Genomic DNA, 103097 nt, shown 5'->3' with positions numbered 1-103097 from the left:
CGGCTTTACATGCACGTGCATCAAGTTTAACATCGTATGTTACTTAAAGAAAAACTGTTCCAATAGAGTAACTACTGTTTGTTACATTTATTACTTACAACTTGGATATTAACTGATCAAAGTTACCAGGATTTGAACTTTGTAAACGCTCGTTTAATCTACAAATGCCCGAATAAAAAAAAGCAAAATTGGAACAATTTCAAAGTTTTGTTAAAAATTATACCTTATATATTATTATGTTACAAATTCAAAATTGGATACAAACAGACATTACAGGTTAATATGACAATCATTTGTATTCAGAAGCCTGAAATATCGTATCAATTGGGAGATAAAACTCCATAAGCAGGCTCCTTGATGTTGCTACATATAAATGGAAAGTTCACAATTGAGAAGATGAAATAATCTCTTTTTTGTTCAGTTTTGCTATCAACCGATCCTTTTTATTAGTTTCTAGATGTAAGTCAAGATATGAGGCAGACTTGACTGGGTACGTTGTATCATTTATTGCAAGTTCAATGGGATAGATACAGTCAATACAGTCACCAAATGTTTAATTATCTAGTGAGAGAACATCATCTATATAGTAGAAAGTAAACGATTAAAGGATAATGCCAACTTTTCTTTCTTCGCACGAAGTTCCGATATGAAGTCAGCCTTGCATAAATAAGGAACAAATCGACAAGAAGCGGGGACACAATTTGTTTCAATGGAAATGCCAATTGTTTATAAGAACGTCCTCCAAACGTAACAAAAAAGTTTTCAATCAAGAAATCAAGCATCTTGATAATGTTATTTTCAGATAAAATTTTGGTTTAAATCGGAGTAATTTTACGAGGTAGGATGTATTCAACTTTAGCCCAAATTATTTTATCTACGTTTACCATATTTTTTATGAAACGTTACAAAGCAGGACCAACTTTATCAATTTGTCTTGGAATTGGGAAAACTTGTGTAAAGTGTAGAAAAGTCAAATGTTGATAATACTATTGTAAGTTGAAAGAATGTTTTGTACTATAAAAGATTTTTGAATTTTTAAGTAAAATGAACGTAATTCATTAGAAAGATGTTTCGAAGATCACTTGGAAGCCCCAGCAATATACCGTTGTTCGTAAGGACATATAGGTAGTTTAGATATCGTATACAGTGATGGAAGATTCAGTTTTCACCTTTGGTTCAAATTCCGAAGGAAACATGTACAGACCTATTGTTATCCAGGATTTCCACTTTAGTAAGTGTAGTGGGAGGATGTGTTTAGTTAACAAGTGAATTGTCTGTACCTTATTCATTTATCAAGCAATTTACGTAATGTGATTAATGCATAACAAGAGTGCACACGCTGAAATGCCTAGCCTTCTTTACTAACCATTGATATTATGTTGATTGTCCTGAATATAAAGCTTTACTACAACTATCGCATAAACTTAACATGATTAAAAAAATGAGGTCATGGTCATATAAACCAAACGAGAAATACATGTACAGCTTACAATCATTCAAAACACTAAATATAGACATAACCAAGAAAACTAAACACTGACCAATGAACCATGCCAGGTAGACATGTAGACATGTAAAACTTACAAGTCGTCCATACAACAAATATATTTCACCTATTGCTGATAGTTTAATAAAACAGACCAAAACACAAAAACTGAGCAAACCGTGAAAAAAGTCAAGGTAAAATAAAACCTGCGAGACTGACATGTGCATCATAAAATATTTCTATACATCAGATATAGTTGACCTATTTTATATAGTAATGGATAAAAAGACCAAAACTCAAAAACCTAACTTTAACAACTGAACCTTGAAAATAAGGTTAAAGTCAGAAGACACCTGCCAGTTGGATATATACACCTTCCCGAGTTCCAAATGGTGAAATTGAAATCATCCCATCAAAACAAACTTAACTATGTTCACTGTTCACCATAAAAATAAGTTCAAATGACACCTGCTAGCTGGATATGTACACCTTTCAATCAATCTATACACCAACTATACTAGACCCATGGGTTTGGCAAGAAGCACATATGCAATCAGGAGGTTTATACTTGAAGTCGTCAATATTAAGATCCTACAACACCTGCTTGTAGTTGAAAATTGGACATGCGATTGGCATTGAGGTTTTTGTTTGTAAAGAAAAGTTTAAGAAAGGATCTGTTCTCCTTTTCATCTCTTTTTCTATGCGAACTGGTTTAAAACGTCTGTGACTTGCAATAGCCGAAACGATGGCTGTAAGTCTGTATTGGTTTGAATAAGGGTAAGTAACAGTGTTTTCTAAACAAAAGTAGAGAATATGTGATGCATAATGACGATGACCATGACTGTCTACGTAGAGGAATAGAGTTGAAAATGTTCATCATATTCACAAAGCTTAAGGATGGACTAGATAGATTACCTATACCAATCAATTTTGTCGAATCCAGTAGCCTTCTTTTTGTCTATGAAGAGGTGTTGCAAGATAGGGATTATTAGTCCTGTGGTAGGTTTTTGCTATGATGCGAATTGCATGAAAAGGATTTAATGGTCTTGCTGGTTAAAATGCTGGTGAAGTCTGAACTATGCCCGCACATGCGTTTATTTAGCATTTCTTTCGTGTCACTGACGTATACCAACCAATCTAGAAAACGTATGTTGAGTTGAACCAACGATCTGACAGCCTTAATCCATTTGAACAGTGTTCCTATTTTGGGGTCATAAATTCCGCGAATTTTTTGGTCAAACTTCAAACAGTATTTATCATATATGACAAAAAAATGAAGTCTGACATCACCCTTTTCATCAAAAACAAAAGGGGTAAACCAGTGATAGTAAATTCATTTAAATACTGAACTCCGAGGACGATTCAAACGGACAGTTCTTAACCAAATGGCAAAATCAAAACCTCAAACACATCAAACGAATTGATAACAACTCTCATATATTCCTTGACTTGGTACAGGCAATTTCTTATGTTGACAATGATGCGTGAACAAAACAAACAGACACCATAGGTAACAAGAATGTGTCCATAGTTCACGGATTCCCCACTCGCACTATTATTTTAAGTGTTCAGTGGACCATGGAATTGGGGTCAAATTTGGCATCAATCTTAAAAAGATCACATCATAGGGAACATAAGTTTCAAGTTGTTTGGACTTCAACTTCATTAAAAATTACCTTGACCAAAAACTTTAACAGGAAGCGGGACAGACGTCAGAGGGACAAACGGACGAACGGACCCATAGACCAGAAAACATAATGGCCCTCTACTATCATAGGTGGGGCTTACAAATATGCTTTTCAATCGATATGATTCACAAGAAAATAAAAAGTTAAAAAGTGATCTTTATTATAAAGAACTTAACTTATAAAAACAAAACAAGATAACATGATTATGGTAACATTTTGATTAAATATCATAATTTAGAAGAAAATAACAGTACACCAAATGTTACAAGTATCTGCTATATTTATATAGTATCTGGATGACAATAAATTTCATTTTCTGTAAACTCTAACTGATATAACTGTGATTGATTGCACAGTTGTGATTGATTTTTCTGTTTAATATAAACTAAATCTACCATTAAACATGAGAAAACAGTAGAGATTTTTTCCAAACTTTTGAATTAGATTAACATGTTTTACCATTTTGTAATCTATAACAAAATACACTTTCTGTGGGATTAAAATATTGATCAGGTGTTGTGATATATGTCACTTCTGTGTGAATAAATGTTTGTTAAATTCAGGTATTTTTTTTTTAATTTAATGGATTTTTATATCTTTGTTTTCAAATCACCAAAAAGATATGTTTAACAAAAAACTGTCATGCCAAACTTATAAAAAACACAGGGGACCAAAGCACAAAAGGACATCTCTAATTAGTTATCAAAGGTATCAGGATTATAATTATGATTATAATTCAACATAAGACTCATCAGTGACACTCGGTTCAAAATAGTTTTAAAGTCAAACAAGTACAAAGTTGAAGAGCATTGAGGATCTAAAACACTTCATATTTTCTATATCTAATATACTATGGTCTTGAATGAGTAAATATATGCTTAAATGCCATTGTTGTGTGCTTTGAATGCCTGTTATGAGGTATATTATTATTATTATTACAATTTTTCTATAGCGCTAAATCTAAAACAATATTACTCAAAGCGCTTTACATCACATGTTAAACGAAATATACACACAGACAGTGATAAAAAATATAAAACATGAACACACAGTTAGTTTTTATAATAGGAGGATTTCATTGTTCAGCTCAACAGCATTCATTTTGGAAATCCCTTATCAAATGGCAAGTTGGAAGGTATTAAATACAAGTATTTTTATTCATGATTTAAAGAAGGATAAATTTGAAAAAAACATATTATTTAGAGCTGATGTATCAATGTAAAACTAATATTCATTCAAAGTGACTGATTCATTTTTCAAAAGCACTTGTTAGAGAGCAACATTCATACATGTACTTGACAAAACAATGAAAACAAAATAAATTAAACATGTGAATGGATATAAATTGAAGAATAACAACTAAAACCCTATACTTTTGGTTTTGTCATGCTTTAGGACACACATTAAACGTGATGGAAGATCTAGAAATGAATAAATGAATGTACACTGCAATACACAAGCATTTTAATTTCTAGCTTTGACAGCCATATCTTAACATTTTATAGATAGAAAGGCTGCCATATCTTAACATTTTAAAGATAGAAATGCAGCCATATCTTAACATTTAATAGATAGAAATGCAAAGTATGAACTCTGAATAAATTTAAGACAAATTTGTTATCATTATATTGAGAAAAAAAACCTCAACAAATTTCATTGCCTGCCATTCCTGATTCAATTTAAGTTCAAAATTAATATACACTACATTCTATTTATTATATTGACTACATAAGGAGTATTGTGGCATATATATCTATAATGATTAAATGGTTATTAAAATAAATAAAAAAATAATAAATAATAGAAAAATTAACAAACAAAATCAAACTACCAATGAACACATACTTCAGCAAATACCATATCACATATAACAATTTACATGATAACATATTTTCTTTAAAGCATAAGGTATATACATTAAATCATGACTCATTTAGGATAATATATATATATACAGTTATAACCTCAACCATATACAAATGAATATTTTGTGAAATTTTAATTAATTTTCTTGCAACTGTTCAGTTAAAAAAAAAATGTTTGTAATGATTCTTTTTGTACTTTTATTAGAATGTAAAATTGTTAACCAAAGCACAGAATGTGCAACCAAAAATAATTTTGCAATCCTTTAAAATTTAAAAAAGATGCATTCAGTTCTTATATTTACAGTTATATATGCTACATGTACGAGAATAACTAGTTACATCAAGATTTTGCTTTGTTTTGCTATGCATTGTAGTGACTTTTTCATAAGACAACATGTGCAGTAATTAAAGTTGAATTTTATTGAGAAATACTATTTGTTATTGGAATGCCTCCAGATTGCTTTTTGCCATTCCAAAGTATGAATTCTTATGAACCATATGTGTAATGGAATAAACTATAGTTATATATGTCCATGGTTCAATAACAGTTTTAGCTCATCATTTAATCAACTGGTAGGTATTGTAATTATCACTCTTCTGACAAGGATATTTCTATATGTTGATAACCCAAGTTCTACCACGGCGTCTTTTGTCACAGAGGCTCTTCCAATAAAATTAAATGAACTGTTAAATAACCAAAATGGAAAAGAAGTAAGAATGAGCAAAACCAAACTTCACCCAAATTGTATATATGCAAAACTAATTTTATAATATAAAGTGGCCTTTGCTGTAAATGACTTCAATGTCACTGGACTCTATTCTTCATCTGATTTGTATGTGAATTTTTGTTACAGGTGGAATTTCTAAATAAATTGCAACAATGATCAAATTAAAACAAATTTCGAATCATATATGTCATGTTACTCCCATTGTAAATTCACCTTGGAAGATGTAATGTAGATCTACTTGTGTTACACTAAGTAGTTTTTATTTTATTTTAAAAGCTATTAGTTTTTAATAGCTTTTGTTTAATTAAAGTTTTAGTGATTTCTTTATAGAAAAGAAAGTATAAGAAGAGATAATTAGTGTCTACTGTTCATTTAAATTATTTGTTAGCATGAAATATTTGATGTGTTCAATAATTAATGTGTATATTTCTTGTTGTTTTGGAGAAGACGTTACTAAGCTGTAAAATGTGTGTCTAATCCATTTGTCATTTTGAACAATAAAATTTGTTTTAACTAAAACTATTGCATTAATATATCTTTCATTTGAATCAGTTGATCAATAATACATGCTGTAATTTTCCAACTTATCAAAACATCATAAAAATACAAAAAATACACAAAGATATTCAGACTGATTAGTTAAATAACAGTAAAATAAAAATCTACCATATAAAAATTTGCTTACAAAGCTACTTACAAAGCTATTTACACTACGGTATCACAGACTGGTTATTGAGATCTTCGAACAATTACAAATAAATTTTTCAACCACATGCAGCCCTGTATTCATATAAAGCTTTCACTTGATAGGGTGTGGAATACATTAAATACATTGATGGCTTGAGAAAATACGAAAGTGATGTCAAAATTTAAAGTAATTGAAATATTTTAAAATGAGTATCTGTAATAATTTTTTGAAAAAATTGAATAGATAAATATTAACCTTTCATTTAAAAATAATTTCCCTCTGTAACATAGCAGAGTTAAGAATTGTTTTTCTAGCAAGTGTTCAATTCAATTTTTTTTCTTTCTTAAGTCAGATATTGAAGCTCAAATTTCTCAGCATGAACTTGAATCAATCTTTTTTTTCATCTGAGCAATAGTGATTTCAATACCTTACAGCTGATCAAAACGCTGTTCATGAAATAACTAGAGGCTCTAAAGAGCCTGTGTCGCTCACCTTGGTATATGTGAATATTAAACAAAGGAAGAGGATGGATTCATGACAAAATTGTGTTTAGGTGATTGTGATGTGTTTTTACATCTTACTTTACTGAACATTCTTGCTGCTTACAATTATCTCTGTCTATAATGAACTTGTCCGTGTAGTTTCAGTGGAAAATGTAAGTAAAAATTTCCAATTTTATGAAATTTGTTAAAAATTGATTATAAAGGACAATAACTTCTTAGGGGGTCAATTGACCATTTTGGTCATTTTGACTTATTTTTGAGTCTTAAATTGCTGTACATTATTGCTGTTTACAGTTTATCTCTATCTATAATAATATTCAAGATAATAACCCATAACAGCAAAATTTCCTTAAAATTACCAATTTAGGGGCAGAAACCTAACGAGTTATCCAATTTATCTGAAAATTTCAGGGCAGATAGATCTTGATCAGAGTAACAATTTACCTCTGTCAGATTTGCTCTAAATGCTTTGCTTTTTGAGATATAAGCCAAAAACTGCATTTTACCCCTATGTTCTATTTTTAGCCGTAGCGGCCATCTTGGTTGATTTGCCCGGTCACAAAACACAATTTTTAGTGCTGTTTACAGTTTATCTCTAACTGTAAAAATAATCAAGATAATAACCCAAAACAGCAAAATTTCCTTAAAATTACCAATTTAGGGGCAGAAACCTAACAACGAGTTGTCCCATTCATCTAAAAATTTCAGGGCAGATAGATCTTGACCTGATAAACAATTTTACCCCCATATCAGATTTGCTCTAAATGCTTTGGTTTTTGAGATATAAGCCAAAAACTGCATTTTACCCCTATGTTCAATTTTTAGCCGTAGCGGCCATCTTGGTTGGTTTGCCCGGTCACAAAACACAATTTTTAAACTAAATTGCCTAATCATGATTCTGGCTATGTTTGGTAAAATTTGGCCCAGTAGTTTCAGAGAAGATTTTTGTAAAAGTAAACTAAGATTTACGAAAAATGGTTAAAAATGGACTATAAAGGGCAATAACTCCTAAAGGGGTCAACTGACCATTTTGGTTATGTTGCATTATTTGTAAATCTTACTTTGCTGAACATTTTTGCTGTTTACAGTTTATCTCTATCCATAATAATATTCAAGATAATATCCAAAAACAGCAAAATTGCCTTAAAATTACCAATTCAGGGGCAGCAACCCAACAACGGATTGTCCCATTCATCTTTAAATTTCCGGGCAGATGGATCTTGACCAGATAAACAATTTTACCCCATGTCAGATTTGCTCTAAATGCTTTGCTTTTTGAGTAATAACCAAAAACTGCATTTAACCTCCATGTTCTATTTTAAGCGGTGGTGGCCATCTTGGTTTGATGCTGGGTCACTGGACACATTTTTTAAACTTAATACCCCAAAGATGATTGTGGCAAAGTTTGGATTAATTTGGCCCGGTAGTTTCAGAGGAGAAAATTTTTGTAAAAGATCATGTAGATTTAGGAAAAATGGTTAAAAATTGACTATAAAGGGCAATAACTCCTAAAGGGGTCAACTGACCATTTTGGTCATGTTGACTTATTTGAAAATCTTACTTTGCTGAACATTATTGCTGTTTACAGTTTATCTCCATCTATAATAATATTTAAGATAATATTCAAAAACAGTAAAATTTCCATAAAATTACCAATTTAGTGGCAGCAACCCAACAATGGGTTGTCTGATTCATCTGAAAATTTCTGGGCAAATAGATCTTGACTTGATTAACAATTTTACCTCTTGTCAGATTAGCTCTAAATGCTTTGGTTTTTGAGTTATAAGCCAAAAACTGCATTCTACCCCTATGCTCTATTTTTAGCCATGGCAGCCATCTTGGTTGGTTGGCCGGGTCTAAAAACACAATTTTTAAACAAGATACATCAATGATGATTGTGGCCAAGTTTGGTTTAATTTGGCTCAGTAGTTTTAGAGGAGAAAATTTTTGTAAAAGATCATGGAGATTAACGAAAAAATGGTTAAAAATTGACTATGAAGGGCAATAACTCCTAAAGGGGTCAACTGACCATTTTGGTCATGCTGACTTATTTGTAAATCTTACTTTGCTGAACATTATTGCTGTTACAGTTTATCTCCATCTATAATAATTTTCCAGATAATAACCAAAAACAGTAAAATTTCCTTAAAATTACCATTTTAGGGGCAGCAACCCAACAATGGGTTGTCTGATTCATCTGAAAATTTCAGGGCAGATAGATCTTGACCTGATAAACAATTTTACCCATGTCAGATTAGCTCTAAATGCTTTGGTTTTTTGAGTGATAAGCCAAAAACTGCATTTTACCCCTATGTTCTATTTTTAGCCATGACGGCCATCTTGGTTGGTTGGCCGGGTCAAAAAACACAATTTTAAACTAGATACATCAATGATGATTGTGGCCAAGTTTGGTTTAATTTGGCTCAGTAGTTTTAGAGAGAGAAAAATTTTGTAAAAATCATGGAGATTAACGAAAAATGGTTAAAAATTGACTATAAAGGGGAATAACTCTTAAAGGGGTCAATTGACCATTTTGGTCATGTTGACTTATTTGTAAATCTTACTTTGCTGAACATTATTGCTGTTTACAGTTTATCTACATCTATAATAATTTTCAAGATAATAACCAAAAACAGTAAAATTTCCTTAAAATTACCTATTTAGGGGCAGCAACCCAACAATGGGTTGTCTGATTCATCTGAAAATTTCAGGGCAGATAGATCTTGACCTGATAAACAATTTTACCCCCATGTCAGATTTGCTCTAAATGATTTGGTTTTTGAGTTATAAGCCAAAAACTGCATTCTACCCCTATGTTCTATTTTTAGCCATGGCGGCCATCTTGGTTGGTTGGCCGGGTCAAAAAACACAAATTTTAAACTAGATACATCAATGATGATTGTGGCTAAGTTTGGTTCAATTTGGCCTGATAGTTTCAGAGGAGAACATTTTTGTAAAAGTTAACTCTGGACGAAGGAGGACGGACGACAGATGCCAAGTGATGAGAAAAGCTCACTTGGCCTTTTAGGCCAGGTGAGCTAAAAACAAAAGTGGTTAAATGCAAGAAAATTTGTGAATTTATGAATAAATGTATGGTTGATGGTGTACAAAAAGTTCAACCATTTTTACCATCTTACAGCAACTTGAATTATTTGGATATACACTTTGTTAAAAAAAACAAAAACATGTATATGGTCCAACTATCTTTGCTAACATGTCTAGGATTATTTCCAGATTGAGAGTTGATATCCACAAAGAAATAAATGTCAGTAAAATCACATTGCCATTTCAATTTTTGTCAGAGAAAAAGATATGTTTCCATATAAAGAAATGATAAATCAAAACTCTGTAAAACCTTCTTCATATGTCATTTACTCTTTCAAAAATAGTGTTCAGAAGAGAGGACCATTTCAATAAAGTTGTTAGTCAAACATTGGAAGAACTTATATCATGATGGTGCAGCTTTAGGCTTACATTTTTACAGCATTAGTACTTTTGAATAATTATAGAAAATCAGGCAAATCCAAATCCTTGGAAGCCCTCAGTGATCGCTGTAATCATACATTTGTGCATCTGTTCCATTGAAGTATATGAAGGGAGACATAACTGGTTAAAACTGAAATAGAAGAAAACAAAATCATTACAGAAACATGTAATTTTTTCTGTGTACTCCTTCCAAATGAGCCTTATAGAAACAGATACTACAGATACTACATATACTAAAGATACTACAGATACTATTTTTAACTGGTGAAAAATACACTAATCAATAGGTACCCAGACATCAATATTTCAAAAAGATTTAAGAAAAAACAAATAAAATAGACAAAACAAAAAAAAATTACAGAAACATTCCTAAAATAAAATAAATTCTACTGGCATCTGTTCCAATTGAAATTCCAATTCTTTGTACAGAAAAATAATGTTTACTTGATTGTTTTTTCGGTTTCTACATGATTTTTTTTTAACTGTGAGGATCATATTGCAATAAAGGTCTTCAACCATTATGCATTAATGCGTAAGTTTGAGGTCCATGGATTTTTCATGGCTTTTCTAGTGTCTGTAGGACCAGATGAGCTAAATTTAGTTAAGTTCTTAATATGACAATTATATTCTAACCTTCTACAACTCACCATGTATGTGCTGTGGGTAAACTGTTTGTGGAGTAGGATGTAAATGAGATTGTAAAGTTAGGATCTAGGTCTTTAAATCCTCCTGGTGGTAACTGAGAGCTGCCTGTTGTAAATTGTAATAGTCTAGCCATCTGTTCATCTGTAAAGCTAGCAACAATTGCCCAAAACCATTCCAATAACTGAAAAATAATGAATTCACAGTCACAAATATTTAAGTTCATCTTAACTATGTCAGTGAATGCATGTAAAAATAATCATGGGTGCTGCTTTCCTTTTATTTTTCGTCAAACTTTCAAATTTTTCTGTAAATTTGTGAAATTGATCAAGAACCCTATTCCCCAACTTGTCAAAGTTGGATAAACTGGGATAGTGCACAGTGTACAAGATTTTTGGTGCCATTCAATAATTAACTAATAATCAAAATGAAATACATTGTATAACATTCAGGATTACAAGTTTATCTACTAAAAAGTGCACAGTTGAAGAAAAGAAAAACTTGATAAAACTTTTTTTTCATGGTCTTATTAGCATAAAAATATAATCAAAAGATATAAATGCTTCTTTTATAATTTTATTGGGTGTAAAAGTGTTTTTTAGAATGAAGCTCAAGTATTGAATGCTTCTTTTTGTAACTTCATAAAGGTGTAAAAGTGTTGACCTGTTAAAAGTGCGGAAGATATACCTGTGCACTTTATTGTGGGACATTGTGTCATCATGAATGATAAATTTTATTGTGTAATGAAGTTGCTTAAGGAATAGTGCAAGATTGCAGAGTAGCCAATCAGAATCACATATTATAATGAAACATTCATCTAATATAATTATTACAAAATGTGCGTCTGTCAACACTTTTACACCCCAATATTTTTTTTTAAATGAAATCCTACACTAAGTTAAAAGAACAATAATGAATGCTTGTTCATGCAAAATACCCAAACTAATTATACATTGTATTAGAAAACAGAAAGTAGGATTATTGATAGAATCTATATTCAGCCTTCTCACCTTACTACCTGCAAAATCTCCTGATATGACTGCATTCTGTTTAAAATCATTAAAGCTGTAATTATCTGTACCACACATTAATAGCTAAAAAAAAAGTTATATCAGTTTTAGAAATAAGTAGGGCTTGTTTATTATTGCCTTAGTGTGTTATTGGACTGTGACTGATATCAATATCACCAAAAGTGGTTGATACATTCAAGATTTTCATCTGTTATTATCTTATTTTATTTCTTCAAATTATGTCTTGATATTTTTGTGAACATCAACCCTGTTTAATGCATTGTTCTAAATCCTTTTTAACTGTAATTGTTTGTGAAATCAAAATGTTTCTATATATTCCTATAAAAAATGGATACATATGCACATTTACTACAAATCAGTTAAAAGTTTACCTCAAGTTCATTTTCATCAAAGATGCTAAGTAGATTATCAGGAATCATTGCATTAAGTCCCTTTAAAAAACTTTCTACTTCTTCCTTCACACCAGATACCAGTTTATATTGAGCAAGGCAGTTCAGGTAATACAATTTATTATCATCTGTTACATTCATCTTTGAACCATTTTGAACAAGATCAACAGTCTGTAAAAAAAATTAAAAAGTTTTATTATCAAAATACCATCATTTTTATCAGACTGTAACAGTATCTAGATTTATATACTACAACCCCGAAAATACATCACATGAAATTTTTTAATTTACAAAAATGTATGTGCTTTCAAACTCTAGCTACTAAGAGCTGTTTAACATTAAGAAAATCAATTTATATGGGTTACTAACAACATGAAGAGGACAGCAGTAACGAAATACATGTATGGCTAAAATATTACAATTGGTTTCATTAAAATTGACCTATATGATATCTCCTCCAAATTGTTCTCCTTTTAAAGATATTTACCCTCACAAGCTGTCCATCCACATATTCATCTTCACTAAATGTTAAATCCATATCTTCTATACTATTATCTTCTATAAACTTTATCTTGGTTTTATATAAATCTGGGTCATCTGTTTCAAAATACTGAAAATATAAAACTAAATGTATGAATCACTAAAAACAATTTATGTATTTTCTATGGTTGAGCTATTGCAGAACTGATGATACAAGCAGACAATATTAAAAACACCATGAAACGTTCTCATCTTCTTGACACTATCATTCAAAATAAAAGAAAATGGCATACATAAATTGATGTCATTTCTATTATTAAGTTAGGTTTATCCTTGTTGGTTTGTCGAAAACCAGTTAAAACAAAAGAATTAAAATATTGTTACCTGTAATTGGTTAATCGTCACCATGCACTTAAAATGATTATAAGTGGGACAGTTGGAGTCAGAATATGGATTACATCTACACAAATTTTACTTTATTTCAAATCAGAATTATTCATTAAAAAATAAAACATTTTTTTTTGCAATTTAATACTGTAGCAAAAAAAGGATTACTGTTAATTCAGAAATTAATGCGAGGTTTCAATTTTTGCGAAAAAACCGACTGAGTTGTAAACACAATAATTTAAACTCGCATGTTAAAATATTTTATATGAATTTAACAGGATTTTTCTAAAAATCGTAAAAATTATAATCGCATTTAAGTCTAAAATGACAAAATCGCAAAAATAAATGCACACAATAATTTCTAAATTAACAGTATATAGATTCATCCAAAATAACTAGCAACAGTGTTCACTTAAATGGAACAATTAGATATGAAATGTTTTAAAAATGTTGATACACAGAAAGTACAATTATTTGTGTAAGACAGATATTCTGATAGCACACATTGATAACAATCTCCCATGCAGAGTTCTCGGTCCTTGCTCGAGAACTCTGCATGGGAGATTGACATTGATAACTGAATAGGATTTGTGTATCTACTTTAAAAGTAGAGATATTATGCTTTCTTTGAGATCAATTTCTTTATTGCTGAAAAGATTTGATAATTGTAATGTGGCTATTTTATGGTGCCCAATTTTTTTGACAATACTTGTCAATTAAGATTGGAGATGAGTGCACCTGCAAATTCGAACTCATAACCTCAGTGTTGACTGGTGTTGATAAGCTAAACATATTGTCAATCATTTTTTTATAGATTGTTACAGTAAACTGTATCTAATGTGATTAAAACTTACCTTATAATTAACCTGAAGTCCAATGATCTGTGCTAGAAAAGACCTGGAAAAGTTAGCTTTTATATAAAGCTGAGATGAACTCCCTAGAGAACTGTCAAGTAAACATTTACCAACAAGTTTACCCGCTAACTCATATAATTTTAATTTGACACCAGTATTGGGACGTGGATGGATCTGAAACAAATGAAGAAACTTTGATTATTTTAATCTACGCTGTAATTAGTATTTTAGCCGCATTTTTATGTCAGGAATTTAACTACTTGTTTTATTATTTAGCAACCAACTGCAATTCTTCATTATATTTCTACGGATTTTAGAGTTTATAGTCAATAACTGAAAAAAAAGTTTTACATTGCAATTCATACAACTGATTATCAAGATACAAATGATATTTTTTTCAATATTAACTGTCCCAGGTTAGGGGAGGGTTGGGATCCCGCTAAAATATTTGTTTTTTGTTCATTTTTCTACATAAATAAGGCTGTTAGTTTTCTCTTTTGAATTGTTTTACATTGTCTTATCAGGGTCTTTTATAGCTGACTATGCAGTATGGGCTTTGCTCATTGTTGAAGGCCGTACTGTTACCTATAGTTGTTAATGTTTGTGTCATTTTGGTCTTTTGTGGATAGTTGTCTCATTGGCCATTATACCACATCTTCTTTTTTAAACCCTATGTTTTGTTGGATTTAGAACATGAATTTGTTCACAAATCAAAGGGAAAGTTTTATATAAGAATATAAATATTAGATGATAAGAAACCTTTTGTTGAATCGAAAGCACCTAATATATGTAGCCATTTAAACATCATCTAAATCAATTATTACATTCTACAGAATACATACTAATCCCTGAGCATTGTCTGTAAATCTGGTAAACAATCCAGCTCTATCGGGATCAAATAATTCTGTACTTAATACTTGTATCCATTCTCTTCTCAAACCTCCCCAATCTAAACCTAAAATGGAAATCACACATATACTTTCAAATTTTTAATATTAATTCTCTTAAGCATTGAATGAATTATGTTAGTTGTTCTTTGGCAAAAAAAAAAAAAAAAGTGGCAAAATATATTTTGTTTTGGCGAAAAAAAGTGTCAAAAAGAAAAATGATCCAGAGGTAAACCTGGACACATCTATGCCTCCCTCTGGAAAATTTGCAGCCAGCAAAACAAAAAACTTTAATAAATAACATAACAACAATTTCCATCAGCAGAGCTCCAGATAAGAATTCATTAATTGGGGTTTTTACCCACCATTTTCTTATATAATTGGGTGATAAAGTTTTTTAATTGCATTATCAATTCCAATTCACCCCTCAGGTTAATATCAAATTGGGTTTTTCACCACCAAGCTCCTTAATGTATTGGGTTTTTTCATCGACACAATATTGAATATTTAGGCAATATCAACCCAAATTTTTTCCATCTTTAATTAATATGTTTCTGTCTTTGTTTAGCTCTTTTATTTGGTTGAGGGTTATGGTTAGGGTTATTTGCTAGCTGTTTTATTTGGTTTATTCACTGAGGAGCAATTGTAGGTTTAATTTGTGTCCCGTTTCAAACATTTTGCCAGTTTTGTATTTTCTCACAAAAAAGGATATGTGTATTCACAGGCACTCGTCTTATACCTTTATATAATAAATTCTGAGACCAGTGCCTGATCAGTGGCTGTGTGCATGGTGTGTGTATTCATTAATTAACCGTAAAATGAATAAAAAATAGTTACTGTATATATAAACTCTAATTATACTTGAATGATTTTCTTTTATTCAATTTACATAAATCTGGGTTTAGTTGTCTTTTATTAGAACTTTTGATTTCTGATGCTTTATCATTTCTTAATTGATTGGGCCTTTCACTTTTTCCAACTGAATTCGTTTTTGATGAAACCCCGTATTTATTAGCAATGTTTTCGTTATGGTACGCACACACGCCCGTGCGTTCGATGGACGCTTCCTAAAGACACTGGCTGAGTCTTGTCATCATTATAACTTTCCCTCAGTTTTCCAAAATAAGCCGAAAACATGCTTCTATTCAATATTTTAACTGGACATTCACTTTCGTTTTAATTCGATGTATGTTATGAAAAATCCCGAGCAATGCAAAAAAATATGACTCCATGACACACGCTAATAGGATAAACACCGAGAAGATCGAAATATTTACAAAAACATGTGTACCTATTGAGCAATGGAAAACTCAAACAGGGACCCATTTCAGCTACTTGATGCAGGGATCTATTTTTAGAACGACAGGAAATTTCCAATTATAAATATTATAAAAATAGTTTACGCGACGACTGTAAACAGATAAGGGTAAATAACACAAACGGTAGCCAATAAAAGGGTTGAGAACTCATGGTTTTGGCATATAATTGGGTTTTCCGTTGAATTAATTGGGTTGTTGAACCCTTCAATGGACAATTGCATTGGGTTTTCTATTATTTGTATTGCGTGATCACGCAAATACGCAGCTTATCTGGAGCTCTGTCATCAGCATTAAGAATTGGCTAAAACTTATTTCTAGTACAAATAATAACTTACCCAATTCATTTACAAACTCTATATTAAACATTTTAAACCAATCTGAGGCATATAAACTCTTTGATGCTTTATAGGACTGAAAAATATATAAAATTTAATTATGATACAAAATAATCTTTCAAAAAAACATTGAATTAAATTATCCTAGTTTCATCATCTATCCAAAAAACTGAAAATGCTTCCTGTCGTACATGACATCCCCGTAATTGTTACAATCATCATTGATCAATATATTAAGATATTAGAAGTCATGAATGTTTCCCCTAACTGTATATAGGCTCACCTGATGATAATAGCTCATGTCTACAGTCAGGTAAAAACATTTAAAACAGTATTACAGTACCTTATCAAAATGAAAATGCTAAATAAAGAGTCAAAAACAGAATAAAGAATATTATAATTGTACATGAAATTGATAAAACCTATTTCAACATCTCATTACCAATACCTTTCTTATTTTTTCTAATATTCAATTTCAAGAATCACTGATTACAAATCAATTTTAAAAATGTAAACAATATAGTTATGATTTACTAGTCTTCAATTCAGCAGATGCGTATGCTGATTACCTGTCATGTCAGGTCCTCCTGGACAAAATGGTATGTAGGTCAGTGCTTTTATATTGCAAGACGCAAGCCTTTATATTGATACTTGATACCTGGTTTCATGGACATCTGATTAGAAATATTTTTTCCTAATATACAACATCTTCCTATATGAAACAGAAATATTTAACTACAAATGTTATTCCACAGTAAATATTCCAAAGAAACTTACACTTTGAATTAAATTGGCTCTGTCAATTTTGAGAGTGACATTTCCTTTTTTTGTTGATTTTTTCACTTCTTGAAGAAAAAATATTCTTTTATCTTGAAAAGTTTCTGATCCACCTAAAATAAACAAAGAATTATTCTTTAAGTAAATTTGACATCTTCCCAAATTTCAAATCAATCATAAAAAAGTGAATATAAAGAACTACATAACAATTCAATTTGGCCTTTTTCCTATATTTTATAACTAAAAAGTCAAAAAGTTGGTTCTTATATATTTTAAAGAAGTTCCATAGGGGGAGACAATTTAGATTTGCTCCCTTTTTGTCTGGAAAATTGAGAAAATTTATTATCTCCCCTATGTATCTTGTTGATGAAAAAGTTTTTTTGGTCTCATTTTATGAGGACATGACAATAATAAAGTCAATAACAAATAAATAATCATACTTTTCAATTTACTTTTACTAAAATAAAATACAATTAATAATACCAACCAATATTTCTAAGGAGAAAATTTGTAAATGTAGCTGCTATAATATTTCTATCTTTGGTGGCTAACATCACTGGTAACTGTGAACATCCATATATTTTCATTACAGGAGCATCATATCTTTTATTATATCCAATAAATGAAAACTAAAAAAAAAACCAAGGACATAATACATTTCTATTACATTCTAAATGCAGAAAATTTCATATTTTATAATATTTTTGAATGCATACACTAAATCCCTTGCAAATAGAAAACCTACTAAAATTTTATCAATATGAAATAATAATGAATTATTGTCTAAAGGACATCATACTGAAAACACATGTTTACCAACATTAGACTGAAAGAGTTCACTTGTATCTACATTATATAGCAGCTATTAACTGTCCCTCTGCTATATAAATTAGCTATTAAATTCAATTGTGAAGACCAAAGATCAAAAACAACATTAAATTCAGAAGTGGAATGAAATGTAACATTCATGGCAAACATATTTAAAATATTTCAATTTAGTTTAAAATCCCATCTTTGTCTATGTTAAGTGAATAACTAATGTTTCAATCTTCAAGCAGTTTCCTTCTTTTCTTTAAATCTATATAAGTTGAAAATGATATAAAATAGCAGCACATACCTTAGTTGAAGGACAAACTCGCCAAGTATGCAGTTTCTTTCCAATAATTTTTAAAAAATATTCTTTTATGGTTAATTGCTGAAAAATAACATCGAAACTGTTAGCACAGAGTATATCTCACCTGAGCAAAATATACACAAACTTAAACATTTTTTGATACCATGTCATAGGAAGTAGTCTCCCATCTGCTATTGTGAAAACAGGAGGGACAGATTATATTACATCATTTATTTGTACTTCCGAGTTAGTAATTATGTTATAAAATGATAACAAAATTTTTTTTTCACCTGATTTAAAACTTTTTTAAAAGGGTGTAAAAATATATACATTAATTATAGGGTCAGGACACTGTTGTTCATTGTTGAAGGCTGTATGATAAACACTTGTTGCTAACTACTAAGTCTTTGATTTCTGCTGGAGAGTTGTCCCCATGGCGATTGTACCAAATCTTCTTATTCTTATTGCACTACAATGTAATATTTATGATTTCCCCAAGATACTTTAATATATGTTTGAATATTTTAGCATGTTTCCTTATTTTAGTATTTTTTCTAATTTGTATAATACCATTACCTTTGGAGATATATACACGTACACTCTTTTTGCCTTTTCGGCTGAGTCAGCAGTATCAGATAAAAGACGAGCTTCATACCATAAATTATGACTTTTTTTAGATGTTGTTTTATTAACAACTTCCAAATCCTCATCTGAAAAAAAAGTAAACAAATAAAAAAACATAATTGATAATGCCATGTTCCCTTAAAAAAAAAAAAAATCAAATCTTTCAATGAAAGGGTATGGAAAAAAAAAATGTATTCAAAAGTGTGAGATTCTGGAAATAATTTGCCAAATGAGTAAAAAAGCCCCATAAATACAATGGACTTCAGGACATCAGTTATTGTAATGACATATCAAAAGACCAAATCATGTGACCAAATCATGTGATCTATCTAGATTTTCCAGTTGCAAATACCAATTCAAGCTTCTATTTTGTGTCACATAATAATGAAATATTCAACATTAATATACTTGACAGATATCACCAAGTAAATGTACAAATACAATTTCCCTTGCACCAATATATCCTTTACAAGCTTATGTATCCTAAAGTAATCATCAACTTCTGGGCTCTGTTAGTCTTGTATGTTTTTTTATTTCTTGTTCATTAAGATGTTTTGGAGTTTAGTGTGACATCCATTTTCAAGTAACTAGTACATTATTTTATTTAGGGGCCAGCTGGACTACCTCCAGGTCAGGGATTTTCTCACTGCATTGAAGACCCATTGGTAGCCTACGGCTGTTGTCTTCTCTTTGGTCGGGTTGTTGTTTCTTTAGCATATACCCCATTTCCATTCTCAATTTTATAAATTATACATTCAAACATCTTTAAATTCCACAAACACATTGGTTAACTTTGCAAGTTAAAGATAACCTATAGAGGAAGACTCACCACTTATGACTAGAATATTAAAATCCCCATTCCTGAGTTTAACATCACCATAAGACACAGCAGCTTGATAACAGCCTTCATTTTCCATCTTTATATGCATAGTAAGTTGTTTACTGTCAGCATTGTGTATAATTTGTGTTGTAGGTACATATCGTTCATTAGTCTCTGACTGCAAACAAGAAACATGAGACTGTTTATTAAAGTACGATTTTTACATAGATGACAAGGGCATATAAAAAGGTGAAAAATCTAAATTTAATACAGCATGTCAAAGAGCATTAACTGGAGACTGAGTCACTTACTCCAGACAAAATTGACAAAGTTAGAACATCACTTTTTCCAATCAAGCACCGTAAAAAAAGTGTTTAATTACAATTAGCTGCACAGGGTTACAATGTAAATTCACAGTTCATAAAATTGTGTTTAAAATAAGGTAACATTTGGAAAAGCTGTCTTTAGTTAGTTATATTTGCTCTTTTAAGCAACCAACAATCAATAAATCAATCTTTTACTAGTAAAGCCAATTTTATTTTATACTCTCCAACAATTTTCTTTAGCATACCTGATTACATGAACACATATTTTAAGTGTTCCAGGGCCAGTAACTTCATGTACTTACCTCATAAACTTTGAATTTAAAATAATTTTTAGTATCTGTTTTAAACATTGCTGGGTTGTCATAACAGTCCCTTGTTTCTATAACTAATGGGTAGGACTGACCAACAGTACAAACTATTGTTGAGCAATAATTAGTAAATCCTGTCTTAGTGGCATCTATAGAACCTGAAAAAAACATACATATAAAAATTATCAAAATAACTATTTTTGTGATTTTTATTTGGTTGTCTTGTTCTTATATTGTCTTTTTTTACTATCTCGGTGTTGTAAAGCTAGGTAAGTTATGAGATTAAAATAAAAACTTGTAACTATTCCTGTTACCCATTCTTTGTGCTTTAGAAAATAAAAACGCAGTTTGTTGTGAATGGAAAAGAATATTTAACAAAATAAATTTGTAATAAATAAAAACAAAATAAACCAAAACAAATCATAGAAACTTCTTCTGGTGCAATGACATCAAAATATTCCTGTTCATTTATATATATATATTTAAAAAACTTAAGCAGGGCTTACTGTACATTCTCTGTGGTTTATTCCGATGTTTATTTTTCATTTTGTTACATCGCAGATTTATTCATTTTTATGTCTGGAATAGCTATGAATTCAAGACTCATGGGAGTGTAACTGTTAGATTAGAAATATTTCATGCTTAGCTGTCAAAAAGTTTAAAAGTCTGTTAAGTAATTTCTGTTTTTCCATAAAATCAAATGAATTGATTCAGACAAAAACTAGAGGCTCTAAAGAGCCTGTGTCGCTCACCTTGGTCTATGTGCATATTAAACAAAGGACACAAATTCATGACAAAATTGTATTTTGGTGATGGTGATGTGTTTGAAGTTCTTACTTTACTGAACGTTCTTGCTTCTTACAATTATATCTATAATGAACCTTGCCCATTAGTAACAGAGAAAAATATTTGGTAAAAATTTACATAAATTTACCGAATTAATGAAAATTGTTAAAAATTGACTATAAAGGGCAATAACTCCTTGAGGGGTCAATTGACCATTTAGGTCATGTTGACTTATTTGTAGATCTTACTTTGCTGAACATTATTGCTGTTTACAGTTTATCTCTATCTATAATAGTATTCAAGATAATAACCAAAAACGGCAAAATTTCTTTAAAAATTACCAATTGGAGGGCAGCAAGCCAACAACCGATTGTCCAATTCATCTGAAAATTTCAGGGCAGATAGATATTGACCTGATAAACATTTTTATCCCATGTCAAATTTCCTCAAAATGCTTTGGTTTTTGAGTTATAAGCCAAAAACTGCATTTTACCCCTATGTTCTATTTTTAGCCGTGGCGGCCATCTTGGTTGGTTGACCGGGTCACGCCACACATTTTTTAAACTAGATACCCCAATGATGATTGTGGCCAAGTTTTGTTCAATTTGGCCTAGTAGTTTCAGAGGAGAAGATTTTTGTAAAAGTTAACGACGACGGACGACGACGACGGACGACGACGATGGACGACGACGACAGACGACGGACGCCAAGTGATGAGAAAAGCTCACTTGGCCCTTCGGGCCAGGTGAGCTAAAAATGATTATTTTCAGTTCTATTTTGCAGAAGATTAGTATACTGAGTCTCCCTGACAGTGAGGATTTGTTGAGGGTTGTTGTGATTCCATCTTTGTTATTCTTCCTCTAAATAATCTAATTTATTCAAATTTCTTAGCTTTATATGTTGCCATGGCAATCATAATAATGGAGAAAAAACCTTATTTTAGTTTTCTTGTTTGAATTGTTTTACATTGTAATTTCAGGGCCTTTTAAAGCTGACTATGTGGTATGGAGTTTGCTCATTGTTGAAGGCCGTACAGTGACCTTGTTGTTAGTTGTTAGTTTCTGTGTCATTTTGGTCTCTTGTGGACAGTTGTCTCATTGGTAATCATACCACATCTTCTTTTCTTACATTATCTTAAAATTCACATGAGTTAAAAAGTTAATGAAAAATGACTGCGACAGGTCACCTAGTAGCTGACCAAAAAAAAATAATGTAAAACTATACCATAAATATACATACCTGCTTCAAATACTTTGATAAATGGACTTCCTTTTATATGTTTACCATGGACCATAACATGTATTTTATACGGCCCAGCTTTATGTACGGTAAAAGACACGGAAACACTACTAGCATTGTCTTTTACTAAGGTTTTGGTACACGACATCTTCTCTCCTCTGTGAAGTATCTCTATATTTACGTTACTGACATCCGTTATTTTATATGATTTACCATTCTTTTGGCTCAACTAAAATTAGAAATAGATACTGTATATTTAGAAATTATTGTGATGTTTTAAATAGTTAAAAAAATGTGACAGTATCAGGTTTTCAAAAATAAAACTGCAAATTTTCATTAGTGATTTTTCTTCAATAAATAGATTTTGCATTTATCGTGTTTATACCAGTGGTCAAGGATTCTCAATAACAAATACACTCATCAATATCCATAAGCTGATGTTAAAGATTCAGATGTTCATTTTTGACATATTATACCTAAAGCATAACTTTAACATTTCAATCAAACATATTTAAATTGTTTTGCCAAGGGCAGCTGGATACGACTGCAGAAGTAAAACCCTGAACCGTTGGGACAAAAATGGACACAATTTTCACGCTTGATACTGGTTTGAATTTGGATTGTAATCAAATGTTTGACATATAATAGGTTTCTGACACAGATTAACTGTAGTCAAAGAACTAAGGATTGTTAATATGCTCAATTTTATGCTTTTGTCTAATCACTATGCTAGCCCCCCTCCTAAATTAAAAAAAAATACTCCCCTTTATTTTGATTTTTGTGCAATTCACAATGCTGTTGCATGTTGACCCCAAACCGAAAAAATAAATAAATTGTATCCCCCCCCAAAAAAAATTATTTTTTTAACATCCCCCTCTAAATTTTTAGCTCACCTGGCCCGAAGGGCCAAGTGAGCTTTTCCCATCACTTTGCGTCCGTCGTCCGTCGTCCGTCGTCCGTCGTCCGTCGTCGTTGTTAACTTTTACAAAAATCTTCTCCTCTGAAACTACTAGGCCAAATTGAACAAAACTTGGCCACAATCATCATTGGGGTATCTAGTTTAAAAAATGTGTGGCGTGACCCGGTCAACCAACCAAGATGGCCGCCACGGCTAAAAATAGAACATAGGGGTAAAATGCAGTTTTTGGCTTATAACTCAAAAACCAAAGCATTTAGAGGAAATCTGACATGGGATAAAAATGTTTATCAGGTCAAGATCTATCTGCCCTGAAATTTTCAGATGAATCGGTCAACCCGTTGTTGGGTTGCTGCCCCTGAATTGGTAATTTTGTGGAAATTTTGCAGTTTTTGGTTATTATCTTGAATATTATTATAGATAGAGATAAACTGTAAACAGCAATCATGTTTAGTAAAGTAGGATTTACAAATAAGTCAACATGACCGAAATGGTCAGTTGACCCGTTTAGGAGTTATTGCCCTTTATAGTCAATTTTTAACCATTTTTCGTAAATCTTAGTTATCTTTTACAAAAATCTTCTCCTCTGAAACTACTGGGCCAAATTGAACCAAACTTGGCCACAATCATCATTGGGGTATCTAGTTTAAAAAATGTGTGGCGTGACCCGGTCAACCAACCAAGATGGCCGCCACGGCTAAAAATAGAACATAGGGGTAAACTGCAGTTTTTGGCTTATAACTCAAAAACCAAAGCATTTAGAGGAAATCTGACATGGGGTAAAAATGTTTATCAGGTCAAGATCTATCTGCCCTGAAATTTTCAGATGAATCTGTCAACCCGTTGTTGGGTTGCTGCCCCTGAATTGGTAATTTTGTGGAAATTTTGCAGTTTTTGGTTATTATCTTGAATATTATTATAGATAGAGATAAACTGTAAACAGCAATAATGTTTAGTAAAGTAGGATTTACAAATAAGTCAACATGACCGAAATGATCAGTTGACCCGTTTAGGAGTTATTGCCCTTTATAGTCAATTTTTAACCATTTTTTGTAAATCTTAGTTATCTTTTACAAAAATCTTCTCCTCTGAAACTACTAGGCCAAATTGAACAAAACTTGGCCACAATCATCATTGGGGTATCTAGTTTAAAAAATGTGTGGCGTGACCCGGTCATCCAACCAAGATGGCCGCCACGGCAAAAAATAGAACATAGGGGTAAAATGCAGTTTTTGGCTTATAACTCAAAAACCAAAGCATTTAGAGGAAATCTGACATGGGGTAAAAATGTTTATCAGGTCAAGATCTATCTGCCCTGAAATTTTCAGATGAATCGGTCAACCCGTTGTTGGGTTGCTGCCCCTGAATTGGTAATTTTGTGGAAATTTTGCAGTTTTTGGTTATTATCTTGAATATTATTATAGATAGAGATAAACTGTAAACAGCAATAATGTTTAGTAAAGTAGGATTTACAAATAAGTCAACATGACCGAAATGGTCAGTTGACCCGTTTAGGAGTTATTGCCCTTTATAGTCAATTTTTAACCATTTTTCGTAAATCTTAGTTATCTTTTACAAAAATCTTCTCCTCTGAAACTACTGGGCCAAATAAATCCAGACTTGGCAATCATCATCTTTGGGGTATCTTGTTTTAAAAATGTGTCCGGTGACCCGACTATCAAATCAAGATGGCCGCCACAGCTAAAAATAGAACATAGGGGTAAAATGCAGTTTTTGGCTTATAACTCAAAAACCAAAGCATTTAGAGCAAATCCAACACGGGGTAAAATTATTAATCAGATCAAGATCTATCTGCCCTATTATTTTCAGATGAATCTGACAACCCATTGTTGGGTTGCTGCCCCTGAATCAGTAATTTTAAGGAAATTTTGCTGTTTTGGTTATTATCTTAAATTTTATTATAGATAGAGATAAACTGTAAACAGCAATTATGTTCAGCAAAGTAAGATTTACAAATAAGTCAACATGACCGAAATTGTCAATTGACCCCCTAAGGAGTTATTGTCCTTTATAGTCAATTTTTAACAATTTTCATAAAATTTGTAAATTTTTATTAACATTTTCCACTGAAACTACTGGGCCAAGTTCATTATAGATAGAGATAAATGTAAGCAGCAAGACTAGTAGAGTAAGATTTACAAACACATCACCATCACCAAAACACAATTTTGTCATGAATCCATCTGCTTCCTTTGTTTAATATTCACATAGACCAAGGTGAGCGACACAGGCTCTTTGGAGCCTCTAGTTTTCACCTCTGCCACTCTTTTCCAAAAAAAAATTCCCGTCAAGTTATGGTCACAATTTTTATTCAAATTTCCATATGAGATGCAAACATAATTACCCATTTAAATACATCTTATAATAACATTACACTGCTTCAAAATTGTATTAATTGTCCATAAACTCTTGTTTCCCCCTTTATTGCCCCTAATTCCATAACGGTTAAAGCCATAACCCCCCCCCCCCCCCCCCCCCCCCCCCCTTAAACCATTCCTTTTCATTCCTTAGAGGTTTGATAACCAAATCCCCCAAAATCAATCCCAATCTTCCTAAACCTTGTGTTAAAATATTATTTATTTCTATTTACTTATACAACAGATATTATCCGGAAACAATCTGTCTCTGGACAATGATGCCGACGCAGACAACATGATACATTGTACCAACATACGACCAAATTTTTTTTAAATTTTGTGGTCATATGATAAACATTTTTAAGCATCTGTCCTATGTCAGACGCCTGTTGTTCAGTGGTTGTCGTTCGTTGGTGCAAATCATGGCTTTGTGTTGCAGGCCATACTTTGACCTATAATTGTTAACTTTTAATATTATACATTGTGACTTGGATGGAAAGTTGTATTATTGGCACTCATATTATATCTTCTTATTTATATAATAAATGGAATGATAAATCTTCACTCTTGTGGATCATCTGTAGAACAATTATCCTATTTTAACCGTTCAGAATCGAAAGGCTTTTTTAGTAATTTTATTTGTGTAAAAACACTGACCAAAGCACATTCAGTATAAAACACAGCAGCACTTCAGAAAAAAAGATGCACACATGGTCAACACTTGTCAAACATTGTTTCAGACTATTTTCAACAACTAGTGATCCTTGCCAGCACATGTAACAATACACTAATTACTTCTATAAAAATAAAAGAACAGAGTTCCAATGTCCCCTGCATATTTTATCTATCCAAAGTACAAGGGCAATTAAAACTAGAGGCTCTAAAGAGCCTGTGTTGCTCACCTTGATATAGGTGCATATTAAACAAATGACACAGATGGATTCATGACAAAATTGTGGTTTGGTGATGGTGATGTGTTTCTAGATCTTACTTTACTGAACATTCTTGCTGCTTACACTTATCTCTATCTATAATAAACTGGACCCAGTAATTACTGTCAAAAATATTTTGTATAAATTTTGTATAAATTTACATTTTTTTTCTTCAAATTACTGAAAATTGTTAAAAAATGAATATAAAGGGCAATAACTTTTTAAGGGGTCAATTGACCATTTTGATTCATGTTATTTGTAGCTCTTACTTTGCTGTACATTATTGCTGTTTACAGTTAAGGTAGCACAATACAAAGATTTTTTTTTAATTCCAATCTCCAACCTTTAAAATGCTGTTATTTCCGTAAGACTGCACATAAATTAATAAAAGAGATTTATATAGATAGATAAAAGATTAATCTTTTAAATGAATGCAATATTTTGTTATGCAAATATTATGTAATCAATTATTATGCAATTAATGGCAAAGTCTTGGTCAGTTCACTCCACCATCTCTATAACTATACAGGATTTTTTTTGTTAAAGACGACAGATGAATATGGATGTCTGAAGATGTCGGACGCCAAGTGATGAGAAAAGCTCACTTGGCCTATTAGGCCAGGTAAGCTAAAATTCACTTATTTTTGTTCTGTAAAACTTTTTATCGATATCTTGAAAAAATGAAGGCATCAAAGCAAATGCAATGTGATTTCTACTATATAATATTTTTAAGGGATATTACTCTTTAAAATATTCGATCAGAACTTATTTTCAAACGTTTCAAAGACATTGCTTATATAAACCTATGATATAAGTTTCATAAAATTCCGCCAAGAATTGAACACATAGAGCGCTCAAATGCAATTTTCCATATAATTAATGTATGCCAGGGGCACAACTCTTTTAAAATAACTTAATCAGCACTGATTTACGAACTTGTCCAAGACATTGCTGATATATACCTATGAAATAAAAAAAAATTAAGAATTGTAAATGAGTGCTAACAAGACAGACAGAGGGACACCCAGTATTTCTTTATTCCCTGCAGTGTGTTGCAGAGGTGACAATAAATGACATTGTACCTATGTGTTACCCATTGTATAAATTATCAAAGAACGCTAATTACCTGTATTACAAATGACATTGTGTTTCCAACAACTTGTGGTTCCTCCCAGCCCCAAGTAACACTGCAGTTCTGTGTAGATATGTACGATCCAACAAGCCAATTCCAAAACCACCCTTTGCCGTTGTTACCTGGTGATAATCGTGGAATACCTGTACGTGGAATCTGAGGAATCTGATTATGGATTTGATGTGATCTGCGAATTGTTGGACTTATAGCTCTTGCAATGCAATCCACTACCATTATAAAACAAAGGATAAAACCTCCAATGAAAACAGTAGCAACTGAAATATATAAATAAATTGATACCAGTGTTTGTAATACAATTGTTTATTGTTATTGACTATAGATCCATGAATAATGGAATTTAATCAGTTATGCTAACTCAATTGTTTTATTTATTATTCAAATTTCTCTAATATCTCCATGATTCTATATTAAATATTATGGTCAACTGTCGTACAATGTGGAGAATTTTGAACAATGTACTCCAAGATTCCATTCATAAACATTTGTTTTACATATACATGAAGCGTAAGTAACCAGCATTTGAAAAAGGAAGATGATGAATTCAAATCTACACTCCTTAGTAAGTACATGTAGTTTATAAGCTATTGTGAATGAGTTTCATAAATGAAGTAAGCTGAAGCAACATTTTAAGCATCATAATTAGGCATAATCCAGATATGAAGTGTACAAGATAAAACACTTTCTTCAATTTTATAGCATCTAACTCCACTTCTATAATCTATATAAGAGGCAAATATTTCAAATCAAACATACAACTATTTTCTTAAGTATAGTATTGATTGAATCCAACTACACAAGACAAATTATAATTTAAATAGCACAATGCCATAAATTTTATGCTTCCTTGTCCATTTTATAAAACCAAGTGCTAAATCCATTAAATTCCTTTATTTCTTTCTTTTAAATCACTCCCAACTTCTTATTGTTGATTTTCCAGTAAACACTTCAAAGAACCTTTGTTTGTTTTTTAAACGCATAGATTGAAATCTAATAGTTTACATCTATATTGGAAATAATTAGTTGATACAAATTTTTAAAAGTATATCACTGTAAAGTAATCAATAAAAGATCATATATCTAGTATTTCGGAAAAACTGTCAATGTGCTGTTCCGTCCATGATCCCATAAGATCAAATGTCTAACAAGTCTGAATAAACTGTGCCATCCATGATTCTTAATTCCAAAACATCTAACAAAGAATACTTGGTGTGTCACTGTAATTCAATTTTCTGTCATTAAAAATTGATGTTAAAAATGTCTTTTTCTCAACACTGACGTCAATACCAACTTAGAACACAATTATTTTCTTGAAGCGAAAATTTTCCTGGAAAATCGTTTAAACAAAAGCATGGATATATCACTTTCTTTCTGTCACTGTTAATTTAAAAAGAAAATTATCTTTGAATAATACTACCTTTTCATAAAGAGCGAAGATAAAATAAAAGATAAATGTGATTTCATTTATCTTTGTGAAGCTTCAATTCTTGAGTAAAGCAATATAATCTTGTTACATTGTAAATCTTTACAATATGAAATGTAATTTTTGACATAACAAGTTTTCCAATACTTGAGCAAATGTTTTGACTGTTGGCGATAGAAACAAGAAATACCAGCTTGTCTTATTGAGTTTTTGATTTAGCACCAAAAAACCTAAATTGTCAATTTCCTATAAGTTCTCATATGAACAGAAATTTTAAGTCATATTTTGGTTAACCAAATTTGGGTTAAAAGATTTTATCAGTTTATATAATATTGATGCAAGTACAATAAGCTATAAATTTACATGGAAAAATAATTTCTCGTCTGCCAATATTCAGTTAATGGACTAAACAGAAGGTAACTGGAGCTAAAAACAACTACAGTGGGGATAAAGGATTTGGATTCTTGAAAGCGCACAAATATATTTTTAACAGAATTCATATTTTTTCTTCATAAAGGTAGCCAAAACAGCTATTTTGAAAACAACCGATCTTTGAAGATAAGTAATAATAATAACTGCATTCGCCAATTTTGTAATTTAATATCAATAACAATTACGAAATCAACCATAAACCAGCCAAAATTAAAGCAACAAAATCAAGCTAGAATACAGAAATTAACATACCCGTAACAATAGGTCTAATCTTCCCGGTGAAATTTAGTTTTTGTTCTTTGTATTGATTAGAATAAGCCAACAGAGGGATGATTCAATTAGAAAAGAGATAGGGGAATGTGTATAGATCTTCTGATACTTTGACACCTCCCTCGTGTAAATATCATATATATTACACTATATAAATTTGATGGGCCAATAAAACTTGCATATATCGATATCTGCCCTACCAATCAACTATATGACATATAATGCACATGGAAACATTTTGTTTTCATTTAGGAAATAGGATCAATATGAATATTATTAATTGTATAGACGATTTAAAAAGTGAAGTTGATTTATGCACATGCAATTCATCTTTCCTGCTGCTGTATGCATTTTAAATCAATACCAACAATATTTAGAAAGAACCTGCATGTGATTCTTCAGACTGGAGATAAAAAATCTACTGATATTCATTTAGAAAATCCTGGTATTGACAAACAACAATCGTTTAATTGAATCGGGAAAATTATAAATAAAACCACAAATTATTAAAACCAACTATTCCTAACCAGTTACATTACCATACTAAAGGCCAGGTTTGAACTTTGTGCAACCCCGCCAAAAGTGGAACAAGACTGAAATATCTTAGATGCTTTATTGGTGATTATTAAAATCTATGACAAGTTTTTTACTACATTACAGAAACTACCGTAATGATTCATGAAAATAACCTAATGGTCAGAGGAACCATATCAGACAAACAAGTATACCTTACAATTGTTCTATAAACTCAGTATTTATCGAACCTATTACTTATAGAATCTGAGATAACCTGACCTTATGATAACTACAAATTCAGATTTGACGAATCCAGTCATGCCTCAGCTGTAATTCCCTAAAACATCTATAAATTTTCCCCACAAACATAACAAAAGGACCAGGCACCCTGCCCCCTTTTCCCCTTTAACTCTGCCTCTGACATTCACTCTTAATATAATTTAGTTCAGATAAAAGATGATTCAAAATGCATCTGTACCTTTCAGAGATGGTATTGTGACTGAATAAAAAGCATACTTGCATGAGTATTACTGTAATATTATGACAACATTAGATCCAAAATCACTTAATGATTAGTCATAAGTGAATGAATTTGAAACCCATTTTCTAGAGACTGGCTTTAAATTAAGTTACACCATATAAGTGCATTCAACTGGTGATTTCTATAAGAATTCACTGAAAACATTTTACTTCAGGAGGCCTTTTTAAATACATAGCAAAAATTGAAAGAAAATAGGGAAGATTTTTGCAGTACTCAGCATTTCTTTTGTTTAGCTTCCTTATACATGTACATATTTAATAATTATATCCTGCATATTTTCCCCATGTTATCTTCCTATTACAACAAAAACGGACAAAATAGTTAATTGCACTTATATACAATTAAGGGCCGTTTATTTAAAGATGTCTCAACCGTATCATAAACATTGACGTATACTCATCTGCAGATTTACCAATAAACATTATGTGATCCCAGGCTTTAATTGTATTTAATTTCAATAATGCAGATGAGCAACTGATTAATTTCTATTGCAAGTATTTAATTGTGTTGCTGACTTAGAAATGAGGGGTGAAAGATACCAGAGGGACAACATATAATAGTCATAAGCTTGGGATTACATAATATTTTTTGGTATATTTGATGGTTGATACGTTTTTAAATTACCAAACCCTATTAGCTGCATTAAAACATTATTATGATGATACAACAAAATTAAAATTGCTAAGCTTAAAAGTCTCTGAATTTGATTTAAACAAATATTCACAAGGAGAGTAAGTTTGCAATGAAAAATACAGTATTATTTCATGCAGACTTTTTTTTTATCTTTGGTAAAAAAATCCTCTTCACAAGAACTTGATTACAAAATTACATGTAACTCTGTCTTTGGTTTTAAATTATTGGTAATACATGTATATGAGTATCACTCATCTAAAAAACTGAGTAGAAAATCAATCAACTGGAGATTAATTATTTCTGTTATTATTTCACTATTGAATGCTTCTTTTTGTAAATTTATTCAGATGTAAAAGCAAGAACATTTTAAATGAAGCACCTATACCTGCCAACCTTTCAAAATACCCATGGGGCACGGTAGCACTTTATTCTAAAATGTGCATATGGTCAAGTCTTTCACAACCTTATAAAATTTCTAAAAGAAGGATTCAATACTTATAATTACATGCAGTATTGGCTTTGCTCATTGTTGAAGGCCGTCAGTGACCTATAATTGTTAATGTTTGTGTCATTTTGGTCTTTTGTGGATAGTTGTCTCATTGGCAATCATACCACATCTTCTTTTTTATATTTGCAAGGATCATGAAAATATGATTTCTGTCAAGTTTTTCTTTTATTTATTACCTTTGCACTTTATTGTGGAAGCTTATGTCATCATGAATATTACATTTCATTTTTTAATGAAGGTTCATTTCAGAATGATAAAAAATTGGTGTTAGCATGGCCAATCAAAATGACCTATTATAAAGAAACTTACATGTTATTATATTACAATGTAATATGAAACAGTTTTGAAAGAAGTCAGTAACTTTCAAGATACATCAGAATCAATTAATAGACTACAAACAGACTCAATCTAAGAGAGTAGCGCTGTACTTAAAAAGAATAAATAAATGTTGAATGTACCCTTGGATTATGCCCTGCTTGCATATCATGTAAAGTTATAAAGGAACACGACTGAAGAACAGTAAAAGTGATGCTATCCAAATTTGTACTTGATCTGAGTTTTTGGGTAACATTCAGTTGAGGCAAACTTAATTTAAAGATGGAAATTTAAAATTCTGCGACTTTTCCATTTGTAAACAAGGCTTAACTAACGGTTAAAGTGACACTACCATAATTCAAACTTGATCTGTATTTTGAGGTGATAAGCATTGTGCCTAAGTTTCATAACATTTGGTTGAGGCAAACTCAAGTTAGCGAGCAGAAACCAAATTTGGGACAAACAAAGGAAAATTTTAATGCCCACTTCACTTCAGCAGGGGCATAAAAACTTTTAACCAGATGCTCTGTAGGGCACAGCTTGATACGACCACAGGTCGAAACCCTGAACAGTTGGGGCAAGTATGGACACTAACATTCAAGCTTGATACAGCTCTGAATTTGGATTGTGATTAAATAGTTGACCCCGAATGGGTTTCTGACACAAAATGAATGTGGTCTAAGAACTTAAAAAATTTGAATTGGACATTTTCCTATTATGGTCCGATATCCAAAATCTAAATACATGGTTAGATTCAGCATTTCAAAGAACCCATAGAATTCAATTTTTGATTCAAATAAATTTCCATTTTGGACCCTTAAGAACTCAATGTGGGCCAATTTGATAAAGGGGCCAAATCATAAAAAAATCTAAATACATGGTTAGATTTAGCATATCAAAGAACCCAACATATTCATCCGTCTACAGACAACGACAATCACAACAACAACGCAGATGATGAAGATGACATGATACTAATATACGACCTAAAGTTTTTAAATTTTTGTGGTTGTATAAAAAGATTATAGTTTACCCTTAAATAAAAAAAAATTGAACCCTTTTTCATCCCTACTGGTAAATCTTACATTTTAGTAAAAGGACTTTTCATTCCCAGGTGTGACAAGGTTAAATCAAAGCACTGAAGTACTAAACCTTAGATGACAGCAAAATTCTTGTGGATATTATATAATTATCTCCCTTTCATTTGGAGAATAAGACTGTTCAGAAATAGATAGTTACATTATAAGTAATGTACAAAACTTATTAATCTCAATATGAAGACTGTGGATTTCTTCAGTTTTCTTTCTAAGCATTGTGTATAAGCAGCTACATGTATGTATACATGTAAGTCTCATAATTTGAGAATTTGATGACAATTGTAGAACATGAATTTGACAGCTAATGCCCCTTTAAAACCCCACTAGTTGTAAAATTTCACAAATATTAATCATGTTAATAAATATGGAAAAGACAAATAAACTGTAAAATGAAAAAAAATGTACTTACTCAAAAAGAGTATTTTGAAAACAAAAGAATATCCTGGAGTTTTCCTTGCAGACTGGTAATAGTCTATCATCAGCAGATCAGTTTTAATGGTTTTTGCTGCCTTTATTGCCTTCAGCATATAAGCATAAACTGGTATGTCACCATCAACTATCTTTTCTATAGTCTGAACGTCATTTTGATCATTTTCAGAAAGTTTGCTCAGTGCAGAAACAGACTTTATCCCCATATTATTCAATCTGTAATAAATTGTAGCTTTTATTATTATTGAGGTTAGTTAAACATGTAGGAATCAACACAAAATGTTGTAAATAGGAGGTGGAACTCACAAGTGGAAGAAATGTTACAATGACAATGCCAGTTGCAAACGAAAAAGATGATGAAGGCAAACAACATAACATGTCAAAGACAACTTAAGATTGAGCAACAATGCAAGAACCTCTTAAAAAAAGAGATAGAAATCATGAGTGCCCAAAGGGTTATTCCTGCTCCATATGAGACACCCATTGTTGTTCATGCAAGTTCAATCCAAATCTGGTGATAAGTCTCATTCCATGATGTTACAAGCCAGGAAAAGAGTACAGGATTGTGCTTACATAAATTAGAACAAATCCATAACAACCAACTAATTCATAATGGATAAGTGAATCGTTTAACTTTCAAATTTTGAACCCTTGATTTAATAGCTTCCTTGTAAGCTGTAACTGTCTATATGAAAATCATTATAGAAAATGCAAGCTCTGGCATATAGTATCAACTGGAAGATATATACTGTATATGCAGACACTCAGTGCTGGAAAGTTGCAACATACATTGTAGAAATGGAAAGTTCACAATTGGGAAGCTGAAGTCCATAAGTTTTGTTCTCAATTGATTCTTATTGCCAATTTCAGGAAGAAAGTCAACAAATATTGTATCTGGGGTATATCTTTTATTTTATGATTGATAAAATGGATACGTTCAACTTTGTGACCAAAATTGTGTTTATTCATTTGGGGCACATTTTCTATATATACATGTAGTGGAACATAAGGTTACAGGATAGGGCCAGATAACTTTCATTCTTCTGAAAAGCTTCTCTCAGGTTCCTACTGATAAATGAAAAGCACAGGAACACAGTTATATCTAATGCGAATGCTGATGGTTTGTTAAAAAAAATATCATATGGAGCGCAGGGGAACCCTGTGTCTTGCCAGCGATTGCTGCTGCTGGGCGGTGTAAAAGTGTAATGTTGACTTCAAAAGTGAGTCCATTAATCAGTCAAAAATAGAATTTAAAAAAACAAATTCTTTAGGCATGTTAGATGCTATATCTTATAATTAGCATTCATGATATTGAAGATTTATTTGGCTCATATCTGAGTTTAATAACAAGCCATTATTTTCCTTAAATCCTTTAAAGATCTGCTACTGAATTGCTTTACCTTTCTATCACAGATACAGGAATACTGTATTCCACATTCAGCCAAAGGTTAAGTATCTTCATTTCTTGAGCAAACTGAATGGCGTTTTTAAGCTTATGTTTTACTTCATGAGGTATTGTTTCTAATGTGTTAATAAAGTCCAAATTTACTGATGACAATTCATCATTACCATTACCTGAAATAGAGCATTTAAATATAAGTATAAACTGTTGAAACAGTTATTTCAATGTTTTGGCAAATTCCCCCTTTGTATAGAAAATTTGATATTATAATAGAAACATCATGAATAATGAAATTAAAATGTCAATACTTTAAAAAACATTGTATGATCACCTTTTTGTCAGCAAAATGAATGGTTAAGCAAGACATTAAAGTCAATGAACCATGATTGAACATGGTGCACCCTATATAATCCATGGAAATGAGAATGTCAATGCTTATACATGTACATTGTACAACTGCATTACAAATACCATTAATTTATCTTAAGTGGTTCAATCTAAACAGACCTAAATACAAACTTTTAACACTGTAAACTATGCAAAAGTTAAGTATATGACCCATAGTGAGAGCCTAAACTATATAATCTCCATGGAAATGACACAAAAATTGAAAAATAAGGAAAATACAGATTTCTACACTGCAACAAGTGTATTACAATATTTCTCCACTAGAGACAGTTAAACATTATTTTTAAAGTGGAAGGCTTGCAGAGCTTTTTAAATAACTAAAATTTAACTGTAGAGTGGAGAAATATCGTATTACACAAGTTATAGTGTTGGAATCTGTTTCTCTAATGATTTTTATCCTTCTTTTTCAAAGATTATCAGAAACTTGTGTTCTTTATCTGGGACGTCATCAGGCATGGTAGCCTTTTATTCATGACGTCACAACAGGAAAATTCAGAAGAAAAAAACCCATTTAGACGTCATAATCAAATTTCGACTAATCATTTGCCGAGAACAAATTTTAAATAGCGAGGAGAAATATTTTTCTCAAACCGGTCAGGAAATGTGAAAAAGCACAAAAATTAGAGAAAGTAATCACTGTAACTTTAGAAAATATTGTGTGAAGTTAAATTTTCATAAATTTTGAAAAATTGACTTTAATGCAAGATACATGTATATCATTGCAATTTCAGGAAAAATCTGCATTCAGTTATACAAATGTATGATATATATCAAGATTATGGATGCAGTAATAACTACATTGGGTTCAAATTTTATTAGATGCCAAAGTGGCTAGAACGCTGAACAAATCTGGGTCCATTCGCCCAAAATCATAGTTGCTCCCATTCTTGTTCAATCTGGTCAGTTTTGCCCAAAAACATGTTCTACCCATTGATGTTTGCCCCCTTACACTTTCACACCCTACACATGCTTACCCAATTTGGCAAAGTCTGTTCACATCAACAGGCTCGTTACCCCGTTCGTACCCTTTTTATGGGTAAAAATATTTGGTTATCAAGTTTAGGTTAATGTACATGTACATTTTGTATTACTACCATGTACATTGTATATATATTTTCTTTTTCATTGGTTCCAAATCATGGAAATAAAGCTAGATTTTGACAAGATATTTTCTGTTTGTTTAAATAAATCTTCATCATGTTTTGGTAATTATCATGGTTATTGAAAACAAAAATCTTTATTTCAAAATAAAATGAGATTTGATCACAATTTTTTTAATGCTGAATAAATCTTAAATTATCTGATTATGTTTTGGTTAGTTGCTATAAATATTTTTGTTCAATGTTTCAAATAAAGTGATATCAAAGCTCAAGGTAAATAATACAATTATATGAATCGTTCGTGTTGTTCATTTAAAAATTTTGGTAAAATATCTAATAATTCAACTGGAATTGGTGGGAATATTAATGTGTTAAGTGATAACATGTAGCAGGGTCGTTTAAAAATGTCAGTTAAAGCTCATTAGAGCTTCTGTTTTTCTGTTTGTATAACCTTGCAGACTCTAAATACATCTTATTTATTATTATTATAATAGTAATGGGGGTACCATTATGATGAATAAAGGCAAAAGAACTTGCCAAATAACCTTACAGGTAATTTTTGGTGTATGGCGATTGAAAGTACACTTTCGATAAAAACATCAACTGATTTCGATAAATCACGTTAAAGACTAAAGACTGATAACTATAATTATTTGAGACCTCTGACAGATCACCATAAGGATATCTAGAGGAATCACAGTAGAAATTTTAACCAATTTGACGCTAATGGTAGCCAAAAATGACTGTTTGATGCCTAATGTTAAAGGGCATTACTACCCTCATGGGAAACATGAGGTGTGAATGTGTAGGTTGATAACATGTATTGGGTGCGAAGGTACCTGATGCCCTTCTTGTTGTATTGGACGCAAAAGGACCTGATACCATTCTTGTTCACTCCCTTTTATGTTCCCACACAATATTTCTCATGAACTGTGAACATACAATGTAGTGAATAGACGTATTTACACTTGTATGCAAATTTGTCCGCCATTACATAACATCACACAGGTTCCCGTAAACTTTGACTTCATAATTCAAAACATATGACGTCACAACTAAAAAGTGATTATTGCTTGACGTCAAAAGGTTATTAGGAGGTGATGTAAGGTCATTCGGAGGCAAGATACAGCTAAATACCAAAAGTGTAAATACGTTTATGATATCTTACCTGTTGATTGAAATATTGGTGTTATATTTTGATGATTATTTTCTTGTAACCACAGCTTAATTGACTGTTCTTCAAATAAAGTGTCGGTCTTTGCAAAACCATCCAAAACATAAGACATGCAAGTATTTATTCCCACAACACTAAGACATGTACACGTAATTGCAAACCATATCTTTGCTTTATAAGTTAAACTTCTCAAGCGTGTTGGAAAAGAGCAAATATTCATAATCGTCAAATAAAACAGCTCAAAAGTCATAGCTGCCTTTTCTTTAACCCACAATGACCACATCCTTGAAGTTGAGTGGCTTTACTTTACTTTCATTCTGTCAAAATAAATAATCAATGTAGAATTGTTGCCATCTAAACAGTGCAAAATTAGCATTAAAGAAAGCGCACGCCTAACTCAATAACAAAGGGTATTTTTAGCTTATAATGCATCTTTTGGACGTTTATCATTAGGGATATACAATCACTGATAAAAAGCGTTTTGAAGACATCACAGATGACAATTTTCCATTGCTAACCAACAACACAAACAAGAGTTAGTATATTTTTCATGAATTTAGACAAAATTAAAAAAAAAGAATACCCTTTTCACTTTCAACAGCATTCAATATTGGTATATGGAAATGTTTGTCTGAAAAAAAAGAGTTTTTAATGATAAAATCGATGTTCAGCGGGCACCTTTCCTATGTTGTTTTGATCTATAGTTTCCGTCTAAATCGTCTTAATCGATTGTGTGTGGTTTTATTTGTTATTAATATGTTATCTGTTTTTCTTCAATGTTGTTATATTTCGTTTTCCATTAAAATCAACAGCTGAATTTTCATATATTATATATGACTGACCAAAAAAGTGACATCATTCAAGGGAGTGGAAATGGGTCCAATCGTCACCTAGTCCATTTAGGGTGGGTCTTTTCACCACCGAACACCACCGCACACCACCGAACACCGTCGAACACCTCAAAACCACCAACTACTAGGAAAAACTATGATCTTATACAATATAACGATAAAATAAATTAAATTACTTATAATTAAACAATTTTTCGATTTTTATGGGCATCATTTTTATGTTAAAATCGAAAATCAATATGAGGAAAAACGTCTCCGGATTCATCACTTTCCGGATTCATCACTTTCCGGATTACATTGTGTGTGTTATAAAATTCAAATATATTCATTATTTATAGTAATCAGTTCAAGTATCATGGATCTCTGTTCATTGGTTAGATTTTGATATGTTTCTCTTTTATTATTGGTACAACTAAAGAGTTAGAAGAAGAAAAATTGGGAAAAAGTATATTTGAGGTGTCCATGAGGGTCAGAGGAGTTCAAAAAGTGGGGGTGTTATAAGACTCTTCCTTTCTGTTTTCTGTAGATATTTGGACTTTTAATCTTTTGAATTATTGATTTGATAACTTGAATATTATATTTAATTCACATTGATAACGATAAAAGACAAAATAATGAACTTTTGGGGTGTGCGGTGGTGTTCGGTGGTGAAAAGACCTACCGGTCCATTTATTACCTATAGCAAAAGGGAAATAGGCACCTATTTTATGGCTGCTCCTATATTTTTGTAAGTTGTGGGCAAGGATTTGTATGGGACTGTACAAGTCTAAATAATTACATGTATGACATCTTGAAAGGGGTCGAAATGGAGGTACATTTTATGTACTTTCATGACGAATAACGATAAAAAATCTTGTAAAATTATTAATTTTGGTGCATGATGATTAAATGTGTGCTTTCTTTATTGCATCAAGATGTTAAAAAAATCTTTTGATTTTGATAAATATTCACTTAAAATATTTTCAAACATCATGGTAACAATGATTAAACCTTTGACGAATAATTGGAAATATTTGAGCATTACATTAAAACAAAAAACGTTTTAAACTTTACTTTTGATATGAATTTGATGTTTGGATGTAAACTGTTAAATTGACAGTACATCATTTAAAGTGTTCATATCAGCGTGCTCATATCTGCCTTAGACTCTTTATTTGTGCAAACTGACATTATCAAAAATTTTAGTTTCGTTTTTAATCACATTTTTCTAACCGGATGTTGACTTGACAATTGTAAAACTTGGACCATTTTATACGATGTCCGGTACTGAAAATAGTTCACCTGTCACTTGAACAGGTAGATTTCAGCTGTCCAACTACTAATTAGCCTTGATTAAAATTAAAAAGTATTGAAGTAGGGGTTGTTTTGATAGTAATTAATCATTATGTCACTTTAATGACCGGAAATGTGTTGATGTTAAAGGCAAAAGGTTGGATCAAAAAGATCGTGAATTATGTTAAAAACTAAAAAGTATATGACCATTTCATGCTTTGCCCAGCCAGACTTTTATCGGACATTATATAAATGTCCGGAATATATGACCGTTTTGGAAGCCTTGCGCTAAAGGTATTTGTAAGGACCGTAAACGACCATTTGACACCTGATGTAAAAGGGCACCTACCCTTATGAAAGGCTGTTTTTATCTGTGGCCCCTTTCAAGACTCCTTAAGCTGAAGCCACTTTAATCTGGACTTGGGAGATTTTGGTTGTGTCATTTTTTTTTATTTTAAACTCTGCAGAAGTGAAACCATTATGAAACAGAGGTAGCTATAGATCATTAATGCACATCCAAAATGAAATGGATAATTTGTCCCGGGACAGGTGCTTACAACAAATATTTCTACACCCCGCTGATATTTTAAGGAACAATTTTTAACCGGATTTTTGTGATAAAAATGTCTGTTATTGATTTGGGGATGTACAGCTGGCGGGCGGGCGTCAATCAAATGTTGTCCGTGCATTAACTCATGAACCGTTCAACCAAAGCTTTTTAAATTTTAATATGTTGTTACTGACAACTAAAGGAAGGTCAAGTTCAATAATGGCGATTTGGACTTTTACCGTTCTGGTTCTTGAAAGATTGAAAAATGGAGTTTCCAGTCGTGTCCGTGCATTTACGCATGAACTGTTCGACCAAAGCTTCCCAAATTTTAATATGTTGTTACTGATGACAAAATGGAGGTCAAGTTCAATAATGACAGTTCTGACTTTTACCGTTCAGGAGTTATGGAATATGGTTCTTGAAAGATTGAAAAATGGTGTTTCCAGTCGTGTACGTGCATTTTTTCATGAACCATTCAACCAAAGCTTTTGAAATTTTTTTATGTTGTTACTGATGACAAAACATAGGTCAAGTTGAAGAATGACAATTTTGACTTCTACTGTTCAGGAGTTATGGTTTTTAAAGATAGTAAAATGGCGTTTCCATTCACGTTGTTGCATTTACTCATGAACCATTCAATTTACGCTTTTCAAATTTTAATATGTTGATATTGATGACAAAATGGAGGTGCAATTTGATATTGACGATTTTCACTTTCACCGCCATTCATCAGTAATGGTTCTTGTGAAATTGCCAGGACACAAATAAATGTTAATAAATCCGGTTTGCTGTCGTTGTGACAGCCTCTTGTATTTTTTTTCTAAAGTGAGCTTTGTTATATGTAAATACTTCTTTTCTTTCAATTGTATTTATTTTAAAAATTCAAAAGAAAAGCCAACTCGCTTTTAAAAATAGATCAGAACATTTTTAAACATGTTTTGGCAAGTACAATGTACATTTACAAATGCACATCTATATGAAAAATGAACTTGAAATGAAATAAAAGTGACAAGTGATGCTTGTATGTTGCAATCTTATTTTTCGATGTCCGATATTTCAGTTTATTATGTTTTTATGCAATCAAGTTTGTGTGAAATTCTAAAAGTTCTGTTTTTTATTCTCAGTGCGTGATGTAGTACGCAATGACGGCTCAGTCATTGGTCTTTATCACAGAGTAGACCATGAGGGATATAAAGGCTCAGTGAAGTTTATTGGCAGTTTACCTGATACAACTGGTAAGAATTTTTATCGGTAATTCGTATATTTTCCCCTTTGATCTTACTGCCTAATATTTTCGAGTATCAACGTACTGACTGTATCACTGAAAATATTAGGCAATACATTGTGTGACGTCATAATTACCGATAAACAGAATAATAGGTAGTTTCATTTTTAATACTGACTATAGCATGTGGAATTTCTTACCTAGTCCTAACGGGCTCGTCTAGATATTCCACATGATATAGTCAGTATCAAAAACGAAACTACCTATTATTCTATACATATGAGAATGGACTGATAGAATTAACAGTATGAATACAGGGAGACATCAGGAGGTCCAAATATATTTAGTTTCAAAACATAACTAGTAAGACAAATCTTTTTTTTGTACATGTACATTGAATGTCAAATCAGTTTTGATTGGATATTATAATTTTGGGGTCAGAATATATATGATAGAACAGCACACAAAACATATAGAAAATTTAGTTTTCTTACTAATGTCAAATGATTAAACCTTGCACTTGTTTGCAGTATCTGATTAAACTTTACACTCATTTGCAGTTGAAATAAACGTATTGAATTTTGAAATCATAGCCTTTTGCATACAAATCTTATATTTTATTATTTATATGACTTCCTGTTTCCATCTCATTGATTTGCCATAAAATTCAATGTGATAATAGAATAATTCATTGATATCAGCAAATGTACTATCCAATATTGTATATATTATGTATCTGCATTGCTGTATTGGTGACCTATAATTACTGCTGTTAGAACTTGCAATTTCCTTTGAGCCAAGCTACATGCCAATAATGTGCAATGTAAAGCAGTGTTCATATTTAGAAAATATAATTATTGCTATATATTGATTATTCTTAACAGGTTCATGGTATGGTGTAGAGTGGGACGATCCATCTCGCGGAAAACATGACGGTAGTTACAAAGGGAAACAATATTTTCACACCAGGTAAGCTATTTTTGCACACAGTCCTTATATTAAAACTGTATTCCTGAGTTTCATAATCTTTTTGATTTACACAAAAAAATACAAAATGATATCTAAATGATCAATTAGAAAGTTGTCATTCACAGATCAATTGGAGCAAAATTTACAGCAATCCAAATTTCCAATATTTATTGTCATTTAACCAATTTCCAAATAAGCATTTATGTGAAATGTGAAAGTTAATTTACTATATATTTTAAAACTTCTTTACAATGTACAATTCAATCCATATTCTTTTTTTGATATTTGCCTTTTTTTTTCTCATACAGTTTAGTAGAAAAGTGAATTTTCTAAATAAATATTACAGCATCATTTTTATCATTGACAATTACAGTAGTAGTACTGGTGGTTCTTTCATCAGACCTAAGAAAGTTGACGGAGGTTACAGTTGTTTCTTAGCCATTAATGATAGATACGGCAAGACCAATGAAGCACATGCTGGGGTCATTATAGAGGACTTGTTTGTTGTTGATGGACATAAGAAGCAAACAAAAGTGGAAATGGTTGGAGCTGAAAAAGTCAACAAAAAGCAAAGGTATTTATTTTATATGCCTGGGAATAACCTATATTATACAACAGTAAGAACAAAAAGCAATCTCAAACAAAGTCCATATGACACAGTCTCTCATTAAACCAGTACATGTATTAGGCAAAAAATCTCATGCACTAGACAATAGTTGTATGTAATAAACTAATACAAAATAACATTCTCATGTAACGAAAGAAAATATATAGCAGTTCCATATAATAACCAATATCAACATGTAATGGTAAAAAAAATAACTAACTTTAGATAATAGTCTCCTGTAATTATATAATGATATAAAATAGCCAAGCAAATGTATATCCGGGATTGACCAGGAAGAACACTTTTATTGCTGCCTTGCATTTTAGCTTGGTAAATCAGAGAATGCAAATTCTTGTTTATGAGAAGAGAGATACATATTAATACTAAGCAACAATAGTTGCTAACGAAAGGTAGTCAGGTAAATGAACTTTTCAAGTATATGTTGTAAAATGGAATCCAGAATCCTGCAATATCAACAGTGTGAAACAAAGTGAAACTAGTTTTACAGACCTAATTATATGTGCTCTGCCAAGTGCCAAATATGTACTTGATACTTATCATTCAAGGTATAACTGTTTACTTTGAAATTTAACTTCACTGAAACTGAGTATTTGATGAACGTGAAACATGCAATTGTTGTCTTACCTCAACCAAGTCATTTGTTTCACTGTAATCTTCTTGTACTTGCAGTCAGCTTGATCAGCTCCAGGAAGTTGTATTACGTGGTATGTCTGTATATGGGGTAGGACCACATGGCAGCGAGCTACTACAGCATACTCCTAATATAGAGGAGTTAGATATATCAGCAACACTAGTATCATCTTGGTTATGTGTGTCACAGATAACTGAATGTCTTCCTAAGCTGAAATCACTTAATGTTAGGTAAGTGTTTGTTATAAGACTGGAAGAAAAACGAAGCTTACAAAAAATAACTTTGAGAATAAAAATGGTAAGAGATGTTATAAAAAAGAAGATGTTGTATGATTGCCAATGAGACAACTCTTCACAAGAGATCTAATGACACAGAAATCAACATCTATATGTCACCATACAGCATTCAACACAGAGTAAAGCCCATACCGCATAGTTAGCTATAAAAGGCAGAAAGGACAAATGTATAATAACTGAAATTAGAAATTTAATGGCATAATTGATGGTCACAAAATAAATGAAAAGAAGACATGTTTAAACAAAAAAAAGTATATAGAGTCTTGCAACAACCATGGTTTGTATTGACGCTTTCATCAAAAACACAGTTTAGTATTAAGTTAAGCGATTAGTCAATATGTGGTAAACTGATGTTCTAATCAAGTAATATTAATGACATCCTGAAAAAAACAAATATTTATCGTTATCTTTGTAGTTTTAGAGTCTATCAGGTCCACCAAATTATTGATGAATAGTTTTTTATGGTTCCTTTTTTCAAATTTGGTAAAAGGACCACGGTGTGCCACTTAGTAAACCTACATTTCTAGTACATTTTTACATATTATATTGAAAATGTTTATCAATCAATATTTTTATTTCAGTGACAATGTACTACCAATTATACCTGGAGCAGATGAGGATATGCCATGCTTTAGTACAGTAGAAATCCTATATATCAACAGAATGCACTATACTTGGAAACAGGTACATTTGTACTTACTTAGCACATATAGATTTAAAAGAATCTTTGCAAGAAATGGACATTTTGTGGAATCAATATATGTGAAAGGGGTTGGGGTAGGACAATAATTGTGAGCAAAACTTGGAGAAAACAAGTATTTCTCCTGTTGATCAACTTCCTTTCTCAATATCATTTACTGATAATTTGCATGTTATTTCATAATAAAGAAAAAAGTAAACGAGAATTGGTTGAGTTCTAATGGTCATAATTTTACATTTTGTAATCCTTCTTTTCAGATTTTACAGACTTGTAAGATGTTTCCAGCACTGAAGCAGTTACACTGTTGCTTCAATTCTGTGGAAAAGTTATGTCTTCCAAGTTCTCTGGAACAACTTACACTGCTCAATCTAGAGTCGAATAAAGTGCCATCCTGGGACAATGTACTACAACTAGCTGGCTTATCTAGGTAAATGGTCCAACTTTAATTCCTGTATGGTCCACAATGGAACAAGTTATGTTTGATAGTTTGTGTCCCATTGGTTTTAGAAAATAGAATGATCATTAAACTTTCTATACTGACCAAAGGCTTGTGCTGAATAGTGGAGTGCACTTTTATATAGTTATTGTCAAGTCTACAATTTTTATTTAGTTTGATAAAATAAAACTTTCTTCGTTAATTTCACATGAACTATACATGTCATTAATCTCACTTATATACTGCTGTACTTCCATCTATTTATCTCTGTTAACATTCATGAAATTATGCATTTTGCATGTAAACAAAGTTAGATCCATGTATAGCTTACAGTTAGTTTATTCACCTAATAGCAATGGATATCTTTTACAAATATTTGAATCTTTTTTTTTTCTTTTTTTCTCAACAGGTTGGAGACATTGATACTTAATGACAACAAAATAGAAAATATTTATTTCCCTGATGTACCTCCAGGAGATACTACCAGTTGTTTCCCTAGTTTGAAGTCTCTCTCAGTTAATTACAACAAAATATCAGAGGTTTGTAATCAACATTTCACAAGTTATGTCCCTTAGTCAAAGTCATTTTAGAAGATTGATTATGAAATTTTTGTTAAGCATATTTGAAAGGATTAAAAAATATGATAAAGATGATTTAAAGGTAATGCATAATTGAGATAAAAGGAAAGTTTGGGGTAATAAAAGACTGTCCTAAGTATTTGGATTACATAATTATGTGAGCAAAAGCTCACTTTCTTTCTCATTGTTGTAGGCTATAATTTCCTACTTCCACTTCATTTGAAATTTAGTGCATAGCTGTCTCATTGGACATCATATCTTATCTCCTTATTTTCATACGAGGTATTACTTTAGTATCAAAAGATTGTCATGAAGATTTTTAATTATTTTCAGTGGAAAAGCATAAATGAACTGAATAAATTACAACAGCTAGAAGAAATAAGAATTGTACACAATCCTATAATGGACCTAGCTACACCAGAAACAGTTAGACAGATGCTAGTGGCAAAGATATCTACCCTGAAAATGTGCAATAGAACTGAGGTAAAGCATCCTTTGTGTTGCAGTTTGATTATATAAGTGATACTGTAGAATCTGTCATTTTCATGGATGCCCAAATTTTGGGGATTTCCTGGGTACAGTTAAACCACAAAGTTAAATGTTAAAAAAAGTAAAAATTGTCTATATGGTTGAAGGCAGGCTATATCAAAACCTCAAAATCAGATATCCAGGATACCTGTAATATATTTTTTCTATCCACAAAAATTGGTATCAACTAAAATAAATGAATCCACAGTCATTAGATGATGATGAGTAAACAAAATCTTAGATGTTAGTTCACAGATAAATTCTATCAAAAATGAAAATTTAGAATCACCATATCCACACCACACTATTTATTTTAATTGATTGAACTAAATTAATGAATATATATCCAATCCCTTCTTGTCCTTGTCATTGGCTGTTTAAGTGAAAACAATGCAATATACTACAGTTCTAGTGTTCACATTTATTGCAGGTATTTGAAGATGAGAGAAAAGGTGCTGAAATAGACTACCTGAAAAGATTTGGTCCACACTGGTTAAAGGCAGGTGGTCACCAGGACCAAGATAAAGACCAAACAAGTGCAGAATTCCTTCAAGAACATCCACGCTTCAAGTATTTCCTGAAAAGTATGGTTATATTTCAACCCAATCTCATTAAATAGAAATGATTGGGTGGCCTCGTGTATTAATTCATGACACAAAATCTGTTCACACATTAAACAAACCCAAAGTAAAGGAAGTTTTTTCTTGTTTTTCATCTCAATCACAGCATTGCATTCAAAACAGAGTGAAAAATCACATCTCAATGCAATTTCATCACAGCACCTCTTTTAGAAAAAGTGTTTATTAGATTTCCATTTGGTAATCAAATATGTTTGGTGGTTATGAAAATGTTTTAAGGTATTGAATTTATGAAGAAAAACAAATATATTTTAACAAGCACTCATTGTATGATTTCATGGAAAAGATAGATATTGGTTACTATTGTAAATTAAATTTTTCAGAGTATGGTGCTCCAGAAACTTCAGAAATGGAACAGAAATCAAAAACCCTGAAAGACAACCTCATTTGTATCCTCTTTAGTTATAAATGTGGATTTCTTATGAATATTATTTTGATTAAGACTTAGTATGAAGTCATGAATACTGGTACTAATATTTAACTGGTGTGGTTTCATGGTAGTTTGTTTGCATCAAGTGAAAGTGGTTTGAGTTTGACCATAGATCAGAAAAAAATTTAAAATATAAAAATTTTATATGACATCTTTAGGCAATCAATTTTATTATCAACAAAATATCTTTTTTCTGTCACTATGTGACATTTTTTTTTTACATTTGAAAATTTAAAATAAGAAGGATAAAAAAGAGGATAACATGAGAAATGAGTTTCATGATAAAAAATAATGGGGAAAATTCAAATATAATAGACTAAAAAATCATGAATATTATATTCTTCCTTTTTAGCTCACCTGGCCCAAAGGGCCAAGTGAGCTTTTCTCATCACTTGGCGTCAGTCGTCCGTCGTCGTCGTCGTCGTCCGTCATCGTTAACTTTTACAAAAATCTTCTCCTCTGAAACTACTGGGCCAAATCAAACCAAACTTGGCCACAATCATCATTTGGGTATCTAGTTTAAAAAATGTGTGGCGTGACCCGGTCAACCAACCAAGATGGCCGCCACGGCTAAAAATAGAACATAGGGGTAAAATGCAGTTTTTGGCTTATAACTCAAAAACCAAAGCATTTAGAGCAAATCTGACATGGGGGTAAAAATGTTTATCAGGTCAAGATCTATCTGCCCTGAAATTTTCAGATGAATCGGTCAATCGGTTGTTGGGTTGCTGCCCCTGAATTGGTAATTTTGAAGAAATTTTGCTGTTTTTGGTTATTATCTTGAATATTATTATAGTTAGAGATAAACTGTAAACAGCAATAATGTTCAGCAAAGTAAGATCTACAAATAAGTCAACATGACCAAAATGGTCAGTTGACCCGTTTAGGAGTTATTGCCCTTTATAGTCAATTTTTAACCATTTTTCGTTAATTAAAGTAATCTTTTACAAAAATCTTCTCCTCTGAAACTACTTGGCCAAATTAATCCAAACTTGGCCACAATCATCTTTGGGGTATCTAGTTTAAAAAATGTGTGGCGTGACCTGGTCAACCAACCAAGATGGCCGCCACGGCTAAAAATAGAACAAAGGGGTAAAATGCAGTTTTTGGCTTATAACTCAAAAACCAAAGCATTTTGAGGAAATCTGACATGGATAAAAATGTTTATCAGGTCAAGATCTATCTGCCCTAAAATTTTCAGATGAATCGGTCAATCGGTTGTTGGGTTGCTGCCCCTGAATTGGTAATTTTGAGGAAATTTTGCTGTTTTTGGTTATTATCTTGAATATTATTATAGATAGAGATAAACTGTAAACAGCAATAATGTTCAGCAAAGTAAGATCTACAAATAAGTCAACATGACCAAAATGGTCAGTTGACCTGTTTAGGAGTTATTGCCCTTTATAGTCAATTTTTAACCATTTTTCGTAAATTAAAGTAATCTTTTACAAAAATCTTCTCCTCTGAAACTACTAGGCCAAATTAATCCAAACTTGGCCACAATCATCTTTGGGGTATCTAGTTTAAAAAATGTGTGGTGTGACCTGGTCAACCAACCAAGATGGCCGCCACCGCTAAAAATAGAACATAGGGGTAAAATGCAGTTTTTGGCTTATAACTCAAAAACCAAAGCATTTTGAGGAAATCTGACATGGGATATAAATGTTTATCAGGTCAAGAACTATCTGCCCTGAAATTTTCAGATGAATCGGTCAATCGGTTGTTGGGTTGCTGCCCCTGAATTGGTAATTTTGAGGAAATTTTGCTGTTTTTGGTTATTATCTTGAATATTATTATAGATAGAGATAAATTGTAAACAGCAATAATGTTCAGCAAAGTAAGATCTACAAATAAGTCAACATGACCAAAATGGTCAGTTTACCCCTTTAGGAGTTATTGCCCTTTATAGTCAATCTTTAACCATTTTTCATAAATCTAAGTAATCTTTTACAAAATCTCCACTGAAACTACTAGGCCACAATCATCTTTGGGGTATCTAGTTTGAAAAATGTGTCCGATGACCTGGCCATTCAACCAAGATGGCCGCCACGGCTAAAAATAGAACATAGGGGTAAAATGCAGTTTTTTGCTTATAACTATGAAACCAAAGCATCTAGAGCAAATCTGACAAGAAGTTAAATTGTTAATCAAGTCAATATCTATCTGCCCTGAATTTTTCAGATGAATTGGACAACTGGTTGTTGGGTTGCTGCCCTCCAATTGGTAATTTTTAAAGAAATTTTGCCGTTTTTGGTTATCTTGAATACTATTATAGATAGCGATAAACTGTAAACAGCAATAATGTTCAGCAAAGTAAGATCTACAAATAAGTCAACATGACCTAAATGGTCAATTGACCCCTTAAGGAGTTATTGCCCTTTATAGTCAATTTTTAACAATTTTCATTAATTTGGTAAATTTATGTAAATTTTTACCAAATATAGTTCTCTGTTACTAATGGGCAAAGTTCATGATAGATATAATTGTAAGAAGCAAAATCGTTCAGTAAAGTAAGAACTTCAAACACATCACCATCACCAAAATACAATTTTGTCATGAATCCATTTGTGTCCTTTGTTTAATATGCACATAGACCAAGGTGAGCGACACAGGCTCTTTAGAGCCTCTAGTTTACTTTGTATACAGAACATGCTTGAGTTTATTTTATCCTTAACACTCAACAGCTGTCAAAATAAGAAATCCTGACCAACCTGACCAAAGAATAATAACCAAAAAGTTACCAGGTACTTATCTTCTGTTACTAGTCTATAGTGTTTGGAGGTACATGCATTTTATTTGAATGAGAGTTTTATTACAAATTTTGGTAAGGATAGTAGAATAAGCTTTCTTTTGATTTTGACATTTGAAATTTTTTTTCATGTATTCTTAGGAAAAGGTAATTGAGTAATCACACTGTAAGTGTTGCATATTTATAAATACATGGAATTGAAAAGAAAAAGTATTAGAGATTTTAAAGTCATAAGAAACCTCAAATTTAAAAAAAATATCCATATGTTTTTTATAACTAAATGGATAGTTTTCATTATACAACTTATGTACATATACTTTTTTCTGAGGAAAATTCTTTAATTTGTCCACATTTAGAAGAAGTTTACTTATTTTTAATTGCTTGCTTCCAGGAAGCAATTCGCTGAAATATTTTCCGTATGCATAGTGACCCGAGTGTAACCCTCCTTGTAAAAATCTAGTAACCACAATATGCATGGATCTGTCATTAAAATAAACAAATATCTGATTATACATGTTAAACACGTGCTCAATACCCATGGTTTTTGTGATTTGTTTACTATAAGGTGACAATCGGTAAAACTCGGCTATAAAAAAGTCATTTAATGAGCATCCATATTTGTTAAATCATAACAAACAGAGAGAAAAAAAAATTGACGATTATATGATATATTTGCAAAAATAATGATAAAATCGTGCACAGAGGACTATGTTTATGATGTATACATGCATTGGTTCAAGAATTGGACAAACATTTTTCACCACTCACTCATTTCATATGACTTTAAACAGATTTTTTTTTCTTCTGTTTTCTCCCTCTAAAAATGTCAATGAACAATAAACAATAAGAACAAACGATACTAAAAAAGAGCTAATTAAACCAAGCATCATATTCTGTCAAGGCAATGTTAAATTTGATTTCTTTTATGATTACAGTTACCATGGTGATACAGAAGGTAAAAACCTTAATACAGAGGTTGTACAAAGTTGGTGCTGATGAAGTTACATTGTCATATATTAGCAAAAAGGTAGGGGCAAATAAATGACAGCTACATATTTTCGTGTTTTAAGTTCACACCAGAATCTGCAATGAAAACTAAATCAAGTGGTACTGACATGAGACCATCAAAGCTCTGCTTTAACCACCAAAGCTTAAAAAGAATTTAGAAAACATCAATTTACAACCAAAAACATCCAACAAAGAGAATCCTAATATGACCCAGGAACATCAACATATGGTGCTCCAATAAACGATAAAAAATAATTGGATGGGATACATGTTTTGGGTGAAAGGGTATTTGTGTGTGTGCAAAAATATGTTACTATTACAAATAACTTTCATCAAAGGAGAAGTTGTTAATAATCAGATTCCTCAATGATTTTTTATTTTTTTTGTAAACTTTTGATACTTAGTACAAAATATATTGCATCATTAATTTAGTCAAATATTTTCATTTAACATTGATTAATTTTATATTTTAGATGCCTGACCAAGAAATTCCTTTCGACAATGATCTGAGACAAATATCTTTTTATTCGGTGGAAAATGATGATGAAATCCTAGTCAGATGGTGAATCCACAATCCTACAACAATTTATTAGCCCCTCATATATTTTCATACATTTGACTTGTGCTATTGAAAATAGTCTTCAAATTATGAACATTTTCATTCATAGCTAGAAATTGCTAAAATAGAATTTCAAAATGAATTATATTAATTTGTATGATTGCATAACTGAATAATCTGTAAGTTAATTATTTAGATATGGGGATAATGTACTGAGGATAATAACACACCATGTATGAAACACTTGTCACACAAGACAAGTGCTGTTATTGCTGTTTTCATTTTAATAATAAAAAGAAGTCTCAAGGCATCCAACACATGCAGAAAACAGCAAGTGCGAGATGTTCCTTAGTGTTGATATATCAGGTGAAACTACATTTTCAAAATATATTTCTGTTCCTATTTTTTACGTAAACCGAATAACTTTTGAATGATGAATTAAAATACACCGTACTACTTTGTCAAATGAAAAAAAAGTTGCCAATGCTTGTTTGTATTTTTTATTTGAAAACCATCAATTATACGTAAAATATATAGAAAAAACTTATCTGTTATCAAGTTTAAATGTAAACCGATGATGAAGATTGTCAAATAATTATATCTATGTAATTGAAGAATGCATAATGCATTTATAATGGATGATTCATTGAATTTTAACATTTTATTTGTCTTCCATTTTACAAAAAAAGCACCTTATAATTGTTTTTATAGTTTTTCCCTAAAAGTCCTTGATCATTCAAAAACTGAAAATTATGCATTTGATCAGTATGCACAATGATTCTGATTTTCTATGATAAATCTCAATTTACTTTGAATCGTGCAACTGTTGCAATCATACTAATATTATTACTGTGTGCTTGATTGAAAATCTGGTAATGGGATGTTTCTAATTTACAACTATTTTAAAACTAAACCAATGTAATTATTCAAAAATATAAAGAGAGTGCAAGAAATTCCTGTTTTTTTAATTCACACTTTTATTTTATACGTTTGATGTTGTAGTCAACTATTGCAGGGTTTTATGAATGGCTTCTGGATTAAATAAGTATGAATTCCATCAAATTCTAGGTATTTAAGTTCATTCATTCATTATTTTAATGCTAGAAATAAAGAAATAAGAATGGTGTTTTACATAGAAATGTTGTTAGCACCATGGAAATATTTATCACAATTGAACTTAATGTTATTTTATTGTTAAGTTATTTGTACTGCTATAAAGCATAAAGAATTTTACCTTCTTAACTATTGTGTTGTTATAATTTTGCCATTATAGATTTTGTCTTCTAACCATTTGGTAAGACTCTTTAAAATATCTGCATACCCTCCATCATATGGGCTTTTAATCAAAAAGTCCTTCTTGCATAGGCTGATCTGGGGCCCCTTATGTGGGAAAAATTTTGTTGGCTATACCAGTGGATCAGGTTGGTTTATTTTGGACCAGATTTTGTATTTTAAGAATAATTGCTGTTTGATAGATTGTCTCCTCGACACATTCCCCAATGCCATTCCCAGGTTAATGTCAAGTTTGGTGTCCATTCTATTTATCAATACAGTCCTCATTTTCATGCATTTCAAAGGATAAAAAAACTACATTGAGCAAAGCAATATTGCCAAAATAACAGAAACAGAGGGACAAGGTAATTGCAGTATACCACAATTATGTGAGTTTTGGTGTCATAAAAGTATGAAATGGTGTAAATAAGATGATTAACTGTATTTTTAAGTAAAATACATTTGTATAGACTTCAGGAGCCTGTAATTCAGTGGTAACCGTTATTGACTTTGATGTTACATATTTGTTTTTCATTCATTTTTTTGTGTACATAAATTAGGCTGTTAGTTTTCTTGTTTGAATTGTTTTTACATTTGTCATTTCAGGGCCTTTTATAGATGACTATGCGGTAAGGGCTTTGCTCATTGTTGAAGACTGTACAGTGACCTATAGTTGTTAATTTCTGCGTCATTTTATCTCTTGTGGAGAGTTCTCACATTTGTAATTTTACCACATCTTTTTTATATTCAGAGTGTCCTGTCTTGAGATCAACAGAACCAATTGATAATGAATTGATTGTCATATGGTTTATGTTCTTTGAATAACAAAAGTTGACACCCTAATATGTCTTGCCAGTTATATGTTCATTATAAAGGGAAGTAGGCTTGTAACTGATAATTGTGAATTCATTTTATTTTTGTTGGTACCAATTTTGTGTATTAGGGAAAATTGACATCTTTGTTGTTGGTTTCTGGTTCACCTTTCACAATTCTCCATCTAAATCCTCAAAAATTAGAACTCCACCATTAAAGATGAATGTACAGCAATCGAATTTGATAAGATGTACATGTTCATGTTCACATACAATATTTTTTCTACCCATCATATTTATCTTCTGAGCAAACTTTAATGATGCCATTGATGGTCATATTTCATATGTAAGCTAAACATGTAAACATCTAATTAAACCAGCAATAAGATGCAAAAGCAGCAAAACCTTTCATACCTATCAACTGATAAACACACTTCATCCTTGAAACTAAATGATGACCACAGGGTTGGGAAATTGAAGGAAAGGCAAAATTACTAAGACTAACATATATTCCTCACTATTAATCCATATACCAAATATTGTTGAGCTGTAGTATATATTACGGATGAACAGACCAAATACTAAAAACTTAAGGATTACCAGTGGAGCATGACATTAGGTCAAGGCCATACAACATATGAAGATGGATCATAAAATTAATCCACATACCAAATTTTGTTGAACTACATGTATCAGTATATTTGTCTAGAACAAATCTCATCCAGAAAAGGTAAGGATCATGACATTGATTTCAAGGCCTTATGATGCACATTTACTTCTCACAACCAATCAACATTCTATCCCTAAATATTGGTGCTGTAGAATATACAAGTATGTACAGGGAACAATATCAAAGAAAATATCCCCGGTTCTATTAATAACACAATGTGTATTTTATTTTTTATTCAAAAGAATGTAATGTCATAAAGTATGGCACACATATATTATGCAGGACAAAAAAAACATTATGTAAATACTATTTATATTGAACACACAACATAAGATAAATTGACATAACATGTACATCAAGGAAGACATAAAAATATTGCATTTCTCACACTAAATATCCAAAAGGAAAAAAACAAACAACAAATAAATTGAATAAAAATAATGAGATCTAACGGAAACTTACAAAAACTTGCTATGATTTTGGGCAGAAATCAAGTACAAAAATGGTAAGTATGGAATGTGAAAGGAATGAATACATTTGGTGGACCTAGGATGTGTAATGGTTTTTGTGTAGTTGGGTTGCCGTCTCACTGTTGTATATCCCACATCTTATTTCATAAATCATTCACACATACAAATCTTGTGTAATGTTCTATAACATGCAATATGACCCATTGGGTGATTTATGATAGGATATTAGTATGTATATTACATGTACGGGTAATAGGTTTTTTTCTTCCAACATTAGTCTTTCAACTTTTTGAACTATAGAACCTTCAATTTTAATGGCAATATATTTGAAAGACAACTGGTTTTTTTTCTAGTTCAAAACAAGTATAAAATGTAATCCATGGCATTATAAAATAATTTGGTATTTGAATGGAAATTCTATGCTGAAGTTTAATATATATTTTGGGATAAATCCTACAACCAGACCGTAAAATAATCTCAATTTCAACATTTAATTTAGCTGATATTTGTTCTAAAAAAATACATGCAATTTTTGTATGTTGTATGTTGGATGTTGGATGTTGTGAAATTCATCTATTAAAAAAAAGGTGCATCAGGTTCATGTATCAAAAGAACTAAAAACCAGTTTCATTTGGACCAAATGTATTAAGATCAGACACTGACCCACATGTCCCATGGGAATGGTATTTGATCGAATTGAGATTTTAAATTTCTCTTCTTAATATCTAAAGACATTTCAAATCTTAATGAATTTGATCTAGCCTTAGAGATAACATCTTGGTGTTGACTTGGAGGTAACACAGTTGTTTCCCCTGGATCATCTTTGACGTTATAAACTAAAGGATCTTCAAGTATATAACCGCTGCAATCATTTGATATATTTTGAGAAACAAAGTATATTTTGTAATCTCCCACTGTAGCTGCCGAGACATCTCCAGTATCACAGTAATGGAGTAATACTTTGTGGATTTCATCAGACTTTTTATTTGGATTTTTAAATAATGGTTTTAAATCTTTACCATCAAAATGTCTCATATGTGTTCTTTGAATTTTGTTTGGTTGTCCAATTAGATGCTGAATTGTTGGGAAGATATCCATCACAGATGTGACCACAGCAGTTTCTTGGTTAGGTTCAATGAAATTTGGCCAGCTAACAATAGCTGGTACTCTTATGCCTCCTTCTCTCAGAGAACCTTTTTCACCCTGTAGTTTCATGTCCTTACTTGAATGTTTTAAATGAGAATTTGTATACGGGTGTGTTAAAACAGGACCACTGTCTGAGAGGAAGAATATAACAGTATTGTTTTCCAATCCTTGTTCCTGAAGAGTATTCATCATCTCACCAACACTCCAATCTAATTCCAAAATAGAGTCATAATATTTATTAATCCCAGACTTGCCAAGGAAATTTTTGGAAGCAAATGCAGGATGTCCTGGCTGATGATAAGGTATAATTAATAAAAACGGAGGTCTTTTCCTAAATTTTAGGTAATGTTGTGCTTTTTCTGTTATCTGACTAGTCAGTGTAGTATCAATATAAAAATCTTCTTTCACCATCTGGTTGTCGAATACCTTGCATGTTATACTGTTTAATGGAAGCATCCAGCAATATATCCTAAAAATACCAATACCTATAAACACCACAGATATCAGAAGAATGAGTAATTTGATACTTATGAAAGAAAGCATCTTGGATGAGATTATCAAAATCAAAAATGTTACAATAAGGGGTCCTAGTTCTGCTAAAACAAACCAGAAATAGTCAGAGTCTGCAAAAAAATCCTCAGCATCACTGCTACATGAAGGACTATGTCCCATCACAGTGCCAAAAAATCCTCCAAATCCTTGATTAGTAGGCAGTGACCAGGACCATGAACCAAGACCCCATCGTCCAAATAAGAAAGGTACATGTCCTTTCATTTCATAATATTTGGCCATGTGCATTTCACTGAGTGGGATACCTCCAGATTGTGCAACACTCCAAAAACTTGACCAGCCAAAATTTCCTTTCACAAGTCCCATTCTCATTGGCTGTCGTCCTGAAAAAAAATATTAACTCAATCAACATTTAAGGAGCTTGTATCATTCACACAAAGTTATATGCAAATAAAATAAACTTAATCTGAATACCAATATAGCATAGAATTATTTAAACAAAAAAATAAAATTGTGCTCTAAGATAAAAATCTATGTTCTACAGGCATGGTCATTATTTGTTTAGTTCTAGTTCATTACACGCAAAAAAAATCTATATTTGTTAATGTTGCCACATTTACTTTTTATCTTTTACATAAAAAAAATTGCAGATGTGGAAAGCCATGTATGTGAACTGATCAAATTAATCTCATCTTTGAAATCTTACTACATTGAAAGTACCGGTATACTGTGAACATTTCTCTAAATTTGTGTGGATGTCAAATACAGGTGAAATAAGTGTATTGTTTGGTAGTTACTTGGAAATTGCAACTGATTTTTATTTCTTTGGATATTTAATGTTCATGATGTTCGGGGTGGGTTTTTTTATTCTTGAAAAAGGTTTCATAAACCAGGAAATTTCATAAAAATCATTTAAACAAAATTTGTACTACAATGTATTAAAATTATTCTGAATGTGGAAAAAAAAATATTGGAATCAATAATGACAATTATTACAATGTGGACTCTAAATACATTTAATACAATTTCATTTGTCAAGGTTTATCATATGATCATCATATGAGCATTTTCCTTAACTTTAAAATAGAATATGTGTTATAAAAAGAAAATATTTCAAAATATATTTTAACAATTGTCAATAAACTATTTGTGACTTTTTGTCCTATCAAATTTGTGACTTTTTGTCCTGTGACTTTCTGTCCGTTTCCCCAAATTAATTGTAGTTATAAAAACCAGAACATGTAATGTCATGAACACTTTGGACATCAAAAAGATTCATTTGTAATGTTAATAAAATAAGTTACTCTTTTAAAACAACATTAATAGCAGAAAGATCATGGCACTCTTGTTTTTATTTTAGACCATACTTTACTGGTTGACCGAGATTTATAGAGTTATTCTATACTAATAGAGTATAGAAAGTCCCTGATTTATATATATAAATGAATGAAACTCTAGTATTCCTGCACTGTAGTTTACATATTTACCTGTGTATATAGCTGCTAAGCTTCCAGCCTCTGAAGGCATCGAATACATTCTGGTCAATTTCAGGCCATTCTTGGCAAGTTTGTCAATATTTGGGGTTTGTATTAGCTCATTTCCAAAGCAGCTCAAATCTGAGTATCCGAGATCATCAGCTATAAATATTATTACGTTCTTAGCTTTTTCATCTGAGCAGTGGCCTAATTCTGAGATACAGGCGATGCAAGACAAAATAGTCAAAATGTATAAAGTTGTTGACATATTTCCTAAGGGAAAAAATAAACAGCTCATACACTCTGGTGAGGATGAGATTAAATTCCGTGTAAGATAATATAATGAAATGTATGTAATATCTTTTAGTAAGTACTAAAAGAGAGCCGTGGTGTAGTGGTTAGGGCATCGGACTACTAACTCAAAGGTTCCTGGTTCGATTCCCGTATGGGATGAAAATTTCAGGAACTCAATTTTCGGCTCTCCCTTGACACCATTTGCGAGTATGGTCTTGAGGAAACGATGATAGTCCGTCGGAAGGGGACGATAAATGGCTGACCAGTGTTAAGAGAGAGCCATATCTCTTGCACGTTAAAGACACCCTTGTAGATTTCGAAAAAGAGTAGGCTAATGCCGCTACAAGGCAGCACTCGCACCCGCAAAGTGGAGAGGGATTAATATAAGTTGCAAAACTTGTTTCCCAATCCACTCTAAATAAATATGTTTAAACTAAGTACTAAGTTTACCTTTAAGAGCGTAGTGAAGCGATTGATTTAATTTCGCCAAGGAATTGTTAGACAATATCACTTCCATTATTTCAAGGAGAAACTATTTTAGGTTTCCTATTCTACTATAATACTAAAGTCATGGGAGGAACAAGAAGTATTAGTTAAGATAAAAAATTGTTTTAGCTTGTACGGAATTATAAACGGCAAACGTGAAAACAGAGCAACAAAAAAGGCACTGTAGAAAAAAGTCACACATTGCCGAAAAAGTCACACATTGTAGAAAAAGTCACACATTGTAGGAAAAAGTCACACATTGTAGAAAAAAGTAACACATTGTAGAAAAAGTCACGAGTATAACATTTTTTCCGTCAATATTTAAAACTTCGTGTTTTATTTACACGAATTGAATAATGAATAGAAATAATTTTTAAAAAAATCATTCATATTTTTTTTTACAATTATTATTTTTAGGTTTAAATTGTTACATGTTTCATTCAAAGCTTCACAAGACAATTTTTTCAGATTAAGTTATAATTGTTTTTTGTTGATTTAAGTCTAAAAAGTCTCACTTTAATACACTGGTTAATACCTGTATACCTTATTAACAATATTGTTTATCATTTATGAACTATTTACGACCTAATTACACACTAGTTTATTAATTAGATGTGATAATTAGTGCTAAAGAAGCCATAAAATTGTCTACAGGTAAATTATCCTTTGAAGTTCAGGTAGATGGGCATCCTTGTAATAAACAAGGTACAATTAAGTCCTAGCTACTGTATACACAGAGTTTGACAGCGTCCCGGCAGCTTGTTGGGGAGGAGCAACAATAAGGTATAAAAAATTGTCGCTGATTTCGTCGTATATCATTTATCGCTTATCCACGAAACCGATAAGAGCTCAAGAATTAGACTGGTCTTCGAAAATAATGGACAACTTTAAGACACCTTGTAACAGATACAGTCAAACTCCTCTTTTAGATTATGGTATGTTTTTGGTTTCATTTAGTGCCTATCGTAACTATGACTTTCTCATATATACATCAAATAACCCTCAACATTAACTGAGGTTTTAACCTTATGAAGTCACTACAAAAATGTCATAATTATACTATATCCAATGTAAACCATTCTGACTGAACATAAGCATGTGCTGTTGTTTTTAACAAATATGAATTAACCAATACGATCCTTATGTGAGGCTCTGCAGTAAATTTTTTAACTTTTAAAAAAAATTTGAATAAATGCATTTTGAAATAACAGCTGTTTTCAGTTACAATTACAAAATCAGAGACATATATGCATGTACCAAGTTTACGTCAGTAAACTAAACATTTATTTTTTGTTGTTGGTTAAGCACAATGCATCAAGTAAATCCACTTTTCAATTAATTTCGTATCAGTGATGAATAACTTTCAGCATCTTATAGTGTTAAGAATATAAACTGCATGATATCGACTCAATCTTTTATTATAGGAGTCTCAGACTCAATAAATAAATATAACGTGTCGGAGTATATCAGGATACAAAATGCATGTTTTTAGAACTATGTGGTACACCGAAGATAAAACATAATAATTATTCTAGTTACTTCAGGGACATACTTATTGTTAGTATTCTATTTTCAGTTTATTTATAATGTTTAACATTGCAATAATCTTGGTTTTTTTTATTTTTAGACTACTTAGATGAGATATTCAAAGACCTACAAGATGTTCCATCATGTCAAATAACAGATGACCATACAGAACAAATGACACCCTCACTGTATGACGAATTGTTTTGCCCATCGACAATAAAGAAACAACCAGCTACTCCACAACTCGATGTAAATCTTCTTGATGAATTTGTTTTACAAGAACTGGACTTCATTTCTACAGAACTGTCTTTTTACAACAATAACAGACGGGGTCAGAAGGTCAAAAAAAGATTATTTAGCTGTAGTAGTGATGACGAACCTACGCCAAAGAAACTATGTATAGTGAACCTATCCGATAGCTATTCAGAGGATGATTCTGAGTTCACATGGTCATCAATTGACCGGAGTTAAGACATCGTTTTACATCATTTGTTAGATATTATCTTGTTAATGTTTTTATAAAACACTTTATACATACATAACGCATAGTGCTAAATAAACTACTGTTATATATAATATTTGTTTCGTTTTGATTTTGCTAATTTGTTCATTGATTTCCAGTTTACCATTTTTAACACATTTCTTTTTTTTGGGGTGATTTTCAACAAATTATATTGCAAGGCCATCGTGTAAATCTGACCTAAACTTTTTGGTTAATTTATGTAATAATTAGGAGATGTGGTATGATTGCCAATGAGACAGCTATTTACCTAAGATAAAAAAAAAATGGATGCACAAGCAAATATAAGCAAACTTTGTTCGGTGGTTGTTATTTGTTGATGAGGTTCAAAACGGCGCTGCAGAAAGCTCGACATTAGAATAGTGAACCGTTAGCCTACTTTTAATTGGCTTAAATCAATATTTCTGAAGGTAAAAAAAACCTAGATTCTTCTTATTTTGCATACTGCTGTCTTATGTTACTTAGTTTCCGTCAGCTGTCGTAAGTCAATTGTCCTTGGTCTCATATTCACGATTCAGTGAATACTTCCAAGAAAATGTTTTAGTATTAATTTCTCTCTTATATGAGTAATATGGTAACTATATTTGGTATGTGCGTACCTTGCAAGATCATGATGTCCATTGACCTTGCTCTGATTTCATGAATTAGTGAACAAGGTTATTAATTTTCGTGGTAAAGTCAATTTCCCAGATACTATAAGCAATATGTCTACTTGTCTACATTAGGTGTATGAATGATTGGAAGATGAACATGTCCAACACTGGCAGGTGGCATCTGATCATGAGCTCGTCAGTTTCATGGATCAGAGGTTATTATGTGAAGTGTTTGAGTTTTGGTCTGATTTTCTGATACTTTATGCAATTGGTCGGCTGTATTTGGTTTTTGCAATGATCGTACGAGTCTGTGTCATTGGTTACAAATCCAACTGGTAAATGTCATATGACCTTGACATCACTGTTATGGTTCAGTGGCTAATAGTTTAGTTTTGTGTTTGTCTGTTTTTTTCTATTCAAAAGACGTATATAATTATATGCAATAGCCAAATATATTTGTTGTAGGAGTTTCAAAAGTATTTTACAATGTACATGTCAGTTTGGCATGTTATATTTGACATTGATCTCACTCTAACGGTTATTTGCTCCATGATAAGTTTTTGTTTTTTTGATTTTTTTCTTGTACTTTAGGCAATATATAGGTCAAATATATTTGGTATATTCAATGGTGGAAGAATTATAGTTTAAGTCGGTTTGGAAATTATCATCTGACCATGAACTTGTTTTACATGGTTCATTGGTCAATCTTGAGTTTGTTTCTTAGATACTGTATATGCAATAACTCTATTTAAAGTATGTAATGATTGTAAGGTGTACATGTCTGTCTTACGGTACATCTGAACGTGAAATACTTTTCATGGTTCATTGATCGATGTTTCCCGGTTAAGTTTGTTTCTTAGATACTGTACATGTATTGTCAGTTTGATTTATCTGACCATGACCCTTAGACACTTGGATATTATTAAGTTCATGTGATAGTTGTAGTAAAGGTTTAATAGTACTCTGATAGCTTCCCGTTTTAATATATTACTTGCTTTTCGTGAGTCAAGACTCGGGGTTGAAGTCCGTACTTTGACCTATATCCTTTTTATTTGTTTAAACATAGTTACTTGGATGCAGAATTGTGTCATTGGCACTCATACAACATCTTATTTCTATGAACCAACAACAACCACTAAACTAGTATCCTGTGTTGGGACAGACACATATTCAGGAGCCTGTAAATTCAGTGGTTGTCGTTTGTTTATATGTTACATATTTGTTTTTCGTTCATTTATTTTACATAAATAAGGCCGTTAGTTTTCTCGTTTGAAATGTTTTACATTGTCTTATGGGGGCCTTTTATAGCTGACTATGCGGTATGGGCTTTGCTCATTGTTGAAGGCCGTACGGTGACCTATAGTTGTTAATTTCTGTGTCATTTTGATCTTTTGTGGATAGCTGTTTCATTGGCAATCATACCACATCTTCTTTTTTATACATATACAATTTGCTGGGGCTAAACATATTTGTAAGCGCTCAACTTCCCCTAACCTCGGACAGTGGTGAAACAGCCCAACACAAGGTATTTTAAGACAATGAGACAAATATCAATCAAAAGCAAAGTATATTAACAACATCACACATCCTGGGAGAGTGATGTAAACAGCACAACACAAGGCATTTTAAGACAATGAGACAAATATCAATCAAAAGCAAAGTATATTAACAACATCACACATCCTGGGAGAGTGATGTAAACAGCACAACACAAGGCATTTTAAGACAATGAGACAAATATCAATCAAAAGCAAAGTATATTAACAACATCACACATCCTGGGAGAGTGATGTAAACAGCCGTGACAACACAAGGCATTTTAAGACAATGAGACAAATATCAATCAAAAGCAAAGTATATTAACAACATCACACATCCTGGAAGAGTGATGTAAACAGCAGTTTCGAAACAGCATAATAGCTTATCGTTGCCTAGTAAAAATCGTTTGTTACACAGGGCTTTCATATTATTTTCTTACTTACAATGACCTACTGATACAAAGAGAAATACTTTCCGTGCAAAAATCCATAACCTAGACTCATCTTTTTAGTTACAATTGATAAAATCTATAACTGTCATGAAATGTCTCGGGCAATTAAAAAATAAGCTAAAGATTTTACCTATAATTTACGGTAAATTACCTAGATCATAAACACTAGAGGATAATTTTGCTTTTTAAAATATTATCTTCTAGCCTGCCCATTGGTATCTGGGGGTGAAAAGTTGTCCTGATGGGATTCAAATGTTAAAGATGATGAAATAGGAAAGAAAAAAACAACACACCTTCTGTAGGATATAACCATATTTAAAGAAACAAAGGATATCTATTAACTCTTATATGTGTTTAGTAGATGAATAAATAAACACGTCATACATTTCACTTGAAAATGTCATTCACACCATAACTTAGAGGGAGATCTCCAGCTTTGAAGGTGTCAGAGGTTGGCAGGTATGAAATTGCCTACTTCACCACAACAGTCTGCAAGAGCTAGGAAAGGGGTTTTGATTTTATTCGAGTTGTTTAAAGGGCATCACACCTTAAGACCAGGATTGTCCAGTAAGGTTCTTCAAAGCAAACCCTGTTCTTACAAATTAAATAGCCTTTTTTTTTTTAATTATGATGGACTCCATCCAGCCTTCATTCACTCAACATTGCACGGACCCAAACTTTTACATATTTATCCATCAACCCTGTAATTCAAAAGTTCATCATGGTCATCCCTTTATGATGATTATCAAACCCATGATTTTTAATTTTTACGATTTTGAGAAAAATCCTGTTTGATTTATACAAAATATTTCAAATGAGCGAGTTTAAATTATTGCGTTTACAACTCTGTCGCATTTTTCGCAATAAGGGAGCTACCATTTGATTTTTATGGGGGGGGGCTATGATGAAAAAATTTGTCCTGCTTTTTTTTTTAGCTGTAAACTCTGTCCTGCCTTTTTTTTTTAGTTTAATCTGACTTTTTTTTTTTACCTAAATCGTCGTCCTGACTATTTTTTTTTGCAAGTGTCTCATCCTGCCTTTTTTTTTTACTCAAAACTCCTGTCCTGCCTATTTTTTTCAAATTTCCTCCTAGCCCCCCCCCCATAAAAATCAAATGGTAGCTCCCTAATAAACACCTAGCATTAATTTCTGAATTTACAGTAAATAATTAGATATAGGAAGATGTGGTGTGAGTGCCAATGAGACAACTCTCCATCCAAATAACAATTTAAAAAAGTAAACCATTATAGGTCAATGTACGGCCTTCAACACGGAGCCTTGGCTCACACCGAACAACAAGCTATAAAGGGCCCCAAAATTACTAGTGTAAAACCATTTAAACGGGAAAACCAACGATCTAATCTATATATATAAAAAAAATTGTGTAGACAAGGTTTAAAGCTAAATCTTGAATGTAAAAAAATTCATCTTGTGGTGATTATGACCTAAAACATCACCCAATTCATTTTATTTATATTGAAATGTGAAAATGAGACCACCAGTGTCCTCTGTCAGATATGAGTTCCAATCCTTATTATGCTTTGTTGGACCAAATAGTTTACCATTTACTTGTTAAACTGAAAAACAGATAATGCAGTAATCTGTTGGAACAATAAAATATGGAAATGATCAATGCCAGATATCCTTCCTTCAATGCATTTTCCACTACCACACATCAAACCTTTCAATTACTGTACTGTTATTGATGTTGCTGCTTGAAATCTTTTATTTCGTAGTTAAGCTACTGTTAACACTTGGAACCAGGTGCTCTGCAGGGTGCAGCTTTATACGAACACAGAGGTCGAACCCTGAACAGTTGGGGCAAGTATGGACACAACATTCAAGCTTGATAAAGCTCTGAATTTAGATTGGGATCAAATTTTTTACTTAATACGAGTTTCTTACACAAAACAAATGTCAAGATCTTACAAATCTATTGCGCAATATTGTGCAATTAGAGATTTCTTCTTCAAACTTTTCAAAAATTTGGAATTTGAGAAATTTGGGGGGGAAATTGGAAAACTACTACCACCCCCTCTATTTGACAATTAGTCCAAAACCTGACATTCCTTTTAGGCCCTTAATTCCCAAACTATTGGGACTATTACCCAGGCCTGGGGTAATGGTAATTTGTAATTGTAATGCATTGTAATATTACATTTTTTGGATGTAATGCAAAGTAATTTGTAATGCACATTTTCTGCATTACAATTACATGTAATGTAATGATTACTTTAGTTAAAAATTGATGTAATGCCTCCATTACAGTACATTACTTTTCATTACAAATTGTTAAAATAGATAAAATTGAAGAATATTGTATCATAAAAATAAAATATTAACAAAAACAAAAGAAAGTATGGAATAAAATTAACTTTTGTCACAGTTAATTACTGTATTAAATAAATTACACCAATCTTTAAAACACACATTAAGGTAAGCAATATAAAATGGTAAAAAATATCAAGTCTTTGATCTTGGTTTCTGATATTTGTTTAATATGATATGGGAATATTTTGGTGTTTGGTGGTCTGTGAAAAATCTTATAAAAAAAATTATCAAACAAAACTATATAGATCAATGAAAAAAAATATAATAATTCTATACACACCTTACATGTATTTTAATGAAATATTGAATATATTAAACAACATTTTTAAACCAAACTGTGGGTTGGGTCCTGCCTGTGTTGTTATTTCACCTCACAGAACCCTTAGGCATTTAACAAGATAATTCTTTAATGACACATTTATTATATCCCTTTGAAATCATTAATGATGTCTTAATGATTAAGTGATCAATGTTAGAAACAAAATTAAATGATAATTTATTTATTTTTTACCACCACCTAAGAAACTTGAAAGTGACTTTTTCAGTTTCATGTCTCCTACTACTCAATCAAAGGTAAAGACACAGATACAGTGCAGTACATGATGTTGACATCTACTTGTCTGAGCCATGTGAAGAAATTTCAATCAATGCACTGGAATAATGGAAGTCAAATTCAGTGTGCCTTTCTTCTTTGGCCAATACAGCTATCAAGTATTTAGCCATTTTCCCCACACATAAGCTCCTGTAGAAAGGCTTTTAAGTATTGCCGGAAAGGTGAAAAAAGAACTGATCGCTGTTCTCTTAATGGCATCACATTTAAACCACTTATGATGATAAAGTGCAATGGACATATTAATTAACCAGTATTTGAAGTCTATGTACCTAACACTGTATACATATGTACATATACCTCTGTTTTTGAAATACTTTTTGTTTTTATATTGAAAAAGTAATGTGTAATTTAATGCATTACACAGGCAAAGTAATTGTAATGTAATGCATTACATGTGAGAAAAAATGCAATTGTAATTGTAATGGAAGAATCACAAAGTAATTGTAATGTAATGCATTACATTGCAATGTAATGGACCCAGGCCTGCTATTACCCCCAAATCAATCCCAACCTTTAGTGGTATTGAACCTTCTGGTAATTATTTAAAGAGATCCATTCAATCAACCTCATTGCCTCACATTCTCATTAGGAAAAAATTTACACACCTAATTAAATGGGCATTTAAAAAGTCAGAATGTGAATATATATGTTCAAACTCTTTTAGGTCATTTTTTTGTAGCAATACACAAAAAAACTATGTCAATTGGACATGCTTTGATACTATATCAGCCCTTGAATTTTTACTAAATAACATTTTTGTTCGCTTTGGAGATTCCGTATATTATCAGGTTATCGGAATTCCAATGGGGACTAACTGTGCACCACTTATTGCGGACCTGTTTTTGTATTGCTATGAGTTACAATTTATGACAAAAATTAGCAAAGACCCATCGAAACAACATTTGATACACACATTTGATAATACTTTTAGATATTTGGATGATATTTTGGCTCTCAATAATGACGACTTCAGTATGTATACTAAAGAAATTTATTCTGTTGAACTTACTTTAAATAAAACTAATACTAACAACGACCACTGCCCTCTCCTCGATCTTGATATCTATGTCATTAACAGAAAGCTTAATACTAAAATTTATGATAAAAGAGATGATTTCTCATTTCCTATCGTTAATTATACATTTTTAGATGGTGACGTTCCCTTGTCACCATCTTACGGTGTTTATAACTCAACTTGTATGTTTCACTTGTGTATGTAACAATGTAACAATGTTTTAGATTTTAACAAGTGAAATTTATGTATTACTGAAAAATTATTACACCAGGGTTTTCGATATCACAAACTAGTCAAAACATTTACTAAATTTCATCATCAGTATAAGGACATCACTCGTAAATATAGCTCAACATGCAGACTTCTTATACGTTCTGGTATTTTACCAATATTTTATGGAAATATTCTTTATAAAGCACAAAAATGTCAGTACTCACCTCAGAAGCTAACAAAACCTTTAAATAGACTTATTAAGAAGGGATATAGTTACGATACTGTTGTCAGGTAATTAAAGATTGCATATTTTGGCGTTAATATTGATTCACTTATAGGGTCTTTGCATCGGAACTAAACACATTTATTTAATCAAAGCGCGAAAGCGCTGTAAAGGCAGTTAATTACAGGTTGTGTGTATTTCTAGTCCAGTTATATCATTATCTTCCATAGAACAGAGGTGGTTTGTAGAATTTAAGATTTAGAGTTCTTTTGTACCTTAGTTCACCTATACATGTATCTATAGTCTACTGTTTACAGTATATTTTCTGTGCCTCGCCATGAAATGCATTTTTAGCCATGGCCTTGTCAGTTTGCTTTAAATTTATGAGTTTGACTGTCCCTTTGGTGTCTTTCGTCCCTCTTCTTTAGACATATAAGAACTTTTCCTTTTCAATATAAATAGACTATTTTTAATTATTGATTGTATACGCATATTCTATGACTCCCATAAAAAAATAGTTCACAAAGATTGACTAGTCTCTGTACTGTGTGTATAGCAAGAACATCAAGTAACATAATGGTAAATGTACATAGTAACATGTCAACTTTTTTTATGACCATACCTGCCAACTGTCAGTATTTGCAGAGTATTTCCCCCATCGAGCTTGAGGCTCCCAAATGGAAATTTTGTAAGAGCAATTTTGTCCACTATTTAAAGAAAACAATTAATTCAACAATGGCTATAAGCTTGTTAATGCAAGAAGAAGCCAAAAACCACATTAGAATATATTTGAAGGGAATCCATGACAATCGCCCCATTAGCAAATAGCCCCATTTTTTCACTAACTCGCCCCACTTTAAAAAAAAAACCTGCCCCAACCTGGATTACCAAATCGCCCCACTTAAGAAATGTGTTAAATCCCGTTAATAATACTCCTGCCAACTCGCCCCACCTAAAAAACGATAATATCTAGATAAATATATTATTAACCAGGAAGAATTTAGTAATGTCAACTCGCCCCACGTATGGAAAAAGATGTATAAGTTCAATTCCTTATATTGCATTATGATACAATTAACAGGTTTCTTTTCAATTGTTATGCAAATAACTAAGCTTCAAAACTTACATTTATTCTTCAGTATACATGTATATCAATAATAGTAATTAAATTCATTTTCGGTTTGTTTGTATTCTGTGTAGATTAGTTTTCATTAAAGTGGTGCGAGTTTTTATTTTTAATTATATATACATACATATTAATCTAAAAATTACCGTTTTTTTATAAGTAGGGCGAGTTGGCAGGAGTAATATTAAACAGGGTTCTCGCTAAGGCGAGTCCATGAGTCCTGGACTCAACAAAATCTGTCTGGACTCACCATTATCAAAACTGGTGAGTCCACAAATACATCAATATTGAAATATTTTGTATAAACTGAACACAGTTACCATGACTCACCGTGGCCAAAAATGACGAGTCCCTGGACTCGCCTTCAAAAATCCTTAGTGAGAACCCTGATTTAAAATGATTTAACCAATTTCACATGTGGGGCGAGTTGGCAGGAGTAATATTAAACATGATTTAACCAATTTCACATGTGGGGTGATTTGATAAATCAGTTTGTGGTGTTTTTTTAAAAAGTGGGCCGATTAGCCAGTGGGGCGACTTGTCCTGCTTCCATTTGAAGGCCCCCTTGAAGGTTTTGTATGACTATATGAACCATCTTTCACGTAAAACCCCCATGTGCATTTTGAAAAGTTGGCAGATATGTTTCTTACTCCAGGCAAAATCTACCGGTATGAATGAAAAAGAAGTTTTCAATTAAGGCTCTGTGGCCATAACAGCTGTCTCATTGGCATTTTAACCACTTCCCATATTTGCAATTAAAACAATAGAAGAAAATTATTCAACGCAAAAACAAAACTTACTTGTAAATATGAAATTCTCTTTACGGTATGAGTTTTTCTCATTGTTTGAGATTGTACAGTAGTACCTGTAACTGCTTATACCTATTTCTTATTCACTTTTGCTTGATAAACTCAATAAATATCATATACATTGTACCACATCTCCTTATTTTTATATGCATTCCAATAACATGAACAATTGTAATTCAATTCTATATACCAAAGCAAAATGAACTGCACCACTTTCATTCACTAGTATGCATCTTTTGGCAAAATACAAGACTTTGTTCTTAGATGACACAATTAATATAATATATATTTATTGATAAAAAAAATAAAATTTAGTATACAACTCTTTAACGGTATAAAAAAAAGCACAGCTGTGTCATAAATTGTGAAATTTGTGCTGAAAACATAGACATTGATGGTATTTGAGTAATTCCATATGTGAAGCTCAACATTAGCTCGTCAGTTGGTGGTGGACAGTTATAGTTCCTTTTTGCAGGCTAGGATGAATGCCTTTTCAGGAAAACCAATTTCACAAATCAAAACTTTCCTCTAGCATGTCTAGATTTCTCCTGCAATATTCATCCAGTTTAGTTCTTTTGTTTTAATTGGACACCGTCCTGATTTTTAATTTTGCAAACCATTCAGTCTCTTGCTTGCAAATGGTGCATGAAAATAGGATGGGTATGGCAGTAGACAAGTCTCTTTAAAGTGGGTTTGTGCCCTGAAAAAAAGTTTTATAACTTAAGTTTAATTGAAACACATATACCTAAATAACTATATAACATAGAAGAGAGCATCATTCGTGTCAATGTTTTGTTCCTGTTTACATTGTCATTGATATTTTTTCAGAAAGCCTGAGGCATAGCTCATGAATTCCTGTCATTAGACATTACATCCTAAATTAACATAATTACTGCTAGAATGATTATCAGTATGATATACGTACACTATCATTGTACAGCCCAAGTCTTCAGTATATATAATTGTTGCATTCATTCACTCCTGTGTTCAGTCGTTCAAAAATTTCTAAACATCAACAAATGAACTTTAATAACAACAAGAAAACACTAGAAAAGATACGTACATACAACCCGTGTTTAAGTGTATTTGAAAGAGAAATAAATCTGGTTAAACGATGTAAAAAGGAGAAATATATCTGGTTAAACGATGTATAAAGGAGGAAAAATTGTAGATATTGCATTACGATGCGTTCTACCTAATAGCACGTGGATATGTTTACATATTTAGACTTGACCCAGTATGACCCGTACCTTGTAGGTCACCGCCGTCGTTTAAACACTTGACTACAGTCGTGTATAAGCTAGACAATAAAAAGCTTAAGCCTGTACTATTTGTGTGAAGTAAATGTGTTTGTCCTGTACATTTAAATTGTTTTACCTGATAGCAAGAACGTATATCTATCCGTTTCCTTCTCAATTCACTTTGTCAATTTCTTCGAGCTTCTTCAAAACATACGTATTACTGCGCCGGAAGTGAAAAAAATATGAGAAATCCTCGTAAAATAATGCTATTTTCAATTTTGTGGAATCCATTTTGTTATATTAATTATACAAAGATGAAAAAAGTTACGATTAATTATGAATTTGCATATCATTATACGGAACGTTTATGGACTATTTTTTAAGTCGGTCATTTTGGCGGTAAATCATGTACACATACACACGTAGATTGGCTGGTACCCGATTGTAATGTTACACATCAAATATATCAAATAGCTAATACCCGGAACGTAGTACCGGGAACCAGGATAATACGTAGATAACATTCATAACTAATACCGAAATTGAAAACGCTTTACGGTTTCTCGTTCATAAACCGAATTCCGCTTTGAATTATAGAAGATGCAATATTAATCATGTTCAGTCGACTTTTCATTGTTATATCAACGTCTGAACTAATTAAAGGATCTTTAGATGTCAGATAACACTTGAAATTGACCCGACCTCTTTCCACACGGAATATACAAATAATGATAGTTTGTAGTCAGGTTGACTGCTTATAATGCAAAATACACACTTATAACAAGTTCTATAAAACGAACAATACACACTGATCGTTTCTTTAGTCCCCAATGTAAATGAAAGAAACAAAAACCATATCATACCATAAAAAGAAGAGGAGAAATTCGAACATTTCCGGATCTATTTCTGGCCAAAAGACCCCCAGCAAGGATTGCGTATGAAAAGATGAACCTCATGACTTAAAAGTCAGGCCTTAAAGCACTGCCTTTAAAAACCAGTTGCTGGCATGCCAAGGGTTATGTTCTCATATATGTTATGATGGTATGATACTAAACCCCTCACGGGAAGGATTGTGCCTGATACTCATATGATGAAGACAATCTTTCAATCAGTTTAATTGAAGTTTGGAGCTGGCATGTCAGTTAACTGCCAGTAGTCTGTTGTTAGTTATTTATGTATTATTGTCATTTTGTTTATTTTCTTTGGTTACATCTTCTGACATCAGACTCAGACTTCTCTTGAACTGAATTTTAATGTGCGTATTGTTATGTGTTTACTTTTCTGCATTGGCTAGAGGTATAGGGGGAGGGTTGAGATCTCATAAACATTAACCCCGCCACATTTTTGCGCCTGTCCCAAGTCCAGAGCCTCTGGCTTTTGTTAGTCTTGTATTATTTTTAATTTTGGTTTCCCTAGTGTACAATTTGGAGTTTAGTATGGCGTTCATTATCACTGAACTAGTATATATATTTGTTGAAGGACACCTCTGGGTGCGGGAATTTCTTGCTGCATTGAAGACCTGTTGGTGACCTTCTGCTTTTGTCTGCTCTATGGTCGGGTTGTTGTCTCTTTGACACATTCCCCATTTTAATCAAACTAAAGGAATTGTCCGGAAACTAAATGTGTCTTCGACGACGCAGACTACGACGACATCATAGCATTATACGACACATTCTTTTTTTGCGGTTATATAAAAAGATGGGTGGCAAGATTTCATATCAACAGAATGTTTGACATTTTGTTCTTGCTTTCAGCAATTGAACACTTTTTGGGATGGTATAGTCCATTGTTTTGTTATCTGTTAAACAATTATACAGATTTTTATGTTTCAATAAAGTGTGACCAGAATATGGGGAGTGGGGTTAAAGTCTTCTGAACAAAGAAACTGGTTCTTAAATTTAATTATTTTGGTGAATTTGATGGTCTCTGTTTTATTTAGTAACTACTTGTTTGACACTGTGAGATCTATTTGACCTAGTAATAACTTTTGGTTGGGTTGTTGGGTTGCAATCTCATTAATTTATAACCACATTTCTTATTTTCATAGTTGAATATCTATGGATTTTTTTCATTGATAAATTTCTTGAAATGTTCGTGGATAGGATATTTAGAATTATGTTCAATGGACTATATTTTGTGTATCTCAAAAGAAGTGATAAACACTGGAAGATAAATATACTAAGATAGAACCATAGGGTATTGGTTGCATTTCACTTACCCCAAAACCAAAGATAGAGAAACATGACCACACAGAATTATTACAATGGGTTTCAACCCTAAAGTAGTCAAGCTTTTTTTCTTATTACTTATAAATGATAAACAAATTGACTACCATACTATCCACAGTATCAGACACTGTTTTTGTTTCAGTCTGTCTTACTGGGGTTATAAACATTATGAAAACTTAACAAGTAAGATAAATCCTTTTGCTAATACATGAAATTAAAACTATATATAGCAAAACAGGATGCCCTATAAACAGATTTACAGGTTCAACAACATATGATCATAAGAGGAGGCTTCAGAATAATTGCAAAATTCATGAGATTTGCTTATAATTTAATGAATTGAATTCTGAAAATTTTTGTAAATGATATTTGCAATATAAATATCTCTTCAATTCTTCTTAAAAATTTGAACAACATTCTCGCTTAGCACTGGTAAATCATTTACTGAGGTAACTGAAATAGTTTACGGTTCTCTGCACCATGTCAATTTTAGAAATTCCATACACATACAGCTATTAATTTCCAGAACAGATAATTCAATCTAGTTTTTATTTACATTCAGATAAATTTAATCCAGTATTGTATATTTTCCCCTGCACATCAAATTGCGTATTTTTGTCCATCTTGTTTTTTTATGTTCCTTTATTTGAGACGATATAACATTTTCCTCTGCATCCTATGTTGAATTTCACCCCGTCTCAACATGAAATGTAGCACTTTTTGAATTGATCTTTCCGGGTATTTCTGAAAATAAACAAGAAATCACATACATCATGCATTACATCTTTTTTTAAATTCTCTCAAGTTTTATCATATATTATCAAATGAAATTCATGAAAATATTTCAGATTAAGTTCCTCTTACAGCAAATGTGTATTACAGAATATGCGTTTTCATATAAATGTCTTACCCATACTTTTTTATGATCTTTTGACATTTGCATAGAGAATTCTTCACAATTCTGGATTACATGTATTATAATTGTGAACAGGAAAAGAAGCCTTCATCATAAAAATTCAGAAGGATATCATGAACAACAAAACATGTTTGTAAACTGGATGTACTAACCTGTCTGGCAAAGTCTTGAATGATTGCATGTTCTGATACTTGGGAACCAATAACAAATCTTCTTTTTATTTGTTTCTCAATACGGCTCAATAATTCTTGATCTTCTTCGGTTGTAAATCCTTCAACACCTATTCAATGGATATATGATACTTAATATTATATATGTATGAATCATTCAGACTATACTTAAAACTTCAGAGTATCATTTAATAATTTAATTTTGGAAGTAACAAGTCTGTCTGCTCTATGGTCAGGTTGTTATCTCTTTGACACATTCCCCATTTCCATTCTCAATTTTATTTCTGATTAGCAGAGTCTTTTGTCGATCAGCTAAAAGATATAATTGTTTTTGTCATGTGACTGACACCATCAAAGTTTTTTTCCTGATTTACTCCTTAGAATTGGAATGACTAATATTTTTAACTGTAGAATTTACTTCAAGAAATGTTAATTTTGAAATAAGTAACAACCAAGGCTACTTGAATTGAATGCTTGATGTATAATTTTTTAAAAGTACAATTAAGTAACAATAGGCTACATTTTATGATATCAATATCCCATCTCTCATGATATCCACCTAAATAAATTGACAAATCAATTCACAAAATGCAAAGTATGAAATGTTCAAACCTGAGAGATTTCCAGACATGGCAGCATCTAATGTTGAGACCTGGAACAATCGTAAGGCTTCATCAACATCAGCATTCGTAGCAAAAGGTGAAAGTCTCATCTTAGCGAGGGATTCTGAGATTCTAATGATAGCCTCCAACTGTCTGTAAAAATTAATATTTTTATTACACCAAATCGGCCATTTTTAAACTATAGAGCAAAGGCAAATATGAATGATCAATTATACCAGGACCAATGGGAAGAGAAAAACATTTCAACTTTCAAGTTTTAAAATTAAAAGTATTCTGAATTATGATTTATGTATAAAACACTTAAGACCATGCAGTTTTTTAAGGATGGTCCAAGAAGATCTTAAATCAATCTTTGTAAAATTCTATCTAATAGTCCTGGTAATAAGCTGCTGACAATTAAATCAGGTATATTTATAGGAAAGTAAACTGATCAGCATTTAATCTTTTTTTTATCATACTGGAGCTGACATGCTATTCATCTCAGTTGGCAAATATATTACTTATTCATATCATCACTACCTGACAGTTATAGGAATGCTGATTCTTTTTCCTGTTTCCCTTTCATATTCACTGGCACCATTCCTCATCAAAACATAACGATTCTTTAATTTTTCTGCTGCATCTGCATTCATACGTGGTCCACATTTCCTGAAAAAGTAAAAATCCACAGTTTGATACATTTTTACCTAATTTCCTGGTAATAGTTACAGTGTTCTCCCCAGGCCCTTAAAGGACCACGGGCCCGCGATGTATAATTTTCTACCGCGGTGGTATCGTTCTTGCCGCGATGTATAATTTTTCTCCGTGGTGCTAAAGTTTTCGGTAAAAAAAATCGTATTAAAATCGGTAAAGTTTCAGATGACTTCAACTTTCAGTGAGGGTTAAAATTTTACATGAAAATTGAACCAGTTCTAACCAGTTTAATCCAGTATTGACAAATAGATTGTTTACACCACCTGATCGATTTACCTGTTGAGGTTAACCTTGTTGATGATTGGACTTAATCGATGTATATGATTCTCTTGTGTTTTAATTAATTAAGAGATCATAATTTTAATATCAGAATTGTAAAAGGGGACAAGCAGACATTTGTAAATAAACTCTATTACGCCAGTCTTTAGTCAAAATAATTTGCCTGTTACTGTTAGAAATTAATTGTGGAGTTACTTCCCCTGATTTTGCTTATTACAAATAAATGCTCCTCACATATAATTTCTCATTGAAAATTAAAATAAAGTATAAATTGAATGCAAAATTGTATTAGAATGTTACATTAAGGATAAAAACTTTCTAAGAATATACCAACAAAAATGTTTTGCAAATTATTTTAGAGAATCATACCTTTATTGATACACAGACATTTTATATTAAGTTGGTAGATTTTCCAAACACAAGTCGGTTGAAAAGTTTAATGCCTATATATAGTAGGAATGGAATTTATAAAATTACTTTTTACATTAGATACAACATATTTTTTAAAACTAATAAATGAATTAAAGTAATAAATAATATGCATGAGAAAATAAATAACTTTTTTGATGCTATAAAGAATGGAAAATAGTTTGTAATTTACTGAAGGTTCTGTATCAAAAATTACTCTTGTTCAAAGTTCATTATTATGGTCAAATCTAACATGGGGAATGTGTAAGTGACTAATTGTGCTTTCTTTTCTCTTTCAAAGATATTAAAGTATACAAACTGTTTTATTGATTTACTTTTTCTACCAATAATCATGATAATGTTCTGGCCCAAAGTCTATATAACACAGTACCACAGTTAACAAAACAAAGGCAAACAGGTTATGACAAAAACTAACAAGAAAAAAATAAGCGACGCGACACAAAATATTATAAAATTCATTTCGCCACGCGTTACCCTGGTGCTATCCAAAAATCCTGGGGAGAACACCGATAGTTATTTTTCAAAAATGTATCAAAATTTCATATTTAATTTAAAATGACTTTCATTTAGTTTTTAAAAGTCATTTTAGAGAAGCTTCACTGCACAAGTTTTAAATGGATCAAGTGTTAAATTTGCAATTTGTACTTTTTGTAGAAAAGTCATGGCATCTAAGAGTGAGAGCAGACTGGAAGGGCCAGAATTACAATAAATGTGTGTTAGTAGGACACCATGTCCTCCAGAAGACATTGTAAGCTATAATGAAGCAAGTTATAAGATTCTCTCAGTGTATCAATATGGTACACAGCAAGCCATATATTCATTATCCAAGTGATGTTAGGTTTCTTACAATCAGAGTCGTTGGAACTTTCAATTTTAGTTTTGACAAGAGTGCTCATCACTGAAGATGAACTACTTTATACCACCTAGACAAGTATTTACACTAAATCAGTAAGTTGTATACTGATTGGTAATTTAGTCCACAGAAACCAGATTAATTTGTAAGATGCAATTAACTTTTAACTAGATTAAAGAATGACTTCAAAATGTTTCTTTCCACCCTTACCTTCTACAGTAGCCAATATACTTCTTCAGTGTCTCCAGATTTATCTCCCCTTCAGCCTGCTCTTCTGTCATTTGTAAGGCATTTAAATGAACATTCATCACATGCTTAGCTAATGTCTGAAGAGAAATAAAAATCAATTAAAAAATCTGTCCCAAGTATTAACCCAGATTTATACCCATTTAGTTTTTATCCTAAATCAGCTGCTGTTATTATTCTTCTTTTTTTTAACAAAAGTTTTCCATAACAAATTGGTTCAAATAAAATAATAAACAGCTGCGCCATGAGCGCATGATACGCCCGACGTCTTGTGTGGAAGTTTTATGCAATAATCATATATTGTTTTTGAGACACGGCGGGACATGTGAAACCCTCAACCCTGTTTTTTTTTTACAAAAAACTAAATATCACTAAAATAAAATTTTGAATCAAAACCAAAAAGTTAACAGATCTTTAGATTAATATAACAAAGAAGTGTGTAAAGTTTTAAGCAATAATCATACATTATTTTTTAGATACTGCGCGACATGTAAAACTAGAGGCTCTAAAGAGCCTGTGTCGCTCACCTTGGTCTATGTTAATATTAAACATTGTACACAAATGAATTCATGACAAAACTGTGTTTTGGTGATGGTGATGTGTTTGAATATCTTACTTTACTAAACATTTTTGCTGCTTACAATTATCTCTATCTATAACAGTAGTTTCTGTGGAAAATGTTAGTGAAAATCTACAAATTTTGTGAAAATTGTTAAAAAATGACTATGAAGGGCAATAACTCCTCAGGGGGTCAATTGACTATTTTGGTCATGTTGACTCATTTTTAGTTCTTACTTTACTGTACATTATTGCTGTTTACAGTTTCTCTCTATCTATAATAATATTCAAGATAATAACAAAATTTCCTCAAAATTACCAATTTAGGGGCAGCAACCTAACAACCGATGATCCAATTCATCTGAAAATTCCTGGGCAGATAGATCTTGACCTGATCAACAATTTCAACTCTGTCAGATTTGCTCTTAATGCTTTGTTTTTTGGGTTATAAGCCAAAAACTGCATTTTACTCCCATGTTCTATTTTTACCCATGGCCGCCATCTTGGTTGGTTGGCCAAGTTACCGGACACAATTTTTATACTAGATACCCCAAAGATGATTGTGGCCAAGTTTCAATTAATTTGGCCCAGTAGTTTCAGAGGAGAAGATTTTTCTAAAAGATAACTAAGATTTACGTAAAATGGTTAAACATTGACTATAAAGGCCAATAACTCCTACAGTGGTCAACTGACCATTTTGGTCATGTTGACTTATTTGTAGATCTTACTTTGCTGAACATTATTGCTGTTTACAGTTTTTCTCTATCTATAATAATATTCAAGATAATAACCAAAAACAGCAAAATTCCTTAAAATTACTGATTCAGGGGCAGCAACCTAACAACGGAATGTCAGATTCATCTGAAAATTTCAAGGCAGATAGATCTTAACCTGATAAACAATTTTACCCCATGTCAGATTTGCTCTAAATGCTTTGGTTTTTGAGTTATAAGCCAAAAACTGCATTTTACCCCTATGTTCTATTTTTAGCCATGGCGGCCATCTTGGTTGGTTGGCAAGGTCACAATTTTCAAACTAGATACCTCAATGATGATTGTGGCCAAGTTTGGTTAAATTTGGCCCAGTAGTTTCAGAGGAGAAGATTTTTGTAAAAGTTAACGCCAGACGCAGGACGACGACGACGGACGACGGACGCCAAGTGATGAGAAAAGCTCACTTGGCCCTTCGGGCCAGGTGAGCTTAAAAACACTCCCCTGTTTAACAAAATACTCAATAACTCCAAAATAAAGTTTTGAATCATCACCAAAAAGTATACAGATCTTTAGAATAATATAATAAAGAAGTGTGTAAAGTTTTAAGCCATAATCAAGAATCGTTTTTGAGATACAGTGTGACATGTGAAAAAAACACACCCCTGTTTGAGTTACAAAGTGCCGTAACTCAAAAAGTTTTAATCTTATTTTCACGAAAAAGTATACAGATCATTTGACCATCATAAGAAACAACTATATTAAGTTTCATGAAATTTGGATAAGTCGTTCTCAAGTTACGGTGCAACATGTTTACGCCTGACAGACAGACGGACGGACGGACACTGGACATTTGTATACCATAATACGTCCTGTCAAAATTTTGACGGGTGTATAAAAATCTGATAGTTTTTTAACATTTTTCTTGACCCTTAGATCAAACAAATCTACTCCTATTCTTACTATGTCCCGAGCTTCATTATGTGTATCTTTGACAATGAAAATCATATCAAATCTAGACAAGATGGTTGGCATGAAGTCAATGTTCTCTTCTCCCTTTGTATCATCCCATCGTCCATACACACTGTTAGCTGCAGCTAACACAGAACACCTTGAATTCAGTGTGGTAGTAATACCAGCCTACAATAGTAATACACATGTCAATATCTTAGTTAAACTGCCCATTAGAAAGTATGGAAACATCAAAACTTCATTTAAAATGATTCATATCCAGAACTGTTCGCATCATGCAAAATTTTAAATACTTTCATGCCAAAAATAATTAATTGAGACAGTAGCAACCAAATTCTCAACTATTTGGTATAAATACGAGTACATCGACCATTCATTGGAAATTATAAATAAAGTTTTCACAATACCTTTGCAATAGATATGGTTTGTTGTTCCATAGCTTCATGTATGGCTACTCTGTCATCTTCTCTCATCTTGTCAAACTCGTCAATACAAACAACCCCTCCGTCTGCTAGAACCATAGCTCCTCCTTCCATTACAAAGTTTCTTGTAGCAGGATCTTTAGTAACTGAGGCTGTGAGACCAGCAGCACTACTGCCTTTACCAGAGGTATATACAGCTATAGGAGAGCATCGCTCTACAAACTTTAACAGTTGGGACTTGGCTGTACCAGGATCACCTAACATTAGCAAATTAACATCTCCTCTTCTAGTTAATCCATCAGGCATTCTATGAAAAGAAAGAGTAGATTTAGTTTTAAAAAACATTAAAATTATAACCTACATCATATGCTGTAAATTGATTTTAAAGTACAGAAATATTGTTTTAACTTTTTTACAGAATGTATACCGTCTTTTGGTATGTATAACGCGCACATTTATACCCTAGGTCATGTTTCTTGTAAGAGGGGTGCGTGTTATACACGACTACAAACAATTTCTTAGTTTTTTTTCAGGTCCAAACTCCGACAAAGAAATTTACAAGTGAAGTGAAGAGTACGGAATATTTTGCTAAAACCTCGATTGTTTTTATGTTTTACATGTTATAATTGTAATATGTATCGTATTGTTCTTGATTTTCATGTTTTATTCAAATAAAATACATTTTATATCTTTGTTGTTACGTTTATTGTGTAAATTTGTCCATCTGTTTTGCAATCCGGAAATTTGCCAAGTTTTAATAAAGACACAATACAGCTTTTGCTGTCGATTAAATTAGCCTCTGTGTTCCTTGTTGTCATAACTTACTGTTTTTGTATGTGTTCATCATAGAGAGTTGAAGAAAAGTGTATGAAAATTGAATAAACCACGCTCGTTTTGAAAAGATAAACCGCCATTTTTTCTAATGTATTGATCAGGTGATCGCAAGTCATGTGGGTCAGTCATGTGACTTAATATTGTAAAGTGATGATTTACTCTATGAAAAATTTATTAGGAAAAATACGCTTTTACTTTGTAACTTTTCAACTTTTAAACAACTGTTTAAATCCATTCAAGAAATTATGATTGAAAACATGATAATCCCATAATTGTAACCTGAACGAATTTAATTAGGAACAAGGTCAACCTGTCACTGATTTGTTTTGACATCGATTAGACCCGTTGATTGAGGTGTGATAATCCGGATTAACAGCTGGAATCATCAAACAAAAAAATAAAAACAATGAGATTTTAACAATTTATTACAGCACTAATGACATTAATTATAATTATTAGACTGATTCGTAATTATTTTATTGTTTGAATCAGAACAATAATTTGGACATTTAAACTTGTCCTTGATACTCAAACCATTTATTAAATTTGGATTAAAATATTTATCTCAATCTAATAAAATTCTTATTCATTTGTAAGAATACTTTCAATTTCATATTAATTTCGTATTCCGTACGGAATTCTCCGACATTGGTGTCCATTTAAAAAACTTCCTGTTTACCGATAAACTTCCTGTTTGCCGATTTTGGAGCTGTAACTTTTCCGAAAATGTCTAGGAGTATTATATGACCAATAAACTTTTTTTCTCTTGTTTCTTGGACCACACAGGGGGTGCGCACTATACACAAATGCGCACTATACATACCAAAAGACGGTAATTGCAAATACCTGTGTAGTTCTATCTTATTACAGCATGCGTCCATGAGACACAGATGCTCCTGTCTGTATAATGTGGCAGGAGTAGCATCAGTTTTTTTTCTAAAGGAATGAGCTTGCACACTTAAGCCTGGTTTCAGGCAGTTAATGGATAATTTGTGCATGAATTGTACATTGTAAAATGTTTTGATGATATTGCAACTCAATGTTTGTAACCATTAACGGTTTTTGATTAATAAGGGGAGATAATTCATCAGCTAAGATTTTGAGGAAAACTACCTTTTTCTAGAGCCTCCAAATAACAAACATGATATAGCTTTCTTCATATCAATGCTGCCATAAATGGATGGTGCTATGCTTTTGGCAATTGTTTCATAGATGTTTGGTTGTGCGGCAAGACGTCTAAAGGCTTCTTCTTCCTCAGGTCTAATTGGAGCACCTGTACTGCGACCAGTTCCTTGTGTATCTACCTGAATACCTACCACACGGAAATATGGTGTTCTTATTCCCACATTCACCTTCTCACGAGAACTTTTCTGAAATATAATTTACATGGTGATATGATTAGGTATAACTCTATAAATAAAATCAAAATGTTTGTGAGCACTGACTGAAGTTAACTGATCGTTTTCTTTTTGCAATGAGAATTTAAAATCAAACACAATTGTATTTAGTAACTTATCAAACATATTTTGATATGAACTTTTATCTTTGTTCATAACTGTAAGCATGTACCTTTTTTTTCTCAGAAAAGAAGATTCATACACAAAGCAAATCTTGTGTAATCATCTTGACAAGCAAGATTTTACACATTTAGACAAACTTTTTGTATGTATTAGTAATAAATAGCTTGGCATGTACTAGATAGTCCTCATTACACTATGTTGCTTGAACTCTGAAGGGCAGAATTAAGTCCTGGGAAGTGTAGCTATCAAGCCAATGACAAATGTTTTGAATCTCGTTCTCTTGAATTCAGTTTAAACTAATTGTCCATTCAGAAAAGTATTTCTAATGTTTACAAAAGTGATGATAAATAGTATTCTACAAGCTAAGTTGTTATACTAACCTTGTTTGGTACTGAGGTCTTTTTGATGGAATATATACCAACAACAGTGACACGGTTTCCAGGTACAATTTTATCACATAAATACCTAGAAAAAAAGAAATCCATTGTTCAAGAACTAAGCTGAATTTAGATTGGTTGACTTATTTATGAGCCTTTAAAAACTCAGAATGAAACAGTTGTAATTCCCTTTATTATCGATAAATTCAGCTTTGCACTAAACTGACTTGGTCAGTGTGATTTTTTCCTGGCTAGCTCACAAAATATTTCAAAAATACACAAAAAACATGTCACACTAAAAAGACAATATTCAGTCTTTAGGATTGGTACATGTCAAGCAATTGCACCCAAACTTGCAAGTTATAGTTTATTGCTTTTCTGGTTGGAAAGGGTTAAAAGTTTTAACTAAATTATGATATCTGATGAACATGTCTACCATTTTCTAAATGGAAATCAAAGTATCCTTCATAACTTAAATTCACAATAGGTAAACTTCCAATTTAAACAACTATAATATTTTCAAGCTTCTTACCTGTCAGAGAATAACTGAAGGTGACGTGGCATCTCACCATTGGGAACACTCTCTGGAGCTTCTTGTAATTTTAACACCTGGAAGTCCACACATTTACATTTGTCTGGAACTATGAAGAAAGGATCAACAGGGCATTTTGGTCTTCCTGCTTGATCTCTGTAAAATATGTGTTGTAGGTTTTTAATTTATTCAATTCAATGTAATCCAACCTTCTATCATTTATAAACACATTAAAGTTTTAATATAATTTATTATTCTGAGGGTTTTTCTTTTCAATGTGAAAAAATGTTGTTCTTGTAGCAGACTTTTACCTTAATTTTAATTGTGGAAATTTCTAAATTTGTTTCACCTGCACAATGCAAATGTCCGTGTGATGATATGGTATTACAGTGCCATCAATAAATCAATGATTCATTCACTATTAAGAGGACGCCAATTAACCACAAAATTAATTCAGACAACATATGTCGTTTTCATAGAGTTGTCTGACAATGCCAAACATAAAACCTGTTCTTATGTTAGCACAGCAATACTTTCAATCAGATTTAACTGTTACTGCAATTTGATGTTGAATATGCATAACATTGCAAAAATAATTATAATCTACTGGAAAATAAATAAAGGTAATATTTAACAAATAAGGGCAATAACTCCTTGCACAGGTTAATGGTACACAAAATCTCGAAAACTTGTTAACATAAATGCTTACGTGTTACATTTTCTTGGCAAGGCATATCCTTCGAGACCAGGGTTTACAGCTATGTTGTTGACTGTATTCCTACAACTTCTACACTGTATTGTCAGTCGAGTAGCTTTGGCTTTAATTGAAGATGCAGCTATCACTATTCCAGGTATTCTAACTAGCTTTGACATCTGTTCAGACTGCAATGTAATCATATACTTAGCAAAAGTACACATTTTAAATTGTAAAATTGTTAAAATCAGGTTCCACTTCCATATTTTCCCCTTTTATTTTAAAAGAATTAGGTTCCTTCTGCAAACTATTAAGAAATCAGGATAAACTTCAAACAATTCAGAACAATTAATTAACTTTATATATTAGATAGGTAGAATTTTCATCTCAATCCAAAGTGAGAAAGGATTTTAACATACCTTCAGAGCTCTAATATTACAAGGATTTGAAGCAGAGTTCAACATAACTTGTATGTCTTGTACTTCCTCTTCCCCTTCTGGTCGGGGATTGGTCACTTCATCTGCAACTTCTTTAGCAGCATCTTCAAACTAAAATATCAATGTAACATTTGCACTTGACTTAAATTTCTTATAAAGAAATAAAGAACTAAAGACTAACAGATAAAATTACAAAAGAAAAAAAATGAGGGAATATCTAATTTTTGTTTACATTTTCATTTCCTATCCTTATTTGATGGACTATAGTTGGCCGACTTCAGGTTGAAAAACTAGACAGAGATTGCTCTGAAGTCTCAGGTTTTTTTCTTCAAAATTGTCTGAAGCTGTTTGAGCAGGCCACATTAAAAACAAGGAAATTGCACACTCCAACTTGGCCAATCTGTCTTGAATTATTATTTTAAATCATCATATAAATTTGATTGACCTTAAATCTAAGTGTTGGAAAAAAGTGTTCAGCTTGAGGAAGCCACTTTGTTTAAACGACAGATCAAACCTCTTGATTGTCTTTAAAAGAACTTGGTGTTGACTGCATTATTTGAGCAAGTGGCTCTGTTTTACACAATCTTTTAATTTCATTATACAATTCATAAATTCTTACTAGTTATAAATAATAACACAGATTTATAATTTGTATAGGTTTTATAAATCATCAAATATATTACAGACTTTTAATAAAATAGTAGAAATATCGGGGTTTTAATTTATATGTGTTAAATCCTTGTATAAATTATGGTTATGCCATAAGTAGAGAATTTTCATACCAAAGGTAGATGTTCAGATGGTTGATTGTATAATCTGTCAGCAAGAGATTCATCAAAGCTGGACACATCTTCAATGTCAACTTCCAACCAGTACTGTCCCAGATTGTAATTGCGTTTCAGCTGATCTCTGAAGAAAAGGTTGACAAATATAAAATTTAATTGCAGCTCTGGACTCATTTTCATACCTTAGATAATCTGATATAATAAAAAACCTCTAATGTATATGTATAGACTAATACAGCATTATTTTTCAGAAATGACGAACACATAACTTCAGGACTAAGACTTCTATGTTTTGTATGCAGATTTAATATTGGTCCGAGAACACAATTAATTCGTAGTGCATTTCTTTTAGAACATAAATGAAAATAAAAAAAATCCCACCTGCGCTTTCTCAAAGAAACTTTTACAGTGTGTTGTACTACTTTTGGGACAAATTATATCAAATTTATAGAAAACTTCATCGCCTCTAACTCAAAATATGGACAATTTTATGTTTAGGGCGTCTTGAAATCTTTTGACAGCTTCCGAAGTGCTCATTTTCAACCTTTTTCAGCTGGACCAAATCACTACTTTCCTTTAAAATTCTGAACCCAAATTTTTTTACAGTGTAATTTCATCCCCCTACTTGCAATTTGAGGCATTAAACATGGAGAAATAAATTTGGAAGGGGTATAAAAATTAATGGCAAGGAACCCACAGTCAACAATAGGGACTATATTTGTGAACAACGAAAATCAAGGGACGACAATAGTGGTCTCGGACCTAATAAGCAGACATATTTATTGAATTATTAAAGTTAATAAAATTTCAACTCTATGCAGGTCAATGCAATTTTTCATACAATTAATATTTCAAAGGGGCATAACTCTTTTCAAAACCAATTGATCCACCCGAATGTCATACAAGAGGGGAAAGGACCTTTACGGGACTCCATGATCAGGTGTTTTTAAGCTGGGGATTTCGGGATTGACCCCTTCGGAATCCGGGGAATTCTTTTTTTCAAATTTTGGGATGTCAAGATTTACTTTATTTAAATTTAGGACCTCAGGATTCCGTGTTCTTAAGCATGTGATTTCAGAATCAGGACGCCTCCTATCCCCCCTCATACAATTCTTCTAAAATCAGGCAAAAAATTAACACTAGACCTAAGCAAGATCAGACTGACAAATGTTCAATATTTCTGTGTCCCACACAACATGTTGCATGGACAACAGTAATCAAATTACATGACTAAGTTTGATTTGGTTCGCAAAAAAATTACCGACATAAGCTCTCGAGAGCTTTTCATCGAATATAAGTAACATATACATAACATAGTTTAAAACACAGACCATGCAGATAAGATAAATTATTATATATGCAGCAATTGTTATTTCAAATGCTAAGAAATAGAAGTGAGTCCCATTGGGGTCTAAGTGCGACGCAGGATTGCCGATTTTAGTAAGCGTGACATGTGAAAATCAAATTATTGTGTCGAGAAAACCGGAAATGAGGTCTAGCAGGACCCTGGAAATGACCAAAAAAAATGAGAATTGCTTACATACATAGTGTAAGTGGGATACCGGAATCTGACAAAACAGTGAGCGTGATCCAGGATTGGAACCCTCCAATGAGACCGCCATAGAAGGCATATTGAATGCACATGCAAAGCATTATACAAAGCTACACATCTTTAAATGACAAAACTGAAGCATTGAGGAAGCATAGCCTAAAATGGAAGCACAAAAAAAAATGTCAGCACGACAATAAATTACAGCACAAATAAAAATATAACAAGAAATATTTCTTCCCTAGTCCTATAATATAAGACTCTGGAGGTTCATATCATTTACATTCAACGTTTTTTTATCGGATATTTTTTTTTTACTATCAATGTTGAACCCCAGAGTCTTATAAAATTTGCCATTTTTTCTCGTAGCAAAAATTAAAATTAATAATCCACTGCCAAAACAAATAAAATTATTAGGAACAACCTAAATATGAATGAAAGTAACTTCTTACCGTATTAATTGTTTAAAATAATGTTCCTAATCCATCACTTTTATCCTGAGTTGACAAACAATTTTTTTCACGCCATTTTATTTCAAATATATGTGCCGATTCTTTATTTTAAGGATTTCGTGAACGAAACGAATTTGACGATAATATTTAGAACCAGTATAGAACAACGTACGAAAACCCGTCCAATTGTAATGGTGTCATGCAATTATTGAGATAACCATAAAAAGTGCTGAGAGATTACGAATGGGGTTAACAGAATAGAGAACAATCGGCAAAAAACATAAAGAATAAAAAAAATTGGCACGGTTCTATTTTAACCCCCCCCCCCCCGAAAAAAACGGTATAAGTATATTGTTTACAGTTGAAAAGAACAATGTCCAAAATACAGTTATAATGTATCAAAAGATTAGTAAAAAATATGTTTAAACATTAATTATAGGTATAACTTATTCATTAAGCAAGTCAGTTCGTATCCAATAACTGTCCAATTTTGCCGACTTTCAAATGCAAATTCGCTAGTTCAATCACATAACGGGGGCGGGGGGGGGGGACAAACCAATCGTCTTTCACAAAAAAAGTTCTCTACTCCAAGTTGTTAATTGAGCATCAACAGAAATCATGGGCGAGTTGTGAGAGCGGGCGAGGTTATAAATGTCTTTGAAAATATGAGTTCATGTAACGGAGGCGTGCGAGCCAAATTCACAAAAGAAATGTTCTCTAGTCAATAGAACGGGCGATGCGATTTCTTTCGAAATACGAGTTCAAATGTTCATGAAATCTGCTAGCTGCTAACGGTATAAAGTTGAAATGTTCCGTGAGAGTGCACCAGTGTGAGAGCGTGCAATACATGATTTTCCAAGTACAGCTTCATAAAACAGAGGTGAGCCAGGGGCGGATGCAGGAATTTTCCAAAGGGGGGTGCTATCCCAGGGCAAAGGGGGGGGGGGGGGGGGGGGGGGGGGGGGGGGTGCAAAACATATGTCCCGATACAAATGCATTGATCGGCCAAAATAAAGGGGGGGTGCGAACCCCCGGAACCCCCCCTCTGGATCCGCCACTGTGAGCTATTCACATTCACCAAATGTTCTTTAGTAAGTTGCTAAGCATCACAAGATATTAATTTTAAGTTATGAGAGCGGGCCATACATGTCCTTCAAAATATGAGTTTATACAACGGAGTGAGCAAGCCAGTTATCTTGTCCAAGCTGTTAAGAATGAACATAAATCAATTGCGAGTCGTGAGAGCGGGCGAGGCGATGATCCTTTGAAATACGAGTTCATACAACAGTGAGCGAGCCAATTCTCATTCACCAAAAGTTCTCTTATCCAAGTTGTTATTAAAGCATCAGTAGAAGTTAATTTCTAGTTATGAGTAGATAAATATCTTTCGAAATACGAGTTCCTACAACGGGGTTGAGCGAGCCAATTCTCATTCATCAAACGTTTTCTTGTATGTATAAATAGAAATAAATAATAGCTGGCGAGGCAAAAATCGAGTTGTTACAAAGAATAATAGCAAGTTGTTAGAGAAGGAAGTTCTAGAAAGAATGCAATTTAAATCTCTGGGTGTTTTTAGAAACTCGTCCACTAAATTTGCTCCTTTCTCGACAAGTACATTTTTTTAAACACTTTGCACAACATTTACAAGAAGGACACCGACAGTGCTGAAAATCGCATCGTTCGTCTTTCTTTGTATCTGATTTATCTTCTATGAAGTTGTCTACGGTCAATGCATTTACAGTTTAACATCTGATACAAGTGCTGGTGCAGTTTATGATATCGCTTATATATTTTCCGGTGGCTTTAAGCGACAAAGTAAAGTTATCATGATAAAATCAAACTAAATCCATCCTTAGCGCATCTGTCAGCTTATTGCCAATATAATAGGACAACACTGATTTTGGACATTTGATATTTAAACTATTTATCCATGTATTTTGATCCCGCAACTTTACGTTTGTTTTTTTGTGTGATGTCTCATTGAAGTATTATTATTGTTTGAATATGACAAGAAGAAAATAAGTTTTTTGGAAATAGTACATGAAGTCGTTTAAAATTATAAATAAGATAAAGAAATTGAAAAGTGGCCTTCAAATGAACAGCACAAGAAACATGAAAGATATTGTAATGCATAAATTCAAATTAATAAAATTATTGGTTTGCGTAATTTGTGTAATATTCATATCATTTGAATCACTTTTTAACATGTTACAAAATACTTATAGAATCACATTTTACAGTTTATTTATTTACATTTGATTCCAGACTGCTTATTACCGGTGAGCTATGTATTAAATGTATAACTAGGTATACATATATATTGTATTGATATGTGAATCTTTTTTACAAAGCTTAGGTAGCAAGTCGACCAAAGCTTTACTCTACAAGCATTATGCAATTAGCCCTAATCAAAATTGCAAGGTGATGTGGTATTGAAGCCGATGAGACAAAATAATGTTACATTAACAAGAGTTTAAATGAAGTTGATGTAAGCAGTTTATACCACATGGCCAGTTCCGCGAGAGGAAAATAAAACGCTGTAATGGCAAATATCCAACATGAAAAAAAATCTCTAAAGAAAGTAAATCGAGAAAGCTAACTACCTTATTCGTGTATGTAATAATAGTCACCATTTCCAGCTTTGATCATTATTTTCATTACACAGTTTTTCTTTCTTTCAATAACTGAGGGGGGATAGGATCTTTATCGGGACTCCGGGTGTTTTTAAGCTCGGGATTGACCCTTTCGGGATCCGGAAATTCTTTATTCGAATTTCGGGACCTCGGGATTATGTTGTTTTTAAGGCCGGGATTTCGGGATTTCGTGTTTCTAAGCTCGGGATTTCGGGATTGGGACCCCTCCTACCCTCCCTCATAAGTCTTTGTAGAAATTATCACCGTGTAATTCATGTTATCATCGGGACATAGCATTCATTTATACAACCATCCTTTTACCTTTTTATGAATACTAAATGGTCGCCTCTTAAGGGTTTAGAAAGATTTGATGGTAAGCTTCCTTTTCTATTGATGACGAAATAAAAATGAATTTAATCATTTCAACATTCATAATCATCTTAAAGTCATAACAAAATTCGTTTTCCAATGAATATTCTGAAATATGTACAACTGATAAACATTCGGAAAGACCTGCGGAACTTCTCGTACTTGATCCGCTTGACAATTTGAAATAAGGAGGGACAGTTTGAAAAGTGGCTAAAAAAAAGGATATAAATCCAACATATGATAAGGTAAGACATTTTATTTATTATTTGAGATGTTCACTTGAAAGGATAATGACATCAGTAAACTGAAAACTTCCGTGAACATTGTCAAATTGTCGTTCAAAGTTCCCACAAAAATTCGTTGGGAATCCACTACGAGAAAATGGATACTTGTTATAAGACTCTGGGGTTCAACATTGATAGTAAAAAAAAATATCCGATAAAAAACGTTGAATGTAAATGATATGAACCTCCAGAGTCTTATATTATAGGACTAATTTCTTCCCCAACCTGTACAACACAACTTTCACAAGCTCTCATGGTTTTTACCTGTATGTGTAGGTAAAGTTTCCTTCGTGAAACTGTCTGATGAAGTCCTTTAATCTTTTTTTCACTTGTTGACGATTGACCTGATTGTCATCGTTTTGATCTTCTGAACCAAAGTTGTCACTGAAAAATACACCGGCATCATCGAACCCTGCCATTGTTGATGTTTTGACTCACGTGTTGCATTTGGCGGGAACCTGTTAACTCCGCCCATCTAGTTCCGTTTTGTTCGGAATTCATTTAGACTTTCCTATCAAAGTTCCGTAAAAAGAAAATTTCCGAAAAGATAGCGACGGAATTTGTTTATGAAGAATGTTGCAGTATCATCAACATTATTAAGACAGCTTTCGACTTATCAAAATGTAATTGTTTTTAAGACGTAACTTAAAATCTTAAATACCTCCAAATTTTATCATATTTATAGATCAGAAGGCTTATCAGCTTTCCACAGCCACATGCAGGCACAGTACATCTAGAAATTGAAAGGGGCAGGTTCTTTTTGATAGGGTTTTTAATGTTTTCTGATTTGTGATGCCTCACAGGCACTTGTTTCTATCCATGGGAAGGTTGACTATGATCGGAATATCCATATCAATAGAAAAACTTCACTGGTGGTTAACTATTAATATATTTTATTATGTCACAACCGTCTCTGCTTTTAATGACTAAGACTAATGTACCCTTTAAGTTGAGGGGGTCTCATCCCAGATCCTGCTTACTGTTTGTCAGATTTCCCATATCCCTCTTACACTATGTTCGGAAGGAATTTTCGTTTTTTTCATATTTCCTGTGTCCTGCTTGACCATGTTGACTTCATTTTCCGGTTTTCACGGCACAATAATTTGACTTTCACATGTCACGCTTACAAAATATCAGCAATCCCTCGTCATGTATAGACCTTAATGAGCTCCACTTAAGGCATTGTCTGCGTGTAGCTAAATTTGCTTTTGTAGGCTAAGTGTACCCGTCTCTGGTTTTATAATTTGATTACTAATGTCATTGGATAGAGAATAAGATGTGAAATGAATCCAGAAATTATCACAATCAGTGGAAGAAAATGATTATTCACAGAGGTTTTAAGATTTGAAATGTCAAAATTTCGACTTTGAAAAAAAAAGTTCAATCTTAGTCATAGTCTATTCATGCATATATTCCCTGTTGGCACTGTAGGTTGTTGCTGTTCGTGTTGTTTAGGACAGATTTCTGTTTGCACTCTGAATCAAATTTGCCCTGAATCATTGTTTGCCTAGGTGATAATATTAATGCAATTGTAGGTTCTGGGTTATTAGCCTTCGAAAATAAATAAAACCAATACCATATAGTCAGCTTAAAGCCAGCCCAGGGATGACAAAATGTGAAATAATTGAAAAAAAATATGACAGATGGACACCTTTGACAACCACTGAATAACAGACACTAAGAAAGTGCCAAGACTGAACATGCTTGTTATGGTTCACATCAAGACAGTGTACATGCCTTTTGGAAACACAGAAACTGACTGAAAGATTGAAAACAACTGTTATATAGTCCTTACTTGTATGTGTTACATGTACTACATTTGTAAATGCTATTTATGTGATAAAATCTTTATTTATTTCCCAATCAAGTGTTGAACTAGCAATTTAGTTGTTGAATGAAGCCAATCAATAGAAAATCAAAGATTGCAAACATGTGTATTTAAATTGATGTTATGTTTGGTTTGGTTGTTTGATTGTGCTTTACCATGTTTACCACATAAGCAGAAAATTTACTTGTTACAGTGTAAACAACTTGGATTTTTTTCATTATAGTGGTAATGGAGGCACCTATAGAAACATTCATCAAAGATTTTGTGTGGGCTAGGACAGGTGAAACTGTGTATACAGATTTGTCAACACCATCTGTAGTGTTACTTAGAGATGTTAAAACTAGTGGATCAACAGCTTTGGCGGCTTTGTGGCTTAACATCCTGCAACATCCCAACAACTACCCTGTACAGCGATATCCCTACAGGAAACTTTACCAGGCAAATGGAACTTATAAAGTTGTACTAACAGTGGATGATGTGACGCTGACTGTTTCAATGTCCTTAGGGTCTCTAAAAATGAAAGGAGAATTCATACTGGATTGGTTTCAAAGTCATTTCTTGAAAGTTTTGGACGCATATGGAAGACCATGGGCACATCCTCAACCATTAGATGACAAATATTCCAAGTTGAGAAAAACTTGGGAGAATTTACCTTCAGTGAAACACTCTGCTGGTAAGATAGATTCATGTTATCAGCTGAATAATATTTTGTGATGCTGAATGCATGTGTCATTATTCAAAATAACTTTCACAAATCTTTTCACACAAAAGTTTTGTCGTTTGTTTAAGATTAAGTCTCTAGCACATAAAAGACACCCTTGTAGATTTCGTAAAAGAGCAGACTAATGCTGCTACAAGGCAGCACTTCCATCCGCAAAGTGAAAAGGGATTGATATAAGTTGTAATAACGTGTTTCCCAATCCACTATGAATAAATATGTTTAAACTAAGATAGGTCATGTATGTACATTAATGAAATAACAGGGAAAAACAAAGCACTGATAATTAACTTACTACATTTTTCATAACTTTATTTTGGTTATTTTTTTATATAGTTCAGTGTTATCCCCAAGGATTTTAAAATAACAATAGTCAAAATGTAAAAAAATGATTTTAAGGTCATTGTCATCACATCTAAAACTTAGAAAAACTATAATGTCAAAATAAAGTTACAATTAGATAAACTGGATGAAAGTTTTTTTTAGTTATCATTAAAAATTTATAAAAAGATGTAATCTTTTGAATGAACAGATTCCCAATGCTACACCAAATCAGTTTTTACAATTTCAGAAATTTGAATTTTTGCTTACCTGGCCCATAAACTTAAAAGATATAATTATGGATTTATATGATGATATTCTTTTTATCCTAATTTTGTTCTTCAAAAACATATACTGTAAATTCAGAAATTATTGCGTGCATTTATTATTGCGATTTTGTCATTTTAGACTTAAATGCGATTTTAATTTTCACGATTTTGAGAAAAATCCTGTTCAATTCATACAAAATAGTTCAAAATGCAAGTTTAAATTATTGCGTTTACATCTTAGTTGCATTTTTTTGGCAATAATAAAAACAAGTAGATGGAGATAATTCTGTGAATTTAAAATCATTAACTTCTTCCCTTTCAAAAATTTACTGTGAAGAATATTTTTATTTTTAGTAATTGTAATTGAAAATAAAACAGAAGTGAGTGATGGCAAAGAAGAAGCTGTCCCTGAAAACAAGGAAGAAACTAATTCAGAAAACAAAGAAGCAGATACAACAGAGGAGAAAGTAGTAGAGAGACCACCAGAGGAAAATGATGATCTGATGGATTTGAAAGAGGCTTTGCAGAATGTTAATAAAGAAAGGGTAAGATAACTTTTTCTTTAATATTTATAATTTTCTTGAAATTGTTTATTTTTTTGTAGTGAAAATTCAGCAATGTACAATTTTTTATCACTAAGGTGCTGATATGAAAAAGAGCAAACACCACCCATATTGAGGAAGATTTAAAAAAGACCCACATGTCTGATATTAGGAAAAGTGCAACGAACATGAACTCCGTCAAAGGATTGTGAAATCAGATGATATTGAATAATTACATAAAACTTGCTCTCATTAATAAATACATGACCCCTTAGTATTCTTAAAATGTTAAATATGAAAAACAATTTAATGCCAAAAAATGACATAATTTTAAATCTATATATTATTTCAGGGTTCAGATGAAGACATAATGGAACAGATAGCAAGTTTGTCTGCTGGCTGTGTTCAGCATGGTCCAGAATATATTTACATCTTGTGGAAATGTCTGTTAGAACAGTGGTTCAAAGATGCTGACAATAGGGTGTATATTGTTACTCCTCAACTAGATGTAGATCGTTTGAAGGATGTAGTCCAGCTCGTCCTGGATCAAAGATTAACAGCCAATTTAGAAGCTTTATATGTTCACCATAAATGTGATCTCATTCAGAACATTGGAGATGTTAAAGCCACTGTCCAGAAACAATATCCCAGCAAAGACCAAGTTTTTATTGAGTACAAAATCTACAGCAACATCATTTATCCATTAGCAGAATTTCAGTGTAAATTCATAGCATGTATCAAAAAGGGTAAAGTCACTGTATTACAAACCAGTGCTAACTTCCATGCAGATCATTTTGTCAAGGAGAGTGTCGATACAGTCAGTTTTCATAGCATGTCAAAAGATGAATTTCATCAGAGATTCCTCAAACCTATTTTAGCTTCACAATTTTTGCAAGTCAGTGAAAAATAGTCTGCTTCTTTGTTTTTGACATTGTGTACTGTGGATTCGTTATTATTCGTTTGATACCAATTTTCGTGGGTTTCGTGGGTACAGGTGAACCACGAATTCATATGTTCAACGAATTACAAATTTTCCATAGGCTTTGTACATAGAAATCAGAAAACCACGAATTTAGGTATCCACGAAAATGTAAATTTTCTTCAATCCAGGAAAATTGATATCCACGAAAATAAATGAATCCACAGTATTAGCTTTTGCTTTTAGGACTCTCATATAAATAATAAGATCACAGAATATTTAAATAATAATTGTATTAAAAGTATAAAATAAGGAACTTCACCCAAAGGAGTATAACAATATCTTATGCATTTACTTTTTCTACATTTGTATTTATTTTGTATGATTACTAAATGGTGGTAACAATGTTTCTGGCAGGTATGGTACAGATTTATACACACCTCCCCTCAAAAACAAAACAACGAAAACAAACTATAACTATCTACACAGATCAAAGGGAAAAGGTATGAGATGTAAAATTTCTCTTATATTTTTAAAAAAGTATTAAAAACAAAAGCTTCACTCATTTTTGCAAAGTGTTGTATGTGAAAGTCTTATGATGAAAATAAAAGAAACAGCAGGAAACCTTCTTTTGTTGGACAGAGAAATACTTTTGCCCACTATTGATATTGAAAATGACAAAATTCACCAAAGCTCAGAGCTGTATATTAAATGCAACTCAGCTCATTAAAGGTTGCAACCATATGGTTGATATGAGATTGAGATATCAGCTTTTTTTTTGTAGAAATAGTTTTTGTTGTTAGAATTGAATTTTTTATATTCCCTGCCTATGATAGATGGCAGCACATCATGTTTTTTTCTCTATTGTTTGTCCATAAGTCCGTCCATCCAGTATAAGGTTTAAAGTTTTGCTTCAAGTTTTATACCATGAAATTGTGGTGACATTTGACTCAGTTTTCTGGTTCACTAAAGATGGAAATATGGTTGAGTTTTGGAATGGTATGGTAGTATACCATGAACTTGCGTTCACATCAGCTTGACACATTTTCTTTATGATTTGAATTTAAAAAAATGATTTAGAGCTTACAGTATATCCTGATTTTTATGGTGATTCTGTTGAAGTTTGCTTAATAAAGTTTTAATATCATTAACTATTAAAGTTGTGGTCACAACTTGAAAATTAGCATAGATTTTTTTATTTTAATGTGAACTTTTTTAAAAGATACCTATTAGAACCAGATTTCATGGTTCATAGACTATTGAAACGTTATAGTATGAAAGGGTCATTATTGCCTATTCACACATATTTTTGTTTTTTATTTGATTTTGTCTTTAACTTTTATATATTTGTTATTTTGAATGATTTCATTATGTATGTTATTTTCATAGTTTATTTTACATCATTTTCTATGATGGAAGATATTTTGGGGTTTTTGGCACATGTCTTTGGTTTCTGAAGAACCACTGATAAATTTTAAATTTCAAACTGTTTGTACGTTGCACACTTTTAAGCTTAAATGAGTTTAATGTATATTGTAATTTTGTATTTTGCCAAAGATTTATCCCAAAGAGATATAATCAAAAATTGATTTATTAAAAAAGAAATCAACTAAAATCGAAACTGATCAATAAAATTGTTAACCAGCTGAATATGTTAAAATTCCTTTTCTGGGGTTTTTACTGTAGAAATTTAGATTTCATTCAACAGCTGTCAATTAAAAAGTTACAGAATTTATCCAAATTTTAAATGATATTACTTATAATTTTTGCTAGTATCTGTGATATACATTGTGATCTTTGCCATTTTCTTGCCACAAAATGTTCAATCAATGTATTTTTTAGGATATGGTCAATCGGATACTATTTGGACTGAATTTTTAAAAAAAAGTGCTGGTATTTAGGTCACAGTGATTTATGTATATTATCTAGTAATTATGTTCTCCAAATTTGTTTGGTTTGATAATGCATTAGTATGCATTTGGGACACAGTTTTATCAAATGGAAGTACAGTATAAGTTGAATTGTTGATTTCAGTCTCCACCACTTTAATATTTGGAGGGGTAGATATATAGTGCTATCTTTGTTTGTCATTTGTATTTTCATATCCAAATGTTGATTAAGAAGACTTTTGATTTATTCATATACTTGTATGTAGTATAAATCTGAATTTAGAGATTGAGTTCACATTTTGTTTTGGACTGCCTTTTTTTCATTGTGTTTTGGAATTTGGCCACAAGCAGGGCCTACAAATGGGTTGGTCTAGTTTTTGGTTTGTTTATTTAATTTTGAAACAGCGTATTAATATATATTACATAGTTCATTTGAAATCATAAGATGAAGAGTAAAAAATAAGTGTTTATTTAGTGTTTTCATTTTTGGTAAAGTTATATACATGTATTCAGATTTATGGAAGAATTTATTCAGAATTAGCCTTTTTTGACAGAAGTAGAATCTTTGTTTTCAAAATTCCAAAAGGGAACAAGTAGAATCCTTTTTGAGTTAAAATGTAGATGCCTGAAAAGCTGGTGAAAAATCATTTTAAAGGCATATTGTACAATATATAGTCAACCAGGTTGCTAGAAAGACCTAGATGTAGTAGAAACAGTTGATATTCCTGGGCAAGTTTAGAAACTTTATTTACTTTGTGTATTTTGATGTGCATCCAATTTCTCATATTTGATTGATGTCTAACTTTCTTCTTATTTTCTGATTTCCATAATTTTCAATTTATACCAAAGATAGCTTATTTCTAAGGAGAAGAACAAGACTTGATACTATTGGTGTTATCATGATTATTTGGACTCCAAAGTAATGAAACTTGTTCATGTTTGTACTGTTGAAAGCCAAAGACAGAGAGTTTTTACTGTTATACCCGATTTAAACACATGTTAGCATAAATGAGAAAAAATACACCATACACTATTTGTGCATGAAAGCATCAATTAGTAATTCCACGTTATGTCATGACATTTTTATGCCCCACCTTCGATAGTAGAGGGGCATTATGTTTTCTGGTCTGTGCCTCCGTTCGTCCGTCCGTGCATCTAATCGTCCTGCTTCAGGTTAAAGTTTTTGATCAAGGTAGTTTTTGATGAAGCTGAAGTTTAATCAACTTGAAACTTAGTACACTTGTTGCTTATGATATGATCTTTCTAATTTTAAAGCCAAATTAGACTTTTGACCCCAATTTCACGGTCCACTAAACATAGAAAATGAAAGTGGGAGTTACAGGTTAAGTTTTTGGTCAAGGTAGTTTTTGATGAAATTTAAGTCCAATCAACTTGAAACTTAGTACACATGTTCCCTATAGTATAATCTTTCTAATTTTAATGCCGAATTAGATTTTTATCCAATTTTACGGACCATGGAACATGGCAAATGATAGTGTGAGTGGGGCATCCGTGTACTTTGGACACATTCTTGTTGAATGTACTTCTGTGATATTTATATTTTTATAAATGTATACACACATACTTATTTTAATCACTTACAGTCAAATTACTTAATTTATTACACATGCAAATGCCATATTTAGAATTCAGTATTAGAATGTTTTAGATGATCTTATTGTTATTGTATATTTTACATTAAATTTTTTATTTACATGTATTTTCACAATGTTTATAAATAAATTATACACATTTTCCTTCATCTTTTTATTATACTACGCACTAGATTTTTGTTGAGCCTGCAACTTTTGTTGCAGAAAGCTCAACATAGGGACAGTGATCTGTCAGCAGCGGGGCCGTAGGAAAGTTTTCACTTGACCTCAATCTCATTTTCTGGATCAGTGAACATTTTTAGATGGTGACGTTCCCTTGTCACCATCTTACGGTGTTTATATATCAAATTGTACAATTAGCTTGTGTATGTAACAATGTTTTAGATTTTAACGAGAGAAATTTATGTATTACTGAAAAATTATTACACCAGGGTTTTCGATATCACAAACTAGTCAAAACATTTACTAAATTTTATCATCGGTATAAGGACATCATTCGTAAATATAGCTCAACATGCAGTCTTCTTATACGTTCAGGTATTTTACTTCCAATTTTTTATGAAAATATTCTTTATAAAGCACAAAGGTGTCAGTATTCACCTCAGAAACTAACAAAACCTTTGAATAGACTTATTAAGAAGGGATATAGTTACGATACTGTTGTCAGGTCATTAAAGATTGCATATTTTGGCGTTAATATTGATTCACTTATAGGGTCTTTGCATCGGAACTAAACAAATTTATTTAAAAACCAGTTGTTGGAATGACACTGGTTATTTTCTTCTCATATATGTTATGATGGTATGATACTAAACCCCTAAAAGGAAGGATTGTGCCTGATGTTCTTATGATGAAATCAATCTTTCAGTCAGTTTAACTGAAGTCTGGAGCTGGCATGTCAGTTAACTGCTAGTAGTCTTGTTATTTATGTATTATTGTCATTTTGTTTATTTTCTTTCGTTACATCTTCTGACATCAGACTTGGACTTCTCTTGAACTGATTTTTAATGTGCCTATTATTATGCATTTACTTTTCTCCATTGGCTTGAGGTATAGGGGAGGGTTGAGATCTCACAAATATGTTTAAGCCCGCCACATTTTTGCACCTGTCCCAAGTCAGGAGCCTCTGGCCTTTGTTAGTCTTGAATTATTTTAAATTTAGTTTCTTGTGTACATTGATTTGGAAATTAGTATGGCATTCATTATCACTGAACTAGTATATATTTGTTTAGGGGCCAGCTGAAGGACGCCTCCAGGTGCAGGAATTTCTTGCTACATTAAAGACTTGTTGGTGACCTGCTGTTTTTTTTTCTATGGTTGGGTTGTTGTCTCTTTGACACATTCCCCATTTCCATTCTTAATTTTAAGGTTAAATTTTGGTGGTCATGTCCATATCTCAGATACTATAAGCAATAGGTCTAGTATATTTGGTGTATGGACAGATTGGAAGGTGTACATGTCCAACTGGCAGGTGTCATCTGACCTTAACCTTATTTTCATGGTTCAGTGGTTATAGTTAAGTTTTTGTGTTTTGGTCTGTTTTCTTATACTGTACGTAATTTGTCTACTTTATTTGGAGTATGGAATTATTGTAAGGTGTACACGTCTAGCTAGTATGTGTCATATAACCTAGACCTCATTTTCATGGTTAGTGTTTGAGTTTTGGTATTTTTTAGCTCACCTGGTCCGTCGTCGTTAATTTTTACAAAAATCTTCTCCTCTGAAACTGCTGGGCCAAACATAGCCAAAATCATCATTGTGGTATCAAGTTTAAAAATTGTGTCCTGTGACCCCGCCAACCAACCAACCAAGATGGCCCCCCATGGCTAAAAATAGAACATAGGGGTAAAATGAAGTTTTTGGCTTATAACTCATAAACCAAAGCATTAAGAGCAAATTTGATGCTGTAAAATTGTTTATCAGGTCAAGATCTATCTGCCCTGAAATTTTCAGATAAATCGGACAACCCATTGTTGGGTTGCTGCCCCTGAATCGGTAATTTTAAGGAAATTTTGCTGTTTCTGGTTATTATCTTGAATATTATTATAGATAGATATTGTAAACAGCAATAATTTTCAGCAAAGTAAGATTGACAAATAAGTCAATATGACTGAAATGGTCAATTGACCCCCTAAGGAGTTATTGTCCTTTATAGTCAATTTTTAACAATTTTCATAAAATTTGTAAATTTTTATTAACATTTTCCACTGAAACTACTGGGCCAATTTCTTTTGGATAAATATAGTTGTAAGCAGCAAGACTGTTTAGTAAAGTAAGATGTACAAACACATCACCATCACCAAAACACAATTTTGTCATGAATCCATCTGCTTCCTTTCCTCTAATAATTACATAGACCAAGGTGAGCGACACAGGCTCTTTAGAGCCTCTAGTTTCTAATACTGAATGCAATAGTATTTTTAGTGTATAGAAATATTTATGATCTACATGTCAGTCACACAGGTTTTATTTGACCTTGACCTCATTTTCACAGTTCATTGCTAAGTGTTAAGTTTTTGTGTTTTGATTTCTTTTTCTTAACCTTTAAGTCCACTATATTTGTTGTAATGACAAATCTTAGATGTACATGTCTGCCTGGCATCTTTCATCTGACCTTGACATCCTTTTCATGATGTACATGTATTTTTTGTTTGGTTTATATGGCCATGACTTCATTTTCATTTTTTTTGGATCATGTTAAGTTTATGTGATAGTTGTAGTAATGCTTTATACTTAAAAAATACTTAGAAAGTGGGATTGAACACCAAACAAAAAGATACATATCTGCGAGGAGGATTTCAGGCATAATCCACCAAAACATTACTGAATAGTGGAAATCTGAAGGGTTGTTAATTGTTTGAACTTGGGTCATATTTGGTGGTATAGTTAGATTTGCATCCATGCATACAAACAAGTACCTGAGGCATTCTTCCACTCTCATTTTTGAGTGAAAGTTTGCATTTTTCCAGTGTTATATTGTCACAATATAAAGAAGTAAAATATCTTTTTGTATGCTGTTGAACTACGACTGATACATCCCTTAATTCACATATAATATGAGGTTCCTCTCCTTCAGTTATGTCTTAGTGATTATCAAGTTATTATGATGTTTAAAAATTAAGTTTCTGATAATACTGTGGATTCATTTATTTTCATTGGATACTAATTTTCCCGAAATTCTGTGGGCACAGGGGAACCATAAATTTAAATGATCAACGAATTCCAAACTTTCAAAAGGAATGTATGCAAACCTTGACAAAACCATGAACTTAAATATCAATGAATATGCAAGTTTTCCTCATTCCATTGAAATATTTATCCATGGAAATAAATGAATCCACAGTAACTTACCATTGTTAAAACTAGGACGACTCAAGAAGTCTGTATATTAATTATTTTGGTGTATCTTTTAATGATCTATTATGATAGATCATTGGCAAATGCATGCTGTTAAATTATCTATAGCTTTTCCAAGACATCAATGCCATTTTATTTAGATTTTCTTTTTAAGAGACTATCAAAAATAAATCATAAGGTATGATTGTCAATGAGACCAACTCTCCACAAGAGACCAAAAACACAGAAATGTACAACTAAAGGTCACCATACATCCTTAACAATTGGTAAAACCCATACCAAATGGTCAGCTATAAAGGGACAGAA

At 32.0% G+C, this 103097-nt stretch overlaps 6 protein-coding genes across 7 annotated transcripts; 3 read left to right on the top strand and 3 right to left on the bottom strand.

Annotated features, from left to right (window-relative positions):
* Positions 1-3312: 3312 nt before the first annotated feature.
* LOC134710481 (apoptosis-resistant E3 ubiquitin protein ligase 1-like) lies at positions 3313-38730 on the bottom strand. Of its 2 annotated transcripts, XM_063570845.1 has the most exons (19): positions 38381-38730; positions 35703-35877; positions 34283-34518; positions 28115-28395; positions 22763-22991; positions 20732-20895; positions 20113-20281; positions 19236-19369; positions 18663-18740; positions 18033-18174; positions 17546-17658; positions 16769-16844; positions 15070-15182; positions 14228-14401; positions 12994-13116; positions 12489-12677; positions 12097-12180; positions 11092-11270; positions 3313-10574 (listed from the first exon to the last, which is right to left on the bottom strand). In XM_063570845.1, the coding sequence occupies exons 1-19, from the start codon at positions 38667-38669 to the stop codon at positions 10472-10474; spliced, it is 3051 nt and encodes a 1016-aa protein (XP_063426915.1). In that variant the 5' UTR covers positions 38670-38730; the 3' UTR covers positions 3313-10471. The 2 variants fall into 2 exon arrangements, with proteins under 2 accessions (XP_063426915.1, XP_063426916.1); XM_063570846.1 differs by lacking the exon at positions 35703-35877.
* Positions 38731-38801: 71 nt separating this feature from the next.
* Positions 38802-53676, top strand: LOC134710470 (tubulin-specific chaperone E-like). The gene is made up of 14 exons (XM_063570834.1): positions 38802-38921; positions 42184-42294; positions 43169-43253; positions 43627-43827; positions 44551-44742; positions 45390-45492; positions 45766-45935; positions 46354-46483; positions 46856-47005; positions 47481-47634; positions 48012-48077; positions 50803-50862; positions 51803-51894; positions 52349-53676. Coding segments are annotated over exons 1-14 (1608 nt in total). The 5' UTR covers positions 38802-38920; the 3' UTR covers positions 52442-53676.
* Positions 53677-55449: 1773 nt separating this feature from the next.
* LOC134710468 (steryl-sulfatase-like) lies at positions 55450-59081 on the bottom strand. Its single transcript, XM_063570831.1, has 2 exons — positions 58802-59081; positions 55450-57697 (listed from the first exon to the last, which is right to left on the bottom strand). Exons 1-2 carry the CDS (start codon positions 59055-59057, stop codon positions 56310-56312), a joined length of 1644 nt encoding a protein of 547 aa, XP_063426901.1. The 5' UTR covers positions 59058-59081; the 3' UTR covers positions 55450-56309.
* A 1325-nt stretch (positions 59082-60406) lies between these two features.
* Positions 60407-61622, top strand: LOC134709278 (uncharacterized). Its single transcript, XM_063569446.1, has 2 exons — positions 60407-60504; positions 61197-61622. Exons 1-2 carry the CDS (start codon positions 60447-60449, stop codon positions 61565-61567), a joined length of 429 nt encoding a protein of 142 aa, XP_063425516.1. The 5' UTR covers positions 60407-60446; the 3' UTR covers positions 61568-61622.
* Positions 61623-74312: 12690 nt separating this feature from the next.
* On the bottom strand, positions 74313-91826 carry LOC134710462 (DNA replication licensing factor mcm5-like). The gene is made up of 14 exons (XM_063570826.1): positions 91600-91826; positions 86046-86172; positions 85246-85374; positions 84842-85014; positions 84133-84288; positions 83604-83688; positions 82817-83073; positions 80855-81176; positions 80439-80615; positions 78172-78287; positions 76227-76355; positions 75697-75839; positions 75067-75194; positions 74313-74742 (listed from the first exon to the last, which is right to left on the bottom strand). Exons 1-14 carry the CDS (start codon positions 91752-91754, stop codon positions 74641-74643), a joined length of 2199 nt encoding a protein of 732 aa, XP_063426896.1. The 5' UTR covers positions 91755-91826; the 3' UTR covers positions 74313-74640.
* Positions 91827-91832: 6 nt separating this feature from the next.
* On the top strand, positions 91833-99578 carry LOC134710463 (uncharacterized). Its single transcript, XM_063570827.1, has 4 exons — positions 91833-91958; positions 93387-93836; positions 94826-95016; positions 95366-99578. Exons 2-4 carry the CDS (start codon positions 93392-93394, stop codon positions 95921-95923), a joined length of 1194 nt encoding a protein of 397 aa, XP_063426897.1. The 5' UTR covers positions 91833-91958; positions 93387-93391; the 3' UTR covers positions 95924-99578.
* Positions 99579-103097: the final 3519 nt, after the last annotated feature.

The sequence above is a fragment of the Mytilus trossulus genome, chromosome 3 (assembly GCF_036588685.1).
Source record: "Mytilus trossulus isolate FHL-02 chromosome 3, PNRI_Mtr1.1.1.hap1, whole genome shotgun sequence".
Taxonomy (NCBI): Eukaryota; Metazoa; Mollusca; class Bivalvia; order Mytilida; family Mytilidae; genus Mytilus; species Mytilus trossulus.
Note: the sequence above shows the minus strand (reverse complement) of the source record. Positions and strands in the feature narration are given on the sequence as shown.

Coding starts and splice junctions, on each gene's coding strand:
- LOC134710481 (XM_063570845.1), bottom strand. CDS start 38,669: ATGTGGTCATTGTGGGTTAAAGAAAAGGCAGCTATGACTTTTGAGCTG. Junction 16,845..17,545: donor GAGCCAATTTAATTCAAAGT/GTAAGTTTCTTT, acceptor TATATTTTTCAG/TCCTATAAAGCATCAAAGAG. Junction 12,678..12,993: donor TGGATGGACAGCTTGTGAGG/GTAAATATCTTT, acceptor TTTTTTTTACAG/ACTGTTGATCTTGTTCAAAA.
- LOC134710470 (XM_063570834.1), top strand. Junction 43,254..43,626: donor AAACAATATTTTCACACCAG/GTAAGCTATTTT, acceptor TGACAATTACAG/TAGTAGTACTGGTGGTTCTT. Junction 51,895..52,348: donor TGTCATATATTAGCAAAAAG/GTAGGGGCAAAT, acceptor TTTATATTTTAG/ATGCCTGACCAAGAAATTCC.
- LOC134710468 (XM_063570831.1), bottom strand. CDS start 59,057: ATGTCAACAACTTTATACATTTTGACTATTTTGTCTTGCATCGCCTGT. Junction 57,698..58,801: donor CTTAGCAGCTATATACACAG/GTAAATATGTAA, acceptor ATTTTTTTTCAG/GACGACAGCCAATGAGAATG.
- LOC134709278 (XM_063569446.1), top strand. CDS start 60,447: ATGGACAACTTTAAGACACCTTGTAACAGATACAGTCAAACTCCTCTT. Junction 60,505..61,196: donor AACTCCTCTTTTAGATTATG/GTATGTTTTTGG, acceptor TTTTATTTTTAG/ACTACTTAGATGAGATATTC.
- LOC134710462 (XM_063570826.1), bottom strand. CDS start 91,754: ATGGCAGGGTTCGATGATGCCGGTGTATTTTTCAGTGACAACTTTGGT. Junction 83,074..83,603: donor AGACCTCAGTACCAAACAAG/GTTAGTATAACA, acceptor ATTATATTTCAG/AAAAGTTCTCGTGAGAAGGT. Junction 75,195..75,696: donor CATGTCTGGAAATCTCTCAG/GTTTGAACATTT, acceptor TCCATTGAATAG/GTGTTGAAGGATTTACAACC.
- LOC134710463 (XM_063570827.1), top strand. CDS start 93,392: ATGGAGGCACCTATAGAAACATTCATCAAAGATTTTGTGTGGGCTAGG. Junction 93,837..94,825: donor TTCAGTGAAACACTCTGCTG/GTAAGATAGATT, acceptor TTTTATTTTTAG/TAATTGTAATTGAAAATAAA. Junction 95,017..95,365: donor AGAATGTTAATAAAGAAAGG/GTAAGATAACTT, acceptor ATATTATTTCAG/GGTTCAGATGAAGACATAAT.